Source organism: Arvicola amphibius, chromosome 10, assembly GCF_903992535.2.
Source record: "Arvicola amphibius chromosome 10, mArvAmp1.2, whole genome shotgun sequence".
Taxonomy (NCBI): domain Eukaryota; kingdom Metazoa; phylum Chordata; class Mammalia; order Rodentia; family Cricetidae; genus Arvicola; species Arvicola amphibius.
In genome coordinates, this window is record NC_052056.1 from 690,711 (window position 1) to 834,889 (window position 144,179).

Sequence of the window (144,179 nt, forward strand, 5' to 3'; positions counted from 1 at the left end):
AATATGCTGCTGCAAATTTACTGAAGTTCAAGCATCAGTTTTATAGGATTGCAGAAGGAAGTTGGCAAACAAAAAGCTTAACATGAGAAGAATGATTACAGGCAATAATCAAAAGCTTTACATGAGAAAAATTATTACAGGCAATAATCAAAAGCCTTACATGAGAAAAATGATTACGGACAATTGATTGTTTCCAGTATGTCTTGTGGTTAGGGCCAGGTGGGCAGAGCTCTTCTTTGAAATCCGTCTCACACCACTAACCAACTACTTTCTCATAGTCCTAAATCATATCTGTTCTCATGGTAACCCAAAACACCATTCTTTAGGGTTTTACTCCCAAGTCTTGCTCCGATAGTGAATAATTGGTTTCTTAATGTCAAGAATCCTGCCTTTCTCTCTTATCTAAGATGCACCTGGGGTTTCTCATTCTGGCTAGCCTCTCCTATCATGAGCTCCTTTTGTTCTAGGGTATCCATAAGTTTTCCCAGAGAGCGAGCCAGAGTCCAATATGCTTCAGTAGTTTGATTATTATTGGTAATATCCTGGAACATCTTGATCTGCTGGCAAGATAAAAGAACTACACAAAATACAGAAACAAAGAACAGAAAGCTCAGTACAGCGCCAGGGCTAGCGAGGGCGAGTTTGCTGATCCGGAATCATGACTGTGGCTGATTGCCAGGGAACCGCCTGGGGCTCAGCTCCTGGGAGCGCAGACCCCAACCCTTCAGCGTCGTTCCACCTTAGCGGCATTTTTCTGCTACACAGGCGTGACAGCCGTGGGCGTAGCAAGTGACCTGTCTCATTGTCATGACAAAATAACTAACAAACGCAATATAAGAATTTGGATTTCAGGTCCAGGAATACAGTCCATCGTGACAAGGAAGTCGAGACAGTTGGGAGTTGAGGCAGCTGGCCACATTGCATTCATAGTCAGAAAGCAGAGAGATGACTACCAGTGTGCCTCTCACTGTCTCCTTTTCATTCAGTCTGGAATACTAGCCCAGGGAATGGTATCAGCCATATTCTAGGCATGCCTTCCTTCCCCAATTTACTTAATCTAGACCCTCCCTCACAGGCATATCCAGAGGTTTGTCTTCTAGGTGATTACGGTCTAACCAAGTTGACAATCATTGTTAATCATAGCAATACCCATATTCCTTCAGGGCTAGAAAGGAGAGAATGCATTCCTGTCGGTGCTCCTGATATGGCATGCTGACACCCTCTGACTATAAGGCCCAGGGCATTCCTAGTCAGGCAGGGTCCAGGTCTTTGGCTCAATGATACCCATCCCTTTATTCCTCTCCATGACAGCTCTCTCTACCTGGCCCTCTGTCACTCCCTACAGACCTCACTGCAGGGAAGGAAACTCAGTAAGCATTGACTGCAGCTGCACTCATGTTAGATCAAGTCGTGCCCTGCTCTCAGCTGCATCTGCGTTATGATGAATGTCACTGATGTGTTGGGATGAATGTCATCAGTGCCCCAGGACTGAGAAGCATCTTGTGACTTTTGGGGCTTGGAGCACCTGCTCTTACAACACTGTTTCTGCTGCTCACCTGGTGAGCTTAGCACCCCTCCAGAGGATAAAGAACTGGGCCATACCTTTCGTTGTAGTCTCGGCTAGTAGATTCCTTTCTTTAAGTTTATATCTTGTACCTGTACTTTCCTTTTAGTACACTGATTAAAATTGAGAGCTGTAGGCAGCACAAAATCTCCTGCGATTTTGTTTGTTTTTCCATTGGAGGGCTGGATTTACTGGCCTTGGCTTGGATCTGTCTGCAGCACATTTCAGCAGCTTCTATCATTTGGATCTTGAGCATCTCCCAAAGGTTTGGGTAGTGGAGACTTGATCTCAGAGTGACGCTACTGGGAGTTTATAGAACTCTCAAGAGGTGGGCATAGCAAGAGGTATGTACCCTCGAAGGGGACTGTGGGACCCCAGGACCCCAGCCCAGTCCCCTTTCCTCTTTCTTGTCACTTCTTGGCCTTGAGGTAAGTGACTTTGTTCTGCTACAGTACCTACTATGATTCAGGGCCGTATCATAAGGCCAATGGATGATAGACTAGCATCTCCAGAACTGTCAGCCAACATGAGTCTTTGTTCTGTAAACTGATGAGTTTCGGGTTTTGTCACAGTGACAGAAAGTGAGTCCCTGTATAATACATCTTTCTACAAAAGCAAAATTTGCCTTACCTAGAGAATTCCGTTCCAACGGTTATTCTTAGCAATGGGCCCAGACATCAGTCTCTGATTGTCCTCAGCTCTGGGTCAATGCTGGGAAGCAAGACTAGGCAGAGACAGTTAGAGAACCCCCACTGGTAGTTACCACAAAGCTGCAGAGTGAATTCTGTAATATTCCTGAAACAGGCACAGTGATGAACACAGGAGAGAGCTCAGGGGTCACCAAGGGTAGGGGCAGAGAGAGACACAGCCCCAAAGCCCAGGGGTTGGGTCTGTGACAGTGTGCTGAGTAACATCATCATGGTGGATCTTGACCTAGGGCTTGGGGCAGTGACGGTATGGTGTGGGAGTTGTGAGGTCCTTCTGTCTGTGTGTTGCTTTTATTGGTTAATGAATAAAGAAACTGCTTTGGCCTGTTGAAAGGGCCGAACTTAGGTAGGCGGGGAAGATAGAACTGAATGCTGGGAGAAAGAAGGGTGGAGTCAGGAGATGCCATGGAGCCCCTGGCGTCAGATGTGTTGAAACTTTAGCTGGTAAGCCTCTGCCACGTGGCGATACACATATTAATGGAGATGGGTTAAATTAATATGTAAGAGTTAGCCAATAAGAAGCTAGAGCTAGTGGGCCAAGCAGTGTTTTAATTAATATAGTTTCTGTGTGGTTATTTTGGTTCTGGGAGGCTTCCTCCTACAATGGTACACAGAGTGACACTAGAATTGTGGTCTTTGTCACTGGACCGTGTTGTAGAAAAGTTGATTGTGACCACTGAGTGACAATGTGCCATTGTAGGTTTATCCACTGTGACAAAGAGTTCTCTGCTGAAGACATTGGCAAGGGGAGGCTATGCACTTGGACGAAGAGGTGACATATACAATTCTGCACCTTCTGCTAAATTTTGCTATGAGTCTGAAACAGCTTAAAAGTAGTGTTACACACCTGTTATTTTAGTACTTGGAAAATGGAGGCAGGAAGATTACTGTAAGTTCAAGGCCAGCCTAGTGTACAGAAGGAGACTTTGACTCAAAATGTAACAAAGCAGTGTTTACAAAAGTATAAAATGCTGCTATGGATGATAATGAAAAATAATATGGAAGCTGGGGAGGGCCTGGCAGGTGGACATCAGTCCTGGGCATCTTGGTCACTCAACAAACTAGGACAGAACCACAGAGGCGGCTGTTGTCACAGTCCTCCCTGGGAGTTATCCCAGGACATGCTGATTGATGACTCAGATTTGTTGTTGCAGCCAGAACCTTGGGGTTCATTCTTCTTACTGTTTGTTGGTGATGGGTTTCACAAATCAGACAGAGGCATGACGGAGGGGGGAAGAAAACATTGCCTAGTTCCATCTTCCATGTGCTCAGGAGAAGCAGGCCCTGCAGAAGGACACCTGAAATACAGCAGATGAGTCGGACATGTTTCTTCAGTAGCCTGACATCTTCCTGGTTACCTTGCCTTGTGCCAAGCCTCCAGTGGACCATGGCAAGGCTCTGGCTGCCAGCTGGCCCTTCACTCAATGGCTAGCTTCTTAGATGGGTTGGGAACAGACTGGCCCTTGTTCTGTGTCTTGCTACCCAGTCTGTCTTTGTTTACTGTCAAAGAGCTTGGGGCTGAACAGGGAGTTTCACACCCTGAAGCCTGGCCCCTGTGACTGCAATGCCCAGAGTTCAGTGACCTAGGCACAATGACATCCTGGTCCACTCTACGGCAGCCTGTGAGACCATCTCTGAGAGCTGAGCCCAGGGTTTGCCAGAAGGAAACCTTCAAAGCAGTGAGGACTTAGGGAACTCTCCCTTTTCTGAGGGGCTTTAGGAGTAAGTTTCTATCTGTCTGAAGGAAAACACTCACATACACAATCTGAGGGTCTGTCTTGTACTCTTTCCAGCTCTTGTTCCCTCGAGCCTCTTTGTTCATACGTTTTTTGTTTTTGTTTTCTTTTTCTTGGTTTTCTGAGACAGGGTTTCTCTGTATCTTTGGAGCCTGTCCTGGAACTAGCTCCTTAACCAAGCTGGCCTCAAATTCACAGAGATCCACCTGCCTCTGCCTCCCTAGTGCTGGGATTAAAGGCGTGCGCCACCACCGCATGGCTTGTACAGTTTTCATACATACAGCACAACAGATTTCAGGCAATAGAAAAGATTGCAAAAGCTGTTTCAGGATCTTAATGCATCCCTTGAGTAAAGGGAGACTGTTTATGAGCTATCTGATTGGTGGGAGGGTATAGAAAGGAGTTCTGATGTACAAAGAACTCAAGAAATTGATCATCAAAAGAACAAATAATCCAATAAAAAATGGAATACAGACCTAAACACAGAACTCTCAAGAGAGGAATTTAAAATGGCTGAAAGACACATAAGGAACTGTTCAACATCCTTAGTCATCAGAGAAATGCAAATCAAAACAACTCTGAGATTCCATTCTTACATGTGTAAGAATGGCCAAGATCAAAAATACTTGATGACAACTTATACTGGAGAGGTTGTGAGGTAAAGGGAACACTCCTACATTGCTAGTGGGAATGCAAGCTCCTTTGGATGTCAGAAAATTAGGAAGCAATCTTCCTCAAGACCCAGTAATACCACTTTGGGGTATATATCCATAGAATGCTCAAGGAATGTGCCACAAGGACATGTGCTCAAATATGTTCATAGCAGCATTGTTTGTCATAGCCAGAACCTGGAAACAACCTAAATGCCCCTTGACTGAAGGTTGGATAAGGAAAATGTGGTACATTTACACAATGGAGTACTACACAGCAGAAAAAAATAATGACATCTTGAATTTTGCAGGAAAATTGATGGAGTTAGAAAACATCATTTTGAGTGAGGTAACCAAGACCCATAAAGACAATTATCACATGTACTCACTCATAAGTGGTTTTTAAACATAAAGCAAAGAAAACCAGCCCACAAATCACAATCCCAGTGAACCTAGACAACAATGAGGACCCAAAGAGACATACATGGATCTAATTTATTTACATGGGAAGTAGAAAAAGAGAAGATCTCCTGAGTAAATTGGGAGCATGGGGACCTTGGGAGATGATTGAAGGAGAGGAGAGAGGCAGGGAAGTGAGCAGAGAAAATGTAGAGCTCAATAGAAATCAATAAAAACAGAAAGGCATTCTGGTTGTAGTAGTATCTCCTACAGAGAAAGGATGCCAGAGTTGCTAAGGAGAAAAGCTAAACTGTAGGGGAATCAAAGAGTCTTGTACTAACCTACTTATTTAATGTATGATTAACACTATAAGCTAACATTCTAGATTTAATAAAGTGTGAAAGTGTCTATCCCATCCCGTGTCATGTCCCCTCCCATCCCCACCCCTGTCCTGACAGGAGAATGTCTTGCAGCTGGGAGCAGTTTCCTAGCAACTTATGGGTGATGGGCGGGGCAAATGACCTGTGAGTAACCCTGACAACCCACCTAAAGTGTATCAGCACTTTGGGCAGAAAGGCTGACAATGAGAAAATGTCCCCAAATATATTTTCTTATTCTGCATGTATCCCCAGAGCATATGGAGGAAATTACAGGAGAGAAGTTTGTAACTTTTTATTCAAGGCTGTGAGGCTAGGCTATTTCTGGCAGTCCCTGGCCGTCTGTGAAGCCTCTCTTTGTTTCCTTTTTGACCTGGTTAATTGGTTAATTACCTTCTCCTGTCACCAATATAAATTTCAGGCCTTAAACATAAACAGTTAGTTATATGGACCTAAGATGCAGTACCACAAATTGAGGTTAAAAGTTCCTGCAAAGTGTTAATTGCTTCAGGAGTTTGCCAATTCCGCCTGTGTGTTATCAGCTGGACTTGGCCATAGAAACTGGCAAGTGTTTTGGGTCCCTACGTGTCCTGAAGACTTTGATTCAATAAACCAGACATCTGCACCTCCGTACTTGAGTATTATCCTTGAAAAGTCGAGCTTACAATCCTTGTACAGAGACACTCAGTCTAGCTAATTGTACTTTATTGCCTTATCAGCTAGCTAATGATGAAAAACAGGCTTCTAAGTTTCTCACCATTTTGTGGAGACTATAAAGGTGTATTTTATTCACCAGAAGCACACAGTAAAGGAGGAGGTCATCCCTCTGTCAATCATTGGAACAAAGGTGCCCAATAAATGAGGAACGTGTTGCCAACAGTAGTAGGAAGAAACCCATGACTATTTTATGGGTGTGATCATGGTGTCACACAAAGAAATTACAGGCAGAATCAATCTGTATCCATAGGCAATGGATTCATAACCATGTTTATGAATTTATCCTCCATCAGACAATATCTTGTCTGATGGGTTGACCATATATCAGTTGTCATCTACTCTGTATTTTTGCAGACCATCGCAAAACTCCTGGGTGAAAATACTCCCACTGTGGCCACTTCTTGGCCAGGAGGAGCCAGGTGGCACCTGAAACTCCCTGTGCTCTAGGGGCAGGGTCCATTTTATAACATATTGATCAGGAGACAAACAATATAGCTTTAACCTGTGCTTGCTCATTGTGTTAGGGTTCTGGTACAGGGGTCCACACAAAAGGAACTGTTTAAATGTCCCCCGGTATTGATTGCTCCACCTAGAATTATATTTTCAATTAAATTCTGCTGTGTTAGGATCCTCTGGGATGGAAACTCCTGGAAACCCTTGTCTTTTGAGTCATGTGTGTTCCAAGGACACAGTGCTCAATATATTTATGAATTTATCGTCTAAGAATTTCATATATGGACATGTTGTATTCTGACTAAATCCACCTCATTCCCTCATTGTAGTGATGAGCTGCGGGCAGGTCTGCTTTTCACCCAGCTCCTGGCCGCCTGGCTAGCTTATGCCCCGAAATAACAACACACAACACTGTATTCATTTAAACACTACCTGGCCCATTAATTCCAGCCTCTTATTGTCTAATTCTCACATCTTGATTAACCCAATTTTAGTAATCTGTGTAGCACCACAAGGGGTGGCTTACTGGGAAGATTCTAGCCTGCATCCATCTCGGAGAGGAGAGTCATGGCGACTGCTTGAGGCATCTGACTCACTTCCCTCCTTCCCTGCATTCTGTTCTGTCTACTCCGCCCACCTATGTTCTGACCTATCAGGCCAAGCAGTTTCTTTATTAAACCTATTTCTAATAATCTGTGTAGCATCACGAAGTGGTTTCTTACCGGGAAAGATTCAGCATGTCTGGACTGGTGGCTGGCTTCATGGCGACTGTCCCAGAGAGCAGAGGCAGGGCAATTGCCCGAGGCATCTACCTCACTCCCAGCATCCTGTTCTGTTTACTCCACCCACCTATGTTCTGACCTATCAGGCCAAGCAGTTTCTTTATTAATTAACCAATGAAACAGCAGATAGATAGAAACACTCCTACACCTCACCACTAATTTTTTTATTCCAACTTCATTTTTCAAAAAAACTCTCTGAGTTCTACTAAGTACTACAGTATGTGCAGGGATATAGGCCCATCTTGTGGAGCGTGTGGAGCCTTTTAGGGGCTGTACCCTGAAAGAAACCGACTCTCCTTCCATAGCAACCATCAGTTGCTAGGCACTCCTCAGCCAAGGGTGAGACATAGCGAGTCCCTCCCTGATCTGTGTTGGATTTCGGCTGGCTTAATCTCATGCATGTAGCCACTGCTGACACAAGTTCATGAGTGCAATGGCCTTATCACGTCCAGAAAGCACGGTATCTCTGCAACCTTCCACTACCCCTGGCTCTTACTGTCTCTGTCACCTCCTCAGAAACAATCACTGAGACTTGTGGAAAGGTGTGATAGAACGTCCTGTTTAGAGCTGAGTACCCAACAGTTTCAAATGATGAGGAACTGATAATTAGATCTTAATATACATACATCTCCATGCAAATCTAAGGTACAAGCTCAAGGTTTAATATTTACCATCTGCCATTGTGCAGATATCAATGGGTGCTGTGCATATGACTTGGAGCTCAAGCAAAGGAAGATGACAGGCAGGTGAGAATGTGTCCAAAGAGTGCAGGGATTGTTTGTCAGCCAGTTGTGGATCTATCTGAGTAAGGAATAGATGGCTTTAAAGGTGGCTACTGCTATGGAAGGTTCAACTGAGACCCTCACACCGTTTCCTCTTTCGGAAGAGTTGGGTTATCTTTCACCCTGACAGTCCCTGGTTGCTAGGCTCAGCAAAGAATTATGTACTTTTGGGCTCTGCATGGCCCTGGGCAGTAAGATCAAGTGCAGGTAGAGAGAGCTGGAGACTCAGTTTCCAGTCTGGGACATAGTCTTAGCCATTATCTTGATCACTTTTCTATTGCTGTGATAACAAACCATGACCAAGGCAACTTATAAAAGAAAGTGTTTAATTTGGTTTATGGTTTCATGATGGCAGAGTAAAGGAACCCCTAAGAGCACATGACTTTGTCCATAATCATGAGAGAGAGAGAGAGAGCGAGAGCGAGAGAGAGAGAGCGAGAGAGAGAGAGAGAGAGAGAGATAGGAGAGAGGGGGGGGCAAGAAGATGAAAGAGAAAGAGAGAGACTGACTGGGAGTGGGCAGAGCTTGTTTCTTAAAGGGACAGGGTACTATCTACTACCTGCTATGCAGGTGGGTGCTGGGCGTGATGGGCTGTGCCAGGGTGTGCCTGAGTACTAACACATGCCATAAGGTCAGAAGGCTTTGGGAGACTGCTTTCTCCTCCCACCATGTGGTCTCAGGAATCATACTCAGGTTGGCAGGTTTGGTGGCCAGTGCCTTCACCTGCTGAGTCTTCTCACTGGCCCCCAGAATCCCTTTTGCGCACCTGAGGCCTCATGTTGGAAGGAAGGCAAAAAGGCACGTGGTGCTGGCTGTGTAGGGCACTGAGGTGGCACCTGTCCCCAAACACAGCATCCCAGACCTGGACAGCAAAACCGTCCACATAGGAGAAGAGAAAGAAAGGAAAAGCAGGTTAGCCACTCTGCAGAGCAAAGCAGACTGCCCAGAGTGGGTGGGCATCCACTGAACGAGCAGTTTCTAAGAGTCTCAGATCAGACACAGATCTCCAGTCTGCATTCTTGGGACAGCACTAGCTAGGACTTGGGCCCTGACTTTCCTCTGTGCCCCTGTGTTTCTTGCCCTGGAACTAGGGGTTACGTGGGGGGGGGGGGTTTCCTTATAGTCTTGTTTCCAGCACTGTAACACTTTGGCACAGGCTAAAAACTGAACTTTAGAGGTGGGTGGGGGCTGGGGATACTCTGAAGTTCTTTCAGGCCAGGAATTAGCACAACTGCTTGCAGCTTCTGCAGGATGTCAGTCTGTGTGCAAGGGGACTGGCAGGCTAGGCAGGTGCTGATCCTGTGGGTCCAGCCCAGTTCTCTCCCCCACGTACAGGGTTCCTTTTTCCTGTGTCCCCCTTCCAGCCTTCTGCTAGCGTTGCCCGTGTCTCACTCGTCTGCCCCTGACTCTAGGCTTGGTCACCTTCCTAAGATCACCGATCTCGGATCCATATTTTGAGCCTGAGCCGGGTAAGCTGTTCTGTTTCTCAACGCAGACTGAAATGAATCACGAGGAGCCAAAGAGAAACGAAACTGAAACCAAAGGCTGAGGTGATTGGGAAATGCAAGAGGGAGTGGAGAAAGAGGACTGAGGAAGTGTATAAACTATAGCATAGCTCTGGGAGACATCTGGGCTCACTGAGTCTGCCTTCCCTGTTCACCACTCTGCCCCTCAGCCTGGAGACAGAGGCCAAGACCCTGTGACAGAGCCCTGCTCCTTCGGGGACCCAAGAGGAGCCTGAAGTCTGTTCTGTCTGTTACCTGAGGGCAGGCAGCTCAGGTAAGACCTGCAGCAAGCAATTCCCTGGGCTCTGAGGAGAGGCACTCACTCCCCTGAGCTGAGGTAAGTTCTTGGCAGAGCAGGGGTCTGCCGCAGCTGGGCCTGCCCCACTTCTCCATGAAGGCCAGCTCCTATCACCTTCAGCAGCCTTGCAGGAGCAGGGTGCTAAGCCCTCAGGACCTGGGAGGGTTTTTCTCTGGCCTCCCCTGCATGGGATTGTTCTGTATAGCAAAGGGACTTCAGTCCCCTTCCTTCCCTTACACAATAGGGGTTTGTTTCCATTCAGGCTATGGGACCCCTGGACTGCAGCTGGGGTACGGTCTGGTACTGGCTGGCACTCCTTCATCACAGCAGTCTTTGGGGGCTGGTTGTCAGGGACTGAACTAACCTGAGGGAGTGAATGTGGGGAGCCAGTGTCGGGCAATATTATCTCCTAGGAGGTGCCAGTGTGCGCACCAATAAGAGACCTGTAGGAGGCCACCATTTCTGTTAATCTTCAACCAGAACAAGTCAGAGGCTCACTGCACACACAGGGAGGTCTGAAGGGAACAAAGCAATGGAAAGGGGGAGGTGGAGGGTCTGAGGCTGGGGTAAGAACCAGAGGGGACCTGCTACCATTGACACAGCTTATCCTGGTACCCATGGAGTGGTGGCCCAGTGGAAAGGGAAGGCTAGTCAGGCTGTGTCCAGCTGAGAGGAGGTTAGATTGTTGGAACAGACAGTGCAGCACAGAGCCGGGCTGGTCCTGAGGGAAAACAGGCAGCCGTCTGCAATTTCTGTGCCTTAGGTCACAGCCAAGAGCCCCTAAGGGTGAGTTTTGTTTCTGAGATCAGTTTTTGGCAGATGTGGTTGTAGTGGGAAAGGCCAATTCACTAAGTTTCAGTTCTCCCCCAGAAGGGGCGGAGCCACCGCTGTTGAAAGAGGTCCGAAGTCCTGGCAGCTGCACACTTTAGCTGAGCCAGGGATGCTGAGTATAGCACAGGATTCTGTGCAGAACTATGGGATGTCTTCCTTGGATGTTTGTAGACCCTGGTGAGCACTTCAGGGCATTTCTTGGTGCTATTACAATAATGGGGACAGTGACAGTTTGTGTGGTGTGGAGGAAGTCTGTGTTGTAAGCTCAGGCAATCTCCCTAAGTTTCAGTTCTCCCTGGGAAGGGGAGGAGCCAACACTGTTTAAAGACAGGGAAGCCCAGAAAGCCAAGCACTCTATCACTAGGAAAGATACTGGTGAGTGGCAACCAGGACTAGGGAACACGCCCTAGCTCAGGGCTTGGGGATACCTCTGGGTTCCTTGTAGATCATGGAGGGCATTGTGGGACATTGCTCAGTGCCATTAAAATAAGAGGGTCGGTGACAGCACAGGCAGGACTAGACATGGTGGGTTCCACCCAGTTGCTGATTTCAGGGGGCAGTCTGAAACAGTGAGCAGCATGGGAATAGGGCTCAGACTGTTTCACTGTTAGAACCCTAACCACCCAGGCAGCAGGAGAGGGTGGGGTCCCAGGAATCTCTGGAATCTGGGGCTAAAGGCTATGTGAGAGGTTTCAGATCCCCTGCAGCATGGGCCAGGAGCCCACGGGAAAGCAGATGGAGATCCTCTTGTTAAGGGTGGGAGGAAGCCAGGTGACCCAGGGCAGACTTTGAAGTGCAGGCCTTGGGGGACTCTGCTGGAAGGGATGACAGAGGATCTGTGTAGAGAAATCTACATTTCCAGGGTCTTTTCAGTCCCCAAACAGGAGATGTCCTGGGTGGTCTGAAGTTCTCCATCTGCTCAGAGTGCAGGGTGTCCCACAGGCCTTCCGTTTCAACTGCAGAGGGACATGGAGGGCAGGAACCTGGGAGAAGAGAGGACTCTTGATTCTCCCTGTGGCCACTTTAACACCCAGACAGGCCTGGGAAGGCTCCTACTTTTATCATCTCAGTTTTCCTGGAAAGGCAGGGTAGGGGGTAGTTAGGGGCTCTAACAGTGAAAGGGGCTGAGTCCTGTTCCCATGCTGCTCCTGTTCCAATTGGCCTGAGGATGCTTTCCTAACAGGACAGAAATCCAGAGGAGCCCTGCCATTGGGATCTTTGTCCATAATAAATGATATATGTCACCTGAGAGGCATTAGCAAATACCCACTGCCTCCTATAGAGTGAAGCTGTTACCAGCCACCCCAAGGACAGCACAAATGGGTGCAGACCTGCTTGGATAGAATGTTTAGAGAACAGCATACTTGGCTATTTGTGTATGCTTGACCATTATCTTCAATTGAGGCAGGAACCTGAATGAAAGGTGGTAGGGCTGCCTTGATGATCTCTCTTCAATAGGCCTTGCGATGGAGAAGAGTTAGGAGAAGGTGTAGAAATACAGATGCCTTGTTCATCTACCACAAATGGGGTAGTGCCGGAGCTGGGGATTTCCTCCCTTTGATTGGAAAAAGATCTAGATGGGCCCATGTGTTCATCTTGGAGTGAAGGTATAGTTGGCTACCCAGGCCACTGAGTAAGCAGAAGTGGATATGACCCCTGAGGTTGCTCTGCCTCTGAGATCCATCAAGTTTCAAAGGTAACTCAAGAGACTTACACACACTTGTAGCTTGCAGACACAACCCAGGGGATACATAACAGAGAAAGAAAAAGAAGAGAAAATAATTCTTCAAACCCTGTTGTAGAGTAGTCATGTGGAATCTTTGTCATGGGCACAAGCCCTGGGGACCAGTGATTGCACCTGGTGGTACAATAAGACCAACTGAGACAGCCATGGAACAACAGACAAGGCTCAAATTGAGAATGAAGGGCCCTTCATTCTAAAACCTGAGATCTTCTGGAAATAAGAGGTCTTTCCACAGGCAGGGGAGATAAGAATTGTGTTTGGACAAAAATTATAGATTGACAGACTCCATGAGTACCTTTAAAATTATTCTTCTTTTATGGTAACCCTCCTAACTCACACAAAGAATGTGTTTCACCCCCTCTCTAGAAGAAAAAATGATGAGGTGCTGCTGGACACACAGACTCCTGGGGTAGACTGAGAAGATAGGGCAGTTCTAAATATTGGTGTCTCTTTTGTGTTTCTTAGTCAAGGACTCAACCAGTGGCAACGCTTCCAGAATCTTCTGAATCAAACTCTTTAAGTCTATTGCAAATCCACCTGGAAAAAATACAAGTATGAGTTCTTTCCAGAAAGCCCATCAGAAAAAGCTGGCTTCTGCATCCAGTCACCTGGAGCCAAAGAAATATTCAGATGCTTCTAAGAACAGCCAGGCAATGGTGAGCTGCTACCAAAAGCCACTCTCCACAGGACATGTGTTGTGTCCACCTGAGAAAAGGGTGGATCTGCACTTATGAGTAGGTGTGGGATGCTAGAAGAGAATGAGGCCTGGTGGTTCTCTGACAGAGTGTCTTTCTTGTCTTTTGGAGAAAGATGGAGATCTTGGTCAGCTGCTTACTTTGCTTGGGTCAATGTGAGAACAATGGGCTATCTATCTCCTTCACTGAATGTTGTCAGTTATAATCTTGGTCTGGGAAGCTAGGGGGTTATTGGGGACTGGCAGAACCCTGAATCCTGAATGTGATATACTGTTCTTTCTCTATATGGTTCACTCTCCAGTTATAACCCCTGTAAGTTCTTATTGTAATATTATCTCCCTGAAGAAGCCATGTGGTTCATTTTCTTGTTGAGTTTTGAGAGTACTTTATATATTAAGGTACAAATCTTTGCTCAGATACATGTTGTGTAAATATTTATTCCTTGACTATGGCTTGTATTCACATTTTTCAACCAGGTGTTTAGTTCTGATAAAATTCCACTTATTGATAAGTTATTTTATTAATTTTGTCTTTGGGATAATTTCTATGAAACCAGGGCTGTGCTGGCTAGTTTTAAGTCAACTTAACACAACCTAGAGTAATCTGAGAAAAGTGAACCTCAATAGAGAAAATGCCCTTTCTTATCCATGCTCTACCATGTGGTGATACCGTTTTCCAGCATGGCATATTCATCTCCTGCTTCCTCTGCATCTGGCTGGTGACTCTGCCCTCTTTCTTCCCTGTGTTTTCTTTTGGTCTGCAAATTCTGCCTAACCTCCACTTGCCTAGCTATCGGCCATTTAATTCTTTAGTAAGTCAGTGAAAGCAACAAATATTCACAGTGTACAAAAAGATTGTTCCACAGCACCACAGCTTCTATAGGATGCTTATAGAGCAACAGGCATACTCCAAAGCCATTCGTACGTTATACCGCTTCCCTTTTACTGGATATAATGGTGGTGTTTTGTCAGTATCCTAAAACACTGTGGAATGGATATGTATCTCAGTGGTACAGCATGTGATTAGTATGTATAAACACCTGGTTCAATTCCCAGCACTAAAAAAATAAGTAAATAAAAGTCACCCCTTTGTCTCCACACTTGTGTTCTTTCTATTAAAACAAACAAACCAACAAACAAAAACCATCTGTTAAGCTGGTCTTTGTTCCTCTCAACCTAAAAAAAACTACACACACACACACACACATACACAAACACACACACACACACACATACACACACATACACACACACACACACATAGTGTGTATTTTGTCTGCATGTGTTGATGGGTACCATGTGCATGCCTGGTACCTGGGAGCTCACAAGAAGGAGGTTTTGTCCCTTGTAATTGGAGGTACCGATGGTCACCACACGAACCAACATGTGGGTGGTGGGAACCAAAGCTACATCCTCTACCAGAGCAACGAATGTTCTAAATGCTGAGCCATCTCTCTAGCTCCTCTGACTACTTAAAGAAATTTACTTTTGTTTTATGTTCATATGCGTGTACCTGCATGTATTTCTGTGTGCCACAAGTGTGTGGTGCTTGAAGATACCAGAAGAAGGCATTGGATGGCCAAGAGTTTCAGGCAGTTGTGAGCCACCTGATGGCTTGGAGAAGAAGCTGGATCCTCTGCAAACACAGAAAGTGCTCTTAACCTCAGAGACATTCCTTCAGTCCCTTTCTGGCTAGTTTAAAAATACTTTTAGATATGATTAGTTTAGAACAGTTTGATTCTAATGGGCCATGCCTGAGTTTTGTTAATTTTCTTAGATCTTTATGGTTGTCATTAAGATTGAGGAACCTATGTTTATTGTTTCTTCAAATATTTTCTTCCCATTTATCACTGTCTTGAGGATTCTGACACTGTGTATAACTGTCCTTGAATTCAGCAGTCTTTGCTGGAGCACTCCCATGGAGCACAACCTCACTCTTGCTTTGCCCTCATCTAGGACTCTGTGAACAACCTCTGCAGGCAGTATGAGGAGAAGGTGCGGCCCTGCATTGACCTCATCGACTCCCTGCGGGCCCTGGGTGTGGAGCAGGACCTAGCCCTGCCTGCCATAGCAGTCATTGGGGACCAGAGCTCAGGGAAGAGCTCCGTGCTGGAAGCCCTGTCAGGAGTGGCCCTCCCCAGAGGCAGCGGTGAGAGCTCCATGCTTATTGCCTTGCTAGACTGTGGGACCTGGGGCTCAAAAGATAGAAGCAGATCCCCTCCCAGTTTGGGCACACAGCAGAACGAAGGTCAAGGTGGTCTGAAGTCTGAAGCCTCTGGAGCTGGGGTATCCCAGTTCACTTCCTAATGCTGTGATAAAGATCATGACCGAAAGAAATGTGGGGAGAAAGGAGTTTGTCTTTATGCAGTTATGCAGACCACAGTCCATCATTGAGGGAAAGCCAAGAAAAGAACTCAAGCAAGGTAGGAACCTGGAAGCAGGAACTAAAGCAGAAGCCATGAAGGGGTGCTGCTTACAGGCGTGTTCCTCATGGTTTGCTCAGCCTGATCTCTCTTAGGACCCAGGACCACCTGCCCAAGGGGGGGGGCACCACTGACAGTGAGGTGGGTCCTCCCATATCAATTATTAGCCAAGAACGGGGCTCATAGCTTACCAACAGCCCAGTCGGATGGAGGCATTTTCTCAGTGAGGTTCCCTCTTCCCAGATGACCTGAGCTTGTGTCAAGTCGACAGAAAACAAACAACAACAACAACAAAAAAAAAAACCCAAAACATCATAACCTAATAAACACAATGGGCACCACATTATGAGGAAGGAGCCTCAAGCAGATGGTAGCTTTCAAACACAAAGGCACAAAAGTTATCCTGTTCCCAGGACAAGGCCTGGGATCAGCCTGGACTTAAGACATTAGGTCAATGAGGGTGAGACCAGAGAGGGTTAAGTTTTCAGATGAGTGTGTGAGATAGTGATGGCCCTTTAAGACTGATGCGGCTGTTGCATCTTAGGTATCGTTACCAGGTGCCCTCTGGTGCTGAAATTGAAGCAACTGGAAGAGGGGGAGAAGTGGAGGGGCAAGGTCACCTACAAGGACACTGAGGTTGAGCTCTCAGACCCTTCCCAGGTGGAAGAAGAAATCACGAAAGGTATGTTCAGGCCTACATTTGCTCCTCTTTTGGGTCAGGCAGTAGATGGAATACCCATGACTATTCACACTCTCCACTTTTGGAGGGCCTTTCCACATTGGGAGCCTTCTTGCACTTGGGCCCATGGGATCTAGAACATTGCCATTTAATTTCAAGGCCTCATTTAGGGCATGTGGCTATTGAAACAAAAGCCCCTGTTACATTGCCACTGTGTTTCCAGTGTACATTCTTAGTCAGAAGAAACTTCTCAAGCACACTCTGGCTGCTGAGCAGAAGAGGGTGTCTTTAGATAATAACCAGGTGTAAGGGTTTCCATCCTAGCTTTGGTTACTAAGGGCAAGGTGCCAAATGCTAACTGTGAACAGATACCTGCATCCAGGGCTCCTCCTGTCCAGGGTGAGCTCATTGCCTTCCTGGATGTCCATTCATGGTTGCAGGATCTCTGGGCTTTCACCATTCTTATTGTGCACACAAAGTTCTCCCCTAACAGTGCCAGGAAGGTCTAAGGAAGAATGCCCCTCTCTGCCCAGAGCAACTTCCTTACCTTCTTATAAGTAGGAAGCAGAAAGAACTACAGGAAGGGGCAGAAATAATATATAAAACACCTGTGACTTGCTCATAGTGATCTACCATAGAAGTTTCTGTCTCACCTGATCCCACAGCTATTCAGTCCCAAAGAAACACACAGAGGCTTATAATAATAAACTGTTTGTTCTATTAGCTCAGGCTCATTATTAACTAACTCTTACAACTTAAATTAACCTATAATTCTTGTATGTGTTAGCCACATGGCTTGGTAACTTTTATCAATGAGACATTCTCATCTTGCTTCCTCTGCATCTGCGTGATGACTGCAGACTGAGTCTTTCTTCTTCCCAGTATTCTCCTAGTCTGATTGCCCTGCCTAGACTTCCTGCCTGGCTATTGGCCAATCGGTGTTTTATTAAACTAATATGAGTGGCAAATCTTTCAAGAGCATTTCCCACAGCAATCTACTACTTCTAGTCAGAGCCTATCTCCCAAGCTTCTGGAAATTCCAACATAATTTCATGAGCAGAAAAGCAATTTTTCAACACAGAAATAATTTAGAGCCTTTCATATCCAAATCACAAAATATTTTTCTAGAAGTCTCTGTAATAATATGTGCTTTCTAAATTTCACTGAGCTTTTTTCCCCCTCCTCCCAGCCCAGAACTTTATTGCCGGGAAAGGGCTAGGAATTAGCAGTGAGCTTATTAGCCTGGATGTCAGCTCCCCGAACATTCCAGACCTGACCCTGATTGACCTGCCTGGGATCACCAGGGTGGCTGTAGGCAACCAGCCTGTAGACATCGGACGCCAGGTGAGACTCTAGACTCCACTCTGACCCACACTGGGCTGCAAGGGGCACTGGAGTATGTCCAGGGCTATGTCTAGGAGGGACCTTGTGGAAGCGGGAGTGAGACTGGATGACCAGGATTCACTAAAGAGGGGTGCAGTCCACGGAAGCCAGAGCCTGAAGCAAGTGGATGGCACAACCGTCTCGCTCTCAATCCGGCTCCATAACTAGGAGTCACATCTCATTCCTTACAGATCAAGAGACTCATCAAGACGTACATCCAGAAACAGGAGACCATCAACCTGGTGGTGGTCCCCAGTAATGTGGACATCGCCACCACGGAGGCACTGAGCATGGCTCAGGAGGTGGACCCTGACGGGGACAGGACCATAGGTGAGGAGAGTGGAGATAACAGTGGTGTGTGGGTGCCAGTGGGGATACATGCCCTGGATCCAGATGGACCAAACTCAGCACAGCCAGGATCCCACTGAGGTGGGAGGAAGTGAGCCCTTCATCTCGTCTCCCTGGTAGGAAAGGCATGAGGAGTCAGAGGTGGGCAAGCGTGGGGAGGAAATCGTATTTGCTGAGACTCCCTGGCTGAGGATCCACGCTAAGGTCCACAGAGAGTGAAAGGATGAATAGCTGTTGTCTCTCTGCGTGGTGGCCATGGAGAGGAGCTGGGATGGAGCCTGCAGCTGATTGACGGACTGAACTGTGTTCCCAAGGCCACCTGCACATGTCTCTGTGTACTTTGCATGGATTCTTTAGCTACCCTCTCTATCTCACAACGGATTATGTTTTAGGATTACTATTGCTGTGATAAAACACAATGGCCTAAAGCGAGTTGGGAAAGAAAGGGTTTATTTCCACTTACTCTTCCAGGTAACAGTCTGTAATAGTTTGAAAGAAAATGACCCTGAAAGGGAGTGGTACTATTAGGGGGTGTGGCCTTGTTGGAAATAGTGTGTCACTGTGGGGTGGTCTTTGAGGTCTTTTTTGCTCAAGCTTCTCTCAGTGTGACTGTCAATCAGCTTCCTGTGTCCTGCAAGATATAGCACTCTCAGCTCCAGCACCACGTCTGCCTGTCAACTGCCATGCCCCTGTCATGATGATAATGAACTGAGCCTCTGAAACTGTAAGCCAGCCACCTCAATTACATGTTTTCTTGATTCAAGTTGCTGTAGTCATGGTGTCTATTCACAGTATTAAAAACCCAAACTTAGATGCAGTCCATTACCGAAAGAAGTCAGGGCAGAAACTCAAACACAATAGAAACTTGGAGACAAAAGCTGATTCAGAGGCCATGGAGGAATGCTTCCTGCTCTGCCTGCTTTCTTGTAGACCCCAGGACCATCAGCCCAGGGATGGCACCACCCACAATGGGCTGGACCCTTCCTCATCAATCACTGATTAAGGAAATGCCCTACAGGATTGCCTACAGTCCAATCGATGGAGGCATTTTCTTTCTTTTCTTTTCTTTTCTTTTCTTTCTGTCTTTTTTTTTTTTTTTTTTTTTTTTTTTTTTTTTTTTTTTTTTTTTGATGGGGTTGGTTTTTTTTTTGAGACCGGGTTTCTCCAGTCCTGACTGTCCTGGTCCTGGAACTCAAGTTGTAGACCAAGCTGTCCTTGAACAGAGCTCTGCTTGTCTCTGCCCCTCAAGTGCTGGAATTAAATGCATGAGCCATCATGCCTGGTTGGAAGCATTTTCTTAATTGAGGTTCCCTCCTCTAAGATGACATTAGCTTGTGTCAACTTGATATAAAACTACTCAGCACAGACAGGCAGTAGCCCTTGGCTGCTGGTAGCTGGTGAGAGATGCGCTTCCTGCTACCTTGGGGCAGTGTGTGTTCTCCAATCTCAATGCCTGTCCTGTAGGGATCTTGACCAAGCCTGATCTGGTGGACAGAGGGGCTGAAGACAAGGTCGTTGATGTGGTGAGGAATCTCGTGTTCCACCTGAAGAAGGGCTACATGGTGGTCAAGTGCAGGGGTCAGAAGGACATCCAGAGGCAGATGAACCTGGCTGAGGCCCTGAAGATGGAGCAAGCCTTCTTCAAGGGGCACCCACACTTCAGGTGCCTCCATCAAACTGTTCCATGTGGTGAAAATTGCTAGTCAAGAGCAGACCTGACATGTGGAGTGTGTGTGTGTGTGTGGGGGGGGTGTAGTTTGTGCATGCACAGGCACCACAGTGCTCATATTGAGAACAGAGGACAACTTGTGGGAATTGGTTCTCTTCTTCCATCATGGTGGACCAAGGGATTGAACTCAGCTGGTAAGAGTGGGAGGGAGGTACCTCTACCCAGTGTGTGAAGATCTGAATCTATATGCTTTGTGTATATTCATGTGCATAAGCATTAATATATGTATTCATACATGTAGACTACACGGATGGGTGTGTATATGCTAAAATTTGTATTATACATGGAACCGTGTGTGTGTGTCTACTCACATGCCACACACAGAAAGATATGTGTGTATACTTGTGTGTCACACATAGGTGTGTTCACATGGTGCTATGAAAACATAGCTGTGTTTGTGTACATATGTTTTATGGAGAACAGATTTTACTCTGATTATTAATGTGCTGAGGGGGGTTACTGCAGCCCATTATGAAACTATCCTAGCTGGTTCCCCTGTATCACTGTACAAAACCATCTCTGAGTTCTTCATGAGTACCAATCTCAAGGTACCCATTCATCGATAGTTCCCAAACTGGCCCTGGCCTCCCCACAGCAGACTGCAGACTTGTGTTTTGGCCGAGTCTAATGAGATCTCTCCTGTTCCCTCAGCGTTCTCCTGGAGGATGGGAAGGCCACAGTGCCCCGTCTGGCAGAGAGACTGACCACGGAGCTCATCGCACACATCTGTGTAAGCCAGGGAGGCTGCATCTTCTTTAAGCTAAGCTGGGACTGGGACGGTTCTGGGCACACAAGCTGGTCAAGATCTCTTTGCACAGACAGGCTGTGTTTGGGAGTCAGTCACTCCAGCATCTGAAGGCTTTGTGCTGGCTCCTGCTGCTGTCACCCTTAGGTTCTGGGTGGCACAGCTGTGAGACCTCCATTCTGGAATTGATCTCGAGAGTTTGAGTTCAAATGGCCTCTTCCGATAGAAGCCACGTTCACATTCTCTGACCTGGTGGAGTCTGCATCTCAAACCCCTTAGTTCTCCACCTGGGGTGTTGAGAACACTCAGAACATGTAGATTTAGTGTCCATACCTGTTTGAGGACTGCTGTGGAAAGAACCCCTGGGCTCTTCCTGTGTTCAAGGTCTTCCTGCTGCCCCCAGGATGCAGGTGGAGATCAAGGCATCTGCAGGTCACCATGATCTTGAGTGGTGCAGACCGAGGCAGGCCTGCTCTTGCTGAGTTCTGTGCCTTGAGCTGCCTGGGGACAGCAAGCTGTAGAGATCTGTTGAAAATAACACAAGAATTGAAGGATCTCCTGTTAGTTCATCTGTTCTTGTCTCAGAAGCTAGTAGTAGGTGCTCTGTGTAGTGTCTCTGCAGAGTTCATGTTTGGATGTGTAAGGAACTGTCTCTGCGTGGTGCTTTTAAGCAAGAACCATGTAATGGGCAGTTTTATAGAGTTGTATGCCCAGCGCAGGTGTGTGGATAGACCTGGGTTGAAAGGGTGTCTCTAAAGCACTACTGTGCACCAGGGAAGCCTTCAAAGGCTGTCAGAATGTCACAGGCATGGGCAGGAAATCCTGTCTGCCAAGGTTCACTGGTCGAGGAGCCATGGGAGGTCCACACAGACGAGGGGATAGATCATTTGTGTCACAGACGAGTTCTGAATTCCCTATCTGTATGTCTATGTCCCACTCATTTCTTTCTACTTCAGAAATCGCTGCCACTACTGGAAAATCAAATAAAGGAGAGTTACCAGAGCGCAGTCGAGGAGCTGCAGAAGTACGGCGCAGACATACCAGAAGACAACAACGAGAGAACCTTCTTTCTAATTGACGTACGCTATCCCTTGCGACTTCCCATGGAGGATTCCTGCATCACCGTCTTACAGGAATCTCTTCTGTCTTCAGTCTCCTAAGGTGGACAGAAACATATCCTGTCCATCGCTAGTATTACAAGGGTGACCAGCACTAATGGGTGAAAGCTGGGTAGAGCTGGTGGGGACTGGGGAGCACAGGGAGAAGGAGAAGGATTTCCTAATGCCAAAGACATGTCTCCTCGTTAATGTGGCTCAACAACCCTCATGGTATGAGCTTCATCTGATCCTTGTATGTGAATTATCTCCTTCACAGAAAATTAATGCCTTCAATAAGGATATCACTGCTTTGGTGCAAGCACAGGAAACCATATCAGAGGGAGACAGTCGGCTGTTTACCAACCTGAGAAATGAATTTCTTGAATGGAATAATTATATTGAAAAACATTTCAAAAAAAGTGAGTATCCATTTGGGTTAGTGTAATTGACACTGTGGTAATTTCAATTCGATTGATACAGTCAAAAGAACGTCTTGCCTACAATTCAAAGTCAAGGCACCAGAAGAAGAGGAGACTGGTGAGGGCTTCATCTCTGCCCCCAAGGTGGTACTGTCTAGCTTGGTCCTCATGTATGGAGTATGAGAGCCAGCTTCCTCTGGCCTCCGTTCTGAGGACACACATCCCATCTGTGGGTGAGGCCAGCGTGTCCTGGTCACTCTTTCAAGGCCTATCTTTCAATGTCAACACAGAAGGGATGAGGTTCAACTTACGAAGTAGGGGGACATGTTCCTTCCACAGCAGTGACTCCAGGAACCATCATGAACCTGGGATTTGGGGGAAACTTCAGAGTGTTATGCAGGGGATCAGAATGGCTGGACTGTGGACACAGAAGCCACATTTGATCTTCTTTGAGTCACAGACCCCAAACTGCCTGTTTCTGTTTCTTAAGGACATCTACAGAAAAATGCGGGTTAATCACCCCAGTTAATCATGGGTTTTAGAAGAATCTATGCTCCTTGAATAGAGAGAAGACGGACGTGGCATATGGTCTGGGTGGACGTGGGCAGACAAAAAGCACAGGCACATGGCGTATGGTCTGGGTGGACGTAGGCAGACAAAAAGCACAGGCACAACAGAGGGCTGGAGAGAGGGAAGCGTGTGAAGGACTGATTTCGATGACAGCGACCGTTCCTCAAGAGGACAGAAAAGTGTCAGAAACGGGCAATTTGGGTCATAGCAGAGACCTGTGATTTGCTAGAAGTCGCTGGCATGCCCACTGTAAATGGGTGAAATTGCATGTGAAATGCCGGCCAATACATTTCCCATGGAACCACTTTCCCTCCCGAGATAGGAGAGGGGAGCCTTGGGCAGGTTCTGCTCCTGATGGGATGTCTCTCACAGAAGTCGTTCTGGAAGCAGGGAGAGGAACTAATCATTTTGCTTCATGTACACTTGGGCCCTCCAGGTGCCTGTCTGCTTCCGCCATCGCTGCCTCCTTGCACAGTGCGCTTTGACCCTTCTTCTCTGGTCAAATGAAAATGCTCTCATACACCCTCTCACACAAGCTTGTTTCCTGGTTTCCTCTTGGTGTATTCTGCTGTGGTCTCTGGCTCTGCATTTCACGTGTCTCAACTGAGAGAAGTGACCTTTGACACAGCTTTCTTACTGTAGTCTTAAAGCAACATAATCAACATTTATATTTCATTTTTTTTCTTGGTACTCATCTTTTCAGAAAGACCAGAGTTCGTTTTATTTCTTAAAAAAAAATCCTGCAAGATGGTTTCTGTAAAAACAGTACTTTCAACCCTAGGTTCTGCTGAGATACACAGCCAGATCAAAGTATTTGAAAATCAGTATCGTGGCCGGGAGCTGCCAGGGTTTGTGAACTATATGACGTTTGAGAACATCATCAAAAAGCAAATAAAAGCCCTAGAGGAGCCAGCTGTGGACATGCTGCACAGGGTCACTGGTGAGTGCACACAGCGTCCCTAAGGAACGCTGTACAAGGCCACGGAGGTTCTCTATCAGAGGCCTCCCATTCTCTTGGTTAGTCCTCTCTAAAGCTGGGTTCTTGCAACCCTCTCAGACAATCACAGAACTTGGGGGCAGGCTTCCCTGACCTTGTGTACTGGGTGGAAATTACAAAGGAGGCAGAGGGTTTGTCACTGGGACTGGGGTGTACCTCCCTCCTAGCACAGAGCGGCAGTGAAGAACCTGGCACCATAGTCGACACTGGGTGTATGTGGGGAAATGGAGGCAAACGGAAGTTTTATTTTTAAAGGCAAAAATGGGTAGGATTACGTAAGATTTCAGATTACAGTGGCTGGAGAGGTGGCTCATTGAGTAAAATGCTTGTTTTGAAATCACGAGGGCCTGAGTCCCATCCCTAGAACCAACATAAAAGCTGAGTGTAGTAGCATGCACTTATAATCCCAGCACTGTGGAGCCAGAGATGGGGACGTGGAGGGGGAAGGGCGATCTGAGGCTAACCAGTCAGCCAACTTGTTCTACTTGCAAGCTTCAGGCCAGTTAGAGGCCCTGCTTCACAACAACAACAAAAAAAATTTGTTGGATAACACCTAAAGAACGGCATCAGAGGCTGTGCCCTCGCTTCCGTCAGGTGATCATGTCTACCACCCATCCTGCATGACACCTAGGCTTTAGTGACTTACATGACCAATTCCACAGACAGAAGTGAATTCTTCAGAGTAAAGGGGAGAACGCTAACTTTCTGACTCCCGTAAATGGCTCTTGGGTTTATGTCATGTAGATAGCTGGGCACTTAGGGCTCACAGATAGGAATGAGATAGAAGTGACAGATCTTAGACAAGGAATTTCTGTATTTATAATTTGCTAGAAACATCCTTTGAAGCTAGTTGCGGTACAGAATATAATCCATGCCAAGAGATAGCGAGGTTCAGATACTTGCAGAGTTCCTCAGACTCAGAGCGCACCCTCCTCTTTACAAGGGGAAGAGGATAAGGCAGAGGGAACAGGAAGGAAACTTAATAGCCACATTAACCTCACTCCCCCACTCCCAGTCTATACAAAGTACAGACGGTGTTGTCAATATTAAACTTTTTTCCCTCTTTCATCAGACATGGTTCGAACGGCCTTCATAAGTGTATCGTCAAACAATTTTGGTGACTTTTTTAACCTCTTTAGTGCTGCCAAGGTAAATCAAACTACATATTATTTTTAAATGAATAATCGATAAGCATGATTTCTTGGTTTGAGACCATCCCAACTTTCTTGTGTCTGTTCAGAGAAATGAAGACTCAAGTTTATGTTTGTGTCTTCAAGACAAGGTTATAGTTCTTCTGTTTAAAGCAGACATGAGACAGGGAAGAAGGGGAGGGGGAATGAATTCAAAGGTGAGATATTGAAACCCACAGGTCCAAAGAGCTTTGTTAGGCAGGAGCATGGTTCTGTGCAGAGGAAATGAACCTACTCCCGATAGCCCTCAGGCACATGAAATATAATAAAAATAGGAGGAACTTGTCTGCCATTCACGGAATCCCTTGACAGATGTTTATCTGTGAACAGTGTGTAGCAAGGGCAGCTTCACGAAGGGCTTGCTTTGGCTTACAGTTTGAGGGAATACAGGCCATCATAGCAGGGGTGCTGCTCAGCTCTTCCTCCTTTGTATTCAGTCCAGAATCCCAAGCCAGGGGATAGTGCTGCCCTCAATAGGGTGAGCCTTCCCATCTCACTTAGTCAGACCTCTCTGGAAACACCCTCCACAGTGATTCTAAATCCAGTCAAGCTGACATTGAAGATTCACCATTACAGCAGGTGGCGACCCACACCTGGCTCAGGCTTCCCCTGGTTTCCAGCCTCAGCTGGTAGGGTGGCATGAATGAGCTGAGCAAGGTGGTACAGGGGCTGTTCCCAGGTGATACCTGTGTTTGTTCTTGTTGGGTGGCCTGATAATTGTGGATGGATCAGGTGTCCTGTGATCCTATTCTGCATCATCATGTGTTTCTTGACGGCTCTTATAGCAAGCTTCTAGTTGGACTATATTTAGATGGCCAGCCCCCAAATAATGACACAGAGACTTACTGTTAATTATGAAAGCTTGGCCATTAGGTTAGAATTTTCCCCAACTAGCTCCTTTAACTTAAATTAATCTATTTATATTACTCTACATTCTGCCACGTGGAATTACCTTATCTCTCTGCCCATCCTGCTTCCGCAGAGTCTGACTGACAACTCTGCCTTTCTTCTCCCCAGTGTTCTCTCTGTCCCCGGAAGTCCCACCTAACCTATTCCTGTCTAGCTATTGGTGATTCAGCTTGTATTTCACCAATCATAGTAACACATCTTCACAAAGTATACAGATGTTGTACAATAGGCTGGGGACTGTTTTTCTCTCCTTGCAGTCCAAAATTGAAGACATCAGATTAAAGCAAGAAGAAACAGCTGAAGCGCTGATCCGACTTCACTTCCAGATGGAGCAGATTGTCTACTGCCAGGACCAAGTCTATAAGGGAGCCTTGGAGGAGGTCAGAGAGAATAAAGCCAAGAAAGAGAAGAATAATGTGTTAAAACCAGTTACCATTACATTTATTTCTCAGCCTCCTGAAGAGGACTTGTCTATCACTGAAATGACCCAGCACTTGAATGCCTACTTTCAGGTTAGTGTGGGAATGGCTCAGAGCCACTAGGTTTCCAGGCCACACCTTCTCCTTCAGTGTACTTTTCTGTGTAGTGTTATGTGTGTAAATTACCACCAGCAGGGATTCCTTCTGCATAGGGAGGCTACCTCCCAGGGTCAGCTGGTAGTTTCCAAAAACCGCTTCTACAGTACCAGCCCCAGAAAGACCCAGATCAGTAGTGGGAGGGCTATTTTCCCAGTCTTGTGTTTGTTGTGTTTTAAACAGATGTTATCTTTCTGGAGTTTTAGCAAAGTTCCTAGGATTTTCTTGTACATCTAAAGTCACTTCAGATCTTCATTAATTTATTTCTTTAAAGGTGAGATCTCATTTTGTAGCCTAGGCTGCTTTGGAACTTACAAAGTCCAGGATGGCCCCAAACTCCTGGGAGTCCTCCTGCCTCAGACTCCAAAGTGCTTCAGAATCTCACTACACTTCTGACCTTCTAGACTTTTTAACCTTCAGTATCAAGCAGGTTCAGGTATTGGCATGGGTCCTGGAGACTGTTCTGGCCCTCACTCTGAAAGGCCCTGTGGCCATGTGCACCTCTGACCTGTACACTGGGTTTCCTAGGTACTGTGCTGCTCCATAGGTGGCCTTTCGGTATGTCAGGGCAGTGTGTCCCCTTAGGGTAGTTCCCGTGTGCACCATGCGGCTTGGCTTCCTGGCACCCCATGACTTAATTATCTTCTTTGCTTTAATTCTGGTAAAGCATGCACAATACAAGCCTTTCCACGTCAACTGCTGTTTGGTGCAACAATTGAGAGACATTAGGCACCTTTGCATTGCCACTATGTCCTTCCAGGACTTTCCATCTGCCACAAACAGCATTTTCTCCATTAAATGCCTGCTCTAGTTCTCTCACACTCCCCAGCTGCCATCTTTCTACTTTCTATGTGGGAGTCTGATCAGCCCAGGGACCTCTTCCCAGTATAATCACATCTGTCGTTCCTATTGTCTTATTTCTCAGAGCATACTATCAAGGTCCCTGCATGTTGTAGAAGAAGTGGGGTTTGTGTCTGCAGGCATCAGCCGCTCTTTCAAGCTGTGGTCCTTCTCTTACCTAAGGTGTCCACGTTTGGGTGTCTGAGGTCCTTATGCCTCCAGAAAGGCCCCCTGCGTACCTGATATGTCTTCTCCACTTCCATTTGAAGATGAGCCACATTCCAGCTGTCTTTGGTCCTAAAATATATCTATGCTGCATGCCATCTTGCAATATGTCCCTGAACTGCCAACTAGATACTTGTGACCTGCCTTCCTTTTATTCTGGCATCCTTTGATATGGTGAATTGGCTTAACCATCCCCAGAGAGCTGTGCTCATGCTATCCCAGGGAAGGAGACTGAGTTCCAGAGAAGTACTTGCCTTGTAGAACCACCAGTGCTGTGTGTCCAGGATACCACCCTGTCTCAGGACAGGGAGAGTTGGGCAGATTGTAGGCCTGGGAGAAAATCCTCTCAGGTAGAAACCAGCTTTCTTCAGGCAGCTAGCCCAGAGCTCAGCCTGGCACAACCCTGCTCCCTGTCGCTGAAAGCTCTGAGATCGGATGAAGACAGATGAGCAATTCTGTCAGCAGAGATCTGCCATTTGGAAATGGAGTTGGGCTTTCTGCGGACCATCTTCCAGCCCATTTTACCGCTTTCTATTGAAGGGAAGCTGGTAGGGCAGAATCCAAACAAACTGATACCTGTCCAGGTCATGCTCTGCTTGCATGCTAACAGGTCTGAGACCAGGCCAGTACTGTGCACCTGCTAGGGTCTTCCCCTTTGGAAACCTGGGTCTGTCTGGCACTCACAACTCTTTCCACTTTTAACCCTTCTGTGTCCTGCCCCTCCTTCTAGGAGTGCGGAAGGAGCATCGGGAGACAGATCCCCCTGATCATCCAGTACTTTACCCTACGAACATTTGGGGAAGAGATGGAGAAAGCCATGCTTCAGCTCTTACAGGACAAGGTTAACTACAACAGGCTCCTGGCTGAGCGGAAGGATACCACAGAGAGGAGGAAGTTCCTGAAGAGGCGGCTGTCAAGGCTGGACCAGGCTCGGCACAAGCTTGCCAAATTCTCCTATTAGTGAGGCTTTCCCGGCTGCCCTGTGTGTCTGTGGCGTGGCGTGGAGCAAACAAGGGTTTCTCTGAGGGAGAAATACCTCAGCCCTGCATTCTATCAATGCCACCCCATTAATGTTGTATAGTCTGAACCTTCTACTTGTTACCATTTGGTGTTAGCAAAAAAAAGAAAAAGAAAAAAAAAACCTAACAACGACAACAAAACTCCAACAAATAAACAAACAAAAACTAAAGACCCTTTGATTTTCCATTTCAGGTCACATAAAGGAAGCTGCAAGGGGTTAAGAGAAGAGACCTAGTAATGTGACAAACTTTAAAAATAAGTCTGTATCTGCTCATGTACATGTATGCATGTTTCTCTCTGTGTGTCTGTGTATATCTGTGTTGTGTAGGTTGAAGACACAATCTTGGGTGTCGATCCTTAGGTGCCTTCTACTTGTTGAGCAGGATCTCTCTCTGGCCTGGATCTTCTCCGCACCACCCTGCTTGCTGGCCCCAGCCTCCAGGAGAACTGTAGTCTCTGTCTCCCATCTCACTGTTACTGGGATAACAGTTGGGTGCCACTGTGTCTGGATTTGTATGTGGGTTCTGAGTATTTGAACGCAGGTCCTTATGTTTGTAACACTGATCCATCTCTCCAGTCCTACAAAAGGGTGTTTTAAAAAAGTTATGGACCACACCACTGAAAGTGAGAACCTAGAGACTTTAAGGCATCCTTCTGCGTCCCAATTTTCCTTCGAGCATGACAGCCAAGCAAAAATGTGCATAGAGAATTTAAACTTGAAACCTGATGTGGAAACCTGTATCAGCCTTGGCAAGACCTGTGAGCCGAGAGGAAGGATCGGCATTTGATAAAGCTGCCAGAGAAAGCTACATAAATTTACAGATGACTAAGAACAGCTCTGTCCACAAAGCTTCCCAACACCTCCACCTAGTGACAAAAATGTGAATCACACCTGCAAAGACACCCACAAATAGGGGTGACTTCCAAAACAAAATCAAAAGGCAAGGGTCTCCCTGGTTGTGATGTTAAGTTGGGAGCGTCACCCCAGTCCCTGGCATCCATCCCAGCCCCCCACCCCCGGACCTGAGAGTTGCATTGGTCTGGACTCCCCCCTGGACTGGGAGTTGCATTGGTCTGGACTCCAAATCCCAGCATGCCAGGTTCTGATCCCTCCCCAGGGGAGGGTCAGTACCACTCCCACAGGGTATTTAAATGAGTGCCCTGGAGCGGAACACGTGGTCCTGGGTTTTGCCTGTGCTCCGTTTTTCTGTCTCCCCAGCCATGCTCTCGTCCATCCAAGAGTGCTGTATTTATTAAAACATGGGCATTTTAATTTGGTTTGATTTGACCTGATTGGATTTCTTTGTGCCGGCGGCGCGGCTTGTCTTGTCTTAGGATCTTTCCTAACACTGGTGATTAGAAAACAGCTTCCTGGGTGTTCCCAGGCTCGCTGCTGCCTCTCTTCCTAATGAAGAAGGCTTTGCTTGTATTTTTGAGACAGTCTCACGATGTAGCCTAGTGGGTCTTGAACTCACAATCCTCCTGTCACATTCACTGCCCCCGCTCCCGTGAGTATTGAAGCAAGCATAACTATTGTACTAGTTCAAATGGTGTTAGAATGCTTTGAAAAAAATTTCAATTCCTCCTCCTGTGGATACTAAGAGTACATTCATGGAAGAGCCTGTATTGTGTGCCTCTCAAGTCACATATAGGGTATGTGTGTGTGTGTGTGTACTCCTCACCTTACTTTTTGAGACAGTCTCTTAACAAACTTGGTGTTTGTTTCCCTTCCCGTTGAACAGGCTGGCCAGCAAGCCCAGGGAATCCACTTGTCTCTGTGCCCACCTTCCCCTGGCCCTGGGGTTCGGAGATGTTTGCATTTTCACACTTGGCTTTCTACCAGGGTGTTAGAGATTTAAACCCAGTCCTCCTGCTTGCATAGCTAGTATTTCACCCACTGAGCCATCTCTCTAGCCCCTAAAGAGCCTATTTAAAAAAAAAAAAAAAACTAAAACACGGTTTTCAGAGGCTGTTGTTTGGCTTGCTGAGTATTTCAGCCGCTTCCCAGAGGGGCCTTCTCAGGCTGGATAACTAAGCCAGATCTTTACCACACAGACAGTAATGCATGTGTGAGTGCTTCAGAGTGATCAAGGGGAGGGCGCAAGGGACATGCCAGGACACTGCGGCTGTGCATCCCTGAGCAGTGCCCTGTGGCTGGTTGTCAGGTTCTACGAGGCCACCCTCTCCTCCCATTCTGGCATGTTCTACCTTTTTAACATTGAGCCTGGGCCCTCCCTCCACACACTTTATCTTTGTTATTTTCCCATATGGAAGGGAGTAGAAATAATGGCTGTGACCTGCAGGAATTTCAGAGTTGAGACCCAAGAGGCAAAGCATGAGGTTAAAGAAACAGTTCTGAACCCAACAAGTAGAAAGTGTTATTTATTCAGACTGAGCCAGACGTCTCATTCCTTTTCAGTGGTGGACACCTTAGTGGGATGGACAAGTACAAAAATAAGATTATTCTAGAAACCTCCAGGTTTGGAGGGCCCAGCAGCCATGTAGGTGTTTGTCAGTAGCCAGGAAATCACTCAGTGGCACAAATGCCTCTCTGTTCTACATATTATTCTAACCACAAGTTGATTTGTAATCAGTGCCCAGACTCAGAAAGACAAATGGAGAGTCCCAAAGAAAACATTAGTTAATAAGAAACATCTTCAGAAATACAAGTTACTCCCTAGAACCGTGTATGGAAATGTGAAAATGAGAGTTAAATAAAGTACATTTTGCAAATGTACTACTTCCTGCCTCTTCTAGAATTCAGTAGAAAGCTTGGGTTATTTATTTGTTTGTTTATGTATAGGCAAGGTCTTACCATGTAATTCTGGGTGACCTGGAACTCACTATGTACACCGGGCTGGCACTGAACTCAGAGATCTACTTGCCTCTGTCTCCCAAGTGCTGGGATTAAAGTCACGGACCCCATGCCTGGTGCACAACTTAGAGCTCTTGAATCAGAACCCAAACCTTGTATGCCAAAGAACCAGGTGAAATGAGTGGCTTTTCAGTGTATCTTAAACCTTAGGCTGCTCAACAGTGCAGATGAACTGAGTAGCAGGAAACAACCTTTTTTATCTTCCAAACTTCAGCTTCATTAGCATATGAGAACCTACTGTTGGGGACTGTTAAGGTGTGTTACTTTTGTTTATGTTGCATTTGTTTGACTCTGTGAAGCTGTGGTGCTTTGTGGTCTAGAATACCTGATGGTCTAATAAAGATATGAATAGCCAATATCAAGGTAGGAGACATGATAGGTAGGGCTGGCAGGCAGAGACAATATATAGAAGGAGAAATGTGGGAGGGAGAAGTAGCCAGAGGAGGAGGAGGAGGACATCAGGGGTCAGTCATCTAGCTACACAGCAGTCCTGAGAGTAAAAATAAGATTTACAGAAGTCAGAGAATGGGAAAAGCCCAGAGGCATAAAGGTAGACTGGAGAATATAAGCTAAGAAAAGCTGACAAGAAACAAGCAGAGCTAAGGCCAGACCTTCATACCTAAGAATAAACCTCTGTGTGATTTCTTTTGGAAGCTGGGTGGCACCCCCCCGAAAAGGTAAGAAGAGTAAAAACCAGCATACCATGATAACCTACTCTTGTGTTTTTAACTGAGTCATTGCTAGAGAGACCTTCAGCCCTTGCTGGTAAGAATGTGTAACACTGTAGCCTGATTTTATATTCCTAAGGACAAAGGACATTCCATAAAACTATGAAGACATTTCTCTCCCTCCCTCCTTCCTTCTCAGTATCAGGGCTTGAACTCAGGGCTTTCTGGGTGCTAGGCAAGCACTATACTATTGAACTACACTCCCAACCCCAAGAAATTTTGTAACTTGCGATTTTTATTATTGCTCAATAGAGCCTTAATTAGCGGTCTTTTTTTTAATCTCAGAAGGGGGTTATTCAATGCTCTCACAATGCATTCTACACTCATCAGTACCTACTCTGGCAATGTGGGGCCCCTGTGAGAGTTTTCTCGCCCAGGTAGGATGCCACTGCATACTTATCTCAGAATCTAGCAATGTCCATAGCGAGCAATGAGCAGAGAACAGCAAGCCCAGCCAGCTCTGGACACTTGTGAATACAAACGATCTAATTCCCACCCCACCAAAGAAGACCATGCAGAGAGACTCCAGTGAAGTAGGTGGAGCTGCACAGGGGGCTCCTTTTACAGACACCAATGTGACCATAACTGCTCAGCTAAAGTGAGGGCTGATTGTGCTTCTACTGGTTATAATTACAAAACCTATGGGTAAAAATCCATGTTGGCTGTGTGCTCTACTCTGATGTGTGGGGGCACACCATGTGCTCCAGTTTAGACCATCCTCAGTTGATCTCACACAAATATCCATTTGCAAATGGTGGTGTGTGCGCCTGGGCCTTCCTTTCCTAAATGGATGACTTAGCATTCTCTTTCTGGCTATTGCTGGGATACAAATACAACTGAAGGCTTGGTCAAGAAACACACAAGCCCTGACAGGGATTTGAACTTATGGTCTAGCCTTCACCTACCATCTTCTCTGTAAGAGTAACTATTGGGAAAATTATAGGGCGCAGCTAAATTTAGAAATAGAGGACATCTGGCTAAAACATTGGACACAAAATCCAAAGGAAGCATGGGGGTTGTGAGGAAAAATCCCTGCCCTTCATGGTTGACACTGTAAGTGCTCACCCACCCCACCCCTCATGAACTCTTCACTCATGAGCTTTGTAGATGTACAGGTGTCACAAGGACTATTAACTTGGTTTTCAAAATCTTTAGCAACATGGCTACTGCTTCAGTTCACTCTCTGACCCAATGTGCTTGACCAGACTATAATGCAGATGCCTGGGTTCTCCATGCTGACTCTGAATAAGACTGGTACTTCTGCACCCTGAGATCCATGAGACCAACTCCTGCAGAAAGACCAGGGACACTGTAGACAGGGCTCAGATACAAAGCTTACCACAACAGGAGGGAGGCTCTACCCACGCAAGCTCGTCTCTCGATATGTCTCTGATGGAAGCCATCCCTGGAAGAACGTGGTCATGGTCTGATGGCTTTAGAGTGGCTGGGTGGCCCAATAGGGCTGGCTGTCATGGAACTGTCCAGCTTCAATTGTCAGGAACCCTTCCTGTGTACACAGTCCCCAAAAGTAACTTGACCAAGTCAGTGTAGCCTGAGTAACTTTTCCTTGCCCAGTGAATTCCCCAGCACATAGCCTTGAACCTGCAGCCTCAGGCGTGGGTCCCCACTCCTGAAAACTCTGACATTTCTGGAAGAGACATCTTCTAAACAAATAAATTGCCCTATGTTGAATGTCATTGGCTCAGAGGAGCTTCCTTTGGAAATTACTAAAATGTAGGTCACACTGAAAGACCAGAGTAAAATGGATTGCCCACACTGTCTGGGGATATCCCGGCTCTCTAGCCATTGAGGAACTGCAGACTGAGGGGAGGCACGCCTCTTCATGGTTCCCTCAGGCCTTGTCTCCGAAGAGTCTAGACTTTATCAACTCGCAGGAATCCTTGACTCTTTGCTGATGGAACTGACCAATCTGTATTTGGTTTAGGCAACACGCAGGCTACTGGCCTCCCACATACTTTCTTTGTCAAGGCTGACTTCAATGCCTCAATGTTCTTGAAATTGGGGATGGGGGTTGTAGTGTCATGAAGTGAGACAGCTCAGACCGAGTAGGCTCATTTGAGGGTGAAAGAAAGCTAATGCCTAGAACTGAAGCACATTTCCCAAAAGCATTAACCCTGATTATTCTGTGAGCTTATTTTGATCACATCATGACACTCTTATACCCCTCTCAAACTGCTTCGCAGTCTAATTGAGAAACTGCTCCAAGTTCAGGTCTGTATTTCTTAAAAGTTACTGGAGGTGTACATAATCATTTATGTGGACTTTTCCTGACAGTAAAAACTAGTTTTGTGTAGTATGGTGTTCAGTTGTTTTTCCTTAGAAAATAGTGGAGATTTTTTCCCCCTGGTGGATGTGCCAATAATCAATTTTAGTAAGTTCATGCAAAAGAAAACACACTGGGATGCTGTCCAGCTATTTGGTTTCTACTAATAAAGATAAGATCTTTGAAATTCAATTATCCTTGGCTGTGGAACAGATTTCTGGGCAATGATCTATTCCCAGGGAGGAAGTTGGAACTCAAAACCCAAACAGGCATAGCTATTTCACCAGGTAAGAAAGTGGTAAAATCAATTTAGCAAATCCCCGTTCTTAATTAAATCATTAAGTAGTCCCTCCTCTCCTCTAAAATGAGAGAATGGAATCTGCTTTAGAAAATAACTTCCTCAAATCTCCATGGGGTCCTTACAGCTGCTTTCTGGAAATTACTTGACTTCCATAATTTTCTGACCCAAGTGTAGCTCCAACTCAAACCTCTGGGTTTCAGCACCAGTTGGATAAATTCTTTCCCAAATACTCAAAAGTAGGGTGTTCCCGGGAGGAACATAACCCATGGTCATGTGCAGCACACCCATCTCTTTAAGTCCAGGCACTTCTTTCTGACTCAAAAAGACACAAGAAAATGCAATTCATACCAAGAGACTGGACACAGATCATAGATTCTTGCTTTGTTTTAAAAATAATTTCAGTTGCCTGAAGGAGAACTCACTATGTAGATCAAGCTGGCCTTGAACTCACAGAGATTGACAGAGATCAGACTTCATGCTAGGATCAAAGGGGTGCACCACCACCCCAGATAATTCCAGACTTCTAGATAATTTATCAGGAAGAAAGCATCAGCTTACTTAAAATAATTGTTTATATCAAAACAAAGCCTGGTTTCTCATCAGAGCTGGCAGGTTTATGACAAACTGAAGCAAAGTTGCATCTTGCAGGTGGGAGGCATCCCCATCTAACAGTGTTTCCTCGTCCTATTTGAAAAAAAACTGAGACCCTCAAAAGGGTGCTACTTCAATTTCTGTTCAAGGCAAACCTTCCTAAAAGTCTGCCAAGTGAATTTTCAATTTGCAGAACCTGAGATGGTGGGCGTCACCACAGTTTTGAATTCAAAAGCAGAACATGCCAGGAAAATGTCCCAAATTCAACCATCTATTTCATTCTGGTTGCTAAGTTATGCTTTTATAACTTAAGAATACCCATCAAGCCGGGCGGCGGTGGCGCATGCCTTTAATCCCAGCACTCGGGAGGCAGAGGCAGGCGGATCTCTGAGTTCGAGGCCAGCCTGGTCTACAAGAGCTAGCTCCAGGACAGGCTCTAAAGCTGCAGAGAAACCCTGTCTCGAAAAACCAAAAAAAAAAAAAAAAAAAAAAAAAAAGAATACCCATCAAAATGTCACATCCAGTGGGATCTGAGGTACAAAGGTAGACACATTTGATATGAAATACAGAAAATAGTAGTACTCTTCCCACCTGCCAGGACACCCTGCTTGTCAGCATCCTGTACTGTGATGTGGGTACCCACTAACCTGGTGTGGCAGAAACTTTCACACTTCAGAATCCTGACCTGTTACAAAGAACCAGACATCCCGAGTGTGAAAAAACTGAGCATCCCCCTTCTGTTTTAGGGACTGAGAGTCCTCACAGCACAGGGAACCTGGGCAGAGTCTGTGAGAACCTGGTTCATTTCCATGCAGACCTGCCTAGCAGACAGGAATCAATGGAAAAACCAACATGAAACCAGAATCCCACTTCTAGAGATTTCTAACCCTGTAATGCATTTCGGAATTACTTGTCCTCAGCCAGAGTAGGCCCGATACATCAGTGAGCATGTGAGAACACGGTGCTGTCCCTGCTTCTGCTTGATCTTTCTTCTGCCACAGCTCAATTCCTCTCACTCTGGCTACCGGGGAGTCTTCCAGTTCACTGCAACATGCTGGATGGGTCCTGCATATCCTTGGCATAGCCATGTATTTCTCAATATGGAGGTGACCGGGTGAGCAGCACAGATGGCTGAGATGTCCGTACAAGGTCTGTTGTCAACACCAAAGACACTCCTGCCGAAGGGAACGCTTAGTACTCTGGGAGGAATGTCTTCTATCCAACCTGTCCCAGAGGCAGCACCACGTGAACACTGAACTTGGCACAGGAATGTGGCTGGAAGCAAGATTCGCTCCGCATGCCAATTATGTCCCACCGTAAACAAGTGGCCACATGGAGTTAGAGGTTTCTCTTTGCTTTGACAAAGGCCTCAAATGGCAGTCAATACAGATACTGCTGATTCCCCCACTGCTAAGGCTTTAACTCCCCCAGAGGGAAGAACCACACCACACAGGTCACTGCCAGGCAGGTGCCTTCAAGTTGCTTTGGATGGCACACTAGGGCCCCAGGCATTTTACGAAGGGAAGTGCACGGCTTCAAAGGACTCAGAAAAGTGGAAAGGCTCCAAGTCACGAGTCTTCCTTCCCCGACAGCTGGTCAGAAGCACGGGCATCTGGCCATGTCTCCATTTCCCAGATCAGTAATTACCAACTTAGTTCCAGAGAAGATTTGGAGAAAAGAAACAATTACGGTGGCGGGGGGGGGAGGGGGGCGGAGAATGTTTTCCTCATTAAAACATGATTAATTAACTTCAAATCTGAGTAAGTGTATGTGACCGTGATCAGCTTGGAGACAGTGTCAAGAGTGGCAAGCAACCCAGCACCTGTTCTGCCTCACCGTTCGGGCCAGGGCAATGATGGGAATCAGGTGGCCTGTATCCCACCTAAGCCACACAAGAGACATCTTTACCTTCATGTGAAAGATACCACAGGCATTTCATCAGAACTCCATCCTACTCTAGATGGTCAGAAGACCTTCCCCTGGCAAGGACTTGTGTGGGGTGTGACCCGTGTGTCAATTCTCATTCTGTGTGGAGCCCAAGACCCACTCAAGGGCCTGTAGGCAGTCAGGCTTGGAAGAAGGCCGAGTGATTTTTCAGGCACAGGGCTAGAATATTGAAAGCCTTTCCATTTGTTCTAGACCAGGCAGTAGTCTGGCAAATACCCTTTAATATGATCAAAACCAAAGCTAGCAACTAAATGTACTCATTTTTCCTGAGGTTGAAGGAGAGATGATGACTAACCATGGATGGTCTATTTCAACTTGTTTGGGTTGTTTTTTGTTTTTGGAGGTACACTGGGCAGTTTGGCATAACCAGTCCCATAAAGCTGGAAGCCCAATGCACCGTTTTGGTTCACAATGAGGTGTTTTTATTATCATTCCCCGAAGTAGAAAAGATTTGGAAGCTTGGAAATCAAGAGTAATCAAGATACAGTGAGTCTGGAAGGCATTGAGATGCACAGCCGAGATTCCAGACAAATGGACAGAAAAATCGACTGGAGACATCCCTCTTGGAAGAGTGAGTTCAAGGCTGCTGGAGTTCAGATAAGGTTCTTCATTTCCAGCGGTGTCTGACCAGTGAGGACTCATCATTAACGACCTCAGGGTCACGGGGAGCATGTCGGCATCGCACTGGGAGCAGCAGGAGGAGAATCAGAACCAGGAGGATGGCTCCACACACACTCATCAGGGCATAGGACACAATCCACAAGATGGGCTCATTCAGAGCCTTTGCTGGGACACAGTTGCTGGCTATGTCTTCTGTGGAAAAGGGCCCGGAAATTTCCGACACTGTGGTCCCTGCGATCTCTGAGGAGACAGAAGAGGAGAAAGGTCACAGCTGTGAGTCAAGAAGCCCACACTGGCAGTGGCTGGTCACACTCAGGTCCCAGTGGCTTGGATATTGAGTAGGCACTTAGGGACAGCTCAGAGGCAGTGTGTCCTTTGGGGTTCAGGTTCCTTAGCAAGACGGAGAACTGTGCAGAAGTAAGCACAGCTGGTGCTCCCTAGGAATGCTAACTCTCTGGGTGAAAGCACATTGGCCAGCGCCTTGAGGTACCACCGGGGCTGTGGTGTTTGTCAGGAGTGAAGAGGAAGGAGGAATGGAATGCCTGCCATTCAAAAAGCTCAGCGAAAGCCGCCTGGGATGGTTGGGGGAGGGGTCTCTTGGCAAGGATAATTTGACACCATGTAACACTTAGACCAACCTAGTCTTTTTTGATAATTTGTTTGGTTTTCTTCCAACAAGGGTGTCACTCTACAGTCAGGCTGGGCTGAAACTTGCTATGTGGTTCAGGCTACCCTTGAACTTATGGTAGTTCTCCTACGTCAGCTTCCAGAGTGCTGGTGTTACAGGTAAACCACCACACCCAGCCCAACTCATTCTTAGTGGCTCCAAGACTTTCTTAGCCACACTGGCTTAGGAGGGTCCACTTCCTCCTTCCTGTCAGATCTGAGGGACCATGAACCAAAAATGACCAACTGGCAAACATGTGACTTGTGGTATAAATGGTGACATAGAGGTATAGAAAATCACAATGGCTTCTGCTCAAGACCTCGGTGTCAGAACACGGTCCGGGAATGAAGCTGTGTGAGGAGATTTCTGAGACCTTGTGAGAAACTGAGTCTTGTAACCTCTATTCCTCCCCAACAACGCGCTTTTGTGTCCCCTCCCACCCCGGCAGCTGTGAATAGGGGTGGGTTTACTGCAGGTTACCCATTATCCCACCCATTATTCAGAATGATATGTGACTGCAAATAGCCCTAAACTTATGGGACCTGCCCTTGTGTGCTGTGGGATAATGCTCTTGTACCCTGTAAAGATTTGTCACTCATATTGATTTAATAAAATGCTGACTGGCCAGTAGCCAGGCAGGAAGTAGAGGTGGGGTGACCAGACTAGGAAAATTCTGGGAAGAGGAAAGGCTCAGTGTGTAGTTGCCACAAGGATGCAGGGGAAAGCAAGATGAAAATGCTGCACTGTGAAAAGGTACCAAGCCAAGTGGCTAAATACAGATAAGAATTACAGACTAATTTAAGTTGTAAGAGCTAGTTAATAATAAGCCCAAGCTAGCAGGCCAAACAGTTTATAATTAATATAAGCCTCCGTGTATTTCTTTAGGACTGAACGGCTGCGGAACCAGGCGGGACAGAAACTTCCATCTATACTTGTGACTACACAGTTTGAACTCAAGTGAACTCTGCGCATGTGACCTCGCTTAATCCTCAGAATACCCTCAGCATATAAACTGATGCCCTGAATAAAGTTAGTTAATGCATGAGACTTTAGTCTTCTTCATTTTTAGGCTCCACTCTCCCAGGTTCACTCTGCCAAATAGAGCAACAACACCCTGGGAGAAGCTGGAAGGAATTCTGGAAGCAGGCGTAAGGGTGAGGCAAGGTAACTGGGACTATAGCATCCTAAGTTTTTACTTGGGGCCCAGGAAAGTGGGCTAGAAAATCCTCCTGACCACTCTCTCAGTTTTTGACCCAAGGACCAAGACTTCCAGTTTTGCCAAATATGAACTTTTTCACTCGAGGAAGAGAAGAAAACAGAGTCAAAATGACACTAAGATAATGGTCTTTAAAAGAACACCTTTCAAGGAGGAAGAAGTGACTTGGTTCCTTTGCAAAGGCCATACCCTTTCTGGCCTGTGTAGACTATATGATAACAGCTTTTTATTAAGCACCTGAGAAGAAAAACCAGTGAACATAGCTCCCTGACAACACCCAAGCATGGTGGGATGGAGCCTCAGCTGACCCACACCCTCAGGAGCCCACAGGGGGAGGGATGGAAGAGAGTGTCAGCACACAACACCCAGGGGCAAAGTCAACCCGCCACTTCCTTGTGAAAGTATCTCCCGGCATCCAGCCACATGGCTATCCTGGGTCACTCTCGGTTGGGCTACAGTGCCAGACTGGTGACTCAGTCCCTGATCTGGTAAGCGAAAGATGAAGCGTTTCCTGTGCAGTCCTTCATGGAGGAGCGCCAAGCTCTGCCCTCTAGTGTCCAAAGGCAAATGGCCCCACTCCACAGCAGGAAAGTCATGCATTTTACAACAGAAACCTTGCAAACAGAGGGAAGCAAAACAGTAGTAGATTCGCCAGTCAGAACAATCAATACTATTATTGTTGAGTGTAAACTTTTTCTATGATAAAAAGCATTATCATTAAATCTCAAGTCCAGCCATTGTGATGACTACACAAGAAGCTGTATTACAGACACGTCAATTGATGTTTAATTTTGATTTTCAACTATATTACTTCTGAGAGGGAGAACTATTAGGGACTGGAGATAGTAGGTCAGTGGTAGTAGGCTTGCTGAGCCTGCAGGAAGCCCTGGGTTCAATCCTTAGGACTGGGGAAGGGAAAGGGAAGGGAAAAGAAAAAAACTTTACTGGCCATTTTTTTTTTATATTTATTTATTATGTATACAATATTCTGTTTGCATGTATGCCTGCAGGCAGAAGAGGGCACCAGACCCCATTACAGATGGCTGTGAGCCACCATGTGGTTGCCGGGAATTGAACTCAGGACCTTTGGAAGAGCAGGCGGTGCTCTTAACCACTGAGCCATCTCTCCAGCCCCTTTACTGGCCATTTTTATTTTCACTCCTCTGTTTCACAGATTTATACAAATCTTTCAGAGAGTAAAACCTTTCTGATAGCAAAATCTTTCTTAGGCTGTGAATGCCTTTGCAAAGCGGGTCATTTTGTCTTTCTTCAAATTTACTTTGTAAATGAGATGTGTCAGCTAGTACACAGAAGAAAGGGAACCCGCTCAGTGCACAGATGGCTATGCAGCAACGCAGGAAAGCAATCCAAAACCCCTTGAAAACACTTTGGCTTCCAGCCAAGATGGGGGGGTCCCAGGGACTAGCTTGACCTCCCACTTTGAAACAAATGCAACACTGGATGAAAGGGTATAGGAGAGAAAAGATGAAAGACAAAGGAAGATTGCCCCAGAGTACCGCTTCCATCAGAAGCAGTAGGCAGAAGTCTGGGGAACAATGGCTGTAGGGTTTGCAGTGCAGGGTCACTCAGAGACCAAGTGCCTCCAGAGGGTTAAGGCCTCCTGGAACCTTCAGCAGGGAGTTCATCCAGCTCGTCATACCCAGGGGTCTTGCATCCACATTCAACCAACCACAGACCGTTTCAGAAGAATAATGGCACAGACTAAAAACATGCAGACTTTTTCTCATCATTACCTTGTGAACAACACAGTGTTCAGGAACACCAACTTATTTACACGGTGCTGAAACTGTGAGATATATGACTTCATCCAGAGATGATTGAGTGCAGGGTGGCACATGGGTTCTACAGAGACACTATGCCATGTCATAGAGGAACCTGACACTGTGTAAGGTGTGATGTCATCTAGATACGATGCTCATATTCTGTGGAAACACTGTGCCATATTACATAAGAGACTTGATACTGTGAGGTGTGACATCATCTAGAGATGTGATGTAGGAGTCCCCTCTGCATGCTGTGACTACCACTGGTGAATAAAGAAACTGCCTTGGCCTGTTGATAGGGCAGAACTTAGCTAGGTGAGTAAAACTATACTGAATGCTGGGAGAAAGGAGGCAGAGTCAGGGAGAAGCCATGGAATCACTGCCAGACAGACAAGCCGAAACTTTGCTTGTAAGCCACTGCCACATGGCGTTACACAGATTAACGGACATGTGTTAAATTAATATGTAAGAGTTAGCCAATAAGAAGCTAGAACTAATGGGCCAAGCTGTGATTTAGTTAATGCAGTTTCTGTGTGGTTATTTTGGGAGTCTGGGCAGCCAGGAAATGAACAAGTGGCTTCCTACAGCAGAGATGATGCAGGCACTGGACAGTGCTTGGAGTCTGTGGAGGCAGCGGTTGTCTTGCAGAAGGGGCTTGTGCATCCTTGGATCCTGGATTCCATGCCCAGCACTGCCTGAGCTTGTATGGTTGTACACATCTGTAACCCCGGCATTAGCAGAGGCAGGAAGTTGTAGGTCATCCTAGGCCGCATAGGGAGGTTGGAGTTAGCCTTCTCAAAAATAATAACAAACGATATTTTCTGAATGTTATTTTCTGGAATGGCCCTTGACTAGGTGTTTGTGCATTTTATTAGATACACTAATGGTGCCATGAAACTGACTTGATTTTGCTATGTTGGACTTATCACTGCAGGGAAGGGAGTGGACATGGGACCTGGGAGTGGACTCTGGCTTCAGATCCCCGTTCCTTGTTGGGAACTGTGCCATTTGGCTTAACAGCTCTGTCTCTCTGTGTTCTCAGTTAATTGCGTTGACTCTCACTTTTCTCATTCTGTAAAATGAGGGCATAACTACCCCTGAAAGTGGCATTGTTGGAAGAATAGGTAAGTTAGTAGATGTTGAATGTGTATACGGTGCCTGGGGTACATGTCAGTTCTAGCTTTACTTTAATTGTTTTTATGAATGTCTTGGGTTAAATTGTTAGTTGTGTAATTTCTCTCTTGTTCTCAGAAGGTCACGACCTGGTGGATAATGAAAGCCTGAGAAGACATATCATTTTACTAAGGATAATGATTATGCAATTCAGATCCCTTCCCCCCAGCAGGAGATAGATACAGAATGAAGCTAAGCGCCCTACCAAATGGAAGACCCATGACCAAGACATTCTGTGCAAATGCCTGCTTCACTTGCAAGAATACTCTGCAGTTAGAAGGTTCTGGATCCAAGGCCAGTCTTTGTTTCTCTCTTGCTTCCTCCCTTCTTTCTTTCTCCCTTCTTCCCTGCCCTTTCATTCCGTGTGTGTGTGTGTGTGTGTGTGTGTGTGTGTGTGTGTGTGTGAAGGTCAGAAGTCAATCTCAAGTGTCACTCATTCCTCAAGAACCCTCCACACCTTGTCTCTCACTGGGGTCTTTAGCTTACCAGTGTCACTGGGCTGACTGGCCACTACACCTCAGGAATTCTTCTGTCCTTCCCCCATTTTCCCAGAGCTGGGATTACGGGTGCACACCACCACCATATCTACTTTTTACATGGGTGCTGAGGATTGAACTCGGGTCCTCGCGCTTGTGTGGGAAGCACTTTCCTGGATGAGCCGTCCTCTAAGCCCCAGGGCCAAGCTTCTCTGTAGTAGGTGTGAAATGCACAGACTCTCCACAGGGCTCAGGGCTTTCATCAGCACAATGTGGAGCCAGAGGAGCGTGGCCCAGGGTTTTATGGTTCTCAGCTTTGGTGTCTTTGACAGTATTCTAACTAGATAAGCACAGGCATATCTCTGCGGCTCCTCTTCACACTACTCTCCCTATTTTTAAACATAAGCTGTACCAGATGATCCACTTTCAACCTGAAGCTAGAAAAATTTCATGGAATTACTGCCACAATCCACGATGTGTTTCAAGTTGTATGAGTTGCAATCTATATAGCTCTTGGGTGCTAAATGTCTCAGTCTATAAAAAGGGATGGATGGTATTTCAGAAGCCCTGGAGGCATTAAGACACCAGAGCCGTCAATTTAACCCTATCATTATTATCTGCTTAGCTGGCGATGTCTGGACAAGGCAACATGGAGGCATCTGAAGGGGCCCCTGTACCCAGAGCATCTGTCCAGAGATATGGCAAAGACGTGGAAGGGTAAGTTCCACATTGCCCCAAAGACTCACAGACTAGGTATAATTTGCATGGCTCTGCTTGAGATTCATACTGGGGTTCCCAGCAGGATGGGGGGTTGGAGTTGGCACAGACAGCAGAAGAAAGCTGTCTGGGGAAAGGCTCAGATGGCGAAGTGTTGGCTGTGCAGGCATAAGAACCTGAATTTCATTCCTAGAACCAAAGAAACAAAAAGACCCTGTGTGGCGGGCGCCTGCCGTTGGAATTGCAGTGCTGGGGAGAAGAGATGGGTGGATCCCTGGGGCTTGCTGCCAGTCCAGCCTACTTGGTGAGTTCCAGACCAATGAAAGACCCTGTCTCAAAGAACAAGACGGAGAAGCTGACCTCTGGCATCCACATGCACATGAACCCATGTGTACAGCATCAGTACACACACACACACACTCTTACATACAACCTCCAGGCGATACCCACACAAACAGAAAAGGAGACTGGGCACATTCCTCCAAATCACCTGCACCATGACCACACTGATGGACTCCAGGAAAATAAGCCAGGACGTTCACAGAGTCAGGCTTGGAAAAATTCTTGGAGCCCCAGGGATTCTAGCAAAGGGCTTCTGCTCACTGCTCCCCTGCTGCAACCCTTAGTGAACCCTATAAACCAAGAGCTGCCCAAAATTATAAAGCCAAATATAGGTACTGGGAAATAGTAGAAGCGTCTATACATTTTAACGCCACCAATTTGGTTGGTTCTGTGGGAGAACTTACTCCTGTTCTGACAGACAGGAGGCGAAGGTGCATGTTGGGGCAGCTGGCCCAATCCCTGCGTTCGGGGGCGTGGCTGCCCCAGCGGAGTAGGATACCCCTTAAATAGGATCGGGGCGCCAGGAGGAGCCCTGTTTTTTCTTTCCCCCGTGTTACCTTCTGCTCCGCTGGACCCTTGGTTCTGTAAGTTCCCTTATTTCCCCTTATATTAAAACTGATTTATTATAAAAGGACTATCTTGGTTATTCCCTAACCCCTCCGACCGCCGGTACCGCTGGTACCCGCCGGTACATTTCCGCCGGTGCCCGCCGGTACAGGTGCAGCTCCTAGTATGTATTCATCTAGACAGTTCCTGAGGGTTGGACACTGGGCCTCGGGTTTGCTAAGCATGCGCTCTATCCCTGAGCTAAACTGTCAGTGCTGGTTTTTTGAAGAGGCAGTCTTACAATGTTAAGGAGGCTAGCTCCAAACTCCTGGCTTGAGGGATGCCCCTGCCTCAGCTTTTCAAATGTCAGAGTCTATGGGTGGGACCACTGTGCTCAGATTACCCCTCAGATTTTAAACACTCAGCAGGGTGTAGAAGAGCCATTCCCTGACCTGAACTTCTCACGAGGGTTAGAGACTCCATGCCCAGGAAGGGTGAGCAATGCTGTGGTTGTTTCCCCAGGGCTTTATGTAACCATCATCAATGTGGAGCAGGGTGGCCATGGTGACAGACCTTGTCCAGCAATCATGGCAGCAAACAGACCTCTAGGAAGGTAGGTTTATGGACACAGTCTGCAAACACATGAGGAGGAAGGGCCATAGGACCTCACAAGCCCTTAAACCCTCCCGATCTTTCCCCAAGATTTCAAACCCCACTCCATTCTACACAGCCATAGGGGATCTTACAAGTACAAAAATACATACAAGGTAAAAGATCAATTAGGGTTGGGGCTGTTCCCTTTTTCTTTTGATTTATAACATCTCCCCTTCCTCTCTTCCCTTCAGTACCTCCCCTTCTCTCCTGCTTCTCAGATTCATGGCCTATTTTTTTAAAAAAAAAATTATTATTGTTACATGTATAATAAACAAATACACATATGAACACAACCTGTTGAGCTCATTTAGTGTTGTTCATATGTGTTAGGGCTGACCTCTTGGGAATGGATAACTAATCAGGGAGCTCATCTCTGGGGAAGACTGATTCTCATTCTCTCTCTCTCTCTCTCTCTCTCTCTCTCTCTCTCTCTCTCTCTCTCTCTCTCTCTCTCTCTCTGCAGTTGCTAATCTCCTGGAAGTCTTTATCAAGGGCTGCAGCCTATGGGATTTTCCCCATTCACACTAGCTCTCCGATGGTGCCTCTCCCATGGGTTGTCCATGCTTCTGGGAGCAGCACCAACAAGCTCACTAATGTGCCATATTAGACTTGGGGTGAGCACTCTTTGGTCTGTCTATTTGGCATTGAAATTTTTGTTTTTACATCTCCCCTGGAAAGTCACACTGCAAGAAATTTGACCCCAAACACCAAGGAAGAAGGTGCTAGAACCACAGTGCCTGTGTAGGTCTGGTTTATCAGTAAGAGTCCAAAAACTGACCATTGAGGGAGCCTGGATGCCTGTGGTCTGAGGAAGGGTTGAGAACAAAAGGAAGATTTTCCTGTAAGACACTGAACCCTCAGGTTTACACCTTTATGAAGCCTGACTGGACTCTGAATTGCCACAGTCAGGGGTAGAGACCCTCAAGTTCTCACGAGAAACTTAAACAGCACAAGAAGCATTTTATGCTAAAATGCGCCACAAGCAAAGTTTTTTTTTTTTTTAAAAAAAAAAAACTTTATAACTGAGACACAAATCAGCATTTTAGAAAATAATCACCTGTAGAAGGAACAGCGGGCCGCTTCCCGCCACCTGGCTAGCTCTACCCGAAATAATTACACGGAAACTGTATTCATTTAAACACTGTCTGACCCATTAGTTTTAGCCTCTTATTGGCTAATTCTCACATCTTGCTTTAACCCATATTTAGTAATCTGTGTAACACCACGAGGTGGTGGCTTACCAGGAGAGATCTTAACCTGTGTCTGTCTCGGAGAGGAGAGCTATGGCGTCTGCCTGAGGCATCTGCCTGACTCTGCTTTCTTTCTCCCACAATTCTGTTCTGTCTACTTTGCCTACCTAACTTTCTGTCCTATTAAAGGGCCAAGGCAGTTTCTTTATTAACCAATGAAAGTAACACATAGACAGATGACCCTCCTCCATCAATCACCTTTTGAGACTTTTATCAGGGAAACCATTTATAGATGAGAGAACATGGCTATACAACAAGCTGTTCACCCATTTTCCTCTTGGGTTTGCATACTTGGATGATGATAGAAATTTAATAAGATTATGTATTTGTTTACATAATCTGGTGTGATGTAGCAGTTAAAATGAATATTAATACAGAATATTTAGAACATATAATACTTAGCAAAGAGATCAAGCTGACAAACATCACACAGAGTTCCACAACAATAACATAAATTGAAAATAAAAAAATAAATCAACTAACAAAAGTCTGTTTTGTTACAAACCTGTCTTAGTTTTACTTCTGTTGTTGTGTCAAAGGATTGCGTTCAAAAGCAGCTTAGTGGAGAAAGGTTTCTTCTGCCACTGTTTAGGGTCACAGTCCATTATTTTAGGGGGTTGAGGCAGAAACTTGAAACATTTGGTTACATCACGTCCACAGTCAAGAGCAGAAGGAGAACGAATCCATGTGTGTCTGTTTTATGTAATCCCCTTTCTGTATTTACACAGTCCAGCACGGAAACCAACGGAATGGCACCACCCACAATGGGTGGCCTTCCCACCTGAATTAATATAATCGAAACAGTCTCCCACAGACTTGCCCACAGGACAATCTGGCCTAGACTCTCTAGTGTATGCTCTCTTCTCTGCAGGTTGTGTTCAAGTTGACAATGAACACGAAGCATCACCAATCTATGGTAGACAGAACTCAAGACAAGCTGCTTTTCCATTTGAGATCCATTTCCCTATATCTAACCCAGGCAGTCCCCTCCTCCACACTGCAGAACAATAGCACTGTCGCTGAAACTGGGCTACAGAAAGTCTTCAACGTATGTCTCAAGGGTTTTGTGGTACCTCTCTTGGGCAACTCATTCAGAGAGGACCGAGTGCTATTTTCAGGACACTCAGGCAAGTTGTGGCGATGCCCTCATGGCAACGAATGGGGGACTCTTGCCAACAAGAGCTTGGGAGCAGCATCTGCAGGCGCCAGATGGCCGCAGGTGATGATCAGATTCAGAGCCAGACCCAGTCAGCTCCACCAGCCTCCATGCCTAACCCTAAAAACCTGTAGGAGGAACGACAGTAGAGAGTAGCAAAGTTCAGGCAAAGCCGTTATGCAGAAACAGATGTCTAATGTAACATGCTTACACCTGTCTGACAAAATAAGGGATGTGTAGCGATCCTAAGAATCCATATCAACTGAGGAGGGGAATTAGCTACATCTAGAACAAACTTTTCAAGAAAATATGATTAGAAAATCTATTAGATTGGACTTTCTAAGTAAGTGTGCACGCCTTATGCACAGTTAGCCCTCTGGGTTTATGGGTCCTGCATCCGTGAATTCAAGCAACCTTAGATGGAAAATATTTGAAAAGATGTCCCTGGATGCAGTCAGCTGTGTCCTCATTGTTCCCTGAACAAGCAAAATGGGAACCATTAATATGGTGTTTGCACTGTATCACATTACTAGAGATACAGAAATGGTTTAAAGTATCTGGGTGGTGAGCACAGGCCACCTGTCCACACAGCACCATTTTACACACAGAGCTCAGGTATCCATGGATACTGATACTTGAGAGGGGTCCTGGGATGCTTTCTCACAGTTTAAAGCATTACATAACTAAGAAGGAAAATCATAAAGATAGAATGTCGAGTCCATTTCTCACAGGGCTTCAGAACTTGGCTGCTGTCACTGTAGTCTCTAAGGAAGGAATCACTCTAATAGCTAAATAATTTGTGTTGAAGAGGAGACAGACACCAGGGTACCTTCTCATAGCTGGCGAAATCAAGTGCGTAAGTGTCAAGGCCTTAAATAGAGTTTTAAACACCATTAAGGAAAAAAACTTGTATTACAGCATCAAACACAGTTCAGAGTAAAATCAGTACAGCTGTGTTGCCCCACTGTGAAATAATATGAATTCACATGCAGCAGTGGTCCATTCAGACAACATACAACATACGGTTATCATACTCCTGGCAGTGTTATGTGCACACAATGCCAGCTGCTGCAATGGAAGGCCTTTGTTTAATAACATTTAATATGGGAACAAGATTTGTGGGAAAAACAGTTTAGTTCGGGAGATTACCTTAAAAGGGGTAAAATATTCAGAGTTGAGAATACTGTGACATTTCAGTGTTGCGGGACGATGCTTTTGTGCCCTGTAAAGATTTGTCACTCCTATTGGTTTAATAAAATGCTGATTGGCCAGTACCCAGGCAGGAAGTAAAGGCGGGGCAACCAGACTAGGAGAATTCTGGGAAGAGGAAAAGCAGAGACCAGCCACCAGCCAGACACACAGGAAGCAAGATGAGAATGCCTCACTAATAAAAATATACTAAGCCACGTGGTTGAATGCAGACAAGAATTATGGGTTTAAGAGCTAGTTAATAATAAACCCAAGCTAATAGGCCAAACCGTTTATAATTAATATAAGTCTCTGTTTCTTTGGGACTGAATGACTGCAGGACAGATGGGCAGGACAGAAACTTCTGTCTACATTTCAGGCCACAGTCTCACATATGAGGCAGGGAAAGGTTTTGGTGGCAACAGAATAAGACGGATTACACATGCCCCAAAGCTTAAAACTCATGGTAAGATTAAAAACATGAGGGAAGTGGGGGGGTGTACAACTTAAACTAGTATTCACCATGCATACATGATTTGATCTTTCAGAGCCCATGCAAAGAAGCTGGGTACAGTGGTAGCACATGCAATCCTAGCACCATGGGGTGGGAACAGGTCGGTCTAGGGATTTGCAGGTCAGGCAGGCCAGCTGAATTGGTCAGGGCCTGGTCAACAAGAGGCCCTACCGTAAAAAGACAGATAGCAGCTTGAAGAGTAACAGCTAAGGTTGTTTTCTAGTCTCTACATGCATGTACACATGTACACACTACACATGTGCACCTATATACACAGGAACACACACACCACACACACACACACACAAACTTGCTCTCTCTCACTCAACTACCAGGATAAGCCATGAATTCCAAACTTCATACAAAGTCAGATAGGAAGTCACATGGTACATTCATGCATGTCTGGGCTGTGTGACTGTGTAGACTGAGTTATCCTTATAGACCAGACATCGTTTTTCCTTTGAACGTGGTCCTTCCACTCTCCAGATGTCTACCACACCTCTGCAGATGCTGGCGCACTGACAGCAGCTCGCCTCAAACTTACCATGATGGCTCTTCCCTCAGAAGAGTCTCAGCGAGGGATGGCCTAAATCAGCTTGGCCTGCGGGCAATGTCTGTGGGAGACTGTCTTGGTCATCTCAGTGGAGATGGGAAAACCTGCCCACTGAGGGTCACACCACTCTCTAGAAAGGGGATTCTGAACTGTGTAAGAGTGGAGAAAGTTGAGTTGTGCACTAGCTTGTGTGCACTAATTCATAGCTCTCCACTCACAACTGTGGATGTGATGTGACTAGCTGCTTCACCCTCCTGCCGCCTTGATTGCCCCTCCATGTGAACTATAACCGGGAACAGGGAGTCAAATAGCCCTTTTGCCCTAAGATGGTTTTGTCAGGCTGTTTCATGACAGCAACAGGAAAGAAAGCTAAGATAGCCTTAAACTCCTGCTCTTCCTGCCTTTATCTTCCGAGAGCTGAGACTATAAACATGTACCATTACATCTATTTTAAGCTGTGCACTGTGGTCAGGCTTGAACCAGGGCTTCCTGCATCCTAGGCAGGCACTTTACCCCTGAGTTACATATCACATCCAACCCTCAAATATTTTGATTTTCTGAGTCAGGTTCTTACTCAGACTCACTCAAGGCAATCCTTCTGCCTCAGCCTTCTGAGTTCTGGGATTATAGGCATGACCCACCACACTCAGTGTGCAAACATTCGCAGTCCCCTGAAAGGCTATTTTGAAACCCTGCAGCCATCCTGACCACCATCCCTGATACAGACTCTCCTTCCTCTCTCTCCAGCAACTTAATCACATGCCTACATGTGGGTTGCCTCCTCTTGGGCCCTTTGGGTTGCTTGTCACCAGCACCTAGTCTTGGATGGTACCAGGTGTGATGTGAGCCCTACCTGGAGCAGCTGCCAATCTGGAGGTTCCATCCCTATTCTAGAAGCTTCCTTGTGGAGTTCCACCCAGGCCTAAGCTGGACTCTGCAGGGTCACTGCTGTGGCTTCTCACACAACTCCACCCAACATGTTCTGAGACAATTATTCCTTGGCCTTGTTATTTTAGGATTCTAAGAAACAGCTTCCACAGACCTCTACTTCTTACTTCCTAACGAAGACCCAGATTTTCATGAATTCTTTCCTTTATTAATTTTGCATCGACTGTCAAAACATTGTAATTCGTGGCCTCGGAACACAGTTTAATGACAGACATGTGCTTAGTCTGCTTTAGCCTCTGGGTTTCATTCCCAGAACCCCCAGAGTAAAGTCAAAATGTAATTCTGCAGCAAGGCTCATGGGCATTTTTATTTCTTGCGTGGGACGTGATTTCAGTGCAACTACAATGGCTAGCACTCGCCAAGAGCCTGCTGTGTGCCTGAGCTGGAGAGCTGTATGTGTGCTGAGCCTGGTGGAGCGGCTGTAATCTCACCTCAGTGGGAGGCTGAGGCACAAGGATCCCAAGTTCAAAGCCTGCCTGAACAACTTATGAAGACGCAGTTTTGAAATTTAAAAAGTGAAGAAGTAAAGGACAGAAGATATAGTTCAGAGGTAGGTACTACCTTAGCATGTGTGCATACCTGGGTTCAAGCCCTGGTATAACATGCACAAGCAACTATGTGGATCACCTCATTTCATTATTCAACAAACCCAAGAGCCATTTCAGTGGTAAGTTCCGGTCACTAGAAATGAGCATTTGCCAAATGGTTCAGCAGCACACGGAAAGCCACGCTGACTGTTCCAGGTGGGTACATTCACCAAGGCCCTCTTCTTAGGGTGCCCCTGTGCCATGCGAGCCACACTTACCTGCACAGGGACTTGCTGCGAAGCCCACCCTCTTCCGAGCTCTGTCAAAGACCACGTAGAACCCCTCCATCACGGTGGCACCAATGACCAGTGCGTTTTTGGAGGAGGAGATACCAAAGCGATAGCATTCATAATTGAGACCAGCTCCCATCATGGGCTGAATGTAGAGCTGTTAGTTGAAGAACCGAGGGAAAGACACAGGACACAGCATGGATTAGACAAGAGAATAAAACTGGAGGTCACACCCTGCTCAGAATCCCCCCCTCCCCCAAGGGTCAAGGGAGATAAAGACAATGATATCATCCCAGGCATCTGGGACATGAGATCAAAAGTGTCTCAAAGCGGGCCCTGTACCCACCAGGGCAGCACAACAGAGCCAACCCTGCTATCAGAGGTGAGGGTGAGCCAGCCCCAAAGTTGTGAGCATGGGAGAGATGTCTCCACTTCTCACCTGTCTTATGGCAGCATGGACAGGGAAATGATGTCCCCCCACCCATCAACACCTGAGGCAGGTGGGAGAGCTGGCCCTGTGGTCATAAGAATAGGAGAGCTGTCCCTGACCCCCCACCAGCTGCAACACTTGGGAGAGCAGGACCTATATCTTGCCAGGGCAACACAATAGAGCCAACCCTGTTAGCACAGGTGTAGGTGAGCCAGCCCCAAAACTATGACCATGGGAGAGCTTTCTGTATTTCCTGTCTGGTAGACCAAGCCTATCTATGACCTGCTGGAGCACATGAAGCGACCTGACCTGCTGGCCCAAGCTGCAAGATCTCCATGACACAGGGAAACAGAAGGATGTCCAGGAAGTATTCTACTGGGGGCCCAGTATCAAATGTGTAGTGGGGACCAGGGGCCTCAAACCAGACCAACCAGTGACTATTTGCAATGAACACTAGCAAGCAGAGATGTATGGACAAAGGGGTTTACAGTAAGACATGGGCCGCACTGCAGCTTCCATGATGAGATTTTTAATTTCTTCCTATTTTTTATTTTCTCATTTTATTTTCTTCCTTTTTTTTCCTCTTAAATTTGTTTATTTGGGGGGCTGGGGTGGCAGAGGGTGGGTGTGAAGGGATAGGGAATGAATGGGATCGAGATATATGATGTGAAAGGCACACAGAATAAATAAAAGTGTCTCAATAAACTTTAGTTCTAAAAGATTTTTATTTTTAATTTCAACCGAGCATATATGTGCACGTGTCTGAGTGTGGGTTTGCATGCATGAATGCAGGGCTCCACTCTGGTGGGCTAACTCTGCAGTTACCGTCTTGCATTGTTAGGTTATCTGTGAGCAAGCACTGTCTCCAAGCAAGGAGTTAACCACCTCTTCTCTAGAGTCTGGGGACCTCAGCCTAGAGTCCGGCCCTGGAAAATGCATGTTAAATGAATGTGTGGGCTGAAGCTTGGCTGGCGTGAAATGGGGCACACAACTTCTGGAGATGTTCTACTTAAGTCAGAAAGAGCTGTGGGATCGTGTGCTTTGTTTCCACAGTAACACCTTGATCTAAGGTTTTAGAGGTTGGGTATGTGTAGAATGTACTGCTCACAGTCTCTGAAAGAACTAACTACAGAGAAGCAGAAGACTATGTATCAAGTATGAAGACACCAGTAGTGGTCAGATGCCATCCAGAGTGTTGGCATCTTTTAGTTGGCCCTTTTGGGTGTCTCTTCCAGGAAGAACTTCAGATAATGGACTTGGGAGACAAAAGCAGGCCAGCTTGAGTATAAGGCTCGTCTGGCATGCACAGTGGGACACTGCCTAAATAAATATGAAATATCTAGACCATACACTTTGTAACTTATGAGAACACTTAATCTTGCTGAATCTCAGCAAACAAAAACAACTTGCCTACTTTAAATCAAAGTAGCACAAATAGACAACTGGCAGTATTTCGGGTGAGAGTAAGCACATTTTCAACGGTATATGAAGAAACTCAGAATTTCCTGTTGGGCTAGAGGATGTTTTAAATTAAAAAAAAAAGTGTGTGTGTGTGTGTGTGTGTGTGTGTGTGTGTGTGTGAGTGCGTGTGCATGCATGCGTGCGCACACGCATGCAACCAAAGTCCTGTTCTAAGATTCTGGTGTCTGACTTCCCTAGACTTTAGGGAGGATTAGGCATAGGCCTGCTGCAGGGAAATGGCTCCACAGTGCCACCTCTGGTGAGATCAGGAAGGACAGCTAACTGGGGCCTTTCCCCTTAGGGACTAGGTCTGTCTTCCTCCATTAACAAAGCCAGAGCCCAGGGAAAGAGGACTGGGAGAGTGGAGAGGGAAACATGGCCCAGAAGACAGAACTTTATTCTGCTGAGCCCCTTGGGAGAAAAAGTTCCTGCTGTTACACTATGAGGCCTGCACTTCTGACAGTCCAGTGTGCTGGTAACATGACAAAGTAGAAAGGGAGTCTTGGCAGATGTCATCAATGTCCTGAAGTTCTTCACCTTTCCCTGCGGATATGCCTTGAGGCTACGTGACTCCGCACAGGGAGAGGGGGAGACGGTGTCCCTAGGTCTAGAATCTAGGTCCACTGCAGGCTCCTTCTGGTGACAACAGGGAGAAAAAAAGAGCCAGTTCTTCAGACTGAATGGGGCTCTCTCCTCTCAGAACCCAACTGTCACCCATGCTCTCTGGTGACTGTCATGTCACTAACCTGACCCCAGACATGTGAGCTGAGCCCATACCATCCCAGGCTCCAGCCAAGACCGGCCTGCTCTCTCCTGACCAGGGCCATATGAAGCAAACTATCAGAGACCAGAAGACCTGTAGGCTCGTGAGCAAGCAACAGTATGGTGGCATCATTGTGGCCACAGGTGCCTCGTCGTGCGTGAAATCTGGTTTTGTGAGTTACACGTGAAAACAAGGAGAAGACCACGGATCCAAGTTCATACCTGTGGTAGGATGGTGATTCGGAAGGAGCGACTGGAGTTCTCATCTCTCAGGTAGATAGAGATCTTAGGGAAATATGCCCATGGCGTTTCAGAATTTGTCCAGCATGCCAGCTGGGCCCCTGTCCAGAAGCCATCAGAAAACTCTGGAATCTAGACAAAACAGATCCTGTGAGAGGCAGGGACTAGCCTGGTACAAAACAGGAAACGGCTCCCTACTTTCCTGGTCCGGTCCCGGCACTAGACGCCCACAGGGATAAACAATGTCTCGTCAGGACAGAAAGACAGGGACATCAGTCTTCTGCAAGTGATGCTGATGACACAATAATTATTATTAAAATGCTAAGACACCAGATCACTTCCTGGGATTAGACACTGTTAGAACACTTGGCAGATGAGGACCTCAGCCTTCCAACACTCCAACCCGTGTGGCAATGTTCCCTTTCACAACACTAGGGAGGGGAACCAAAGCATAGATTAGTTAGTGTGACAACTTCCCCAAGGCCACACAGCAACACGCCTTTAGAAGACGGAAGTTCTGAAAGCATCTATTATAGTTCCATTTCTGTTGCTGTGATAAAATACCCTGACCAAAAAACAGCTTAGGCCTTTGTCTGAACTGTGGGCCACTCCTCTTACAGTTCAAGTCAGGATTGAGAAGCAGCTAGAGGCATTGGAGTCACAGCTGAGAGCAGAGAGAATACTCGCTTGTGCCGCCTTCTCCCAGTTTTCTCTTCTCTTACACAGTCAGGCCCTGGCTGGATAATGGCACCACCCACAATGGGCTGGGTATTTCATATCAACCAACAATCTAGATAATTCTCACAGACATGCCCACAAGCCAACCTGATTCTAGCTAATTTTTCAACTGTAATTCTCTTCCTACGTCTACTTTGTGCCAATATGACAGTTAAAACTTCCCATCATGGCAGCCTCTTAGGCTCTCTGGGGCATTGCCTGCATCGGGACTCCAGGGGTTCAGGACACTAGTTGCTTCCTAATGCAGTGTTCTTCTTAAGCACCCCACCTGAAGACCTCAGCCCAGACCCCACCTCACCCAGAAAGCCTCCCTGACTCCTGACTTAACACTAGCACATTGATCAAGCCCTCTCACTCGGCAGTTCCCTGGGAAGGTTCATGGTAACAAATCTTGCTTCTTGGTGATGAATGATCCTGTACTTGCGCCTAGAACATCTCAGGACAGTGTTCCCTGCAGTGCTTGTGTGTGTATCAGTATGTGGGCCCAATACCTACACAAAGACAACACTGAAGGACACGTGGGAAAAATGAGTGACATTCAGGATCAAAAGGCCACCCGTGTCTCCCATCGAGAACAGGAAAGGCAATGCCACCCACCCACCCACCCACTTCTACCTGCAGGGAAATGAACAGCTTCCTTAGACTTGTACTATCTCAGTTACAGGTGCTGGGCTGTGCCCGAGCCACACGTTGGTGGAAGGAATGTGTCTGACAGAGCTATGGGGACATGTGGCCAAGGGCGGGGGTGGACTGTCACCATTGGAGCTTCCCAGGGGGTGAGAGAAAGGCAGTAGGCAGAACCGCAGCAAAGGTGTTGACAGGAACCTGCCCACTGGGTGCTGCGGCAGGAAGAAAGGCCAGAGGAGTCTGAGGGAGACTCAGTGCTGATGTGAAACAAAGTCTACACTCCATTTACTCAGGTCTGCGCTCAGCAGCACCACAGGTGTGATTAAGTGGACACGCGTGCAGCTCATCACCATGTGTCCTGAGTTCCCTGAGCTCTAGGGGATGGCCAGGATAGACATGAAACCCTAGAGTCACTAGCAGATGGTGATGGGAAGTAAGAGACTCTTCATGAGATCGGGAGAAGCTAGGGCCAGGAAGCCAATCCTGACAAGCAGGCGATACCTACATCCTGAATGCCAGGTAAGTGCTGTGTGCAACAATGGCCCATGCTAGGTGCCACCACCCACTCTCTGGGGGCGTGAAGCCACCTGCAGAGTCATGGTAGACTTGTAAGGTTTCTAATGCAGGTACTAATATATTTTTGTCTTTTACAGAAGTGATGGATCCCCAGTATGTATAACAGGGCCCTTCCCCTGATGAGCAAATCAGGACGGAGGATTTATCATCTTGCTGGACTTGGCCGAGGTAAGAGTGTCTGGGCCTCCCAGAAGTGCCCAGTATTCCAGTGAAGCATATGGCCAGCTCCATTGTGAGTCCCAGACAAACCAGGCAAGTGACCAAAGTGGTACAGGTCAGATCTGGAGGTGTATTTTCTGTTCCTGAAAATATCCCCAGGGGCTGCTGTATTCCAACCTCAGGTCAGTTTTACGGTTGGGAGACACTGTGTAGATTCCACTTTGATGGCGGGTTCTACAGCCAAGGAGGTGCTGGGCTGAGGTCCAGCTGGGATGCAACAGCTGGATGCAACAGCTGGGATGTGGATCTTAGGGCTCCAGAAGATCCCTTTCACGCACAGACCTAGAACCATTTCTTTCTACATCCTGCCTGCACAACACACACAGAGGGACAGAGCTCAGGCCTTATAGTTCCTTCTGGTCTAGATCTAACCCAGGCCAAGAGCATGGCTTCCATGAGCCCTGCAGGTAAAGGGAACCGATGTCCAGAGGCCCTGCACTGTAAGGCACAGGACACTCACACTACTAGAATAAGCTCTACCCAAGGTTGCCAATCTCCTGCCTTTCCTCCCTGATGAAGGTGCTGAGTGAAATCACAGGATAATTTTAGACACAGCAAACAAATGCCGTAATCTTCATGCCTCTTCCTTGTGGTTTGCTTAAGTCATCAGATGCTGAGATGAACTCAAGGTACGAACCCCTCACGCCTCCGCTAACCCACCCAGGCTCATGTGAGGGCTAGTTGTGGCTTGCTGGCTGCACACCTGACACTCATGTGGTCCCCGTGACTCTTGAAAAAAATCCTTCAGCGCTCAGAATATAAAGCCTGAAGGCGCTCACACTACTCCCTCAGAGGACAGACTTATATTTAAGCACTGGGCATATGCTCCTTATTTTAAGTAGGGTCTGATTTTAAGCAAGCATTCTAACTTTACAGCATGGAAAGACTGACTTGGCATTTTTTTGGGTGTAGCAGCCGTTGGCAGAGATACGGATTTGCTCTGGTTTTGGCAGGGCTGTTCAGGACCACTGCCTGACAATGGAAACCAGAACCTGTGACGCTTTCCTGCTGGGTGTTCTTCCTGTATAGATCCAGGTTTCTGCAATTGGTGGAGAGAATAGCTGATGCCTCTCTCATGCCCAGATTTCTGCTGGAATCTGACACACAGACATGGTTATCTGCTCTCCTGCCATTCTGGTCTCACTCCAGCCCCTTGCCAGTATCCCATGCAGGCCCTGGGCACAGCATGCTCATGTTTAGCCATCAAGTGAGGACCTTGAGTAGGCATGAGAAAAATCAAGGGACACTCACCTTTTTCTGGGCACAGGGTGGAGCCAGCATTGCACAAACCAGTTACAAAATCTATCAATGTTAAGTTTTTAATTTAACTACACCTCTGATGCTCATTTTTCCTGTAAATAAGCAAAGATTTGGGCACAGAGAGATTTGATTCCTTAGTTAGCAGCTGTGGACTACCCCTTGCTGCTCTCTCTGCCTGTGTTGAGCAAAGCAACTATCAGCCTAGCAGACAGCCTGACTGCTCTTCGCTGGTATCAGCCACACAGAACATTCCAGAGATGCCTTCAGACTATGCAAGGATGGCAGGGGCTGCCCACTACTAAAGACACTGCCTAAGCCAGGGCTGTTTGAAATATTTACTACAAGACTTTTCTGTTGTGACAAGCCCGGATGAATTCCAGATGATCCTGTAACCACGTCTTCCCTGGCCAAGCAGGGAGAAATTCCCCTGGTAGTCTAGAAAAGGTATTGTTTGGAGAGGTGCTAAGAGGCAAGGCTTATAATTGGTCCCAAACAAATGGCTGCGATTGGTTCAGAGCAAATGTCTGTTAGTGATCACACAAATGCTGTGATTGGCTTAAACACCCCTTCTTGAGCTGTACAAACAGGCTGTTCCTGTTCAGGCTCACACAGCAATCGGCTGGGAGACCTACTCGGGGGCTCCTCCCCTGGTCCCAATAAAAGGCCTCTCTCTAGAGGGTCTTTTCTTTCAGACTTTCAGAAGTGTGGACCAAGCTGACATGGAGAAACAGCAGCAGAGGGCAGCACCAGAGACATTGCGGAGTAAGGGAGGCAGCAGGCAGCCCAACAGCTGGTCAGCCACGCTGTGTAAGCTGCAAGGAAACTGACTGCTTCATGGAAGAAGTGCTGGGCACCCTGGCCTCTCAAGTAGCCTTTGATGGGCCACCCAGCCTAACAGCCAAGCTATGAGAGAAGTCACGATGGAAGAAGGGAGAGGGATGTTCCCAGGTGGCAGATAAAGAGGACAGATGGAGCTATACAGAAACAGTCTCAACAAACCCACAGATGGAAGCGGGGGTCTCTCTAAGGGTTCCCTGCTACCAAATAGAGGAAGCTGGAGGGGATTTAGTCTTACTTGGTATGTATTGAATACGAAGTGTCCCCCCATTTCCTGGGCTTCTGGGAAGTGATTCAGTACTAGGGATCTGACCTGACTGACATTACTTCCTTGAGGGTTTCAGAATAGCATGGCATTGTGGGGAGAGCATTAAGGTAGGAGGTGCAGTCCAGCTAGCAGAGGGTACTGGGGAAGGGTCTAGAACTTTGTCTTGCCCTGGCCCTCTCCTGTATTCCCTTTATCTGCGTCCTACATGGTATAATATGAGCTTCTCTTCTGCTCTGCCTCAACTTCCCCACCACAATGAGCTGACATCTCTGAAACCATGAACAACACAAATCATTCTGTGAGGTATTGTGTCCTAGCAATGAGCAAGCCACTAATAAATACACACCCTTTGACACCCGCTGCTGCATAGACTGATTTTTTTCATGTGTGTATGTGATAGGAATGAGTGAAAGCATGCATGCTTACATGTGTGTGCTCATATATGCAGGTACAATTGCAAGTGTGTATATGTGTGGGTTGCTGGCTAGTTTTACATCAACTTTACGCAAACCTGAACATATCTGAGAAGGACCGTTAATTGATGAGCTTGTGGGCAAACCTGTGGTACATTTTCTCGGTTGATGATTGATATAGAAGGACCAAGTTCACCATTAGTCGGACCACCCCAGGGCAGGTGGTCCCGGGTGCTATAAGAAAACAGGCTGAGCAAACCATGGGGAACAAGTCAGTAAGCAGCACCCCTCCATGGTCTGTATCAGCTCCTGCTTCTCGGTTCCTGACATGAGTTCCTGCCCTGACTTCTCTCAGTGATAGATGGTAACCTGAAAGATGACTCAGTGGCTCTTCACTCTATTGGGGTAGGGTCTCTTGCTGAACCCAGAGCTCACCAATTCCAGCTTGTCTAGTGAGCCAGCCTGCCCTGAGAATCCTGCCTCTGCTTCCCGAGTGCAGAATTCCTGAAAGCCACTACACTTGCCTGCTCTGACATGGATTCTAGGGCTCAGAATCCCAGTCCTCAAGCTCACACAGCAAGTGCTCCATACACGGAGCCATCTCCCCTGCCCTGGACAGGCGTTTTTGGTCCATACTATGGGTCTGCACTGACTGGAAAGTTGAGATGATGCTGGGAGAAACAGTAGGCAAGCATCAAAAGCTATGCTGGTTTTGACGGCTAGTCTTGGCTGTCAGCTGTCAGTCGTTGTTGGCTTGTCACGAGTCAATCTAATAGATCAAATATATTCATTCTATCAGTTCTGTTTCTTTAGAGGACCCTGACTAATATACTGTTCTCAATCAGGATATGGCCATGAAACAATGTTACTTTGGCCAACTGGCTTGTCTCCTATACAATGTTTAGACGCCATTCCAGTTTGGATGAAGACTGAAGAAGGAGCAGATTTGGGGTTTATTTGTTTTGTTTTAAAGGACACGAATACAACTGTGCTTCCCTGTAACTTTAGCACACAGTCATGCTAAGTAAGTTTTCATACCCAGGAAAGCAGGAGGAAACAGTGGTGGTCCCCAGACTGTAATGGAGGGGACCATTCCTCTCTCTTGACACATCACAGCCATGTGTCGTCACAGCCCAGCGCTTCCCTCACAGGTCTGCGGTGGTGCTGGTGTGAACACACCTACGTACTGACAGCTGTGGAAAGGCAGAGCGGCGGCAAGCAGCCGTGTAATTGGCTTACACACTGACACGCCACACTTTCCAAGGTCATTTTGTGTATGACACTTACTGCACGGCCGTATGCTGTGTTACACAGCAGCAGGTGTAAACGTGGTTTTAAAGTTTCATTTATTTTTTAGATTTTATTATTTATTATTACTGTGGGAGAGAACACACATGTGGCATAGCATCCATGTGGAGGACAACTTTGTAGAGCTGGTTCTTTCTTTCCACCTTTCCATGGGTTCTGGGGATCCAACTCAGGATGCCAGAATTGATTGGTAAGCACCTTTACCCAATGAGCTACCTTATCCAGGTGAGTCTGGTTACTGGTATACCCCATAATGTCTACATAAGAAGCGTATCACTTGGCAATACTGTCCACAGACCATATTTCTATCAGAAAACCATATTTCTGTAAGAAGCATATGATGTAATCATGCTGCAGATAATTTTACCCCAGATTAAAAAAAAAAAAACTCTTGTGTAAACTCAACTATTAGTTAAAACACTGGAAATACTGCACACTCAGAACCAAACCCTCTGAAGTTGACATGAAGATATTGTTTATGGATAGATTCATATCAAAAGGTAGCTTCATAAGCAACAATTTACAAACAACTGCTCTTTAAAATCTTCAGAACACTGGGTAATAGTCCAGAGACTGAAAACACACAGCTGTGTCCTGGAACACTCCCAAGTACCTGGGGACTCACCAGAGATGTGCGTGCCACAGCTTCCACCACCGCATCGAACACCTTCTGGGGCAGGCGCAGGAGCGTGGTGCCGCTGTCCACAATGGCCTTGTCCGCATTATACTAAAACAAGGAAGGGGAAAGCTCTGAGCACGGCTGCAAATCTCATCCATTGCGATCCCATTTCCATCACTGTGTCTGTCACTGACAACTTCAAGCAGCCGCAGTAGCTCAGGGTGACTATGAGTCATTTTATCTCCAGAGCTCAGGAGTCAGGGGGCACCCATGTCTCTGCTTTCCCTCCATAGATGAACTATCTGAGGCACAAGAAAGGAACGGGACCACAGCCCAGAGTTCTCAGGCAGAACTTTTTGCCTTCTTGGAGCTGTCCAAGTTGCCCTTCCCTCATGATGGGCAGAGGGATGGGCCACCAGACTTTAGAGATTAAAATGATCCTTTTAAAAGTCACTTCTACAAACTATTCAAAATTCACTTTCCTATTATTTGACCTGGGGAAAAAGAGAAGGACAACTCTAGTTGGATACCTATTTGCTTTTGAGAAAGAAATTTAATAACAACACAAACATAACACACAATTTGTACTCTATTTTATTTGATACAAGCCTGGAGACTTCAGTGGACTTGGGACCCAACTCAACAGTACTGGGGTAGACCAACATTTATTACAGGTGTTTGTAATCATGAGAATTCAGGGCAGTGTGGACACATGTGAGAGTCAACAGGAGGGGAAGTGCTACCAGGAGCTGTATAGTCACTGAGTGGTGAGCTTCAGAAGCCATTTGAAAACTGGCACACAGGACTGAGGATTCCTCAAATTGTCATAATTTTAATAACATAACACAAAAGAAGTCAAATGCAGTGTGAGACTGGGTGTGTGGCCAATGTGAGATGCGTGCGTGTCTTCCTGGTGGCATTGTTAAGCAGCTGCACCTTCTGGAGCCTTAAATTGTGTGTGTGTGTGGGGGGGGGGAGGGTTGCCCCAGGAGGATAAAGCTAATGACAGTTTAATCACCATTTTCTGTCCTGATAAAGGTTCTTTTCAACACAGTTGAGGAATCGTCTGGCCAAGATGACCAGGGAAGATGAAAATGAAGTTGGTCACTCTTCAATATTCAGCACCTATACTGATTTTTCCAGAGGCTGTAGTGTGTGTATGTGTGTTTGTGTGTGTGTGTGTGTGGTGTGTGTGTACACATGCATGTAATTTACTGATATGAACTCATCATGGATAAAGGCTGTGTCTTCCTGTAAGGATCTTCTGAGCTACCCTGTAATATGACACACCTTATGAGTTCATGCCCAGGTACTGGTTAAATACTGAGTCTTCTCCAGCACCAACAGGCAGAATCCAACAGAATTGGAAGGTTCTCACCTCTCTACAGTCCAGGTTGAGGCTCTGGCCTCCGATTTCCAATTTCAGGATCTCTATCTGATAGTACCATTCCTCCTTAATTGGGGTATACCAGATGTCTCCTTTATACAAACTTGGTTCAATCCCACCCAGGACCTGGGAAGAAAAACAGTTACAAATGAGAGGTAAAAACTATGTGGTTACATCAGTAGCTTCCAAAACCCATTCAAAACAGTACCTGCACTTTATTCTGATGCTCTACAGCTAATGGTGATGCTTCAAAATTCCCTATTTGAATATTTTGGGGAGGGTGTTAGTCATGTTCCACAATACTTTGCCCTAGTCTGACAAAGATGCTCCACTGGTATCCTAGGCATTGAGATCCACCTTCATGGTGCTGAGAGTTCCCTCAAACAAATGCAGCAGAGTAGTTAACCACTCTGACTGGCATTGATTTACTGCTTCAGAAGCCAGAGATGAGGGAAACAACCTAAGATTTCCTAATCAAGACATTGTTTTGCAAAAACAATGTTACCCCACAATCCTAGGCCTCCCTGCCCCTTCAGAAAGAGACAATAAAAGTGTTTAGGGCAGGTGGGCTGTTAGCAGAAGGCAAAGACTGGTGCTGATCCTGCTGCAGTGAGAACAGGGACTAGAAACACCTCCCAAGGAGAGGTCCTCCTTATCTTCTGTATTCTCCCTTACTCTGCAGGGAAGGTTGCCCTGCACCATCCCAATGGGGTACACTGCCCTGATTTCATTTCCCTGTACACATTTTTTTCTGGGTGCTATGCACTTGTGTGTGGGTGGAACAAAGAGGAGGGAGAAGATGGGAAAGTGGCTCTTTTTTCCATCAAGTGCATGGAAACCCTAGGTGTGTATGCCCTGCTTAGAAGAGGACCACTTGCTGTACCTCCCCACTATCCCTTACTTGCTGGTACATCTTCTCATAGATAACCAGCTGCTTTGTATATTTTCAAAGGACAATAAGACAACTGGAGTGGGGTTTAGAGAAGCAATGAGAATCATATTTTTAGATGGCTGGACCATTATCCATCTTCTAACAGTTGTATGACAAAATTTACTAAATTACCATTAAATCCTGCTCTGGTGCCTAATATTTAGTGGTGGTTAACCATTTCCTATATGGTGTCTGACCAGTACCTACATTAGACTGTGCTCTAATAGTTCTGATTTGTTTTTAATAAAACAGAAACCCCATCAATTTGTGATTTTTCATCCCTTTAAGACTGAAAGATACCCACAAGACTACCTCCGTTGGTACCAGATCCAGCTACTGGCAATCCAGCCCCACACATCTGCATGGAGAAAATGTCCGGAATCTTTGCTTGGGCCACCAGGGAATCAAAGAAGGTCTCCAGAGAACTCGATGGCTGCAGAAAGGTGGGGGAGACAGTTACTACTTTGTGACCACTGAGTGTAGTCAACATCCCTCTCCTTTGATAGTCTTGGACTTCCTGCTTCAGAGTCTTCATGGTTAGGAGGGGATAGAAAGGGAGGGAAGACAAAGGGAGGGGGTGGAGAAAAATATATAGCTCAATAAGAACAATTTTCAAAAAAAGGACATTTGAGAGGAGTTTTGATGAGGGACAATAATGATGGCCTTCCAGAGACCTTGAACCAAACCATCATCCCATTGGGATGACCATTCTGTGGGTCTGGATGTTAGGACAAAAGGGGTATACTGTGTGGCACACAACAGCTTATGGTACCACTAGAATGAATGAAGAGGTGTTGGAAAGGTGGAGGAGTGAATTGGTTTCTTTTTAAATTAATTCGGTGGGGCTTACTGCAGGGATGAGGGGTAGATAGGGAGGGACTGGGATGTGAGTGGGTATGGTGTACATGATATGAAATTTCCAAAGCATCAATAAAAAATTATGTTAAAAAAGAATCTTCAGGGTAATCAACACACATGCTTGAAACAGGGTGTGATTACTCAGAAGTCTCCCACCTTGCTTCCTCCTGTATGGCATTTGAGGTGATACCACTAAAGTATTTTGTGTCCAGGAGCTATTGGGATGCTACCAAGCTGTTTATCACCGTATCAAGATAGAAGGTGGTGGTGGGTTACTTATTTGGGCTTAGATACAAGGGGTAAGAGAACACAGTTACTCTAAGAGCCCTACCTATCCCCAAAGCCATCCAACATACAAATAACCATTGACCTACAAGGACCAGGGACCCACATCCCAGTCCCAGGTATTCCAGTCATCATGGGCTTCAACGGTCAGGACACTCCTCAATGCAGGATTACAGACTTCCTTTGCCTAGTGCCTCTCTATGTGTTTGAAGGACATGTCACAAGAGTGTCCATGGTGAGGGAGGCATTCTGTAAACAGCTTTGGGCTAGGACAGACTAGCAGGTGCCATGAAGGAAGTTAGTTTAGACTTTGGCAACGGAGAGATAACAGGGCTGGCTACCATGAGTTGCCAGAATTTTACTGTTTGCTTTCATCTGAGACAGAATTTTACTATGTGGCCTAGGTTGCTCTTCAACTCAGCAATCCTCTTGATTTGATCTTGAGAATAGCTGGGGTCACCGGCATGCAGCACCATGCCTTGCTTGGGTTGCCAATTTCTCCAGACAAATGCAATGCTCAGCTGTGGCAGGGAAACCCTCTCCTGGTCACTCTGAAGGAATAGCTGCTTACTAGTCATGAGAATTCAAGGCTCCAGCACGAATGAGATAGGAGCCTCCCACCTCCTCAGTCCATTCTCTGGCTACCTGCTCCTTCTGTCTCTGCTCCTGTAATCCTACTCTGGATTTAGCACCATCTCCCCAAGTGATTTCTGCAGAAAGGCTGTGTATCTGGATGGACTGAGAGCCAGAGTTCACCAAGGGGTAGCTGGGATCTGGTGGGGCACATGGCAGGCAGAGGATGAGTGTTTGCTTCATGTCTGGCCAATTCTTGGACTGGTCCTGACTAGTCTGACTAGTTTTTTTGTTCCCTTTATCTGGCAACTGTGACCACAGTTGCCTGTCAGACTTGTTCTGGGGGTTAAGAGGTCCCAAGGTCTCTGCATGGAAAGAGCCTGATATTACAAGTATTTGACTACACTGTATAAAGATATGTCATTGTGATTGGTTTAATAAAAAGTTAGGTAGCCAATAGCTAGGCAGAAGGTATAGGTGAGACTTCTGGACAAAGAGAGCTCTGGAAAGAAGAAAGGGGAAGTCTTTGGCTGGATGTAGAGGAAGCAGGACATAGAAGAAGAAAGGTAAAAGTCACAAGTCCTGTAGCAGCATGTAGATTAATTGAAACGGGTTAATTAAAGTTATACGAGCTAGTTAGAAACAAGCCTAAGCTAAGGCCAAGCTTTTAAAATTAATAATAAGTCTCTGTGTCATGATTTGGGAGCTGGTTGGTGGAAAAGAGAAAGACTCGTTACAACCCGACACATGCATAGTTCATGGTGTTATTTTATGAGTCATTCTGTCCTTAAGCCTTGGGCCTCTGAATCCCTCAAGGACCGAAAAATCTAGAGTTGGTCAGAACCATCCCTGAAAGATCCAGATCTAAGGGGTGTACAATGGGGGCTGGAATCTGCAGCATAAGATGCCCCCTAGTGGTTGTGATGCATGCCTTACCCACCAGGCCACCCACACGAGGACCACCACCCAGTCCTCAGCCAGCCCCACTGTTTCAGGGGTAAGACACCTGATCTAGGCTACCCAACTGGTCCTTCCAGATGCACCCCACACCCTACAGAGAATATGACCCGACTCTCCAATGGTCCGCCTGAAACTAACCACCAGAAATCTTGGGATTTCACAGATGAAAAGATAAAAAGGTCATGCGGAGAGTCTGGAGCCTCCACAGAAACCCCAACCAACGTAATCTGTTCTCATGAAGGCTTTACACGTTATTAATTCCACCTAATTGAGGCTTGTTCTTCAGAATAATTAGCATTAAAATCATCTTCTCCTTCATTTCGACCCAAAGATATGATCTGCCCAAGGCCAAGGTGACACTGTCAGCAGAGGGGACTTAGGAACCCAGGTTCCAGGCCAGTCTTCACATCTACGAAGTCTGTCCACGATGCCAAGGACAAAGGAGCTCTTGAGCCAGCCCTAGCTCTATAACGGAGTGAGAGTGGCCTGGAGCTCATGCTTCAGTCAATGCTAAAGCTCTTCATTGAAGCAACCACATGTGTAAAAGGAACGCAAGGGCTCACAGGGTCTGCCTCATGGAAACATGAGGTGCATGAATGGCTGTCTTGTGATGCCCTCTGCCTGGCGTCTGACAAGCACTCGGTAACCCGCTTCTCCAGGAGACTCCAAGGGCTTGTAATTCCCCATTTGTTGCCCACACACACCACTGTTGAAAGGCTGGACCTGAGCACACATTCCAGAGGGTGGGTGAGCAATCTTTTCTGGATTGTCCTGAGCCAGTCAGGTCCACTGCTTTTGTGGCTATGCATTTCCTTGCACTAAGCTAGGGTTCAACGTTTAGGCCTAAGCCACTGAGCCAGGGAGCGGTGCCCAGCAGCAGGGCCAGGACAGGTGACCCCTTGTGCTTTTCTCAAGGGCATAATACCTGCCTATCTCCCAGATACAGCCCTTCTGGGAATCCGCCTGCCTCTGGCAACTGCCCCAGGTAGACCCTCCCCTGCCTACCCCCTTCTAGAAAACCATCGTTTCTTTGGATTGATCTAAGCACAAACATTGGATATGACCCAATCCTGTCTTGGGAAGGCTCTGATTTTGTAAGCACAACATTCTGGTGTTTCTCCCTGGTCATTCCTACAGGGGCTGGCTTTCCACAGGGCACCTGATCACATACCAGTTGCTGGTGTCTCCCCAGGGGTCCCCAGGGGTGACAGGACAGCATTGGCCTCAGTCCTGAGAGAGTACTTCTAACATTGTGATGGTTATTGCCATTCATAGGCCTTGTCTTCATACGATCCTAAGAGATTAATTACATGTATGCTTCCCTTTAATGTCACCCTCAATATTTCTAAGCAAACTCCACAATCTATAAGACTCACATTCTGATAATTTTTTTAAAACAAAACAGAAATTAAATATTGTTTTTGTAAACAGTAACAAAACAACAAAAAAGAGCTGGAACTATGGCTCAACTGGTAAGGGGCTTGCTACATAAGCAGGATCATGAGCACCTAAGGTTGATTCCTCAGAACTTAAAAGTCAGATATAGCGGCACAAGCCTATAATAAAGCGCCAGGGGTGGAGAAAGGGGTTCCCTGCGGTGAGCTGACTGGCCAGCCTCACTGAGTTGGAAAGTTTCAGATTCACTGAGAGACAGTCTAAAAAAATTAAGGCGAAGAGTAATTGAGGAAGACACCTGATACCAACCTCTGGCCTCTATTTGTTTGTATGATGCTCACCCAACAACACATACACACATGTGTACACATACACACACATACATACCAAAACAAAAACAGAAAACTAGCATTATGTCTTAAAAAAAAGCTACCCCAAGCTGCAAACATGCCTGGAAACTTCATTGTGTGAACATGCGTCTCATTGGCTTTGTGACTTTCAGCAGCTACCACCCAGGACAGCCCAGGAGCCCTGCTCCAGCCTCTTTAATAAGTTTTCACAGCCCCATCACCTCATCTGATTAATTTGAACGGAAGGACCTGCCTTACCTTGGCCAAGGCAGCATAAGCAAGTCCGAGAATTCCATTCCATTTAATCCCAGGCAAAAAGAAATTCTCAGACTCAAAAATCGTGGCAATGTTGACCAGGAAAGAGCTGTTGAAGCCTTTTGGGATGGCGACAACGTCCTCACCCACGAAGCCAGTCCAGCTTCCCTGTGTGTACTTCACAGTGACATCAAAGCCCTTGGGGTGGTATGTGCTGGATCTGCAGAAGAAAAGAAAAGTTTGTGGCATTCTCTCTCTGGGCCTATGCTCTTTGAAGCACAGCTGTGGTCCAGCTGGTCATCATGGTTCACAGTGCTCTTTACAGTCTACAGGAAGTGATGCTCAGGAGAAAGCGGTGTCCATGCTGACCAATGCTGACCAAGGCACCATTCTCCACAGACACAGCATGGGCAGTTTGGGAACTGTTGCCATGCCACATGGAAGGGATGCCATGAGGTCGGCATGCAACCTTGGAGCTGAATCCTTCACCCATGCTTGAGTCAAAGCCCTGAGTCAAGTGATTAACCTGGTCATCACTTTTTCTGAAAGACCCCCAGATCTGGGCACACCCTGGGCTATCTGGCTTTGCAGGGTCACTGGGCTTGAACTCTGCAACACAGGAAGGGCAGGAGGTTCCACTAGCTTGTCTCGGTGTGGGATTGAGATTCAACTAGCCCATGTCAAGTGTCAAAATCCAAGCCCCTCCCAAACCCAGGCTTTTATGAGTCCCCTAATGTCACAGCCCTTCCCTGATGCCGCTATCATAATACAGTTGACTAAACTGATGGTATCCTGTGGGGCAGAGCACACTGTGGTGTGGTGTGCAGCCCTGAGGGTAAGAGGTACTGAGACAGAGTCACAGAAGCAGTCAGGCAGTGGAGCAGTAGATGGGAGTGCCTCCTCTCCAGGTTCTCTGTGAGGAGAGACAGCATCTAAGGACATAAAATATCAGGTCATGATGAGTGAATCTGAATAGTTGGGGAATAAACAGAGTGGCAGTGGAGCAAGCAACTTGAGGTGGCCACCCGTTGGAGACCGCAGTGGAGACCAAGGACTGAAAGGCTATCTGGGAGAGGACACCCTGTGCCAGGCTCTGCAGTCTCTAACCATGAAAGGTCATTCTTACACTGTATTAGTCTCCAGTTTCTGTGGGGTATGGGAAGAGACCCAGGGAAGACAGTGAGCATTCAAACCACGTTCCCTGAAGAAAATCACCAAGTTCCTAGCAGTGTGTCAAATCAGTGAGCATTTCCCAAGACTCCTGTTTGCTCACAATCTTATTCCACTGAGTTTTAACATTAAGTCTGCAACAGAACCTCAAGTTAATACATCTGTGCTTTATGCACAAATACCTTTTATAATCAAGAAAAGAGACATGAAGTGAACACTGTGTGCACAAACGTGATAGTCAATCTTCATCAATAGGGCCAGGTGGGGAATCACCTGAGAGACACACCTCCACCAGTGAGGGTTTTTCTAAAGAGGGTTGGATGGTGTGGGTGGCACCAACCCATGGGCTGGGGTCCCAAGGGTTAACGAAGAGACATGAACAGCAGCATTCACCTCTCTCTGCCTCTTGCCTACAGTTGCAATGTGACCAGCTGCCTCGTGTTCCTGCTGCCACGGCTTCCCCACCACAATGGATGGTGTGACAGTGAGTGCCAACTTGACAGATCTAGAATCACACATGGGAGCCGGCCTGTCCACATGCCTGTAGGTGGATTGATAACTCTGATTAAGTTAACTGAGGTGGGAAGGCCCGCACATTATGGGTGGGACCAGTCCTTGAACAGGGGGATCTCAAAGCATACAAATTGAGAAGGTGAGACAGACAGGTATTGTTCTCTTCTTTACTACGGATACGATCTGCCGCCTCGCCTTCCCCTCCATGACTGAACTAAAACAAACCCTGCTTCCCTCCCTTAAGCTGCTTTTGTGCACAGATTTCATCAGAGCAAATCAAAGACAGGAAAGCAGACTGTGAAACAAAATAAATCTTCCTTCTTTTCTAAAAATCATAATTGACTTTTAATTTAAAAAATGTCAGGAAGCAATTTCCAGCATATTTTCTAGGACTACTGCAATAGCAAATATTTTATATCAATTAATTCCAATGAAGCGATGTCCCCCCTTTTCTTCTTTTAAGGCACTATTTCCAACTGATGGGACATGAGTCCTTAAGATAAAGTTTCCATCATTTATTCAAATGTCAACATTAGTATTTTTGAGAAGTTTATGGCTTTGCCTGTGAGCAAGATGCTACTAGCACATTTTGGGTAAATAAACTTCTTTATGAGGTCATTTATGTTTAAGAGTTTCAGGATAATTCACAGAAGATAGGTATTTTTATTCGGAGTACAGACCGAAAGACTGGCTATCTAACTATGGACATTTAAAGGTGTAGCAGCTATGTAAAGAAACGGCACACAGTGGTTCTGCTTGTGTACCATACATAACTGAAGTAAGACCAGCATTGTTATGCTAGGTTCTGTGAGGATCTTTTAAAAAAAAAAATCACTTTCTTATCTTAGTAGTTCATTTGTGCTTAAAATGTTCATATGCATGAGAAACTTAAAGAAAAGACATCTGTACATGTTCATCAAAAGAAGGTTATATATATTTTTTTTTTGAAATTGCACTGTTATTTAAACCACTTGTCTAAAGTCAGGGCCTTTTTGCAGCTGGAACAGTCTCCCAGGTCTAATTAGCTACTTGGGGAGGCTGCTCTGCTATTACTGAAGTAAAAGAGGTGGCAAGAAAAGTCCAAGCTGACGCTGTTACCCAGGCTCTGAGCCGCTGCACAGTCGTCTTCACCTACACCGTCTCCACTCCCATCTCCAGTCCATCATCACGAGGTGCTTCGTTTCTTCCGGTTCTAGTTTGTTTGCTTTCTGTCCACCGTTGCTAACGTCAACACTGTTGGGAGCCTCGTACTGACCACCTCCTTCCCTGAAGGGAAGCCGTCCAGCCTGGCGTAAATCAGACAGCAGCTTGCATGGCTCCATCGCCATGATAAACCAACTAACGGAAGACTGGAAACATGGTGCTGAGGAGAGCTGCCGCTTGCGAGACTGTGTACACCTAGGCTAGCCAGTTGCTGCTGAAGTCTCCCTACACTTTCTTTCTAATACTGTCAGGCAGTTTGTCAGGGCAACAAGAAAACTAATTCAAACCTCCTGAGAATGGGCAGACACGGACAGAAAGGTGGTTGTCGGCAGGGGCAGACTGAGCCCCGGTAAGACCCTGGTGCTTGCCCATGTGATATTCACAGTAAGGCCTTTGGGACTTGAGTTTCTGAGCATGGATCAAATGGGAAGATCTGTGTTGGTGCAAGCTCAGGTGTTGCCGGCACACAGGAGGAAACAAAAATGTCTATAGTGAAAGGCAGCAAGAAAAACAAACTCTAAACAAACAGGTCAAGTTCAGAAATGCTGGCAGAATGACTTAGCACAGGTGTCAGGGCACCTTTTCTATGAAGGGTCTACAAAAGAATATTCTTGGATTTGCTCAATCTAGGCAGCAGGTACTGAACGGTGGTGTTATATCAAAGGAATGGCCACAGACTAACTGTACAGAAGCAAATGTGTGTGGCTGTGCCCCCATAAAACTTTACGGATACAACCAGCAGCCAGTCGGATTTGGTCCACTGTCTACAACTGTGGACCCCTTTGGGCTAACTAGAAGATCAGCTGTCGTCCCCCATCACTTCTCCAAGCTGGGCTTTGAGTGGTGTTTTATTTTCATCTCCTCAAGGCTCTAGCATGTTCCCTAGAATAAGAAGCTGAGCTGGTGTGATAGCTACACAGCGTGTCTTTGGGATTCCTGCTGCTGCCGTACATGGATAGTGCTGGGTGATGTCATCTCACTTGCAGAGAACAAAAAGGCAGTGGGAAATCACAGTACCACGGTTCACATCCAACCCCACGCGCTCACTAGCTAGGTCAAGCTATTGAGTTGTGTGCTTCAGTTCCCTACTCTTCCAGGATAAACAGAACTGTACCTCCTGAGACCACCCATGTAGACTCGAAAGGTTAGTGCGTGACAAAATTAGAATGAAATCCTGGCTCCCAACCAGTCTGCAACAAAACAGCTATGATTTAGTGTAATTATCAAAGGGCTTCCTAGCATTCTCCAATCTGTGAGCTACTACGAGAAATCTCAAGGTTGTTCCAGAAAATACACCTTTAAGATGATACCACCGAACACCCTAAACTTACAGTCTGACTGCCTCTTAAAAAGGGGGGCAACCATTCCTGATGGGGACAATAATGACTATGGAGGGAGAAGGAGAAGGTGTTATTTCAGCACCCGGGGCAACAGGCATCTACATGGTCCAGTGCTGTGATCTGGACCAGCGCAGAACCTGCACTGGTGATGGTGCTGATCCACGTCTCTCTCCTCCATTATGAAAGCCACATGCAGCTACTGGAATGCGACGGTGCCAGAATTTCCTTCCATTTAGCAGTGATTAATTCAAACAGCTCCACATGATCAATCGGTGGCGGCCCCTGTAGAAAACATTTTCTGAGAGAATGTAGGAAACCTCTAATTGTAAGCGCACCCTCTGAGGGAGTAAGGCGAAGCCCGGGCAGCACCATGAGCAGCCCTGAGGTGACTTTAAAGTGAGCTCCGCATCTCCACTTGCTAAACCTTACTTTTCTGACACCGGGTTTCTTCTCTGGTTTGCTTTCCACGTTAATTACGTTAGGAGAAAACCCTGGATGGGCTTCTCACTTGCAAGGCCTCCATTCCAGATGCTCAGGCATGGCAAATAGTCAAGGATGTGGGTGGTCAGGAATGAGTCTGCGTACAGCAATAAAAACATTTTGAACGAGATTTGGAAGGCATTCTGCCTCTGTTCAGAGAGTTCAGGGAAAGCAGGACTAAAGGAGATATCAGTTGAAGCCAAGAACAGAACTTCAGGTCATCTTGTTTCAAGAGAAAGTCACCACTGTTTCTAGAGAAAAGGAAGAGGCAGAGCTGCTGACTTCAAAGGCGAGCCCTTGGTGGGCTCTAGTTCTCCTGAGCCACCCCACTCAAGGAATGCTGAGGCTTCTTCACAAGACTTCCGTGCTCGTGGCAGAGTTTGGCCCCAGTGGGCTTGGTGATTTGGACCTTGTGACTTGTCTATGATTTCAGAAGTCACCAGAGCTGAATGAATGGGAGCCTTGAGCCTGGCCTGGCAGTTCAAGCTCTCAGGTTCCAAAGGAGCCAGCTCCGGATAGACAGTTCAACCACAGGCAGTCTTGAAAAGTTATCTGAGCAACCAAGAGAAAGAATTGCCCCCTACTGCATGGAAAGACAACCTTGTGTCTCTCTAATCTCCTCAAAGGCATCTCAGGTGGTCCCTTGGTTTTCTAATCTCACTTGTAGGCATCCTTGCATAAAATGTATCGGTTCATTGCTTCAATGTTTCTGTTGGTTTTGCCCCAGGTGGAGTACAGGAGTAAGGCAATGTGAACAGACAAGCATGTGTGGGCTCCTAACTGACAGAAGGTTAAGGGAGGTACATATTGGATCTTTTACCGAGCCAGTTTGTTGGAGGCCATTTTATTGGCTGAGAATAAAATGAATTTGAAAAATTGTAGCCCTTTCTCTCTTGCTGCATAGTTATCCACCAGGGCATCCAACGACTGCAAAGAGGGCTCATGATGGGGACAAGGCACACAAATGACGCACAGTGTCTATCACCTTCCACAAATCAAAGAGATCTTCTCAAAGAACCCCGAGCCAAATCTCCAATTACTGCACAACGTTTCAGGAAGCACAAAACCTGAACTGTGAAGGCTGGGGGCTTGGATCAGAGGCTGCCATGCCCGACCAGGAGCCTTATTATAACGAAGAAATCAGAGGGCCAAGTCGATACTCAAACATAGAAGGGCAGGGGGCCACATCTCCATAAAGGCACCTTTGTCAGAGATCCAGAAGGAAAGAGGCTGTTCTCTGGCTTCCATCAGATACAGCGGTGGAAAAACCTCACCATGGCCAACATCAGCAAAAGTACTAGACAAAAGATAATCTACACGGAGAGCAAATATTCTTTATAATAATTATGTCTCCACTGACTCTAAGTCCACAAACAAGTTCCCTCCGATCTCAGGCCTTACCAAGGAGAAGGCAGAAACGGCAAAGACAGAGCACAGAGAGAAGTCTTGCTTCTTAGACCTGGGTGTGTTCTGCTGTCCTTCTTTATTTACTTAAAAGTGAGGGAAATAGATCAGAGCTGAGGGGGTGTCTATGTTCTTTTGTGGGCTTAGCAGGAAGGAAGGCTGAAGGGTCACAGCAACAGTGGAAAACCCAGGAGTTCCCACTGACTCAGATGAAGGGAGGCCTGAGGAGCCCAGCTCACTGTACAGGATGAAGGGGAATTTCTGCCCACTTCTCAAACATCTGGCTAGAGGCACAAAGTTCACCTGAAGGAGGAACACAAAGCAAGGAAAAAAGAATCTGAGACCTCTTGGAGCCCGAGTGGGAATCACGGTTCAGACTAAGGAGGTCCGTGAGAAAGTTGACTAATTATCACCGAGTGATGGAGCACACAGCATCAGCAACTGTGACTTACCCTGGCACATTTCAACAACTGCATTGTCAAAAGACGCCTCTGACCGTGATGGACCTGAGAATAAAGTGGCCAAGGGGCTGCCAGATAGCTGCCTCCTGGCTGGACACTGTCCTTACAATGTACCGCACACACCTATCTGTCCACATCACCCTGGTCAGCGCCAGCTTTACAGCTTCCGTCTTGTGGATCTTATGCCAACAGATGTGTGATAAGGACAGAATTACCATGCTGCTGGGAGTGAGCTATGCACCTGCTTCAGGTTTGTGAGTTGGGACTTCCTGGTATGCAAAGGAAGTGGGTGTTGGATCAGATATGGAACATCTGCACTATCTCAGACTCCTAAGAATTATGCATGTGGTAGTTACAAGGTCTTTGATCTCCTGTAGGAACATTTCAAGGCATTCGTTACAAGGTGCTGGTACTGGGCTAAGGTCTGGAAGCTGGAATTCAGGGAGACTTTTTGCTCCTTCATCTCTTAGGTTACAGGGTTAAACATGAGAGGTCTGTCCTTCTCCAGGGCAGCAGTTCAGCAGGTGTGATGAGAGGGATTGGGGGCTGTATAGAGACAGAGGCCTGGATGAACCACCAGTGTGACCAGGGCAAAACAGAAAAATAACCAGAACCCAACCTACTGGCACAAACATAACCCAACCCCACTGGCACACACAGGCTCACAGTATAACAATAACTTCTGGGCATGTCTTAATCTCGTTAGGTCCAACATAATCACTGGCCAGGTGTTGTGCCCGGACTATCAATGTGATATTTGATCGCTATGTGGAGTCATACAGAAGCTCTATGTTCCCGGAGGGAGGGACCGGCACTGTTGTACTGAGGTGCTGTGAGGTGCCAACTGGCACAGGTCATCACTGCCCTCTCTTTAGCTGTGCAAACAGGAGACTTTGGCATTCCTGGCACCTGAGTGGAGCCTGATAACCAGCGGGTGGGACACACACGGGTGGGCTCACTCTGCAACCACTTTCCCCCACTGTGAAATGCAGTGCCCGTGTAACCAAGGAACATGTTACAACTGAAATTCCACAAGGCAAGTTTCTCCAAGGTTATCAGGGGAACCCGATACATACTCCCCAGAAGAAGTGCACATACTGTGTGCATTCATTTACACACATGTGCACGTGCACACGCACACATACAGATACACATATGTGCATCTATGTACACAGCTCCCTTGAAATGAGATAGATGGTCTGGCTGTGTTGTTCTAATACATTCTCAAAGGTATCGATCCAGGACCCCCGACCCCAAGGCCAGCCACTGAAGCCGTGGCCAAACCACTCACCTCTCCGAATCAAAGTAGGAGTCAATATAGGAATGTGGGGCGCCTGCCACAGCGAAGTTACTGCTTCCCGTGTCCACAAGAATCTGCAGCTTTTGTTTTTTTTTAAGGAAAAAAAAGAAATGGAAAGTTTCAAGTTATTTGAAGAAGCGTCAAGTACAATAATTTATTGATTGGCAAAAACCAATCTCCCCACTGATTCAGGGTGAAATGTTGTTAAAAATGATATATAAAATTACATGGAAAACCCCAACACCGCTCAGGAAGATGCCGTGGGATCTGCCTCAGGTACTCAGCAGCCTTCCAAACGGGTCTGTTAAACAAGGGGTGGAGGGATTTTGAGTCACTAATACTCACTAACATGGTCAGTTCCTCAGTCACTCATAGGATTTTGCTCAGGTCCATCCCTGGCTAAGAAATTCCCGCTTCTCCAACTATTTCTTGACGTATCAGAACCACCATGGTCCCTTCTTCACTGTTACTTTTTCCTTCGTCTCCCTGTTGATTCCCGAAGACACTTTTCACACCATCTCCTTACTAAGAATTTTATTTTCATTTCGTGGGTGTTTTGCCAGCATGTATGTAAATGCACCGCATTGTGTGCCTCATGATTATGGAGTTCAGAAGACGGAGTCAGAGCCCCTGGAACTGGAGTTACAGATGGCTGTGAACGGCACTGTGAGTGCTGGGAATGGGATCTGGGTTCTCCGCAAGAGGAGTCCGTGCTGGTAACCACTGAGCGTCGGCACCAGCAAACAGGTGTCTCTCGGCTTTACTGAAGTCTAATTTTTGTGTAAAGAAGAGGCAGTGGTGGCGGATGTCTGCAATCCCAGGACTAGAGGCAGGAGGAGGAAGATAGTGGGCTGGAAGCTAGCCTGGGCTACACAGTGAGACCCTGTCTCTAACGTAAAGAAGCTCAAGCTGCCAGAGGTCTGACGGTGAGCTTGGGCAGGATCTACACCAACTACAACATTTCTAAAACCTCGATTATCCCCAAATGTCCGATTTTCTCTTTGCCTTCTTCCCCCGAGATGCTACTCTCTGTCTTCTATTAGAACAGGTGGGTTTCGTCAACATTCTGTAACCGTGTGGTTTTCTTCTATTTTGGCTCAGTTGCTTCTGAGATTTGTACACTCTGTGGAGTATCTGGTCTTTCTTTCTACCACGAGTTGCAGTTCTTCACTTGTCTCTGCTTCTCCTGATGGGCAGTTGGGTTAACTCGAGCCTCAGGCAATTAGATAAAGCTGCTTGGACATTCCTGTCTTTCTGTGGATGTGTTTCTGTTTCTCTTGGGAATAAAACCTGCTGGGTCAGACTTTAAATAAAAAGTCACGGGAACAGTTCCCAAGCCTAGATGCAGTAGTTGCACCCACACAGCAATGCGCTGTGGTCCCCTGGGCTCATTTGCTCCATGTTAGTGGTCCTGCTATCTACTGGATGTGGAATGCTACCTAATAATTTGCAGCTACCCGGTGGCTAATGACACTGAGATGTTGCCCTGTGTGTTAATTGTTTGACTATCTGTTCAGTAAACACCGGTCCCCAGGGGATGGAGTATGTTATTTACCCTTTCACACCTAGTCCAGACACGGACCAACTACTTACTGAATAAACACAGGCTTTAGAAACAAGCACAGAAAAAGCAGTTAAAGTCTTAAAGGTTTAACATAGGAATTAAACAAACTGCAGGCAATGCTATTAGTTTAGGCAGGCGAGTTTTTAATCCAAGACCACTCATCAACAATTTTATTCCTGCCAGCAACCTCAGCTTGGCCAGGCCCAGAATTTTCTTCACTTGACTCAGAATCCCTTCCTTCTCCTGGACCCCAGGATGCCACCCTTCCTGGGTTTTCCTCCTCCTGACCCTCTCTCTGCCTCACCATCTGGCTGGCTTCCTTCCAGGTCTACTGCCATTTCTATTCTGCCTCTCGGGCCCTCAGGGCCCTGTGGAGTTTTCACCTGCTTGCAGTGTGCTGATGACCCCCAGTCTTGCCTGCAGTGTGCTGATGACCCCCAGTCTTGCCTGCTCTGGTTTGGAGTTTACCTGTCCAGTATATCTACCTGAATTCTCTCAACAAATTGTGTTAGGTCTAAACCCATGTCCCTGTGAGAGGAGCAATGTTTAAAAATGGGTCAGAGGTGATCAAGTTAAAACAAAATCATTAGGTAGGGCCCTAATGCAGCCTGACTGCTGTTCTCTGTGAGAGGAAAACTCTCATCAGACAGGGGCACAGCGGATGCCATGTGACAGCAGAGGCAAGGCAGGCCAGGAGCTAGAAGAAGCAAGCCAGAGAGCTACCCTTAGCCTCTTGTCAACAACTTGATTTCAGACTCTAGTCTCTTGAACCCAGAACATACTGCTGGTGTTTTAAACCACATAGTTTGTGGTACTGTGTGGTAAGCACCCAGGAAATAAATATTTTCGGCCAAAAAGGAATCTGCCAGCTTCACAGGACTTTGCCATCTCAGTTAACATCGTCCTGTCACATTTGCTCAGGGTAAACCTCCAATGTCCTTCCTCTCCCTCCCTTCTCCCCACCCAGCACCAAGTCCTATTGGATCCACTTTCTGGTTCTACCTGGCACCTGCTCACTTTGTAACACTGCCATGGGGAATCATGGTGGTCCATTTCATCACCACCTCTTGTCCTTTCCTAGCTGGTCTCTCCACCTTCTTCCTCTGCTCTCAGCCAGATGACCTCTGGCCTGATAAGTTAGAGCCTGTCGGTTCTCTGTTCTTCCATTAGTTTTTAGTAGTCCAGAGTCTCAGTCAACGTCCTATCATGTTGGGCTTCAGTAAACTCTACCTCCTGCCACACCAGCACCGATCACAACCAGGTTGTCTGTGTACCCATACAACATCACACTGCTTCCCCCAAGGGGTTGATGACACCTTCTTAATGATGGGACCCTGACCACCCCTTTGAGCTTCCACCCCTGTCCCTGCACCCCCACCCTGTTCCTTTCCCTCATTCCTGCTCCTGTGACACCACTGGGCATGTCCAGCCTCATAGCTATGAAGAGAGGTTCTATAATATCCACAGCGAGTCCAGTGCACTGCAGTAACATGTAGTTCTGAGAACTCTGCCATCATTGCCCTCATGTCAGATGGGGAAACTGAGGTAAAGGGAGGCTGGCCTCAGGTATATGAGGGTAGTGGCAGCACTGATGTTAGAACCTGGTGTAGGAGGCCCTTCTGTATTTCTGTTGCTTTCATCGGCTATTAAAGAAACTGCCTTGGCCTAGTTGATAGGGAGGAACTCAGGTAGGCTGGGAAGACAGAACTGAATTCTGGGAGGAAGAAGGCAGTGTGGGCAGATGCCATGAAGCTCCGGCCTCAGACTGAGGCTGGTTAGAATCTTTCTCCCAGTAGGCCACGACCTCATGGTGATACACAGATTAATAGAAATGGGTTAGATCAGATGTGAGAGTTAGCCAATAAGAAGTTAGAGATAATGGGCCAGGCAGTAATTTAATTAATACAATTTCTGTGTGGTTATTTTGGGTGTAAGCTAACCAGGTAGGACGGAACAAGGGGCCCAAGCCTCCTACAACAAGATCCATTCAGCGTGACCCCAAATGTAACCTTAACCAACCAACTTCTTTCTAGGCATAGGAGATGCATATGACTGGCTCCATCCTGACATTCTCATTGGCCTTTCATCTCAGGGCTTCCTCTCAATGGATGAGGACTTTTGGCCTTTCCTCCCATTATGTCTCTAGCGCACAGGAAAGAGCAAGGCACAAAGCAGTCACTTGAAGAGTCATTGAATGCACAGTTAATTTATTCTCAAAGACACTACCTTGTGAGTTTTGCTTCTCTCTTCCCATCATGTGAGCACCAGGGATTGAACTCAAGTTGTTATGTTTAGCATCAGGAACTCTTACTGGCTCAGGAGTTTGCTTTTGAGAACTGTATTTCCCATAATGGCTAAGGCATTCTACAAGGAAATAAGTTCACCACCTCCTGCCAGCCAAGGGTCCAAACTCTGTTCACTCAGCTCTCAAATGATCGGCTTCTGTGCTGCATCCTGAGGTACTCTCAGCCCGTGACCCAGGATGAGCGCCACCTTCTCCAGGCTTCTTCCACATTCCCAGATGCCTCTCTGAGGTCTTCACACAGGAATGCTGGCTTGCTTGGGTTTTGTAGACATGGCTGACTTTTGTGGAATCCTCACTTTATGGATATTTTCCAGTGTCTTTCAACACCTAGCACCTGATGAGAAATCCAAGGCCTCTCTTACTTCTCCTTATTACACAGTGATTTTCTTTTCTCCCTTGGACACCTGAAAAGTTCTTAGCTTCAAAGCTCCATAGCTCTATTGATGCATCTTAATACGACAGGCTTGATTCAATTTTCGTAGTTCATGGGGCTTAAATTTACACTGGCAGACATAACAACTTCCCAGAAACTTGATGGCATGAAACAGCATACGTTCATTCTTACAGTGCTGAAAGCCAGACAACCAAAGTCAGGTATAGGCAGAGCTCCCCAAAGAAGCTCCCCTGAAAAGGGTCCTTCCTGACTCTGGCCTCTGCTCAGTATTCCCAAACCTCGGGCTGTTAGGAAAATCTTTTCCAGATCTCCCATTTGCTTTGTTGTGACAGCCGCCTGACTTGCTTTAGACACCTGCGACTCCATCACATAGCTCATCTTCAAGGTGGCTGTCTGCGTCTGCTCCTTGTCTGCAGAACTGGTTTCTATGATCCATTCTCTGCCAGCTTAAGGATACTAGAGGAGCAAAAGTCAAATACATGGTGCGTGTGGAAGGGGCTTTGAAATAAAGCCTGCCCAGCTCCAAGGCTACTTGCTACCATCTAGGGGTCTTCATTGGGTTTTGCTGTCAGTTAAGAAATTAAAAGGCAGGAAAGATCTCAAGCACAATAGGTAGCAGTAGGGGAAACCTCAGACACAATAGACAGAATCAGTTGGTAAAGAAAGGCTTTTATTAGGGGTGAGGAAACACAGAATGACTCTCCACAGAGGGGAGACTTGGGAGTTTAGAGTCTTTTTTTTCTTAACTTGAGGGTTGGGGGAATCTAAGGGTCTTTGAGAAGTCTTCTTCCCCTAATCTAGAGTTGGTTAATTTGAACAAAGACAGGGAGGCACATAGGCTCACATCTTTGAGATAAACATGTCCCAATCTGGCCCTGAACTTGTCAGAGGAATTCATTGGCAGAGGAGCTCCACTGGTATGAGAAGAAGTCCTCCAGACCCTTAGGTCTTTGTTTCCAGTCAAAGGTATGAGGAAGTAGCCAGAAGTTGGTGTTTTTATAACCTATTTGTAGCTCCTCTCTCTCTCTCTCTCTCTCTCTCTCTCTCTCTCTCTCTCTCTCTCTCTCTCTCTCTCTCTCTCTCTCTCTCTCTCTCCCCCTCCTCCCCCCCACAGAAGCCCATCATCTCTGCCCCACCTGATACATATAACCAACAGACCCAAGAGCTTCTGGCTCCTGCTCAAAGCTGCTTGGATAGAAGGGATAGAGAGCTGAAGAACTGAGAGAGGACCTGAGAGTGAGCAACAGAGCCTCTGAGCACTTGGCATTGTCTCTTGAGGCAACCAGGAAATGTCAGACCTCTGAAAAGGGAGAGCCTGTCAGGCAAGGGACCAGATACCTAAAAACAGTAACCAGCTGCAAGCACTGAGAAATACTGTCTGTTGATCATTAAAAGTTGTAGACAATAAAAGTCACAGATTCTTGAGCAAGAATGGCCGTGTCTCATGGCCATTGTTCGGCCACAGCACAAATATCTCTGGGGTCTCACTGGCAACCATGCCCCCGACAGCAGGCAGGAAGCCTGTAAAATGCCAGTCTGTCCCCGAGTCCTGCTCTTTCTGTGTGCTGCCGGGCAGCCTGGCATTCTGTATTCACCCTGACTACTCCTGCAAGTCTAGGCCCAGGCAGGGCAGCAGTAAGATCATTGTCTTCCACACAATGGCCCCAGTGACGGGGGCAATCTCAGTTGCCATTCCATCCCTTCTCCAGGGTCTGGAATTCCTCCTAGCCTCCGCAGGCTCCCATGAACACAGCTCTTTCATACCCCATTCTTGCTTCTGCCCCTCTGTTCTCTGTCCTCCCTCTGCAGAAGCTGAGAACACAGTATAGAGGAAACCAATTCAACCCAAAACTTGTGTGACACCAACCACTTCTGTGCTACCATGCTTTCCCAGCAAGTTCAGCACAGGTCTGTTCATGGGTGGGGCTCCAAAAGCAAGTCACCCCCCAACACAGGGTTTATTCCTAGAGAAGGCTACAAGAGAAGAGAGACTGGCCAGGATGGAGAAGTATTACATTTTGAATGTAAAATGTCCTCCATAGGCTCAAGTATCTAGAACTTGGTTTCCATCTGATGGCCCTATCTTGGGAAGGTAAGTCCCTCACTGGGTGACCAAGGCCAATGGAGGCCTTGAGAATTGATAGCATAGCCCAGTTTCTGGCCTGAGTTTTCTGCTTCCACTGTCTTGTGACTGACTAGTTGCCACATGTTCCCACCAACAGGGACCAAGCTACTCTAGGCTCCAGGCCTCTCTGCACAACACACACACCAGAAAAGCTCACCAATACTTCAGAGCTCCAAATTCATGCACACTTTGAAGCCTTTGCTCATGTGGCCGGCATAAAGCACCAAAAATCACGATGCTTCAGGAATATTCTTACATCATCCTGTCTGTCTGCCACAGGTCTTCCTTCCCCTGTCATGCCATGGTCTGTTCCCTAGGGCCTGGCCCATTGTTACCACACTGAAGTGTGGCACAAGGCCCATGTGAGGGCCAAGAGAAGCAAGCAGGAGGTTGACTCAAACAAACTTTATCTTACATTCCATTAGAGTCTGAAGGTTTTCTTTGGACCCCCTTTCCCCATTTCATGTATTGAAATTTAGCCCTCGGTGTGCTTGCATTACTGAAGGAGCAGGGCCTTCAGTAGATCAGTGGGTGGGTGAGTAGGTGGGCAGGTGGGTGCCGAGCCCACAGCAGGGAGCCTCACAAGGGGATTAGTATTGTTATAAAGTACTCAGAGGGTCTCTCCCCTTCTTCTGTTGCCTCAGGAAGGTAAGGCCTCTACGACCAGGAACCAGACACGGTGACCTTGGTTGAACTCCCAGCACATAAGAAATGAATGGGTGCTGCGAAGAAGCCCCCAACCTGGGTATTTGTTGTTGCCGCCTCAGATGAGAACAAATGTCCCTTGATCAGGAGACCCAGATGGAAAAAAATAAGAACAGTTCTGAGAAGCATGTGATAAACCACAGGCCTGCCTCCTGCAGCAAGCCAGCATGGATCTTCCCGCTGCACCCCTCCTAATCTTCAGTGATGCATTGGGCAATAACCCCACAGAGAGCCGTTTGCTAATTGCTGCAATAAGGTAAAATGTGGCATTAAAGGGAAAAACTGGGTGATTCATCCAATTAGCGATGAGCCCAAGATTTCTCAGATACCACTGTCTCTTTCCCAGCAGGTTAATAGATATGGAAAGCAGCAGACAATTTAAATAATGGTTCATTTAACACATTGGTTCCTAATTGTATTACTAGCCCATCTGCTGGAGTCTGCCAGCCAGCCTAGCCCACAATATCCACCTTGGCCTTCCTACTCTGCCACTGGAGGCTGTCTGCCCACATTCATTTATTGGGGGGGGGGGTATTATAGACACTGATTTCCTTAATCGGGTTCTTCTAGGCTCTCATTTTAGAAATGAATCTCACAGACCTAACTAACAGATGTTGCTGAACTTGGCTGAGAGGAGACTGGCTAGGTTACAGTTTATTCCGGCTGTGTTGCACATGCATGGATTTCACTCTTGAGGAACTAAGTCCCTACTAGAAAGATACATGTTGAGGGACATGCTGGTCCCTAGCTGCTACCAACTGCCACGTGGGTGGGGGCTCCACTGCAGCATCTTTATCTGGGCCCCACTTTCCTGAGGAATATCTGGAATCAGCAGGAGAAGTCCAGCTGAAAAGGTTGGAAATCAGAGCAGCACTCAGGGTGCATAAGGCACTTGCTCTCTCAGACCTAAGAAGTCACTCAAAGCCTGAACCCAAGCCCCATCCTGGTCCTGGAGCTGCTGCTAGTCTTGCAGAGGAGCCAAGACCTCCACACCCTTTGCCGGTGGTCAGTGAGCTTACGGGAGTCTGGAAACTTTGGGAACAACTGATCCTGGTTATTTGGAGCACAAAAGACAAATTTCTAGAGTGGAGAAAGAGAGTCTATCCCAAACCCACAGCCAATGTCCAGGAACACGTTATCAATGAGTTTGCTCTGAAGGATCCACTGATTGACAGATTCAAGTTCATTTTACAGCTCTGAACTCAATGCATACCTTCCGAGTCTTCTCTAAAAGAAAGCATTGGTGTGGAAGTTATAAGGCCTAGACTTGAACCCCAGCTTAGCCTGCAACTGGCTGTGTAATCTCTGAGGTCTACACTCCCTCTTCAAGCCTTGGTATGTAAGGATCACATGAGTGTCAGGTCTCTAGAAGTGCTTGGCTGCACTTCGGTTTCTTGAAGACATTAAACAATGGTGTGAAAAATTTCTACAGAACTGATCTCACTGTCCAAACTGTATCAGGAAATCAAGCACATCTCCTCTTCCCTGCTGAGAGGCTGGGGCAGGAAAGAAGTCCTGGGCTAGCTGTGACTGGTATACTCTGCAGTTTTCCCACAGGACACAGGGTCTGGTCCTGTGGCAGACAGAAGTGATGCCTGGAACCTCTGGGAGCGAACTGTGTAGGGGAAGCACTCGTCCACGGTGGACTACAGCTGAACCTCCTAGAATATCTACCAAAGGACAAAGAAGACTGTAGTCACAACATCTCCTCTTCCTTCCCTACCCTGGCCAGGGCCCCCCATCACCCAAATTCCCTGCGACTCTAAGTTCCTTTGATCTGTTCCCTCCCTCAGCCAACATTTCTAATAAGTCCTCGAGCCTGCTCTATTGTAATTCCAGCACCTCCATGAAAGGGTCTCTTGTCCCCCTTCTGCTCCCTACCAAGTACCAAATGGCATCTTCCTGAGCTCTGGACACAGCAAGCACTCCATAGTGATTGGTGAGTGGGTGGATTGAGGGAGGGAGGGAGGGAGGGAGGGAGGGAGGGAGGGGTGGAGAGAATGGAAGGATGGGTAAACGGGTGGTTAGATAGAAGATGGGTGGTAACCTCCTCTCTGAGGCCACCCTGCCCAAGAGACTCACGGCTAATGAGTCTGAACTCTAGATCTAGGCATGTCTCAGGCCGGATACCCTCCCATGGTTTTGGTGAGCTCTGGGATCTTGCAGCCACAATGACTTTCTGATTTGGGATGCTTCTCCCATTGAGTTCCTTCTTGCTTTCCCCTGCTGGGTTCTGCTTGGACACGAAACCCACTCCTCTGATGGTAAGTGGTTAGTGGGTATGTAGGATAGGGTGGCAGGACACATCATCCTTAACAGCCTCACTGCCACCTGCGCCCCTCCGGTGGTCATGTCTCCCCCCCAACCTACCCACTGTATCCCTTACTTGCCCCCGTCCTCAGCACACACACCAGGTTGGCTCTTCCTGGGAAAGTGAGAAGTTACTACTAATGACTGTGGAATTTATTTTCTGAGGGATAAAACTGCTCTAAAGCTGAGCTGGTAGCTATAAAGTAGTATATATACACTAAGTACCACTGGAGCATAGACTTAAATGAATACATTGGATAATGTGTAATTAAAATATGTAATTACATGTGTAATTAAAAATAAGTTTTTAAAATATAAAAAATAAATTAAAAACACAAAATAGGTCACAACTCTTCTCTTCATAGGCCCACTGGACCTATGAAACCTCTCTCCAGTGAGTGGGAATAGAAGATTCATTTCCTATAGATGGAGAATTACACAAGCCCCAACTCCTGCCTTAGAGAGCCTGTGATGGCTAATTTTGGCTGTCAACTTGACACATCTAGGAAGAGGAAACCCCAGCTGGAGAACTGCTTCCATTATAAAGGCCTATGGATATCTATGGAGCATTTCATAATTAATGTAGCAGAGCTTAACCACTGTGAGCGGTACCATCCTTAGGCAGGTAGGCCTGAGCTATATACTGAAGGCAGCTGAACAAGTCAGGGGATCCAGCCAATAAGCACCTTCCCTCATTGTCCCTATGTCTGTCCTTACTTATGGTTCTGTCCTGACTTCCTTCTAAGGCAGTGGTTCTTAACCTTCCTAAAGCTACAACCCTTTAATACAGTTCCTCATGTTGTGGTGACCTCCAACCACAAAATTATTTCATTGCTATTTCATAACTATGATTTTGCTACTGCCCCATGTAATGTAAATATCTGAAATGAAGAATATCTGATATGAGAACCACTGCTCTAGTGGATTGTAACCTATAAGATGAAATAAAACCTTCCCTCCTGAAGCTGCTTTTGCTAAGTGTTTTATCATAGCACCATAAGAGCAAACTAGAAAACATCAACAGGACTTTCAGAAATGCCTGGGTGGAGACTGTGACAGCATTCACCATGCAAGGAAACAGATAACAGCCCTCTGAGCCTGCTGTCCTTAAATGTACCCAAAGGCTCCATTCAGCAACTCAGGATGCTGAGATTGGAGACAATGACCACAGGCTCCCTCTGCAGCAGGCAAGACATGGCAGCTTATGGCTGCCTGACCAGGCACAGGCAATGCCAGGCAGGCTAGGTCCAAAAGCCCTTTCACCAGTGGGCTAAATGCTGTCACTGCCTCATAGACACAGGAAGGAAGCATGGAGTGGAAGGGGAGATGTTACGAGCAGCCTCGCATCCACCCAGTTTCCCAGGTGATCCCTTCTGTCATGTGTCCCTCTGCTTGGTCTGTCCCTTCTGCTCCTAGACAGCCTTCTCTGGGGAGGGAGGACATGAGGGCAGGTGGCTCTGCAGAAGACAACAAAGGGCCCTCTCTCCAGAGGACCCCCTGGGGCTGCAAAGCTTCTCTGAGCCTCTGAGGTTACACCCAGCCTCCTTTGCAGGGTGTGAGTCTACTAATAAAAAAAGAATGCGGACAGACAGACGCTGCCAGTCTGTCATGAGTCTGTCACAAGCTGGGCTCCATTCACCTCTGCCAACAAAAGCAAGGATCCATTTCCCACAGAAAAGAAAGTCCTCCCTAAACCACTGTAAAGAAAGTATTAAAAAGACAAAGGACACTCTGTCCTCAGATTGGTGGCACTGGGGACAGACACAGTGGTTTCTTGAGCCTTTTCTTTCCAAGAAGACAAGTCAGCACCTCCCAAGCCTCCAAGAACCTACTAGACATTTCCAGAGGTTTAGAAGATGGCATTTATGCCTAGAAATGGCCTCTCCTGTGCACTTTTCAGGGGCGTAAAGAGGCTTTCCTCCACGCTGTGACTCTTGTTTCCAGGTGTCCCTTTCACTTCCGAGCTGGTGAGTAAGATGGAAAAGCCACTTGGGAGACAAATTTTCTCTAGGACACAATTAACTTTCTCCAGTTCCCAACATTCAAATATTGTCACAGTTTTCCGTAAATGTCACAAAAGAGAGACAGGGTATATATGCCCCACCTCTGCAGCAGAAAAAGTCAAGTTCCTTTAAAAATATTATACCTTGAAATTATCTTAGGGATTAATTTATGTTAATATAGTGTCCGGCTCAGTGCCAGGGAGCATTCCGCACTGTGGTGTATATAAGCATCCCTTCAGCTCTCTCCACGGAAGGTTTAATCCTGCAAAACTGAAGCTCCTCGGGATCAAGCCTCCTCCCATCCACCCCACTCCTGCCAGGAGCCTCCTTTATGAGTGTGACTGTTCTAGGGACCATACATATGAATGAAATGCCTTTGGAGACTTCACTGAGCACAACGACCTTGAGCCTTGAGGCTCACATATTCACCCACAGTGCAGCAAGCGTCTGCTTATGCTCAGTTTGGTGATGATCTTCATACGTTGTGGCTGTGAGTCTATGTTGCAGTGTTGAAATGTTAGTCCTCACAATGAACGGTGAGGAGGGGGCACCTGTGGGCAGTTATTATAACCCATGACGAGACCATCTACCTTGTAAGACGATGAGAGAGTTCTCTTGATGTCTTCCTGCTTTTCAAGGGCATGGGAAATTAGCAGGCAATGACCCGAATTAAAACTCACATCGGAACCTGACCACACTGGCACCTTGATCCTGGATCTGAGCTTCCAGAACACTGAGACCTGAATTTACTTTTAGTAAGAAACCCTGTCTGTAGCATTTTGTTACAGCAGCCTGATCCAAGGCATGCTGAGAGACATTCTTCAACCCACTCATCTGTCTGTTAGTGGACTCTTGAATGGCTTCCACCCCTTTGCTACCATGAAAGATACCACTGTGGACATGAATATCTAAATAAATAACCCTTGGAGACCCCACTTTCAACTCTTTGGTGGAGGCACAATGGTTCAATAAAAAGTGAGCAAGCTACCATGTCCTCATATCATAATGATGGTGGGGATCTGGGTCCCTCTTTTTTATGAAGATAAAGGACCAGTCTTCTCTTCAGTTAACTTTGAATTAGCTATGGGAAGAATCCAAACACACTACACTGCATATCATACACCAACGCACAGGTACAATTTCCAAGCTCTTTCCTCTGCCAGTTGCCTGCTCCCCCCTCTCTCTCCCATGTGTGTGTGTGTGTGTGTGTGTGTGTGTGTGTGTGTGTGTGTGTGTGTGTGAAAGGTGGGATATGACAGGGCCTCACTATATAGCCCAGCTATCCTGGAACTCAACATATAGACCAGGCAAGCCTCTAAGTCACAGAGTCCTTCCACCTTCTGCCTTCTAAATGTTCAGATTAAAAGTGTGTGCGCTGCTCTACCCAGCTAATTACCTATATTTATGGCATTTTCAAGGCAATGTAACCAAATTTAATATGTAGAACACAAGAGAAGTGAGGAGGTAAATTTTGTAATGGAGTAGACTGCCAACAACTCTCTCTCTCTCTCTCTCTCTCTCTCTCTCTCTCTCTCTCTCTCTCTCTCTCACACACACACACACACACACAGTCTCTGTCTCTATCTGTGTGTCTGTGCATGCGTGTGTGTATGTGGTGTAAACTAGAGGACAACCTTGGCTATCATTCCTTAGACACTGTTCACACTGGTGTTTTTGTTTGTTTGAGACAGGGTCTCTTACAGACCTGAATATTGCTAAGTTCGCTAGACTGACTGCCATGGGCCACAAGCATCCTCCTGTGTATGTCTCCTAAAGCTAGGACTATAGGTGTACACCACCATGGTCTTGTCTCCTCTGTTATTTCTTACTATACTTAAGACCAACCTGCTGATTGGCCTGGAGGGTCAGCCTTTTGGAATTTGATTTTATCTATGAAAATATATTAAAAAATATGAACTATCCCTAAGTGCTTTGAAATTACAGAATGGCTGTAGGTTCTAAGTGTCACAAATGAACAGACACCTCTTGCTGCACTGCTGATTTATTCCAGAATGCTAATGTGGCTGCTAATCCAAAGCCCGGGCTCCTCTGCGTGGGGACTGCTGACCCTGCTTACAGTGGAATCTGCCCCCTCTCACATCCATCTTTCCTCACGACTCTGCTCAGCTGAACTTGGATTGAGTAACACCAATAGGCTGCTCTTTGCAGTCTGCCTCCCTCTGCCAAGTCTGAGCCAGCTACTTAAGAAACAGACTATTTCTATGTGGTGCACAAAAGCCTTTTTTCTTTTCTTTCTTTTCCCTTTTTGGTTAAGCTCACAAGAAAAGAAAAAACAATTTTAATGGGCATATGGTGATCAAAGATGCCATTTTTCTGCTCAAAGAGATACTTTTCTTAAAAAGACCTTCCAAGTGAATTCTTTTCAGGGTAGGTACGAGGGTCCCATAGGCATCTACATATCTTTGTGACATCCAGATACTTTGAAAGAACACAAACCCAGAAGAGAAACAACAGATGTGTCCCTCTTTTTCACCCATGCAATCTAAATACAGAGGTCTTCCTAATTATGGTAAAGAAAAATTACTTGGAGATCTTCTAGAACATTATAGAAATGGAAGAAACAAAGAAGATTTGGAGAAAACATTACAACTTATAAACATTGGCAGATTCTCAACCACACACCCTAGAGAACTCCTGTACCATTGGTACACACATCTGAGGAACCACTTCATAGCTGCACCCTAACTCCAGGCCTTCTCTTGGATGCTGGCCCTTCCTTCCTGCCTCCCATCCTTCTCTTCATCTTCATTCCCAACTCCATCAGGACAACTCTACCTGTTTATAAGAAGGATGCAATATTCCCCATCTTTACATGTTTTCTCCCCATGACAATAATCTCAGTCCTGGCCCCATTTCTCTGCTCTCCTTGACAGCAACTCCCCGGAGAGAGCTGATTGATCTCCTAGGCTCCAGATGCTCTCCCTGTCCCTTCACTTGAGCCCAACACCCCATATGAAAACGGCTCTTTCTACCAACAATGACCATGAGAGTGTTACACAAGGCACAGGACTCTCTCTCCCTCTGCCCACCATGGGATTGGCATCTCCAAGGGCTCTTTTCTTTCCTGTGCTTCCAGGACACTGTGACACTGGTTTTCTTCCTGCCTCTGACTGCTACTTCTCGGGGTATAAGGTGACCCCAACTCACCACCACTACATCTGTGATTGGGATGTTCCAGGGATCATACTATGCCCCCATCTCCTCTCTGTCTAGGTTTGTTTCATGGGGGAGTGTGTGTGTGTGTGCACATCTCTACACAGAGAATTCCTGAACTTGGAGTCTACTTGAGGCATTTGGCTTGTGTCCCAGAAGCAGATCCAGCTGCCCATAGACTCTCAAGTGCCTCAAAAGGAAGGCACCTCCGTTTTGTATTTCTAAAACTACCCACAGTAATCATGCCTCCTTTCTCCAACCTTCTTCCCCACAATTCACCCAATATGAGGTCCAATGGGCCTTCCTGGGTTCCTCCGACATGTAAGCTCATGTCTGCTCCAGGGCCTTCTCACTTATCTTCCTTCTGCTTATCTCCCCTACCATCTTCTCCAGGCCTGACTCCAGGGGCCCTCAGTGGACATCATCTTGCTTGGCCATCTGTACCAATTTTGACACGTCTCTCTTCCTTTATTCCTCTGTTTATATCTTAGTGTTTCTCAAAGTTTCCACCATGACCCTCACACAGTATTTCAGAACAGGCTGTTTTGTCTGCCCTACCCACTGACAGGTAAGCTCCAGGAAGGCAGGACTTCTGCTCACCTGCTCACTGATGGGTGTGCTCCCTGCCCTGCACAGGCCAGGCCAATGCAAGTGCATACTGGATATCCGTTGACTACATTTGTTGACATGGGGTGTCACAGTAACTGCCTGGTCCAATTTAATTGGAGTATATTAAGAATCAAAGTAAAAGAACTGAAGGGAATATCAGGGGCCATTGTTTCGTACTGGCTGACCACTATGATCACCCCAAGAATTTACAAGAGAGGTATGGAATCTCTAACATGAGAACACCGTTGGCATCTGGGTTATCAATAAGTTCCCAAGCGAATAATGGGCAACCAGGTGTGGATACCCCTGCAGGGACCAGCACCCACATGGTAGCACTGATGTCAGTTCCCACTCATCCAACCATGCTTCTGCTGATATCCTCATCAGATGAGTGAAGTCAGCACACCAGTCTCAATATTTCTTCTTTATCCGTTTAATTCAGTTTGTATTTACGGGGCCCACTCTATGCTAGGAGCCTTGTCATCCTTGGGACAAACAGTGGATAATAAGAAGGACTCAGGGTAGGCGTTCAGGAAAATCTAGTTAGCTATTTCATAGCCTTGACTGCTCACCAGATGACCCACAGTGATCCACTCTTTTGTTTGGCAGTTTGTGGCACCAGAGTCTCTACTTCTGGGGTTGAGAGGGACAAGTTGTACACTCTTTGGAGTGACCAGGTATTGGACATGTGACACAGATTCATACCCCTTTACCACCTTGGTTCTGGCCCAGTCTGAGATGGTTAATCTCAACTGTTAACTTGACAAGGTCTAGAGATGGCCTCGAGGTACACCTATGGAGGATTATGTTGATTAGCTGAGTTGAAGTGGGAACATCTATCCATGGTGGGACACCATTCCGTAGGCTAGAATCCTGGATCGTATAGGAGGGATAATGAGAGGAACACAAGCATTTATTTCCCCCGATTCCTGACAACAAATGCAATGTCACCAGCTGCTTTATGTCCTTGTTACTGTGACTTCCCTGACCCTGGACTGTACCCTTGACCTGGGAACCAAAATAAATTCTTCCTCTCTTAGGTTACTCTTGTCAGGATATTTTAAAACAACAACAGGAAAAATAATTAATTCAAGGTCCCTTTTGGAGTCAGTTCCCAGCCTCCAACCACCTCCACAACCCAATAAACAATATAACTATGCTCACATGTTGTGCAAGTATATTTCAGTAAACAACATGCAACTTACACCACAGAGGGTCCCTATGATTACAGTGGAGCTGGGAGCTTCCTATCACCTGGTGACATGGTTGGTCTTACAATCTATATGCAATTCATCCCTCCAGCATCTATGGCAGTGGTGGTATAAACAGATCTACCAAACTCATGCAGTTATGCACTGCACATCACTGAGTGTGCTAATAAGCAACTATGAATGAGTTTCCATAGTCACGTATTCGACGTTTTAAAAAGGGATTCATTAATTATTTAACATTATTTTTGTAAAGATGCATTTTTGTTTTAGGTACATGGGTGTTCTGCCTGCGTGTATGTCTGTGTATCAGATGCATGCCTAGAGCCCTTGGAGACCAGAAGAAGGCTTCAAGTCCCCTGGAACTAAAGTTACAGGTGATTGTGAGCCACCATGTTGAGTGCTGGGAATTGAACCCAGATCCTTTGGGAAGAGTAGCCAGTGTTCTTACTTGCTGAGCTATTTCTCCAGGCCCTATTAGTTATTTTAATTAGATGTATATGTGTTTCTGTATGGATATGCTCACATGGGGGCAGGTATTCATGAAAGCCTGAAGGTGTTGGAACCTGCGGAACTGGAGCTGCAGGTGATTTTGAGCCCCATGCTATGGGTGCTGGGAACTGAACTTGGATCCCCTGCAAGAGCAGCTAATGCTCTTAACTACTGAGCCCTCTGCCTAGCTCCACACACACCATTTTTAAGTCATTGTTTCAGAGTCTACTCCTTTGTAACAACAACAGTTTGCTGGCCCATGTCAACAGCAATTTCATGCATCTATTATATAATAATATATATATTATACATATATTATATATATATATAATGCATATATCATTCATACACCGTGCAGGTCTGAGTGAGGATACTATTGCATGTTCTTACGAGAATGAAATTGCCTAGCAACTGTTATATCCACGGTCCAACTGTGCTTTGCTGACATCCTCAGTAACAGAGTATATTCAGTAAGGAGTAAGGAATAAGTTTCTCAGAACATATCCCCACTGTTAAGTGACACATGATGGTACTGATTTCCATACATGTTCACTAAGCACGATCCATACCATGACATACATCCATCAAAATCATGGCTGAGCACCATGAAGATATTGAAAGCACTCGTTGTGAAGACTGTGTTTTATAATTTCCTAAAACACCGACATTTTTATCAAAGCTCATGTCAGACAACGATGGGATTTCCTCTTAAACTTTTTTAGCACAAAGGTCTTGGAAGAAGGCTCAGTCAGTAAAGCGCTCACCGTGCAGGCATGAAGGTGTGAGTTCAACCCCAAGAACCCAATAAAAAAAAGCTGGTGTAGTACTGTGTACTTAGAATCCCAGAGCTGGAAAAGCAGAGGCCTCCGGGGCTTGCTGACCGGTCAGCTTGGCCTATTTGGTGAGTTCCAAGCAGTTTAAAGACCCCATCTGAATGAAGTACAAAACAAAAGGATGGAGAGAGCCTTTACGGTGATATCCAAGGTTGTCCTCTGGCCTGTACATGCACACACACAAGCATGTATACCTGCAGACACACGCACACACACAAGCATGTATACCTGCAGACACACGCACACACACAAGCATGTATACCTGCAGACACACGCACACACACAAGCATGTATACCTGCAGACACACGCACACACAAGCATGTATACCTGCACAGACACACACACACACACAAGCATGTATACCTGCAGACACACGCACACACACAAGCATGTATACCTGCAGACACACGCACACACACAAGCATGTATACCTGCAGACACACGCACACACACAAGCATGTATACCTGCAGACACACGCACACACAAGCATGTATACCTGCAGACACACGCACACACAAGCATGTATACCTGCACAGACACACGCACACACAAGCATGTATACCTGCACAGACACACGCACACACACAAGCATGTACACCTGCATAGACACACACACTTAAACCCCCCCCACACACACACACAATAATTGCTTAGCACTCCAATATTCTTACCCCATTTTATCCAGAGCTGCCAGCAGTCAGCATTCACCCAAAGATATAAAAACAACTGAATTTTAGTTTGAAGCATTGATAATTACGCTAAAAATCTTTGTGCCTGCTAGTTTGAAAAATACTGGTTACCGTTTGACAAGACCAGAATTGACTCAAACTTTATCCCCTTTGCTGCCAAACATTATTTCTCTTAGGAAAGGCCATAAGTGCAGACTTAGGGGGTAAGATTTAGCCATCCAGTCTTCTGCACTCTGATTTATACACAGAAGAACCTTGCAGGCTGCAGGTGGGGAGAGCAGGGTACGCCTAGCCAGGTCCCTCCTTACGCCTTTTAGCTCCTGGACAAAGTGAAGATCTGAGCCAGCTGCCTTGTCCCTGTAAATCTTCTCTTCCTGGAGGAGGCTGCTGGGCTTGGAGATCAATGAGCTGCTAAGACGCAGGCGACATTCGGAACGTCACATCTGAAAGCCTGATGCTTTTAAGTGCGGGGTTTTGTACCAAACACTCCAATCCTTTTTGTTTCAAGTGCTCAGAGCTCAGGCAGCCAGACAGCCCTGGCTCCTGGATGATTAGCTATAAAAGAAGCCGTAAATTTCAGATTCACCAGAATGTCACGATTTTGCCCCAAGTAGATGAATCTTGATTCGTAAAAAAACAAATAACTTTAACTCTATTAAGTTTCTCTTAAAACTTTGCCTGGTGCGGTGGGAGCTAAATGGCTTCTGGTGCCTGGTGGCTGATGGGTACGTTTCTGTGATGTTTAACATGCAGAACAAAGACATCCTCGTAACACAGAAGGCTAGGGGGAGGCTAGAGCATACGGAACACGGATCTTAGGGTCCTGGGAGACGCCCCCTTCTACTTCTGTCAAGGTGAAATGGTGTGGTGGGTAACACTGGGAACCAGGTGGCTCCTTCAATGGAGGGCATAAGGGTACAATCATGGGGACACAGCTGTAGGGGTCGCCATGAAACCAAGAGCTGAGACAGAAGCGTGTGTGAGTCTGTTGGTGCCACTGTAACAAGATGCCACAGACCTGGGCTCATACCATACCAGTGCTAGGTACCCTGGGAGCGGAAATTAAGGTTAAGGAGTGAGCAGGTGGCTCCCTTTGGGTTGTACATGGCAGTCTTCTATATGCATGTGTCAGGGTGGTATCCTGATTATTTCTGGTAAGGACACCAGGCAGACAAGATCAGAGCCGCCCCACTGACTTCCTTTTACTTAATCACCTCTTTAAAGACCCTGTCTCTCAACAGTGATGTTCTGAGGCAGTGCTGGTTAGGACTTCTGAATTTAAGGGCCACAAATTACCTACAGGTTAGGGGGTAGTTAATACAGAACAGAGATGTGACCCTGAGATCCGGCTAACAGCATAGTTTCAGTCAGTCTAAGACCTCATGTACACATGTACACAGACAGCCACAAATGCAGTAAGAGATGGTGGCCGTGAGGAGAGAGGATATAAAACCCTCGAGTTCTTTGCTTGTCTGAGATTCCGTAATTTCTGAGATTTGAATTTATGTGACCCCCAAATCTTAGACTGATTTAGAAGCTGAATCAAGTTTATTCTCATTGTTATTAGGACACAGAGAATTCAACAGAGCCTTCCTGGGAAGCCATTTTAAGGGAAGGGATGTTTAAGGAGGTGTATGCAGTGTATGGATGTCTGCACCAGAGGGACATCAGGGACCTACTGCTGTTGGTACCATCCCATCCACCTCCAAGGGCAGTGTGCTCGGGGCCTTGCTGGGCAAGGCGAGAGTTCAGAGACAGAGGGTGGAGTAAACCTATCCTCATGGGATTAAGTGTATGCTATGAAGTCAGGAAAGAAGGCAATTGGAATCTAGTACACACAAGCTTCTCTCTCACACTGCTGAGCCCAATCAGAGGCCATAAAGAAAGGGTACCCTAGGCTCTTCCTCTGGGACTTAGGGGAAGTTCTTAGAATGTAGCTTCCTTGGTCCAGATGGGAAGGAAACTGTCTCAAGGGATTCCTCTCTCCTTGGACAGCCACAGGTGGAGGCCAATGAGGGTGGCATTTCCATCCAGATATCAAAATAAGATGCTTCAAGCCAGGTGTGATGGGGAGACCTGAACTCTACTTGCAGGACTTGCCAATAGCTGCTAGCAGCCTTCAGACACCTCCTTGCCATCCTCTCACCTGGCTTCCCCGAGTCAGAGGTTAAGGCAGGCAGGAAGGGCTGCTTAGGGAAGGAGATGAATTAGTGGGTGGGAGAGGTAAGCTCACTTCTCCCATTAGCAGGAATAGCTTAAGCAGTCCTTTCTAGAGACTTCCTGAAGCAGTGGGCACTGTGCAAAATCAAGGATGCTTGATTCATCCGATCTAATAGGGCAAAATACATTGCTTTGATGCTGCACATGAGATCAGTGTTAGAAGTCATTATTTCTACGGAGAAAAGGCTTTCGAAGATGGCTTCGTTTGCTCTGGGACTGATTGGTAGAGGATGTCACTCAAAAAGAAACAGGTGTGTCCTTGAAGGGCCATGCCTGAGGACCTCGTCGGTCAACGAATGCTCATGAATAATCATATATTGAGTATCCACAACAACTTAGCCCCGAGACTGGAAGCAAGACACAATACCTGCAGTCGGCAACAGGCATTTTCTCTGTAATCAGGTGAGGCCCATCTTTCTCTAAAGGCCTCAGAACCTGCACAGGTGAGACACTTGGAAATGTAGTTTAGTGAAAACAATTTTGCATATTCAACTCCTCTGTGTGTATACCTGTGACTCATGTATGTCCTTCATCTGACTTATGCTGGCCCAGGTGTTAAGTTCACCAAACGTGTGACAGCACACTGGTCCAGAGCACACACTCTGGGACTAGCTAATCTGCTTTAAGCTCTTGTCGCTACCATCATGAACACACAACCTCAGCAAGGCATCCAGATGGTGCGTCCGTTTTCTTATATGCACAGTGGAAATGACTAGGAAATTGTCACTCAGCGAGGTCAATCCATCATGTGGCACACACAGCAGAAGGTAATGTTTTTCTGGTATTTGTTTTAATATATTTACTCAATGAGTGTATGTTTGTGTGCCACATGCGTGTGTGGAGGTCAGAGAACAATTTGCAGGAACTGGCTTCTCTTTCTGCCTTGTGGGTCCCAGTGATCAAACTGATCATCAGGCTTGACATCAAGGGCCCTTGCCCACTAAACTATCTCACTGACTGTTGGTTTTTTTTTTTTTAACAACCAAAATCATCGGGTGTTTATGTATGTAGAAAATTCTGTTTCCGGGTGAAAGGTTTGATACGTAGTAAAATGACATCATTTTGTAATAATGGAAACATTTACAGATAATGGCTCAAGACTGCCCACAGCAGAAGAGTCTTAGAAAAGCAGTTTCTCGGGGTGTTAAAATACCAGCTTAGAGGAACTTGACTTAATTGTGTTTATGAGTCCTCCTAGTATCTTCTAAATAGAACAGAATTGTTTTTGAAAAGAGCAGGCAGCAAATCCACAATCCTGACTTTCTGGGAGGGAAAACACAGAACTCCTCTTTCTCCAGAGATCTTATTTTTAAAGGCACAAAACAAAACAACAGGTCACCTATACAAGGAGAACTACTCACTGTGGCCAGCAATGAGCTGTGCGACTTGGTGGACCACAGTCACCGGTGACCCCATTTGAGTTTATCACAAACTCAGCAACACCCCATTCCTCATTCTCCCATGCAAAAGCCAAGGCAAGCCTTCTCTGATTTACTTCCTGTCCCCCAAGGGGTCACCACAGGCTCCTTGGACCGTGTCCATTCCAGTTTTGGAGACTTTTATCCTGAGTGAGTTCTTGAACAAGGCTCCTATACGTGGCTAGATGCTGCTCTCGGAGGAGCAGCAGGATGCTCTTCTGGCTTTTCTTCTTGGCACATTCTTGCCCAATACTGTGGGGTTCTGGTGTATTAGTAATGCAGATTGCTAATGGGTCCCCTCATGAGGGATGCGAGACTCTTTCTTATCATTTATCATTGCCACTGGTGCAACACGGGGGCCTCGTGAATTGCTTTTTCATGTTTTCCCCTGGCATAACCTTTGCATAAAAGTGCCATAAACAGACATCTGAAGATCTGTTCGAAGATAAATGCATATGCAAGTTCTGTAGACACTTCCAAGTTACTTTCCATGGAGTTAGCATGATGGGGCATTGCAAGAGAAGTTTCCTTTACCATGCGTCTGTCTTCAAACACGTGCTATAAAATCTTTTTATTTATTTATTTATTATGTATACAATATTCTGTCTGTGTATATGCCTGCAGGCTAGAAGAGGGCATTACAGATGGTTGTGAGCCACCATGTGGTTGCTGGGAATTGAACTCAGGACCTTTGGAAGAGCAGGCAATGCTCTTAACCTCTGAGCCATCTCTCCAGCCCCATGTGCTATAAAATCTTCTACAGGGCTTATACTCCCCTCCTTAGCTTTGTAGAAATATACCAAGTTTAGGCATGAGAGGCACAGTCCTGTCAAATGCCAAAGCTTCTGCTTGCTGTTGCCTTGCCCATTTTGTGCTCCTATAATAGAACCCCTGAGGCTGAGTAATGTGCAAAGAAAAGAGGTTTGTTATGGTCATGGTTGCGGAGGCTGGAAATCCCTAGCAAATGATGTCAACACCTGGCTTCTTGATAACACGGTGGAAAAGTAACCAGCTGTGTAGCTGCCTTTCTCTTCCTCCATGGGGATGCTCTTTTCTAAGGACCTGATCCCCTTCCCAGGAATTAATCCCTTGCTGGGAAACCCACCTCACCTACTGGGACAAGTATCAGTTTCTTCATAAGGCCAGTACCAACCCAATCATAGTCCAATAGAATTTATCTTTGAAGACACTGGGAACCAGCTTCCTCCATATGCTCTTCTGGGGGCACGTCACATCCAGAGAGCGACAGGCTTCTAATAAAATGGGCCTGATGTACACTGCAGCCTATAGCTGGAGGAGGTACAGTTAGCTCGGGACTCTTTTACTACTCCACCCCTTTGCTTAGGTCTCTGCACTGGTGTCTCCAGCCCCCTGAAACAGAGAGGATGGAGGTACAGGGTGAGGGCAGCCTTTATGTGACTTGCAAGGGCTGTATCCTGTGTCCTGGGTGTGGCTTCCTTCCTCTGCGGGCACTCTGGGTTCTTCAGAGCTACAGTTTCCTTCTCCTACCTCCCATCTGAGGCTTCCTTTTGGAGACAAAGCCTTCTTGGCCAGGTATCACCTTACTACTCCCCTCCTTTGGTCACCAGCAATTAACAGTTTAAACTAGAGTCTGCAAATGCTTCCTGCACCATTCCAAATCAAGATTGTTTTGGGTTTGGTAATAAGACACCTGCTGCAACCTCTCCACTCTGAAACCCACTGGAGTTGGTTGTGGCCCTGGAAATTCAGATGTTAGAAACATGATCTCAAACTTCTATGTTTATGTGCGAATGGTGTTTGGAGTTGGGAAGCAATTAGAATAAAATGAGGTCATCAGGCCTCAGTGTGACTTTATGATAAGCAGAGATTTTGGCTGGCATACCTGCCCTGTATTTACATGTGACATCCTCTGCCATGTCATGCCACAGAATGAGGTCTTCGAGATATGAACTTGGAGTTCTCCAGAACTATGAGCTACATAAAACTCTATCCTCCACAAATTACCCAGCCCATAAAATTCAGTCAGAGCTCATGAACTACATGCAGCCTCAGGCAATGTGTAAGAAAAAAAAACCAAAAACCAAAAAACCAAAAACAAACAAACAAACAAACAAACAACAACAAAAACCCATGCCTGTGTTCTAATAAACCTTTATTTATAAAATCAGGTCATAGGCAAGATTTGCCTATGAATACTATTTTGCACAACATTTGAAAGTCTGGACAATCTTCTCATGGTGTCTACAGTCTAGACTCTCAACAGGGCCCACAACTTCTTTACTAGAAATAAGCATCTTGCTATTAGTATCACCACAACAGTATTGAAATGGCTTTGGGAGCCATATTTAGACTATAAATATCAACATTCTGGAGGCTGACGCAGGGGGATCACCATGAGCTAGGGGCCAACCATGGCTACATAGTAGGTTCTACCATAGCCTGAGCTAGAGTGAGACTCTTTCTACAAACACACACACACACACACTGACAGACACACCCACACCAAATCAAAGTGTGCCTATTTGGAGGAAGTGGAAAAGAATGGGGATTTTCCTGCTTTTCAAAAAAGTGACAAGGGTGAACAATTTGGAATATTTTTGGTTGAAAGTAAACATAAAACTAGATTTGTAGTGATCTGAGCAAGCGGGAATTAATTTTTCTTCATGTGGAAAAGATTCCTGAGACAGCTAGAAATGAATGATCACTATCTCAGAGATGTGTCCACCTCAAAATCCCTGGTGTCTCCTGGCCTCTGATAAAGGTCTTGTACTTTCATTAAAGGCAGAAGGGTTGAGATGTGAGATGCCTCAGCAGGAAAAGGCACTGGCCACCCAGTCTGAAGATTTACATTCAATCCCAGGCCTCACATGGTAGAAGAAAAGAACCGACTTCTGAAAGCTCAGCCCTCCACTCACTTGCTGACTATGGCACACACCACACACAATAAATTAGAAGTATAAAAGAATTTAAAATGATATAAAGGGCCACACCCATATCTTGACCAAGAAGACAGACTTTTATTTCCCTATGTCCTTCATGGAAGCTCTGGCCTGCATCACAAAGGAAGGTAGGATGGATGGGTCTGAAGACGAGATGGGAAGGTATTTGATGCAGTCTCTTAATAATGCACACGGTCACATCACAGAGTCCCTGTCACTGCATATGTCTAACATTACACACAGGTGTCAAAGATGGAAATGTGTTCTAGACCCTATACGTACATGGCTGAGCTCCCAGAATCCCCCTCCTGCCTTCTCCTTCAAATGGGAACGGAAAGGCAATGGTGGGAATACATTAAGAGTCCCTCGACTGAGAAAAGGCTCTCAGAGGAGAAACAAAAGGCAGGAAGAACATGTCAAACAAAATCATTATTAATTTCCCCTGATAAAAAAATGAAAACTGCAGCTGGAACACAAATAAGATCCCACAGAAAGCATTCGGGGAAACAGAACATAAAACTGGAAGTTAAAATCATGGTGTCAAGTAAAAGCAGAGAGGGACACAATAGACAGAGTTAGGGAGTCAGGGCCACCAAACTAGATGGTTCAACATCTAGACCATAGGAGGGTCAAGAGGCACAGAGAACATCATCTTTGGAGAGTTCCAAGACTGAATACATTCAGCAGCTTTTCTTACTGCTGTGACAAAACCCAACAAGAAGCAACTTAAGGGAGGCGGATTGGTTTGGGCTCACAGTTTAAGGGGGGCACAGTCCATGGTGGTGGGGAAGGCATGGGGGAGGAGCTGGAGGAGGCTTGGTCACACTGTATCTAGTCAGGAAGCAGAGAGATGAATGCCTGTGCCCGGCTTGTTCTCTCATTTATTTAGTCTCTGACCTCAGCCCACGAAATGACACCACCTATAGCTAAGGCTGGCTTCCCACCTCAACCAGCCAAATCTAGCCACTCCCTGGAAACATGCCCAACAGTATGTATAGATGAGTCTAGATCCTGTCACATTGATAATCAATATTAAACATCACCTAGAATTTAAGAAAAAACAAAAGAAGAAGCCCTGACCTAGATCATGCTATATTAGTTACTTTTCTTATTTCTGGGATCAAATGTTTGACAAAAGCAACTTAAAGAAGAAAGGGTTTATTTGGGCTCACAGGCCACCATCATAGGGAAGTTGAGGGGACGGAGGATCTGGGAACACTGCATCAATAATCAGGAACAATAGTTAGGAATCAGGGGGACAGGAAGTGATGCTCAGCTCCCTTTCTATTTTTTATTCGTGTTCTCTAGCCCATGGAATTGAGGTGCTCACACTTAAGCTGAGTTTTCCCACCTCAATTAAGCTAACCTACAGATTCCCTCACAGGCATGCCCAGATGATTGAAGATCCTTTCAGTTTAGCAATATTAACCATCACTCATACCATCATAAATACTAGATCTAAAATTGTCTCAGAAGTTTTCAGAAGGTGAGGAGGCAGTCCATGCACAAAGACCCAGGAATCATGAATGCATCATACTCGTCCGGAGCATCAGTCTGGACCATTTAAGAAGAGTTTCAAATCCAAATGTCATTTGGCCAAAGTAGTTGCTCTGGGCCCCTACAATCCACCCTCTCTCCTATGGAGTCGAGAGCTGAGGTACTTATAGATGAGGAGAAATGGGAAAGGGCAAAACCCTGTATCCCTGGGTGTGTGGAGGCTCAGTAGATCCACACCCCCAAATAGTCCTGGGAATGCTGGGTTGGAGAACGAGTAGGCTTACAGTCATAGGTCTGCAGGCCTGACTCACTACATCTGATGCAAAGATTGGATCTTCAGTCCAGGCAGCCAGCTTCCTGAGTCATAAGCTCAGGACAATGAAAAACATGTCTGTACAGACACAAGAAGGCCCCCGGTGATGCGTCAGCTCATACATGGAGAGAAAGACGAAGGCCATTCTTGGGTGCAAGGTGAAGCTGCTTTCAATAAATACAGTCCAGTACATTGCCTGCAGTCTGACTAACCCAAGCAACATCATGGACTCTTACCAGTGGGGTGGAGAGAAACCAGAAAGAGGACAACAGGAACTACCTCTGCAGAAGTAGGATAGTTAAGCCAAAATGTGGATATATTTACTAATCAAAAGTGATTTAAAAATAGAACATACCTCGATATTTGCCTATCATCATGCAACCTAACATTAAGAATGCGTTCGGTGGTTGTGTGTTGTGGAAACATCACACAGCGTGTATCTACACAAACCCACACAATGCAACATACTACACACCTGGGCTCCTTGGTGTAGCCATTGGTTCTGTGTACAGATCTATAAGAGCCTATCACTGTTTTGAGCACTCTACCGAGATGGCAGTGTAGAAACACAGCATAGTGGATAAACAAGGGTACTTTCTGTGAATCGAGTTTGGAGAACCAAAGTGTGTGTGGATGAGCCAGAGAGTGTGAAGTAAGCAGGCATGAAGGCCTACCACGTACCACTTCAAGAAACTCCATTAATGGACCGCTTCGGTGCACCTCTTCAGTGAACCTCTTCAGTGAACCACCACCTCTGAGCACACCTGGGTGGACCACCTTGGTGGGCCGCCTCGGGGAACTTAGTGTTTACACATTTCCACTTTAAAGATTTTTTGTTTGTGTATATAGCATGCATGTTTGTATGCATATGAGTACATGTGTATGGTGTTTGTGTGTGCATATGCAATATGGCGGCCCAAGGTTGGTGTAGGAAACCATCTCTTAATTGCTCTTCCACTGTATTCACTGAGGCGGGGTCTCTCAATCAAACCCAGAGCTGATCAATACACCTAGTCTTTCTAGCCAGTATGTTCTGAGGATCCTCTGCCTCTCCTTTCAAGGTAGGAATTATAGGCAGATGCCCAGAATTTATGTGAATTTTGCATATCAAGTACTTTAACCACTGAGCAATCTCTCATCCTGTTTTTAGATTAAAATATAAAACCCCTTGTAAACCGTTCTGTTAAAAACTAAGATATAAATAGACTATGCTAGACTTCTATAGGGCCATGTTCCCTCATATCACAACCTTGCTCCTACAAACTGGTTCCTCTAGAAGACCCTGAGGGTTCCCACATCAGGATGGTATGCCTTCTTCTGGAATCCCAGCTGAAGAGCCAGCCTGAGGCTGTGCAGTATTATCTTTCTATTACTGGCAACCTTCACAGAACAATAAGAACACAGTACATTGATAAACGAGTATTAATGTTTCCTATGGCAATTCTCCAGTATGATGTACTTGTCCTAACTGCAATGCTACACCTTTATGATGAGGGGGTACACTGTTTCAGCTGTACCTTCAATATGAGAGCAACGCCTTGTGCTGGGATCCCACAACGCCTGCAGCGTCAAGGCAGTCGGAGTTACTCAACCCCATCATGGTCTAAGCAATCACCCCTGTATGTGTGGACATGTCTGTCTGTTGAGCAAAATGTTCTATATGGCATGATTATACTTAAGAATTTATGTTGATATGAGTACAATTGTGCAAAAGCTGCTAGAAACGTCTTTTGCTAAGTGTGGTTATGGGTCACAGGAAGTCAGTGGATTAGACTTGGTATCCTGAGCCTTTCCTGGGCTACTATTCTGCAGGGTGAGACACCCACTATTCCAAAGTCTCTGAATGTCTTTACTTGCAGAATGCTCTTCTTTCAAAGGTGGGCTTGCTGTTGTCTTTAACCTCAAACATAATCTCCCTTCAGCCTCAGCACCTTACACATTGTACTGTCATCTTCCAGAAAAACGTTCAAAGCGAAGCCTGACCTCGAGCCCACTCCAGTCTGACTCACAGAGGCATTCAGAAATGGGTTCCAGGTGATGTAGAACGTGGGCTGATTTACACTCTGTGCATTTGGTGGTAGGCGAAATAAGTCCCAGCCTTTGAGTGACAGGAGTGGGTGATGACACCATTGGCACCCTTGCCCTCAAGCCCAGCCTGATGTGCTCACTTGACATCATCTCTCAGAGACTCCCTGTGGTAGTTTGAGTGAGAAAGTCCCCCATTAGTTCATGGATCTGAACTCTCCGACCCCAGTTGATGGACAGTTTGGAGAGGTATAGGAGGTAGAGCCTTTTTAGAGATGTGTCAACCAAGGTGGGCTTTGAGAGTTTAAAGATTTCAGCACTCAGTTTGCTCTTCCTGCTTTCTCCACTTGCTGCTCCAGCCAACACGCCTGCCTGGTGCCATGCCTCCCCCTACAGTGATGGCAATACGCTCCTATTTTCATGAACCGTGAACCTAAATAAACCCTTCCTTCTATAAGCTGCATTGGCCAAGGTGTTCTATCACAGCAACAGAAACAACTAATATATCTCCCATCAGGAGATGGGCTCCAGCTATCCACTCTTGGTGCTGTCTCCTGCACACACAGCTTTCCCAGGATCTCCTGGGATCACGTCCTAAGTAAACCAGACATACTCATTCCCTCATTCCAAGCCTGTCCTGAGGGCCCCCAATGAAGAGATTGCCAAATAACACACATAATGGGATAAATGGTCCCTACCATACTGCCTCCCTGGTACCCAGGGTTTAACTTTCCTTTGTAAATCAGAAACTACCCAGGCCATCCATATTTAACTATACCCTCCACAGCTTAGTCCCCACATATGCGCAATGACCATAAGTGGTACAGTATAATGTATGCATTATACCATATAATGTAAGGCATTTTTTTCTCTTTATAAACCAAACCCCAAAGCATGTTTATAAAGGAGATGAAAGAGGATCTCCTGCGGAAGCAGGGTCTGGGAACACATGCAAGCACACACACACATACATACATATACACACATATGCACATGTGGGTATGTACACACATATGTACATATACACACATACACAAAGGCACACACTCAGTCATATGAGTACACGTGAACATGCACACATACATGTACATATATGCACATACACAAAGGCACACACTCAGGCATCCGAGTCCATGTGGGCATGCACACACATATGTATACACACACACTTGCAATCCCTTCTCCCCACATACACACACACACACACACACACACACACACACACACACACGAGGAGGCTCACCCTGGGACACTCACCCCATCTTCTCCAGCATGTTCCTCTCAGCACACCAGTTCAGCTCCATCTGCACCTGCTCAGCAGTGTCTTCCCCAGAGCCTTTGCTGGCAGTCTTCTCTCCCCCACATGGGCTCCCCGGCTGCACCTTGGCACAGCATTCTCAAAAACACTGTTTGCTTTCTTTACAATCTGTCTTCCTAAGGCGAATGCTGTGTGTGTAAAAACAAGGGCCTTCTCTGTGTAGTTAACTGTCAATCCCAGGGCTTAGAATAGGCTTAGTGCACAGGAGGGGCTTAATAAATATAGTAGAGTAGAACACTCATCTTGAGTCTAGCCCAATATCCCTTTCCCTCTCTGACCCCTATTAGTTTGGGTAGAAGTGACTTTTAACCTTCCTAGCGGTTTCCTGCATCTGTGATAAGCCCAATTCCAGAAACACTAAAGACAGCAACAATGGTGGTCACAGGGCGGGCATGGAGTCCTTCTGCCATATCCCCCTGAATCTACACATGTCTCTTGACTGCTCTGGGCATCTGCTCCAGGATAGCCCTTGAACCACACCATAAGCAGAGTGTCTTGCTCTCGGGCCAGATTCTTCTGTATGAGATGGCCACCCTGTGTATTGTAGGATGATGACCAACATCTGACCTCACCTAGTAGGTATCAGTGACACTAGCTCATCTCCAACATCCTCAACACTCCCTGAGCAGAAGAAAATCAACCAAGATAATTGATTATAGGGATATCATAGAGGTAAGAATGCCTTAACTCCAGCACTTGGTAGGCAGAGGCAGGCAGAGCTCTGTGAGTTCAAGGCTAGCCTGGTCTACAGAGTGAGTTCTAGGATAGGCTCCAAAGCTTCACGGGAAAACCCTGTCTTGAAAAACAATAACAAACAAACAAAAAAGAACTAGTGGCTGGCTTCTCTGCGTCTCTGATCTTTCAGCTTTCACCCCGTAAAAAACAAAAATCTCCTGTATGGACCTATCTAACTCTTCCTATTTCCTACGGAGACGGAGAAGAAAATGTTGCCCTCGTGACAGAAGCCCTGGCTTCGGATGGGAGAAAAGGGTTCAGGTTCCTCTGGGATGCAGATCCACACTGTCAGGCTTCTTGCTATCTTTGTTTTCTTTTGTGCTCACTAGAACTCAGATTTCTGGAACTCTTACTCCCACGGCTGACGCTGCACTCAGATCCCAGAACATCTGGCCACAGCTGCTTTTCCCAATGAACAGGAAACACGTGCTTTATCTGCACCGTCCCTGTCTTCCCGGACATGTATTAATAGTGGATTAGCTCCCCTAAGAGTGTGTGTATGTGTGTGTGTGTGTGCGTGCGTGTGTGTATGGTGTGTTTGTATATGTCTTTTTTAACTTTTGTTTTAGTTATTCTATGTGATTTTTATATCATGTATCTTGATCCCATTCATTTCCCTATTCCTTTGCATCTGTCCTCTGTCCCTGCACCCCCCCCCCAATAAAACAAAATTTAAGAGGAAAATGGAAAAGGGGGGGCTAAAAAAATCTCCTCATGGAAGTTCCAGTGTGACGCAATGAGTCACGCAGTAAACCCCTTTGTTCATGTATCTTTACTTGCAAGTGTTCATTGCAAAGAGTCATTGATCAGGTTTGAGGCCTCTGATTTCTGCTACACTATTGATGCTGGGTTCTCACTAGGACCCCTGGATATCCTGTTGTTGCCCTGTGTTGTGGAGATCCCGCAGCTTTGGGCCAGCAGGTCAGGTCACTTCATGTGTCCAGCAGATCACAGATGGGGTGGATGTTGGGGCAGGCAGGCCAAGTCATAACCCTGGTTCTGAGCCTGGGCAGCTGCAGGGTTGGTTTGTTCACTACTTCTCCCCTGTCCTCACCACCAGGGTGAGCTCTCTCCAGCACTGCCTCCACTAATTCGCCTCTTGTATCAATGAGATAGAGGTGGGACCAGTTCTGCATCCAAGCCCTCAGGGTTGGCTCTCCCACAGCTACAACAGGACCAGCACTATTGTATTGCCTAGGCAACGTGTAGGGACCACTCTCCTGAGCGTCGCATTTGGTGAGGGGCAGGGACAGCTCCTCCACCTGTCTGAGGCACTGATGGGCTGAGGGGGCATCTCTCATGTCCGCCCATGGCTCATGTCACATGTCAGATGAGTAAGTGTGTGTGTGTGTGTGTGTGTGTGTGTGTGTGTGTGTGTCTTACACACTTAGAGGCCAGAACAAAACCCTGGGTGTTATTCCTCGGGTGTTGTCATGTTTTTTTGAGACAATCTCTGTATTAGTTTTCTTTTTAGTACTGTGATAAATAATTAATTGATCAGAAGCAACTTGTGGAGGAAAGGGTTTGTTTGACTTACACAACACCCCATCACAATCCATCATTGGGAAAAGTTGGGCAGGAACCAGGAGGCAAGAGCTGAAGCAGAGACCATAGAGGAACACTGCTTACTGGTTTACTCCTCATGGCTTGCTCAGCCTGCTTTCTCACAGAACCAAGAACCACCTGCCTAGGGGTGGCACTTCTCACATCAACCATTAATCGAGAAAATTCCACACAGACTTGCTCCACAGGTCAATCTTTTGGAGCCATTTTTCCCAGTTAAGGTTCTCTCTTTCCAAATGACAGTAGCTTGTGTCACGGGATGAAAACTAACCAGCATGGACTCCCATTGACTTGAAGTTGGTAGACTAGGCTGGCCCATCAGTGAGGACGGCCATAGTTTAGAACACAGATGTTTGGGACAGCTGCTTTGTCGGGCTGGATTCCCTATCCTTTCCCGTGGGGTTTAACACAGGTGGGCACTAAAGCCAGGAGTGACAGGGCTCAGTGATCCATCTAGCTATTCTCCAGCCCAGAACAGCTCATCTAGAGGAAGCTGTGAGCCAGACAGCAGAGACAGATAGATCTCTATGAGTTCATAGGCAGCCTGGTCAACAGAGAGTGCCAGGACAGCCAGGGCTACACAGAGAAACCCTGTCTCAAAAAAAAAGTAAATAATAAAATAAAGGAAACCGTGAGGCTGGAGAGATGGCTCAGTGGTCACGACATGGAGTTCTGTTCACAGAACTCACATCAGGAGACCAAGGGACCTGATGCCCTCTTCTGGACTTTTCCAGGACTCACACGATCATACATGCATGTAGATACACACATATACATATGAAAAATTAAAAGTGAATCTTAAGGAAAATAAAAATAAAGGACTCTGCCTATGTGACAAAATTTGGAGGATAGCTCTGGAGAGTACAACAAAGCCCAGCAGTTAGCTTGCGCCCTTTCTGCTTTAGCACTGAGAGAATGGGGGGCTCAGACCGTTACCCCATCATAGGCAGCATATGGACCAGCGTTTAGTCTCCAGAGCCCATGTGAAAAGGTCAGGCGTGGTGGGATGTGGTTATAAATCCAGAGTTGGAGGGGTAGAGACAGGCCAGATAACTAGGGATCACTGATGGGCCAGCCCAGTCTATTGATAGTTGTAGGTCGATAAGAGTCTAGGCTGGCTAGTTTTATGCCATCTACACGGCCTCTGTGCAGCTCCCTGAGTACGCACGAGTGTGGACCATAATCACGTGGCGGGCAGCAAAGTGACCGTAGGTGACAGAGCTCCTTTAAGTCGACACGGGCATCATGGAGTCACAGGAAAGACATCGGCTGGGTTCCGAAAAGCCTTTTCTTCTTCTCTTTGCCTTATTAATGGCACACCGGAAGTCTCAAGCTTTCTGGATTTACAGCAAAGGCTCTGTGCAGACCGGACATTTCAAAAGCCTGCCTTCAGCACGGCTCTGAGCAGCGCATTGAAAGGACTTGCATTTCAGACTTCCCAATTATTCCAACACAAGGAAGCTTCCGGAACACAATTTGCCTAAGGCAGAGGGATTCCTGAAATGAACAAAAAAGGGGGAAATGCCCAAGGCCATGTCTAGGAAAATGAGAAACAGCCACTCTGCCTAGGAGAGCAGAGGTGCTAGCCTCAGTAGTGACCTTCAGATAGAGTCTAAGGACAGAATCCAGCGTGGCTGAGGAATACAAGACAGAATCTCAGGACTGGTGTGGCATTATTTCACTAGGGAAGTATGGACCCAGGACTCTGCACTGTAGCCAGCTCTGGTGAGCCAGTAGACTCCAGTCAGCAGTGATTCCTGATGTAGCCTGTGAGCCAGCAGCAGCTCCCGCCTCTGCTGACTGGGACAATAGATCCTGCCTTTCTGCAGCTCCCCAAATGACTCATCAAAGGTTCTGGCCAACTGAGGAGGGTCCAAACTTCCATGAAACCTCAGATCACTGGGTAAAATTCCCCAATTTAAAAGTTGGGAAACTAAGGCCCAGCCAAGTTAATTAACTTCCTCCCAACACCCAAGATCCAGAGAACAACAGATCTGGGCTCAGCACTCAAAGTGTTAGGCATACCATACCTCAGAGACACACTTTCTGCCCAGAGGGGCTTCCAATGGGAAAAACTCTTTGGCACCAAATAGGGTGGAAAGGTTCTAATATTCCTCAGAAACTTCTAGAAGCTATGTCCACCCTCAGCAAGGTGTGGCTTTATATCTAGCTACAAGTCTCTGTCAACCAGGTCGGACCTCAGGTGCTTTAGGGTTGCCACAGACTGTCCTAACACATCCAGAACTTTCTGTCTTAAGGATTTGTCTTCTGTCAGGCGTGTGCATGGCTGACACACAGAACCTTCCCATTGCCAAACCCATGTCTAAAGTGGAACCAGGAATGATTTGCAGTGGGACCAGGAGACTATGCCTAGCTCCTCGACATTCTCAAGCTAGCCTGAGATGGAAAGAGGTGCTTTTCCCCACTGCAGTCATGGCTCCCTGGAATGATGGAGCTGATGCAGGGGCATCACCTGATTTCCCACCCCAGACACTCCTCTCCATCCTCCTAATACAGCAGAACTGACATCGTGTGTTTCCCAGTATATGTATACAATGTACCAGGTAATAAAACTCCAACATCCACTCAGGGTCCTGCGTGGGATGGCCAGTCATTAACTCAGAAGCACTGCTTTTATTCCAAGCCTGGTACTTCAGCATGACCAGGCATTTTTTCTTCTTCAGGGAATTCTAAAACATGACTGTGTTGGGTAGCAATAGTGTCAAGCATGAACTAAGAGGAGCTGAGTGATGTTCAGTTCACCTGTGTCTCGTATATATAGATTCACAGGGTCAGGGAAGTGTACACAACACTCACCATTCCCCATACTCCACCCACAACCAGCAGTCAGAAAAGCCCAGAGAGGCCTTTTCCCTTCACAGAAGCTTTCTGCCGATATCCACAACTTAACCACTGGCTGGTGAGGACTTGACAGCAGAACAGGCGGACTAGAAGGAAGAGCCATGCAGACAGCAAGATCTAAAAAGGGGCAGAAATCCCACCGTGGGTCAAAAAGACTGGGCTGGGAACATAGCTCAACAGGAGCTAACAGTGTTTTCAAGCCTGGTGATTTGAGTTTGATCCCTGGGACCCACACTATAGAAGGAAACAAGTAACTCTGACAGGTGGTCCTGACCTCCACAGATGCCCTGTGGCGCACGCATGCCTCTCCTATAATAACATCTTGCTCGTGCATACACGGGGACTCCCTGCTTCTGCTGGACTCTGTGTGGTGAGGCAGCAGGCATTAGCAGTTCCAAGCCTGGGTGGACCCTTCTTCACCTAAAGCCAAAGGCTTGGCCCCAGGAACCGAAAGCTAAAGAAAATAAGTCCCACAGGAGGTGACCAGACCCTACAGAGATGGAGAAATTCATCAGATCAGAGCACCCAGGGCTAAGCCAGTATGTAAAATAATGATGATGGTTTAACATGGTGGGTCATCTCCAACCTCCATGCTCACGTGTATTCTCTGTTATGATACAGGAGAGGTATGCCATTTAGGAGTTGATCTAGGCTCTGTTGTTGTGAGTGTATGAATCCATTCGGGTGAGAAGAGAATGGCAGGGGGAAAAGTACATTGAGAGTAGGTCAGCTCCAAAAGCCAATTTGGTTAGCCCTCTCCATGTGACGTCTCCCTGGGACTCTGCCAACAAGAAGACAGTCCCAGACACAGGCCTGCAACTTAAGACCAGAAATACAAGCCAAACTAAACCCCATAACCTACCCAATCTGTGGTATTTTGTTATTAGCAACAGAAAGCAAACAAAGATAGCAACGGCTAATCTTACTCTTCGTCTGGTGTTTAGTTATCGAGGACTCCAAGCATCCTGAAGGAAACAGGAAGACCGGGCAGCTAACCTCAAACAACAGGTTAGGCTGACCCACCTCTGACTCAAAGCAAATACTCAGGGTGTGTCAGGAAAGTCCTTGGACAGACTCCTTGCTAAACTCGTCCAGATTCTTGAGGGGTGGCTGGTGCCTGATAAAGGCTTTAGAATGCAAACTTAAAAAGAGTGTTTAAATACTGCTGATCTGACCTTGCAGAAGCTGGTGGCTTCAACCAGAACAAATGTCAGCCATTCTAGAATTAGGCACCTGACCAGAGACGTGCTAAACACTTACATGACCATTCTCTAAGGAGAACAACACAAGAAGGCAGAGGAGCATCAGAAACCTCCTCCCACTGCACCCTCTCCAGCTCACTGTCAAACCACGGGGCCTGAGTAATAGATCCCAAACCACCATCTGCTCATCAATATTAAGGAATTTAAGAACTTCCAACTTGGAATTATTGACACTAACAAGAGGGATCTATGAAATTGTAAGTGTAGAAAGGACTTGAAAAGAAAATTACATGCTCCCGAGTAGACACAGGCACTATTTGTGGATGGGGATGTGTTCTGAGACATGACATTGGATAATTTTGTCATTGTGTAGAGATCACAGAGTATGAGACACACATAGATGGTATGATTGTTAGCGTGAACTGTCAGCTTGGCAGAGTCTAGAATCACCTGGGTTACAGGCCTCTGAGCAAACCTGTGGAGGATTGCCTTGATTGTACCAGCTGAGGTGGAAAGACCTGCCCACTGTAACTGGCACCATTCCCTGGATGGGGTACTGGACTATATAAAATGGAGAGGGAGAGCTAAGCAGCAGCATGCATTCCCTTGTTTGCTGCATTCTGGTTGTGGAAGCAATGTGATCGGCTGCTTCGAGCACCCACTACCTTGGTTCTCCTGCCATGATGGACTGCCCTTGAGCCCTGAGACAGAATCAACCCTTTCTTCTTCAGTTTGCTTTTATTGGTTTTCTGCCACAGCAACAGGAAAAGTGACCAAGATAGATATGGCTATAATACCAAAGACCATGCAGTTTTACGGGACCACCACTGTCTCTGCAGTCCAGTGCTGATGAAAAATGTTATGTGGAGCATGACTGTATGAGTTGGAAACCTAAGCCCAGAACCTCGTCAGTCACGTGAGTCTTTGCAGATACAGATCAGGTAAGGCATTCCAATGACTGGTGTCTTTATAATGACTGTACTCTGTGCAGACACACACAGAAGGAAGAAAGTCAGCAAAGATGGAGGCAGAGGCTGGACTAATACAGCTACACATGAAGGACATAAGTAGCATCCTTCCCTGGAGCCTGCAGAGGTCGGATGTTCCTGGCACTGACACCCCAGTTTTGGGCTTCAAGCCTCTAGAACCATGAAGGAATAGATTTCAATTTTGGCTTCTAGGCCATGGAGGTTTGTTAGGGAAGTGAAGGAACTAATGCAGAGGTAACAACATCAACTATGGGGGATGGAGGGCTCAGAGAGGGGAACCACCTGGACCTGGTCATCTATGACACAAAAGAACCTCGGTGTCCTCCACACCAAACCACTCAGAAAGTGGAAGATGACTTTTTTATAAAGTCACTACAACTGAGGGGGGGGGGGACTTACACGACAGTGCCTGGTGGATGAACGGACCCGCCCCCTCACAGAGTGACTGACTCAGCACAACTCCCAGTAACCTTAAAGTTAAGCCAAACGATTGTACAGTGTCCATGAGAAGGCATGAAGATCCAACGAGGTGAACTGAGCAAATTGTTGAGCCTGAGGATTGGGGGTGGGTGCAGGGGACAGCACTCGATGGTGAGATACTTTTCTAGTTTGGGTTTGTTCCCACACCCCACAAAACAAATGTTTAGCGTGACACCCTGCACTGGATATGCAAGAAATAAAATCAGGTGCTGCTACTATGTCTCCTTGAGCTCTGTCTGCCTTTTACATCCTATGATGAGTCACTTTCCCACTGCCCAGGGACTCCACATCTAACCTGAAGATGTGAGGGGCAACTAGTTGAGTTCTGGTCCTCTCTTTCTTCATCATTAACAGTTAGAGTCTTACTGTCTCCTTCTTGGATTCCTCTCATCTGGCTGCCTTCCTTTTTCCAGCCTCACTTACTATGAGATTAATGTGACTGGGATACCCAGCTGACTTACTCAAAAAGAATAAGAAAACTCTTAAATTATATAGAGAAGCTCATTCTGTACTTGATCAACCCCAGCACCCAGCACATGTGCCAAGTACTTTGTTAAATGTTTACATTTGAAAGCATAAATGTGAAAACAATTTGCTAGCTGTTTCGTTCATATCAACGCCGATGACAGAAAACCTTCCAACAGAGAGCCCCCAAAGCCCTTTTCAAGTCACCATAAAGCACACAGTTGCAGACCTTTGCGATCTTCGGCTGGATTGATTGTATATTTTAATAATGGAGACCGCTATAATTATAATCGCTTTTGAACATCCTTATTATTATTAATAAGACCAAATTGCATGGTTCCAGGGGCATGCTGGTTCTCCTGTTAGATAGGAGTCACACAATGGTATCACTGTGCAACCCTGACTCTCATCTCCATGCCAACGTGGGCCTGCCTGCCAGTACAGGGCTCTGAGGTTCTCCCAGGCTGTTGAGCCTGTGAGTCCACGCAACCATGATGGGCAGGGCAATGGATCCCAGCTCTTGTATGAGAGCATGCAGGGCAGGGGTAAGCACACTCCCAAGGGCTGGCCTTCCCACAGGACTGCAGGAGTCGGCTAGCTTTGGTTCATATCTTGGTCCTATGAGCCTCTTGTGCAACATTCTCACAGAGCTCATCCTTTAAGACAGTCCTTAAGTGTGGTCTTAAGAGGGAGGATAGGTGACCAGTATGTGGGAAAGACCTGATACCCCAGGGGCAGGGACGACTGCCAAGGAAAGGCCTGTTGTTTTTTGTTTGTTTGTTTGTTTTCTTTTGTTTTTGTTTTGTTTTGTTTCAAGACAGGATTTCTCTGTAGTTTTGGAGCCTGTCCTGGAAGTGGCTCTTGTAGACCAGGTTGGCCTTGAACTCACAGAGATCCCCAGGCCTCTGATTAAAGGTGTGTGTCCCGCCTAGGAAGGACACCTTGTACCAAAAACCAAGGGAAAGCAGGCAGAAAACGTGCAGGAGTGAGCACAATCTGCCTGTAGCTCAAACCTTAGCTGTTTCAGTCTAATGACCTGGGCTCCATTCCCATCCTCCCTCTTTCTTCCCCCATTGCCCTAAAGTCATTTGAAGATTCCAAGCCTCACCTCTGGCACCCTCAAGGCATACAGTAATGCTAGCACAAAAGCTGGGGCTTGAGGTGAATGTTTATGATATCCGATGTCCGCACAGGGATCAGAGATAGGAGGCCAGCTTAATCCCACCAAGAGAGCCTATCTCAAAACTCAAGGTGAACAGCCCCCTAAGGAATAACACCCAAGCTCATGGCTTCCCCAGCTCCCCACCCACCCACACACTCATGCAAACATCGATATGCACCCTCCCACAAGACTGTTAGGATATAAGGAATGGGTATGAGAAAGAACACATCTGTCAAGATGGTCACCATGCTTGGAGGATGAAGCTATCTACAGATATTAACACCTGAAGAACTTTTGGTAATTTACTGCTTCTCTACGAAATTTTATTTGAAACGTTAGAGAACTCAAAAAAAAAAAAAAAAAAGACATGCATGACCCTGTGCCCACTACTCGAGCAGGGTCTGTCTCTGGGGCTCAGGAGACACCTCCCAACTGCCTTCCCTAACCAGCTACAAACCCCCGCTGGTGCCAGAGACAGGACAGTTCAGACTGCAAAACAGGTCGCCAACACCTAGCGTTTACAGTGGGATTATCAGATGCAGATTCTGCCGTGAAGTAGTAGCGTGTCCCTTCATTGTGCCATGATGCAAAACAATTAAATGATACTTGTGTTTGTCACAAAACAGCCTTCTTTAAAAGCTTGCTATAGTCTAACTGATAAACAACCTTGGAGGAACTACTTCGTTGGCAGTGCTGATACAAACCTGGGCGCTTGTTACATCCCAGCTAACTTAATTACTTAAACTTCATCACTGAGTTTAAAGTAAACGTCATTGAATTATCAACAAAGGCAAGCAATGGCTGAGGAGAGCTTTGTGTGAGGTGTCTTCCCCTCCTCAAAGCCTTTTCTGGTTCTCCTTTCTTCAGCCCTGGAACTGCCAGAGCCTGCTTCAGTTCAACAGAAAGTGTTCCTTTCTGCCCTAAAGCCAACAAGAATTTTCATCTTTCAAGGCAGAAGTTTCCCAAATGGGGAAACAGTCTGGACCTGTGTATGGAAGGTTTTTGTATTGCACAGAAGAGGCCCATTCCCACCCAGTACTGTGCGGTCCTGTTAAAGGCAGTTCACAGGATGCTCACGTGCTGGTCCGACTGTTCAGGGGCCCCTAAGCTTCCTCAGCTGACACAGGGCCACCTCAGTCTGCCCTGCAGCCACTCCTGGGCTGGACACACAAAGATCCTGCACAGCAACCACAGCCAAAATTTTGAGCAGAATAATGCACTCCTAAGTTTTTCTTTTATAACCAAACAAATTAGCATGGAGTGTGTCTTCTTAAAGTCTTGAATAATTTAATTAGAATTATACAAAAGTCATGAGCATGTTCTATTTTGGGGCAATCACATCAGCATGAAAAACCCCAACGACAATGTTAAAAATAAAAATAAAGTATCCTCATACGGTGCATTCAACTCATGAGAGAATTCAAACTCGAGTGGGTAGATCAGAGAAGGTCGGATCACTTCTGGGAGGCTTTTTCTTTTCCTAGCCAGATTCGGTGCTTCGGAGCCTGTGTTCCTCCATACAGTGTTAAATGAACATCGTCGGAACAAGCGGGAGAAGAAAGCTGTTTGGACTGCGTTTTGTTTTGCCTTCGCCTTGCTATGCGCTTGGTATGGTTCCCCCATAGCTAATGGCATTCACACTCTTCAACCCCGCTGGGTGCTCGTCTTGGCGGGGGGTCGGCGCCTAGAGGCTGGGCAACCGGACAACTAAGAGGAAGCCAGCAAACCAACTCGGAGGAAGGCAGGCGGCTCAGTGGGGCAAAGAAACTGTTCGGAACCGGGTATCTTTTAGCTAAGCTCATGGAGAAATCTCTTTTAAAGGGTACTGCACCTTGGATGCCGGCCAAGAGTCTCTTTAGCAATGAGACAGCATGGAGGGAGGCTATCAACTCCAGAGATTTCCCTCCACCTAGCAGCACCTTCTTCCAAGACTCCCTCTCCTCCATCCACCCACCTAGGAGGTACCGCTCCTGCTGGAAGGAGGTGTCGCTTCTGGAGAGGAAGCGAGTTACAGGTCTCTTCAGCTGCCAGGCCCACGGGGTGGGGGAGGGCCACCAAGTTCTGAAACATTCGCTCACACCCCCTGAGCTGTGCTGGGGCAGAGGCTGCGCTCCCAGGCGCGTCCCTAGCGCGCGACTCCGCTCCCTATCCAAGCCATGCTCCCCATAGCCCTTTCCTCTTTCAGGAGAAAGCTGCTACTTTAGGGGCAACACTAAACCACGCGGAAACAGTTCTCAAAAGACCCTGACCCCAAGTCCTACCTTCTGCGGCGGGGTCCCGATCAGCATCTCCAGGTAGTAGCCGCGGCCGGAGTCCCCCTGCAGGTTGTCCACCATAGCCAAGAAGTTGGCGGCAGCCCCGGCTGGCTCCAGAGCTAGCGCCAGGCCATCTGCACGGGGTATCTCAGGAGTCCCGAGCCCAGGAATAGCCGAGGCTCCGTGGCTCGAGGCTGCGGCCACCTGAAGGGGTAGCGTGAAGGGAGCCGGGGCCAGAGCGGGGGCTGCGCGCAAGAGCCACTGCGCCAACAGCGGGAGCAGGAGCGCTCGGAGCAGCGCGCCCATCCCCGCAGCGGGGGCTCGGCGAGTCAGCGAACACGCGGGGCTGCGGGGCCGGGCGGGACGGGGCGGGGCGGACGGGGAGGAGGCAGGAGAGGGCGGTGCCGAGTTGAGTAAGTTCTCAGCCGCTGCCCCCTCTGGCGGCCGCCGCCCCGCACGCCCATCCCCCCCCCCCTCCCGTGGCCAAGGTCAAGGATGGGCTCGGGGCGCACGTTGCTCGGGCCGCGCCTCTTCCCGGGGAAACTGGAGTGCAGAATTTCCTCGGAACGTGCCCGGGAGGCCGTGGCTAACGGATATGACGAGGCTCAGCCGAAAGCTGCGGGAAAGTTTCGGGAACCCTTAAAGGCGCAGCGAAGGCGCTAACTGGCTTCCTGGCCATGCGCTCGAGGGGTACGCGGGGGTCGCCTGGCCCTGCAGAGGCTGAAATGCCCAGACGAGACACGGGTCAGAGCGCGGAGCAGGTTACTGAGAAAGACCTCGCCTCTCTGCGTGCCGAGAGCACGTGGTGGTGGTGGTGGGGTGCTGTCAGCCTCGCAGGGCTTCTCCCATTCAGGATCTTCCCTTCCAACTCCCCTGAGAAAGGATGAAGTTTGAATAGAGTCTGGGAACACTGGGATTAAGGGAGGCAGGTTGGCGGGGGAAAGGGGTGGGGGTCTTTGGATTTCTGAGAAAGGGTCTTGGTTGCTGCTGCTGCTCCAGCCTGCTTGGCCTCCCCTGAACTCAAAGCCACAAGCAAGCTGGGTAGGTGGCTTTGGGCCTGGTGTTCCCCTCCCTCCGCTAGTCCTTAATGCAGATTCCACCCTGCTAGGAGCTGAGCTCAGTCTGCTGGGAATCCAGTCCACCTAGTTAGTAAATTGCTTACTACCAGGGCCCCAAATGAGGGCCGCGAAGTCAGCTGCCATCCAGCCCTCCCCTTCTCTCATTCACCCGCCAGCTCTCCGTGGATTATCTAATACATACCTGTTTAGTCACAGAAATGTGTTCGGAGAGCTATTTTATTTCAGGTACTGAACGCAGGGGGACAATTACACCAGCTAAATTCATCGATTTCTGGCTGAAACAAGGAATAGAAGAAATCTTTGTGTCTCCTCTAGCCAAATTATGCTGGCTGTTTTTATTTTTTGTTTTGTTTTGTTTTAACAAAAATAAACCCATCTTCAAACAGTGAGGAATAGAAATCAAGCTTCCCTATTTCCTGACTGGAACTTCCAGATACTTCTATTCTAGTGTCTGTGTTTATTCTTGCCTTTTTAGTCAGAATCCCATCTTGCTGTACCAGGGACCTTTCTGTCTAAGATCGTCAGCTACACTGCTTTCTAAATGACTTTAGTTATAAGCTGCATTTCCCCTGAATTGCATCTGAGCTCCAAGGAATCTCCGTGAAAGAAGGCCTGATTGAATCCCAGGATAGGACCTAAATTGTTATTCCCCACAAATCTGCATAGTTATTGAGAGTTCTTACATTCATATATTCACATCTCAAATCCAAGATTGTAAGGGAAGGGCAATTTTAAAGAGATGATTATTGTGCTCTCTGATGTCCAGTATTGAAGGGTTCACAAACAAACAACAACAGAAATCCACCCAGAGAGTTCTCAGGTTAGCAGCCTTGTGGAAGTGCACAGAATGTGCTATGTGATGTATAAGTTATAAGGTCAATAATAAAGATATTTGCTCAAGAGTTAATAAACACACAAGGGAAATCTGTAAAACTCAAGTTTAATTAAAGTTTGTATTTGAAACTATTCCATGTACCACGAATACCCCAAGCTTTTCTTGGTAAAGGGGAGACATACAAACCGCACAAAGACACAGGACCAGAAGCACATGTAGCTTTAATGAGTGGGAGCGCCGCCTCCCCAGGCACTGAGGTGGCCACTCTGGACACCTTGTCTTTATTCTGAGGTCTTACAGTCCTCCATCCTCACTGAGATGCCCACTGGATTAGACAGACACTAGCTCTACCTCCAACTGTTGTCTGGAAAGTGGGTTTGCTGCCCCCTCATGAGGTGCCCTTCGCTTTCCTTCCCATTAACTCTTCAACCTTGAAGCACTTCCAGGTAAAAGCCTTCTTCCCACAGGGCTCAGGAGCAATGCCAGGCAGGAAGGGGTGAGTCCTAAATGCATAGCATGCCCTTGGGAGGGGCTGTCTCACTGACACCTCCACGAGATCGCTGGCCCTGTCCATTCTGAGATCCTTTCATGTTAGAAGTTCTCCATCATCTGGTCTAAGGATCCAGTTACCCTGCTACAAATGATTGGGGGGGGGGGGGTCCTCTGTAGGCTGATCTCTATTTATCAAACTGCAAATTAAAAATAAGAACATTAGCAATTAAAGTTACAACCCACCTGCTCCAAATTGGTAAAATGCTTGAATTTAATCCCAAGCATCCACTTAAAAAGTCAGACCTGGTGGCACTTCCCTGTAATCCTGGCATCAGGGAGGCAGAGACAGGTAAATACCTAGGGCTCACTGGGCAGCCAGTCTAGTCTAATTGGCAAGCTCCAGGTTCCAGTGAGAGCCCTGTCAGTGGACAGTGCCTGTGCTGGTTTGACTGGGAACGGCCCCCGTGGGCTCCTGTGTCTGAATGCTTGGTTCCAAGCTGTTGAAGATGTTTGGTAAGGATTAGGTGTGGCCTTGTTGGATGAGGCTGTGTCACTGGGGGTTGTAGTTGTTTGTTTTTTACTCTTATTATTCTTTTGGGGGGCTGCCACCCGGCTCCCAAATAAATCACACATGTAATATTATTACTTTTAAATGCCCAGATTTAGCTTGACTTGTTTCTTGCTAGCTTTTCTTAAATTATCCCATCTACCTTTTGCCTCTTACTCCATTGCTGGTTGTGTAGCTGGTTGGCTGTCCCCTTCTCCTTGCTCCTTCTTTTCTCCTTCCTCAGACGTCTCCTATTTATTCTCTCTACCCCCACCCTCGCCTGTCCTTTCTCCTGTCTCACTATTGGCCATTCAGTGCTTCAGCTGACCATCATGGGGTTTTAGACAGGCAATGAATCACAGCTTCATAGACTTAAACAAATGCAGCATAAACAAAAGCAACACATCTTTACATCGTTAAACAAATGTTCCGGAGCATAAATAAATGTAACACACCTTAAAATAATATTCTACAAGGGTTGGGCTTTGTGGTTTCAAAAGCTCACTCCAGCCCCTCCCCCACAGTGCCTGCTGCCTGTGGATCAGATGTAAGCTCTCAGCTATTGCTTCCAAGCCATGCATGCCTGCTGCCACACTTCCTGCCTTGATAATCACGGTCTAACCCTCTGAAATTGTAGGCAAGCCCCTAATTAAAATGCTTTCTTTTACAAGTTGCCTTGGTCATGGTGTCTCTTCACAGCTATAGAACAGTAACTAAAATAACTTCTGATTATCGTTACCCAAGGTTGACCTCTGTCCTCCACAAGTACATATGTGCATGCATATGCCCCATGAATTTACCTATACACATACAGAATAAATAAAATAATAACAAATAACCAACATACTCTATTTTTTAGTGTGTAATGCGTATGCATGTTTGCATGTATGGGCGTTTGTGATGAGTGTGCACGCATCTGTGTGCACATCCATGTGGAAGTCCCAGGTTAATGTTGGGAACATTCTCTGTTGATCACTATCTACCTTATTCATTGAGGTAGCTCTGTCAAGCCCAGAGTCCTGCTAGCCAGTATGCTCTGGAGATGCCATCCCTCTACCTCAAAAGGCTAGAATGACAGGCAGGCTGCCATGCACACCCTCTATTTACTTGGGTTCTAGAGATCCAAGATATGGTCTTCACATGTGTCATGTGTGTAGCAAGCGTTTTGACCACTGCCCTGTCTCCCTGGCCCCAATTCAACATTTTAATGAAGACTTTCTCATCTGTGGAGAAAAAAAAAACTTACTGCAAGGGGTGACATTATTTTGCACTTGTGAAATTTCTTTTAATATCTGAATAAATAGAACACAGCCAGGTCTTCCCCCAGTGTGTCTGCATTTAGTCTGCTGCAGCTTACATGTCCTGAAGCTCCTGGGAGACTCAGTCTGTAAAGGGCAAAGTATTTTTTAGTGCTTTCCTGAAACAGCTTTGACTAAAGAGCCCACAGTTTTGAGACCAACCATCATCTACTGAGACTTGTTTCATCGTCAACATAACACAACATCATTGGCCTTTTATATCACATACTTTGTCCCCAGCTGGAGGGAAACGTTAAACAGGACCTGGACATTTTGGATCTGCTACCTGGACCAAGGGGGCACCTTTCTTCTCTACCACAGGGCCTCCAGAAGGCTGCAAATGGGTCCAGTCACCTGCAGTCCAGGGCAAGCCTGCATCTCTGCCTTCTTCTGGAGTCCCGCTCTGTTCCTGCCACCTGGATCCCCCCACCCATGTGTAAACAAGCTAAAACTTCCTCTTGTTTAAGCATTTCTCGATCTTACTCTGTCTCCTTCTCTTTAAGTCACAGTTCTTGGTGCATGTTTGCACATGTGTGTGTGTGGGGGGGGCAAAGGCCAATGCTTGTTGATGTATTTGGTCAGTACAATAAATAACCAGACCAGCTCAAGAACAACAGTTATATTTTTAATAATTGAAAAAGGAGGTACTCACGCCAGCAGAGTGGGAGGTCCGAAATCCGAAATGGTCCAGGGAGCACAGCGTAGAGAGAGCACGCACCTACCTCTCCCAGTTTTTCTACCTGGGCTCCAGGCGGCAGAACCCTAACAAGATGTGATTGGTTGAGCTTCCCCATCAAATGCTTGCATCTTTTAAAATTTTTCTCCACCTGATATTTTTTGAGACAGTCCCTCACTTAGAACTTGTTAATCAGACTAGACTGGATGGCCAGTAACTCTCAAGAATTTTCCTGTCTCCATGGGCTGCTATATCCAGCTTTTTAAGTGGGTGCTGGGGATAGAACTCAGGACTTGCTTACAAGGTAAGCTCTTTACCAAATGAGTGTCTCCCTGTCTCTATATGTTGCATAATATTTGTTTAACTATGTAAAGATGTGTTACATTTGTTTAATTGTGTAAAGATATGTTGCTATTTTACCTAATAAAAGTATGAATAGCCAATAGTGAGAGAGGAGGTAGAAGCAGTATTTCTGGGCAGGGAGAATAAGGAGGGGAAGGAATTCAGGCTGGGGGAAGGAAGAAAGAAAAAGAAACCAGGGAGACACCAAGGGCCAGGCAAACAGCCACAGAGGAAGCAGGAAAATGGGACATATAGAATGAAAGAAAGGTAAAAAGCCCTGAGGCAAAACCTAGATGAATAAAAACATGTTAAATTAAGATCTAGCGAGACAAGCCTAAACTAAGGCTGAGTATTCATGATTACTAAGTATCCATGTCTTTATTTGGGAGTTAGCTGGTCACCCAAAGAAAATTCCAGCTGCACCTCTGTTTTTATCTTAACTTTACCTTTCTTCACTCTTCAACTTACAAGACCCTCCATAGCCCCCCAAAAATCTGTGGGTTGCCCTAGATAGTTCTCAGCCTGTATTTTCACAAGTCAGTTCTGGGCAGCACCCCACACCGGTGACTGCGCACTCCTTGTGACTTTGTGTTTATCAGAATCACCCAGGTGATCTTGCCTTCAACTCTTCACCAAACCATTCCATTCACGTGGTTTGGGACAGCGGGGGAGGGGGTGGGTTACGCAGACTGTCAGAATAAATGGCTGAAAGTGGGATTTGACCCTAGAAGAAATGAGATGACATGCAACTGTTAAGTAAAGTACTAGAATGATTCTAAATTCCAGCGTATAGTCCTAGGGTCCTCTATTCTGAAAAAGCAGAAACCAAACAACAAAACCTCTTTTAGGGTGTCCACGGGGAGTTTCCAGAAACTAAAAGCTCCTGCTACTCAGATTAAGTTGTTCAAACACCACTTTCTCCAGAAGATACTAGAGAAAAGACTAACTTCATAAAGTGAGCGAGCCTACCTAGAACACTCTGTCACAGCGGAAGGCAGGGTTGCTATCAGAGAGTTCTCAAGTCCCATCCCAAGCAGGGTGAAGCCGGGACATTTAAATGTCATGAGAAACAGTGACTGCAGTTGCTCCAAACACTTCAATTATGCTAAAATCTGTTTGCTCGGAATGTTCTTTTTAAAGGTACATTGATTAGCTTTGGAGAATGCTAAGGAACCCAACTCATTACATTTAAAAGCTGGCAGAGAAAAGACAAGAATCAAACATTTGTTTTCTTGACTCCTGTATAAGCTATGCCTCCTCACGGACAAATAATTGATGATGGCATGCTTCTCTTTATGGGCACATATTGCCCATCAGACATGAGGAATGGAGGATATAATTAGAATATTGCCATTTGTATGCCCCTGTGATGTCTAACTTTAATTGTCACCATGACAGAACCTAGAGTCACCTGGGAAGAGAATCTCAATGCGAGATTGTCTACATTGTGTTGGCCTGTGGGAGTGTCTGTGGATTTATCTAAGTTGACTGATGTGAGAAGACACAGCCCACTGTAGGTGGCATCGTTACTTAGGGTGCTGTGAACAAGTGGGCATGCCTGTGTTTATTTCTTTCTGATTCTCATTACAGATGTGTTGTGCATAGCTGTATTAAGTTCTTGCTCTGCCTCCTATGATCATGGACTTTAACTTGGAAAGTTCCTTTTCAAACTTTTTATTATATATATTAAAAGTATATATATATGTGTGTGTAGGATGTGTGTGTGCATGTGAGTGATGTGCTTGAAGAGGCCAGAAGAAGGTGTTGGAGCTTGAGTTGGGAGTCTGGGTGCTAGGAACTGAAGTAAGGTCCTTTGTGAGAGCAGAACACAGCCTTTAACAGTGGTTTCTTGTCAGGCTATTTTATTATAGCATCGAACATGAAGTTAGAACACCTCCTATGAATTCCATATGTATATATGAATGATATATTCATAATATATATTACACACATAAATAATTCATATATTCATATACACACATATATATGGAGAGAAAGAGAGAGAGAGTGCAAAACTGAACTTATGCAATATTACACGTGGCTTATTCTTGCCCAAAGAAGAAAGCCTGAATGTGACCAAACCCATTTGCTGGAAGTTGGCAGGTGACCTCCTGAGGCCTGAATCTGACCTGTTATCCTTAAGTAAAGTCAAGGACACACACCCATACTTGTTTGCTTAAGTACTTGCATCAGAGACCAGGCAGCCCAGAAAGCCTCAAGTATTTTCTGTTTGCTAATCCATTTCAATGAAGATTTGCTATCCCTTGCTATCAATTAACCCGTTCTCATGCTCTGTCAATCAATTGCAATGTGTGGACATTATTTAAAACATCATTGGAACAAAATGGCAGTTAACTATGACACGGAAATTTAAACACTGGGAGGAATATAGTATGATATTGTTATTAATGATTTCAACTATAATAATGGTTTGATGTGTATGTGAATGCGTGTGTGTGTCTGAAGGAGTCTTATCAAGTAGAGACACCTACACATTGAGATGGTATGAAGCATGAATAATAGAAACCCAGAGACAGACATTGGGGTTCAACCTGAAGATCAGAAACGCAAAGCAGCCAGTCACTGGCTCTTCCCTCTACCTCAGACTGAAAATGGACCATCCTGCCTCCATGGATCCTCAGGCTGAGACTGTGTTTGAGACTTGTCTCCTCCTGTCTTATATTGCTCCCTAATGCTGGGATTTAAGGCCTGCACCACCACTGTCCAGCCTCTGTGGCTATCTAGTGTGGCTGCTGGGATTAAAGGTGTGTGCCATCACGGCCTGGCCTGTATGGCTGACAAGTATGGCTGCCTTTCCCTGATCTTCAGGCAATTTTTACTTAATAAAACACAAATAATATATCACTATATTTCCCCTTATTTTGTCTAACATAAAAAGACTATAACCAATAATAGAAAAACTATATACAATAAGTACAATAACCATATACAATATAAACATGAAATATTACATCAACAATGTCTAGTCCATTTGCATTTAACAAATTAGGAGAAAATACTCAATATCTTTGGTGAGTTCAAAGTCTTGTACCTAATTTACTTTCTATTCTAACTTGCTTTCTATGCTTGGTAAACAAAGAAAACTATAACTGTAATGATCTAGTCTTCAGCTACCTCAGAGACCCAAGAAGAAAATAATATTAACTGAGTAATCAGTGAATGTGTTCAAGTGATTTCCAAAAAAGTTTGAGAAATGGTAGAAACAGCTGGCTTCCTGGACAGTCACACAAAGTTCCTCTGCAGTATTGGGTCATCCATCTTTGGACTACAGGCCTAGTATATATGACAGACTTTTCTCTGAGGCAGAATTTTCTGAAGGGCTGTCCTGCCTTGTCTTGACAATGTTTGGCAGTCACTTTCTTTTGTGTCCTTCTTGTCCAGTTAAGACAGCATACCATCAGCAGTCAAAGCAAGGGCATTTTCTTGCCCAGTGGCTTACTTTTGCCACAAAGAAAGTAAACTCCATGTGGAGTTTCTTCAATGTCCATTATTTCCTCTGATGCAGATTGGTGCAGCCAGGAGCAGACATGTATCATAAAAAAGAACCTATGTTATTAAAACATTTTAAATGACATATTCTGTACATCTCTGAAGTGTTTGAAGATGATCTGTCTATGTAAAATATATCTTTGTTTGATCTTGAAAACATACCTAATGTGACCACAAATTTGATTATAATATGTGATTAGCTATTAACCTTCATTTCCTTATTATCCTAAACAGTTAGTAATAATAATTTTCAAGGACTAGAAATTTTCATTACATTGTTAAATGAGTTGTATAGGTACAATACCTTGAACAAGAATAGAAATATATGTACAGTATGCTCTAAAAATGAATTTCAAATTTGTATAAATATACAAAATCTGTATATAATATATAAAAATCCAATCCAATGGAAAATATTTAAAACTAGTAGTTGCTTTTATCTTATCATATCTAAATCCTCCCTTTTTTCTATTCACAGTAGGTTCAATAATCTACCCTTTTTACCCTATCATACCTATAGCCCCCCTTTTCCTTTTCAAAACAAGAACTCTGTATCTAATCTCCTTTGTTCAAATTTCCTCCTGACCATAACCAATAACAACTTGTAACCAACTCCCCTAAATGATGACAAATATTCATAACTCATTGAATGACCAAAACCCACCAGCCCCACTTCTTGGGAATGTGGGCATCATACTCTTAAAAGTACTTCCTGTTCTCTGGGGGCAATGGCATCTTTAGGGGGGATCCTGAAATGAACAATGTGTGTTAAGTCCTGGGAGAGGTAGTTGTATCATTTGTTGTCCAGACTCTGTGTGATGGGAAAATGGCTGCCTAGAGTAGTCTGTTACGCTGGATCATCTCAGCTAGCCACCTCAAAATTGTTCTGAGCAGTTTGTAGTCCAAATCTGATCTTTAGGTGGTATTTTTCAGTTTAGTGGTGTTGTCATAGTCCTGGAGGAATTGATGTTGTGGAGCCCCATCCTCCTTTTGGAGATTTCAAAGGTCTCTGTTAGGCGTGCTTGTGGTTCACTGCAGAAAATTTATAGAAACTCAAACCTGAAATCATGTACAGGAAGGTAGATAAAACCTTTTTCTAGAATTAGTTAGAACTCTATATGACCATTAATATCATGGTGAAAAGTTTAATATATATATGTGCATACTGCATATATATTAATCTTATAAATCTTATACCTTAGGGAAAGCTATTAAAGAGTCAATATAAAGCCAAAGGATTATGAGATCAGTGTCAATAAAGAGTCCTTAAATATTTGTTTTCTTCTGTCCCATATCAGGTGATTCTTCTGAGATGAGAAAGAGATTTTGAATTTTACTTTAATAAGCATACTTGGATTTAGAGAAGGAGAGAGCCACACTCCAACTCCAAAGCCAGCTTTAATCTTTAATTGGACTAGGACTATAAAAAGACCATTTGTATTATATGTCTGTAGAGAACATCAGAAACAAACATTTGGGAGGATTTATGAACTTTATCCTGTTGAAAATGTAATTTATCAGTAGGCCAATTTACTCCTTTTCTTGAGACTTTTTTTTCTGGATGGTTTGTCCTTTTTCTTTAGATATCTCATTTGTCCAGTGGTCGTCAGATTCGTTAGCTGGATATCTTCATTCTCCTGAAAAGACTGAATCAAATCCCTTCCCTTCTAACTTCGAGAAGGTTCTCTTTTGGCAAGTTATATCTGATTAAATGAAAAAACATTAGTTAGTTTTATAGGTTAGTTTAGATTAAATGATCACGATCATCTCTTCTAATTAAGAGGTGCCTCTTGTTAAAATAAAATCTTTATCTATTTTCATTGTATCCACAGCTTTTCTTCTCTTATGAAAACAAAATAAAAATGCCTTTCCTAATGTATACTTACCCTGGTTTCCATTTTGAGGTCAGTATATCTTTAAAGTTTATCAAGTGATTTAATTCCATATCTTTTTCCTACCATCCAATGTCTCTCCACACCTTTCTCATTAGCATTGAGAAAATACAAAGTTAATAAAGCATATTGCAATCTATTTCTGGGGCATTTACCAGCCTTTTCTGTTTATGTAACATATCCTTTAGAGTTCGATTTTTGATCTTTCTATAACTGCCGGCCCTGTGCGGTATACCTGTAATATACTTTATATTATAATAAGCAAAAAAAAACTGTTTTATTTTCTTAGAGACATATGCTGGAACATTTTCTGCCTTTATTTGTACAGGTATATCCGTGATGGTCATAGCTTCTAGCAAATGTGTGGTTACTGAATCAGTCTTTTCTGAACTCAAAGTAGTTGCTCTGAATAGGTATCAATGGTGTGGTGTACACATCTTGTTTTCTAAATTCTACAAAATGGAACACATCCATCTGCCAGATTTCATTCCTTTGAGTATCCTTTGGGTTACTTCTTGCAGGTAGTGGTGTTTGATTGTATAAAGAACAAGAAGGACTTTTCCTTATAATTTCCTTGGCTTGTTTCCACATGATGGAAGAGTCTTTTTTTTAAGTCTTTGCTATTGATATGATTTTTTTATGAAATTCTGAGGCCTTCATCACATTTCCAATCAATAATTGGCCCCACACAGGGTGCCAAATATAGTACTAATAATAAAAACCCAGAGACAGATAATGGGGTTTAACCTGAAGATCAGAAAAGCAAAGCAGCCAGCTACTGGTTTTTCTCTCTACCTCAAACCAAAAATAGGTGATCCTGCCTCCACGAATCCTCAGATAGAGACTGAGACCTGTCTCCTCCTGTCTTATATTCCTTTCTACTGCTGGGATTTAAGGCCTGCACCACCAGCATCCAGTCTCTGTGGCTAACTAGTGTGGCTGCCTGGCCTGTATGGCTAACTAGTGTGACTGATTTGCACTGATCTTCGGGCAAGCTTTACTTATTAAAACACAAATAATATGTACTATAGTGGTAAAGAGAGGTTTGTTTTCCAGTACTGAATTTGTTAGGAGCACTTAAGCAAGTTCCAAAGTGTGCTGTATCACTCTCAGAATATCCCTCTCAATCTGTCCTTCATTATTTTCATTTCAAGGAAACTGAGGCATGGAGTGTGGAGAGAATGGAGATCAAAGCCTTGGGTCTGATCTGTAGAGCCTGCTTTCCTCATCACAGGGCTAGTGCTAGTATACCCTTTCTGAAGGTCACAGAATCGTCCATCACAGAAGGCCCGAGAATACTATCTGCACAGCGAGTACACAGCAGGAGAAAGGGATTGGTGGCTCTGCAGACAGCAGCCATCCTCACTAGTTCAGTATACCTCTCTGTCACTCGCTATAGTTGGGCCCGTAAAGGAGGGTAACACCCAGAAGTGCCTTCCAGCAGAATGTGCTGGAGGAGCCCATGGTATGTTTCCTCACTGGAGATCCTAGCCTGCTTGCAAGTGGAAGGGATCTGGGTGTGGTGAGTCTGGAGACAGGAAGACAAGTTAGAAAGTGACTGTAATGGTCCTGGCAGCTGGTGGCTACTGGTCTGGACCTAGAGGACAGGATGGCCATGGTTGTAGACCCAGGAGAGAGAGAGTACTTGGGTTCAGGAAACCAAGTCCTTTAACACACAAGCAGCCCACTGCGAAGAACTTCCTGCCTAGGAGTGCTTCTTATTGTGTTTAGAATGTGGAAAGGCTACCTAGATTTGCATGTTGGAGCATTTGGGCCCAGCTGGTAGTGTGTTTGGGAACGTGCCTTTAGAGGATAGAGCCTCACAGAGCAGGTGAGACGTGTGGTATGTGCCTTGAGGCTTAACTTAGTCCCACTTCCTCTTCACTCCCTGACTGTAGTTGTAACATGGCCAACAGGCCTCCTGTGCCTACTGCCATGCCTTCCCTACCTGCTGTGGTGTATAATAACTATTGGATCTCAACTATCTCCTTGTGATGACTAATGGGGGATTGAGGAGATGGTTCAGATGACAGCACGCCTTCCGTGCAAACACAAGTTCAGATACCTAGCGCCCACATGAAAAGCTGGGCATGGTAGCCCATACCTGTAACACCAGTGCTGGGAGGCAGAGATAAGCAACTCCTGGGAAGGGGCGTGGTGGCTTTCATGTCTGCCAGTCTAGTTGCACTGGCAAGAGACTCTACTCTGTGTCCATAAACCAAGGGTGAAGGGGCTAGGAAGATGGCTCAGTAGAGAAGAGGCTTACTCTGCCATCGTGAAGACCTGAGTTCAAACCCTTAGCTCCCATGTTAAAAGAGAGGAGGGGTGTGGTAGATTTTGCTGTCATCTTGAAAGAATCTAAACTTACCTTGGAAGAGGGAACTTCAGCTGAGGAATTACCCAGATTAGGTGGACCTGTGTCTCTGTGTGAGTAATTGTCTTCGTTGATGATGGATTAAGAGGACACAGCCACTGTGGGCTGTACTACCCCTAGGCAGGAGGTTCTGGGTTATATAAGAAAGGTAGGTAAGCAAGCCACACGGAACAAGTCAGTAAGCCGTGTTCCTCTGTGGCATCTGCACGAGTTCCTGCCCTGACTTCCCTCAGTGATGGGTTGTGATGTGGAAGTGTACTATGAAATAACTCTTCTTTTGATCATGGCGTTTGTCACAGCAACAGGAAGCAAACTAAGGCAGCTGGGTATTATTGGGCATGACTGTAACCCCAGCACTGGGGACACTGAGGGAAGGGACTAGAGGCAAGCAGATCCTGAGATCTTATTAATCAACTTTAGTCAAGAAAAGGTGGGCTTCATGTCCAGTGACAGATGTGCAATAAGCAATAGAGAGAGATGGAAGAAGACATCTGAAGTCTTGCTCTGGCCTCCACATACGTGTACATGAGTGCACATACCTCAGACTCACATCGATGCACTACACTACATACGTGTACACACACAAACACACGGAGGTGGGGGACACATTTGCAGATAGAGGAGAGTAAGAGATTACTTTAGCCCCCCCTATCAGCTGCCCTTTATACATATAAGATATATTCCTCTTTACAACATGCACATACAATTTCAGGATGCACTGGTATGATGGCGGGGCTGGGGCACCAGCTGAGAGCCCCCTCTGGAAAATTTACCTGGAGGTGTGTGCTGCTATCGCCGCTGAGATTCTAAATGCCTGCTGCTGCTGTTCTTGGTCTGCGTGGAGAGGACAGCAGAAAGGTCTCATAGCCTCATTTTCATGACTTACTTATCATCCACTTCAAAGGACATGAGCAGAGGGAGCCTTGACTGCAAGAGGAGGGCAAAGCAGGTGCAGGTTTGCTGGTTAAGAAGGGGTGGGTGGGAACTGTGAGCCGAGGAATGTCCAAGAAACTGATATAGGTCAGAAAATCAAGGCTTCCTAAGAGCTACCAGAAAGGAAGGCAGTACAGATGTCTGCAGGTGCCCAGTGACTCCTGCCAAGCCTCTGAGTGCAAGAGAGAGGTGTGGTGATATTTTGTTTGTGCTTTAATAAATAAAGTTTGAAGATAAAAGTGCGGAGATAGCCACACTACTTAGTCATAAAAGCCAGGCAATGGTGGCACACACCTTTAATCCCAACACTCAGGAGACAGAGGCAGACAGATCTCTGTGAGTTCAAGACCTTCCTGGGCTACGTGAGATTGAATTAGTCTAAAAGAGAAACAGAACCAAGTGGTGGTGGCTCACACCTTTAGTCCCAGGGAGATGGAGACGGGAAGCATTATGCCTGGGCAGAGAGAGGACTATAAGCTGGGATGAGACAGGAACTCAGGATTCAGTCCGAGGTTTCACAGAGACAAACATTCAGTCTGAGGATTCCCAGAGTCAGGATCGCTCTTGGGTCTGAGGATTTCATAGAGGTAAGACTACTGGCTGGCTCCTCTGCTCCTTTAATCTTTCAACTTTCACCCCTTAATATCTGACTCTGGTTTTTTTTTTCTTCTAAGACCAATTAGAATTCATGATAGAGTGGGACAATGACATTCACATTTTGTGAGCCACTGAATTTGGGACAGGTTGTTACAGCATCAGAAATAGTTCTGTGTCCTCTCCTCCAGAGCTTCAGGACAGTTAGGAGAGGACAAATGGGATCTAAACTCAGTGCCTAAGCTTGAGTGAGACAGAGGAATAGGGCTGGTCAGATGACTCAGTAGGTAGAGGGGCTGGCTGCTAAGCCTGGTGACTTGAGTTTATCCCTGGACTCCACACAGTAGGAGAGAGTAGACTCTCCCAAATTATCCTCTGACCTGCCCATATACGTGTTGTGGCACACACATACACATATCCCGTCTCTCAGTCACTCAATAAGTAAATAAGTGTAATTTTAAAGTTAAACATAATTTGTTAGTTGAGTTCAGGGGCAGACATGTCTAATTGAGCTAGAAATCATCTTTCTGTGGGTTCGGAAAACAAAGCATCTGGGCCCCACAGCCACATCTTCCTGCTGGTCATCAAAAACGGTGAAATAAGGTCATGGGGGAAGTCACTCAACAAACACTAGCCCGCGCTGAACAGGTTGTCTTGGGTTCGAAGCCACTGGATGGCATATGTGTGGACGGTGGGCACCTCTCTTAGTTGTTTTCCTTCCTCCTGTCTCCTCTCTAGGATTGTTCTGAAGGCGTTCTTTCTCACCTTCCCGTCACACCAATGGCAGTCCCTCCCCTTCCTCAGGCAGAGAGTCACTTGACGATGATCTCACTGGTGAGAGAGCAGAATCCTCCACAGAGTCAGGCAACTCAGAAAGCATTGTCATCATTGACTCCGATCACCTAAGCAAGAAAGAAGAAGCCTCAGCAATGGAGTCCTTGTGAGTTACTAGCAGCGGACTGGCTGAGCAGAATAGCTTCTTCCTTCAAGGACTGAATTATTTATGTCATTGTCTAAAGGTCTTAAGTACTTCCTTTTCCTGTTGAATCCCAAAGACAAATTCCTTCCAGCACGTACAAAAGTCTGTTTAAGTGGGGACTGCTTGGAGTTTGGCGCTATCCTATGTGTGGATTGATGAACATATTAGAGGGGAAATAGGGAAGACAGAAGGAAGCTTGGGCAGCGATGCATGCCCAAATATGCTTAGCCCTGCTCTGCCTATTCCCTTGACTGTACCAAGATGGCCCTTAGTTTCCCACCAGCAACAAGAAGAGACTCAAGGCTGGGTAGTTAAACTTGCAGCTATTCAGTCATTCTAGCAAAGAAACATGGCCCAGCCTTCTTCTGTAGGCTCACATGCCCAGTGCCACGCATGAATCCTAGTAGCAGCCAGAAGCCTGTGAGTTGATTCACAGCATCCATTTTCACTACACCTCAGCGACAGTGTGAGGGCCGTTCCCACTCTCCAATCCACTCCTATTCTTCTCCAAAGACCACTCAGTGGGCAACACAGATGGACACTCACAGTGACTGTCGGTATCCACCAATATCAGCTTCCAACTTCCCACATGTGTAGACAGTGTAAAAACCCCAGACACACCAGGAAAGTCGACTGCATGAAGACCCACGGCGGAGAGGGTGGTGAAGAACCTCACACACGATTCCCATATGTTTCCCCCAGGGAAATTTCATAAGCTGTTGTGTCAAGGAAATAAGAATTTTTATTGTTAAAATAAAATGAGCAATTGAAGCTCAAAAGAATCATTGGCGATTAAAAAAAAAAAAAAACAGCAACACGATTTCTGATCATAAAAGGCAAACCCAGCAAGGCTGTAAAGGATAGGAGGGATGGAAGTAAAATCTGTTGTGATGGATTAGTGGTTCTGTGTAATTCAATTCAGGGAATTATTGTAGCTCAGGGCCAAAAAAGCAAAGAGGTAGAAATGATGAAAGAGTGTATTTATGATGGGGGGTCCTGAGAGACTGTTCTTTCCTGTTGCAGGAGGCCACAGAGAGAACAGAAATGACAGCATTAAAACAAGGATCACCTAGGCAAGTTTACTTTGGGGGGGTCACCAAATGCCGGGCAATTTTCAGAAAGAAACAGAATAATTCCAAAGACAAGGTCTGGAGGGTAGGTCAGAGATAGACTTCTTGCCTAGTACCTAGAAAGCCCTGGTTTCCACCCCTAACACCTCCTAAAAAGAAAAAAAGGAGAGTTGCCACACTCACAGGTCCATGTGCATTTCAATGAGTCTAAATAGTAGGTGCGGCGCACCACACCCGTCTGTGCTCTGAGCGCCACCATACAGTTCGTGAACCGGGCAAGGGCTGGAGATTGAAACACACAAAGACACACAGACAGAGAGAGACACCGGTCATCTTTGAAGCCAGAATGCCCCAAGAATGCCCCTTTATTGTGTTCAGAAGGGCAGCTTATCTAGGGATAGCCACACCCCAGACAAACGCACCAGAAACCACTCCCCTGCCATCAGGAACTCCTGAGGGTCTCGTGCTCAGAGAGCAGCTGTAGGCACTCAGATCAAAGGAAAACAAGTTGTTTACGAGAAATTCAGGATCTGGGGCTTTACAGCTCCCAACAGGTAGGGACAGAACAGTGGGTCTGAAGTAAAGAGGACTCAACTTGGGAGTCTATCTAGTCAAGCTATCTCTCTTGTGACCAAGAATAGAGGGAAGTACAGTACATTTGCTATTTAAAAAAAAAACAAATATCACACAGTAACAGAAAGCATATTCCAGATTGTTTCAAGTAGGTCTGTCAGTAGGAGATGGGGTTAAGCGTGAGAAGACAAAAATGAAGGGGCAGAACTACCTTCCGTAGTCCTGCCTGGGAAAGGGTGGTGATTGTGACCAGAGGTGCTCATTGGAAGGGTTTAGCTGGGACACAGTAAGGACTGAATCCTGATGTTTTCACTGTATGTTCTTCCATACACTTGACACCTCCATACAGTCTAGCTTCCTCTGCTGTAGAATGGGAGAGAAAACCCACTTCCTACATCACCGATTACTTGTAATACTAAGTGATCACATGCCAATCACCTCACACAAAACTTTCATGCTTTACTTATGAGTAAAAGATATTACTTCAATTAATAAATTATTGTTTTTCTTAGGGATATGAAAACATACATTCAAACATAGTTTTAAACTCTTTTCAGCAAACTCATCAGGAGCCCTTCTCCCAGTAGAAAGAAAATCCTGGGATGCTGGATATGGGGTTCACCTCTGGTTAGCTGTGCAACTGAACAGTGGGGTCTACCCCTAGATGTCCGTGTTGGTTAGGCTGGCCTGCAAGGGAAGGTTTATGTGCTTTACTTCCTGGGACACCGAGGAGGTCTTTTTCAGATAGATGGAGGCCCATGCTCAAGCACCCCAAAAAGCACCAAACAATACTGAAGTCCTGGTATATGATGAAGATCCTATAGAAAGGTTGACCTATTGTAGTAAATGGAGGGAAAGAGGAAGAGAGAGAGGGAGAGGAAGGAAGGGGTGCGGTTCTGTATGCTGGAGCTGGTGTAGCCAGTATGTTACTAGAAGCATCTGGCAAAGACAGCGCTAGAATTTATCTTTTTGGGAAGGGAAGCCAGGTAGGTGTTCATACTATTGATGAGCCACCCATGCTGGCTGTGGTCTATCTCATTAGATTCTTAGGCTATTTGTAAGATGTTCTTATCTCCATTTTAAAGTCAAGTCATGGAGACTAAGGGAGCTTAATGATCTTTCTCTTCCTGGTAGAGACACTGGACCTGACTACAAGAGGAAAGAATCTTAGTGTGACCAGAAGATGTTTGAACTTTACATGGGTCTTGGGGTTTTTGCTTTATTGTTGTTTCTATATTTTTTTGCAGAAATTTCTTTCATTTGATCTTGAATAAAAGTTGTTTCATGCATCCATTCTTACTAAGGCTAAAGAACAAGGTATCTAAGCTCATATATCCACTTTTTCTAAGGCTGGAGAACAAGACATCCACACTCATTTATTCACTCTCCCTAAGGCTGGAGAACACAGCATTCACTCTGAGAAATGGGTGTAGTCTTGTCTTTCCACCTCCTAAAAGCTGGTGGCTACATGCTTATGAGTGTAGTGCTTGGGCCACGAATGTGCTATTCTTTTCCTTGGGTATGTAATGGCTGCAGAGTTTTTATTTTTACAATTTCCTTTGTGGATCTTGAGTTGGTGCTTTGTTCTTGAAGGTAAATATGTACGCTCATTTTCTTGGATCTGTGTGTCAACAGTAGACATTAAATTTGATAGAAATAGTGTAAACTCTGGGCGTATGAGCTTGAATCAACCAAGAAACGACAATCAAGGGCATGCGAATCTTTGTTTTAAACCCTAGCACAAAGTTGGTGATATTTAGCTGTCATCTGGGTTTTTATTTTCCTCAGTATGCTGTTTCTCTCTCTCTCTCTCTCTCTCTCTCTCTCTCTCTCTCTCTCTCTCTCTCTCTCTCTCTCTCTCACACACACACACACACACACACTTTCTACTGTTGGTTCCTCTTTTCCTCTTAAACTTTTAGGGTTGGGTCGTGTTGTCAGCTTTCTGTCACCGAGACAATTAACTTTCGAGGAGAATTGACTTATGGAGGCTCTTGGGGCCTTTTTTGGTTCATTCCCAAGATCTTAGATTTAAAAATACTGCAAATATAAAATGCACTTAAAAGTACCACAATGTTTACAAATTCAAACACTATAAAAGTTCAGTCTATAAAAATCAAGTCTCTTAAAATTCAAAATCTCTTTTAAAAATTTAAAGTCTCTTAATTGTTGGCTCCTATAAAATAAAAAAAAATAAGTTAAGTACTTTTTTACTTCAAAAGGGAAGAACCAGAGCACAGTCACAATCTGGAGAAAGCAAAAACATAACAGTGTAAAGAATTCAATGTTCAATATCTGGGATTCACTCATGATCTTTTGGCCTCTTCCAGGGGACTTGGATCACTCTCCAGCTCTATTCTTTATATAGCACAGAGCTTGTCTTCTAAGCTTGGGCAGGTTCTACTGCTTTTGCTACTCTTGGTGCTCATCTCATGATACTGTATCTCCAAAATACTGGATATCCTGCATCAGCTGAGCTGTACATTCACTAAGAGCCCCTTCCCGTCCCAAGCCTCAGCTTCTCTCCATGACTCCTTCAATGCTGGGCCTTCAACCACTACCAAGGCTGCACCTTCTCCAATGGATTCTCCTTGCCTCTTCCAGTGCCGCCCTTCAGCTGTGCCCTATGACCACTTCATGCCTTCAAAACTAGTACCACTTGGGTGATTCTTACACCACCAAGTTGAACACCAACAGAAGATATAACCATGGCTACTTAGGTAACAGAGTTTGTCTGTGCTGACCCTGTGGAAACACTTCTCAGATATTTCATCTCAGTGATGCTGCTCTCTTGTTAATCACAGCTGGCTCTTCAGCTCCAACTGACCAGAATCACAGAATCTTAATTCAAAATAGCAAATGGCCCCCAACGAAATGTTTAATCTTCCCTATGAAACTTCACAGGCTGGGCCTTCTTTGTCTGTATTGCTCTAAATATTCTTATCTTCCAAGCTCCTACGTAACAGTTTTGAGCTCTCAACACTCAGTGGCTTTTCTAGGAAAAGTTCCAAAGTCCTTCCACAAACCTCCTCCAAACAACATGGTCAGATATGTCATAGTGGTACTGCACTTCTGGTACAACTTCTCTGACTTTGGGTTACTATTGCTGTGATGAAACACCATGACCAAACAACCCGTGGAGGAAAAGGTTTATTTGGCTTATACTTCCATATCGTTTCTAATCACCCAAGGAAGTCAGGACAGGAACTCAAACTGGGCAGGAATGTGGAGGTAGGAACTGATACAGAGACCATGGAAGCATGCTGCTTGCTGGCTTCCTCATCATGGCTTGCTCAGCCTGTTTTCTTATCCACCTCAGGACCACCAGCCCATGGGTGGCACCAAGCACAATGGATGGGGCTCTCTTACATCAATCATTATTTTAAAAAATGTTCTACAGAGCCGGGCGGTGGTGGCGCACGCCTTTAATCCCAGCACTCGGGAGGCAGAGGCAGGTGGATCTCTGTGAGTTCGAGACCAGCCTGGTCTACAAGAGCTAGTTCCAGGACAGGCTCCAAAGCCACAGAGAAACCCTGTCTCGAGAAACCAAAAAAAAAAAAAAAAATGTTCTACAGGCTTGCCTACAGCCCAATATTATAGAAGCATTTTCTTAGTTGGGGTTTCCTCCTCTTTGATGACTCTACCCTATGTCAAGTTGACATAAAATTATCCAGCACAGGGCCGTTTTCCTATCTTCCTTTCTTTTTGCTGTCCTCACCTCCCTTTCTCTCCATTTTTCTCTCACTTATTCCTTCCTCCCTTTCCTTTTCATCCCATCACACTTTGTCAGGTTCACACCAATCATGTCTTGAACCAGCTAGACTGATTGACTATAACTTCAGGACCACACATTGCACACAAAGCAGAGAACTTTCCAGGCAGTAATAGCTTGTTGCTACCACTTTGGGGGCACTTACTGTGTACAGACACCACACATAAACATTTTGACTTTATGAAGTCAGTTAATTCTCCTATGGGCCCCATTTTAACTGAAGAGGAAACCCAAATAGGAAGAGTCGACACTAGCCGACAAAGCATAGTTGGTAGTTTGGAGATAAAGTGACTGGGCAGGTCACCAGATGATTTTGTATTGAGGACACTTTCAAAGTATAAACTTCCGTACAAACTTAAATAAAGAACAAGGGCTTAGATATCTCTTCATCTCCAGGGAACAGGGAGAGTGGATTATGGCTGAGTCAGGTATTTTGCTACATTAATATTTTGTAGCATAAGACTATCAATATTTCAGGACACAGAAGACAGTCATTAAGGGCTGAGAGCCTGGGGAGCTTCTCTTCTTGGGTAGGTGTGCACACACCTTGACCCACAACCCACAGTCCTTATCATGGACTCACAGATGAGAATGTCGAGGGTCTGGGGCTCAGACAGGGGGTCCTCCACTCCTGCCAGGAAGGATCATTCATACACTCTTACTGTGTGGCTGAGGGAACCTCGGACTGTGTGTTTTTCCCTACAGTTATCAAACCTGGTCTGTCCTGCACAAAATGGGCTCCTAGGACCTCGAGAACTATATTGAGTAGATATGGAGAGAGTGGACAACCTTGTCTTGTTCCTGATTTCAATGAGACCACTGTGAGTTTTTCTCCATTTAGTTTGATGTTGGCTGTTGGCTTGCTGTACATTGCCTTTATTATGTTTAGGTATATTCCTTGTATCCCTGCTCTCTCCAAGACCTTTAGTATGAAGGGATGTTGTATTTTGTTGGAAGCATACACACCATTCACACCACCTAGGCACAACAACAGCACACATGCTATACACCTAAACCACACATGAATACCACACACACACACCATACAGGTACACCACACATGCCACACACACAAATAATACACACCACACATATATCACACACCACATATATACCACACACACCACATATACACTGCAATGCTACACATACAAATAATACACATACCACTTATACCATACATGCACACCACACATGCATGACATGAATGTAAACCACATGTCAAACACCACACATATATACCGTGTATATCACACGTGTGCTTCATAGCCATATACACTAAACATACCACACATATACACTACACACAGCACTCCTCCATCCTTCATCAGTCAATAGATATTGGTGGGTTGTTGGCAGTGACCTGGGATCTGCTCTCACTTTGCCTTGCTGTGGTCACACAGGCTTCCATCGGTCCCCTCCAAAGGACCTGCAGGACAGGGGCTGTTTCATGTGGCTGTTTCCAAGACCTGTGGCTGGTCCTTAGCTGCCCCAGACTCCTCACTTTCCAAGTTGATGTCTCTCTCCTACACCGGTTGATTAAGTAGCAGCCACACTGATGGATGTGGCTTTCCACAGGGGGTCTTTCTCCCTTTAAACGTGAGAACTGTGGCTTAATTTTTCATCAACAATCCCGAGAACCCATGTAACAAACTAGGTGTGGCAACTTACACCTGTAACCCAGTGCTGGAGGGGTGGGACTGGAGGGCACTGGGCAGTCTCAGGCCAGTCAATCTAGCCAAGTTGTCAGGCTCCCGCTTTAGCAGGAGACTCTATATCAAAGAATAAACCAAAGTGAGTGTGGGAGAGTCCTGACATCAGCCTTTGGGATCCAGACACACGTGTAACACACATGCACGCATGCACACATTCGCCCACACTTCCTTACCCACGGAAGCAGGTTTTTCAGAAAGGAAGACAATCGCATCCCTCTTGCCAGATTTTCCCTTTTTAGTGTCCTCTTGAGGAAGGGGCCGCTTGTTGGATCCTGGCTAGCTTAGACCTCAAATAACCACACAGAAACTTGGCCCATTATCTCTAGCTTCTTATTGGCTAACTCTTACATATTAATTTAACCCATTTCTATTAAGCTGTATATCACCATGAGGTCGTGGCCTACCAGCAAAGTTTCAGCACGTCTATCCCTGGCAGCAGCTCCATGGTGTCTCTCTAACTCCGTCTTCCTCCTCTCATGCTATAGGCCAAGCCAGTTCTTTATTCATTAACCAATAAAAGCAACACATAGGACAGAAGGACCTCCTACAGCATCCCCACCACACTCTGCCATTTTCTGTAATACCAGTGGTCATGGAATTGGTGTGGATGCCCAGTGGACAAGAAAATGACCTCATCAAGTCTGATCTGTCCTAGAAAAAAAAAAAGTTGCCATCTTTGGACCATTTTATATGTGCAAATATTGCCTCTCATTTCTAACTTCTAAGCTGACAGGGTTGGAGCAGTTGCTCTCAGGGCATTTCTTCTGAGCTGCAACACCTTTTCAGGGCCTGCAGTCTGAGTCTCCTCAGCTGAAGGGATTGTCCGTAGTAACCCTGCAGATGTGTGGAAATAGCTGACTTGAAGTTGCAGCGAACCTTGGGCCAGTGTGTAAATGGAACTATCTGAGGACATCTCTGTGTCCCTCTCCTGGCACATTCTCACTTTCTCAGGGTCCCCTACTTCTCTGGGCAAGGCTAGATTATATCCTGGAATCTTTTCAGAATATTGATGCAAAGATCATATCTGTTCGAATAAGGTAAGTCTCTGGATGATTCTTCCTTCCCTGAAATAAATTTTCTATTCTGCTAGAATATTTAGAAAGAAGCGAGGTAAGGAAAGAAAAGGGTGGCTGTCTGTATTTCTTTCGCAGGGTCAGTGAATTCCTCCTTGTTCAAAGAGCCCAGGCTTCTCTCTCCCCTTTGTTATGTCCACAAGGAGCACTGTACCAGGTAATGGAAGGATCTTATGTTTCTGTTCTTTGTTTCCAAGGAACAATGGGGAGATGGTATAACCACACAAGTGAATACACCCCCAGAGGTCAGTGGCTGAGGATTGAAGTTCTTGAGGACGCAGCTAAGAAGACCCTGTTCCAGGCCACCTGCCCATCTGCTTCTGCCCTTTTCTTCTCAGACACTGTCTACCACACTTGTCATCTACAGGAAAATGACCATCATCTCCCATTCCACACTGCTCGGTCTAGAAAGCAGACTTCCTGACTGCTGTGCAGCATCCCACCTGGTGATTCTTAAATCCATCCCTAAAGGGTACCATCCCAGGAACTGCTGATAGAAAGGAGGACCCTTGGGTCTGTGCAGTCCCTACCATAGGTCTAGTTTGCTTCTGGGAATTTATGTATCAGGACGGTATATAACTACACAGCTTAACTAATCTAATTAGGTTAATGAACAATTCACCTTTTGGAATAAAAGACTCTGCACTCCTTGCTTAGTAGGATCAGGTCAGGGAGCTTTCAAAAGATGACAGCCCCTTTAAAACACCCTCACAGCCTGTCATGCCCCTATCAAGATTAGTGTGCCCAATTGTCATCAACCCTGGGGCTACATGGGAGTTGAAGGCTGGCCTAAAGCCCTTTCAGGTGTCACCTGTGATATAAAAAGTCAGGTATGGCTGTGCCTGCCTGTAACCCCTGCACTGTGAGTCAGGTTCAGAAGGGTCATTAGGGCTTGTTTCCTGCCAGACTAGCTCCAGGCTTGGCAAGAGACCCAATCTCAAGCTAATAAGAGGATGAGTGACTGAGTAGGACACCTGATATCCTATGACCTCCACATGTGAATATGGACACATGCACACCCATGACAAACAACAAACAAACAAACAAACAAACAAGAGCTGTCCCACCATCCTATGGCTTCAGCCCAGGAAAGGAACAACAACAAAAACAGAGAAGAAGCCGGGTGGTGGTGGCGCACGCCTTTAATCCCAGCACTTGGGGAGGCAGAGGCAGGCGGATCTCTGTGAGTTCGAGACCAGCCTGGTCTACAAGAGCTAGCTCCAGGACAGGCTCGAAAGCTGCAGAGAAACCCTGTCTCGAAAAACCAAAAACCAAACAAACAAACAAAAAAAAACCAAACAAAAAAAAAAAAACAACCCAGAGAGGAACAGTTCCATTCCACTGCCTTAAAATCTTGGCGAGGATTTGCCCGGCTGCTGTCAGCCATGGTACTAGATGCCGGGTGTAATGTCTTGTCCACACTGTGTGCAGTGAGATTCTGGAGGAGTGACAGTGGCCCTGGGTGTCCTTATTTTCTATAACTTAGCAGATCTGTATCCAAGAGAACCCAGGAGCTCAGAGCCTAAGAATCAATACCTGAAGCTTCTGGGTTCTCACGTGTCCTGGGCCTCACAAAACTCCTATTTTAATTTGGGCTACCAATTCACAAATAATGACATGGAGACTTCTTATTAATTATTAAATCTTGGTCTATAGTTTAGACTTGTTCCTAACTAGCTCTTATAACTTAAATTAACCCATTTATATTAATCTATGTTCTTTCAGGTGGCATTACCTCTCTTCCACCGTGCACCTCCTGTTTCTTCTCCATGTCTCCTGGCTTCTCCTATCCCCTAGATACTTCCTCCTCTTTCTCTCCCTGGAATTCCTGCCTATATCTTGTGCCTAGCTATTGACCATTCAGCCTTTTACTACACCAATTACAGCAATACATCTTTACACAGTGTGCAAACATCCCATAACATTTCCCCTTTTGTCCAAACAAAAAGGAAAGGTTTTTAACTCTAACATAGTAAAACTATACATAATAAGAACAATTATCAGGTAAGAATTACATTCAAATGTCCAGTTCTTTTATTTGGGAAATTTGGAGAAAATACTGTTTTATCTATCCTAGCATGGTGAGTTTAAAGTTTTATGCCTAAACCACTTTCTATCATAACTTGTATTACCATCTTAAAAATATCTGTATAGACATTAAAACTTTTTTTAGATATACAACCTAAGCTTTTATGCTTCTCAACCTTATAACTTTTCATATTTTATGT

General features: G+C 46.1%; 2 protein-coding genes across 4 annotated transcripts; one reads left to right on the forward strand and one right to left on the reverse strand.

Moving 5' to 3' along the window:
• The first annotated feature begins 9,690 nt into the window (after nucleotides 1–9,690).
• LOC119825258 (interferon-induced GTP-binding protein Mx1-like) lies at nucleotides 9,691–29,661 on the forward strand. Of its 3 annotated transcripts, none has more exons than XM_038346025.2 (14): nucleotides 9,691–9,946; nucleotides 13,011–13,201; nucleotides 15,196–15,388; nucleotides 16,207–16,344; nucleotides 17,531–17,685; nucleotides 17,916–18,054; nucleotides 19,537–19,735; nucleotides 20,453–20,531; nucleotides 21,503–21,625; nucleotides 21,921–22,062; nucleotides 23,414–23,572; nucleotides 24,702–24,778; nucleotides 26,055–26,240; nucleotides 28,099–29,661. In XM_038346025.2, the coding sequence occupies exons 2-14, from the start codon at nucleotides 13,100–13,102 to the stop codon at nucleotides 28,327–28,329; spliced, it is 1,923 nt and encodes a 640-aa protein (XP_038201953.1). In that variant the 5' UTR covers nucleotides 9,691–9,946; nucleotides 13,011–13,099; the 3' UTR covers nucleotides 28,330–29,661. The 3 variants fall into 3 exon arrangements, with proteins under 3 accessions (XP_038201953.1, XP_038201952.1, XP_038201951.1); XM_038346024.2 differs by having other exon boundaries at nucleotides 9,692–10,009; nucleotides 25,986–26,240; XM_038346023.2 differs by having other exon boundaries at nucleotides 9,692–9,946; nucleotides 25,986–26,240.
• A 7,852-nt stretch (nucleotides 29,662–37,513) lies between these two features.
• Nucleotides 37,514–118,553, reverse strand: Bace2 (beta-secretase 2). The gene is made up of 9 exons (XM_038345661.1): nucleotides 118,204–118,553; nucleotides 76,351–76,439; nucleotides 68,492–68,708; nucleotides 64,117–64,245; nucleotides 62,873–63,007; nucleotides 61,501–61,602; nucleotides 54,612–54,761; nucleotides 51,725–51,893; nucleotides 37,514–37,975 (listed from the first exon to the last, which is right to left on the reverse strand). Exons 1-9 carry the CDS (start codon nucleotides 118,501–118,503, stop codon nucleotides 37,722–37,724), a joined length of 1,545 nt encoding a protein of 514 aa, XP_038201589.1. The 5' UTR covers nucleotides 118,504–118,553; the 3' UTR covers nucleotides 37,514–37,721.
• Nucleotides 118,554–144,179: the final 25,626 nt, after the last annotated feature.

Bases quoted from the DNA above. Each gene is read 5' to 3' on its own strand.
- LOC119825258 (XM_038346024.2), top strand. From the start codon at position 13,100: ATGAGTTCTTTCCAGAAAGCCCATCAGAAAAAGCTGGCTTCTGCATCC. The intron at 21,626-21,920 runs GTACGCTATCCC...TCTCCTTCACAG, and splicing joins GAACCTTCTTTCTAATTGAC to AAAATTAATGCCTTCAATAA. The intron at 26,241-28,098 runs GTTAGTGTGGGA...CCCTCCTTCTAG, and splicing joins ACTTGAATGCCTACTTTCAG to GAGTGCGGAAGGAGCATCGG.
- Bace2 (XM_038345661.1), bottom strand. From the start codon at position 118,503: ATGGGCGCGCTGCTCCGAGCGCTCCTGCTCCCGCTGTTGGCGCAGTGG. The intron at 76,440-118,203 runs GTAGGACTTGGG...AAAAAACAAAAG, and splicing joins TCGGGACCCCGCCGCAGAAG to CTGCAGATTCTTGTGGACAC. The intron at 64,246-68,491 runs GTAAGGCAGGTC...ACCTTTCTGCAG, and splicing joins CTTATGCTGCCTTGGCCAAG to CCATCGAGTTCTCTGGAGAC.